This window comes from Macaca mulatta, chromosome 5 (genome assembly GCF_049350105.2).
Source record: "Macaca mulatta isolate MMU2019108-1 chromosome 5, T2T-MMU8v2.0, whole genome shotgun sequence".
Lineage (NCBI taxonomy): Eukaryota > Metazoa > Chordata > Mammalia > Primates > Cercopithecidae > Macaca > Macaca mulatta.
Window position 1 is genome coordinate 138,689,563 of NC_133410.1, and position 144,179 is coordinate 138,833,741.

The following is a 144,179-nucleotide window of genomic DNA, read 5'->3' on the forward strand; positions in this document are numbered from 1 at the left end:
TCAGACTTCTTACTAGAAGCTAGAAGAATGTGAAATAGTGTCTTAAAAATTCTAAGGCAAGATGGTGTATATTTAACCAGACTATGAAAGATTTGTGAAGGTTGAAGAAAAAGATTTTCATGTCCTCAAGGTTTTGATGCACATGCACATTCTCAGGAAGCTATTGGAGTATGTGCTCTGTTTAGTAGCATGAGAAAAAAAGAAAGAGAAAGAATGAAGACCCTGGAAAGAAGGCCTTCCCACAGAAGAAGAATGAAAGGAATTCCCGATTTGATAGTCAAAGGAAGAAAGTCCCAGGTTGACCAGTGAGCAATGATTCTGGAAAGCACATAGTTCAGATTGAAACTGGAGTACAGAAGACTTCAGGAGGGACGTCTCAAAGAAAAGGTTAAACTGAAGAGTTATGTGAATGTGTTTCAATTCATTGAAAAGGTATTTAGAGATTGACTGAGAATAAACTACCGATGGCCATGCTGGAAAGGAACCAAATGAAAAAATTACCTCCAGGGCAATAAAGAGTTGAGCAAAATATAAACTGTAATGATAATGTAGTGATACTATGCAGAATATTTTACTTAGCTTAGCTACAAATAATATTTACAGGGTCACATAATGCAAACAGTAGCTATTAACTTAATCAAACCCTTATATAATTCTATTGGAAGCATGTATGAATGTGTGTGTGTGTGTGTGTGTGTGTGTGTGTATGTATGTGTGTGGGTGTGTGTGCATATGCATAGGTTTATGCATGTGTTTATGTATATATGCTTTGGCACGAAGAGGGCAGGACACAAAAGGCCAATTTTTCTCTTCTATTTTCCACTTTAGGAGGCCCATAGATATTATGTAGGACTAAATACTTAAAGAAAGAATACACATGTGATTTAGAAAATACAGAAGTAACTAAAAGAAGGAAGAGGTAGAAATGTTGAATTTGGTTAACTATGGAGACTGACAATCTGGAATATGGAAAAACAAGAAAATTGCTCTGATGCAAGATTTATACTATTTTCAACAACAGTAGTATGATTTTTGTAAAAATGAAAACCAAAAAAAAGTGAATAGATAGAATATTTCTGAAAACAAAAGACACATTTATATTTAGTATCCTCCAAATGGAGAAAGCAAATGGCTATGGAAGCAGTCATGCTTTGCATTTGTCTGTTCTTTTTATACCTATACAAAGTGTGCCATGTGCATTCAAAATTAATATGCTCTATAAAGAAAAAAGGAAAGCCAAGAACTGTGATGATATATAATCACTCACTCCTTAAGTAGATAAATAATTTTAATAAAATGGTGTCTGGAATATGTGGCACAAAATAGACAATAAATATGTATAAAATGTCTTGAAGTGAATGGTATATAATGAAGTTCTGTTTATTTTAATGTCATTTGTTTATGAATACAGAGCTTAGAAATAAAAAATAAATATTGAAATTAATATCTCTTTAAAAACTTGTACTGAACACTTACATATCCTTTTAATTTTCCATTAAGTGGAAACAAATGATGCTCCATATTAATGATTACATATTTGATTATTTCTGAAAGTTAATATTTTATATCTGGGTATTTTATGCAATAAGACATTCCTTTTTGAAAAAAAAATTGTATTCTACCAAGGGACTTTGTAAATAGAGCATGTATCCATCCCAGGGTAGCAACTACCTAGTAAACAGGTCCAGATGTTTGGGATAACAACTTTCCACCTGCATGTCTTTAGGACTCCTTTGCCTTCCTCCTCTCTACCTCCCACCAAGTTCCCTTCTGTCATATCTTATTTAATGTAGCAGATGTGGAGTAACTAGAGACAATGAAACAGCTTTTTAGAAATTGAACAATTACATATTTTATCAGCTGGTAGTAAAAAGCTATCATGTCTCTCAAGCTCAGAAGACCAGTCAGTGTTAAAAAATTTTAAATAAGCTTATAATTCTCAGAATATGATTCACTGGTTTTCAAAGAATACTTCACAGGCCAGCCACAAAGAATATGGAGGGAGGATGGATTTTTCTTGCAAAATATATAGTTTAATCTAAATGTTATTGCTGCACTTGAAACCAAGTAGAGTTAGAGAGATGACAAGGTTTAATTTTCTAAGTGAGTGACATAAAGATAGCACTTGTAGGTGAAATATATGTCCTGTGTGGTAGAAAAGGAGAGTGTCTTTAGGAAAATCTGTCCTATCTGAATAAAGGGAACTCCAGTAATATTTTGAGTGTACCCAAGGGTTGATCTATTCTCATGCAGATGCAATAACCATGGTTTTGTATGGCAAACTCCCTTCCATGCATGATGCTGGCTCCTGTGCCAAGCTGCTAAGGGAGAGAAAAATGATTACGTTATATGTCCAATTGATTCTGTTTCTCTTGTGGAGTGTGTCAAATAAATTGCATTTTTCCTGAGCCCATTTAGATAGAGTATTATCCTGCTGTGTTCCTTTGGATCCTGTACAGATTTCTGATTGCTGAATTGTAACACTAATCATAATAATTATCTATGTAATAAGTTCACAATATGAATTGTTACAGATGGTCACATTTTCTATCACAGAGCAATCAAGCCTATTTGTACAATCTACTTGCTTCTAGATAAAACAAAAGGCAACATGTAAGTTTCTGTATGTTCATCACACATTATAAGTGGCAATTTAGGTCTAGTACATCAGAGAAAATGAGACATGATAAGAGCGAGTGCTAAAGAACTTTTCAATAAAAGCATATTTGAATTTTGCTATTAGTTTTACAGATATTATCATTATATATCCAATGAAATACTAAAGATTTATTTTTTTCACAGCAAGTGATTTCTTTTTTTCCTACCTAAAATCTGAAATTCATTTTGACAATAGAGGACATGCAAATGAATTATAATTCAAATACAATAACAACATAAATATAAGTTATTGAAATAGAATGTGAAGCATATTTATGACCTTCACAAAAACGTTTTTCTAGGGTTGACTACAATTGGCAGCAGTTACTTTCTCTGTTGGTTTAACAGCTGCCATGTGAGGTTTTAGTTAATGAGTTAAATCTGGTCACCATACACGAGGGATGTCATAACTATAATGTTGAAGAGATTCAGGCATACTTCCTTTATTGCTGTTTCCTTTTTTGTACTTTACAGATACTGCATGTTTTACAATTAAAGGTTTGTGGCAACCTTGCATCTAGTAAGTCTACAGGTGCCACTTTTCCAACAGCATGTTCTCACTTTGTGCCTCTGTCACATTTTGGTAATTCTCACCATATTTTAGATAGTTCATTATTAACATATCTATTATGATTATCTGGGATCAGTAATTATATTAATTCATTTTGCATTATGAAGGAAAATCTGAGGCTGGGTAATATGGTTTGACTGTGTTCCCACTCAAATCTCATCTTGAAGTGTAGTTCCCATAATCCCCACGTATTGTAGGAGGGACCTGGTGGGAGGTAATTGAATCATGGGTGCAGTTACTTCCATCCTGTTCTCATGATAGTGAGTGATTTCTCATGAGATCTGATGGTTTTATAGGGGGCATTTTTCCCCTTTTAGTTGGCACTTCTTGCTGCCACCATGTGAAGAAGGGTGTGTTTGCTTCAATTTCTGCCATGATTGTCAGGTTCCTGAGTCTTTTCTGGCCCTGCAGAACTGTGAGTCAATTAAGCCTCTTTCCTTTATAAATTACCCAGTCTCAGGTATTTCTTCATAGCAGCATGAGAATGGACTAATATAGTAATTTATAAAGAAAAGATGTTTATTTGGCTCACAGTTCTGCAAGCTGCACAAAAAGCATGGCACCAGCGTGTGCTTCTGGTGAGGCCCTCGGGAAGCTTGCACTCATGGTAGACAGCAAGAAGGGAGCAGGCATGTCATGTGCTGAGAGAAGAAGCAAGATAGAGAGTGGAGAGCGACAGATTCTTTTTAACAAATAAATCTCATGTAAACTCATTACTGTAGGGAGGACACCAAGCCATTCATGAGGGATTTGCTCCCATGACTAAAACACCTCTCACTAGGCCCCACCCCCAATAGTGGGGATCATATTTCAACATGGGATTTGGAGGAGACAAATATCCATACCATATCAATGATATTTGATGTTACTATTGTAATTGCTTTAGGGTGCCATGAACCATGCTTGTACATCACCAAACTTCATCGATAAATGTTTTGTGTGCTCCGACTGCTACACTGAGTGGTCGTTCCCCTATCTCTCTCCATTTCCTTGGGCTTCCTTGTTTCCTGATATATAGTAATATTGAAATCAGGCTAATTCATAACCCTCCAATGGCCTCTAAATGTTCACATGAAAGAAAGAGTCACATATCTCCCTTTTTAAATCAAAAGGTAAAAATGATTAAGCTTAGTGAGGAAGGCATATCAAAAACCAAACTAGGCCAAAGGCTAGGCCTCTTAACTCAACAGTTCACCAATTTGTGAATGCAAATAAAAAAACTTTGAAGGAAATTAAAAATGCTACTCCAGCACACACACGAATGATAAAATGAAGCAGCTTTATTACTAATATCAACAGTTTTAGTGATTATGATAGAAGATCAAACCAACCACAATATTCCTTTGAGTAAAAGCCTAATCCATACCAAGGTCCTAACTCTCTTCGACTCTATGAAGGCTAAGAGAGGTGAAGAAGCTTCAGGACAAAAGTTGGAAGCTAGCGGATGTTGGTTCATAATGTTTAAGGAAATAAGTTTTCTCTGTGACATAAAAGTGCAAGGTGAAGCAGCAAATGTTGTGTAGAAGCTGCAGCAAATTATCCAGAGTATCTAGGATAGCTCATTGAGGAAGGTAATTACACTAAACAGTTTTTTGATGTAGAAGAAACAGCTTTCTATTGAGAGAAGATGTCATCCAAACTTTCCTAACTAAAAAGGAGAAGTCAAAGGTTGGCTTTAAAGCTACAAAGAATAGGCTGACTCTCTCATTAGAGATTAACTCAACTGTTGACTTGGGGTTGAAGCCAATGCTCATTAACCATTGCAAAAATCCTAGGGCTCTTCGAAATTATGCTAAATCAATTATGCCTGTGCTCTATAAATGAAACAATAAAGCCTGGATGACAGCATATGTCTTAAGGTATGGTTTACTGAATATTATAAACCTACTGTCAAGATCTACTACTCAGAGAAAAAAAAAAAGATTTCTTTCAAAATATTAACTGCTCTGTGACAATGTACCTGTTCACTCAAGAACTCTGATGGAGATTTGCAAGGACGGTAGTATTGTTTTCATGCTTGCTAACACAATATCCTTTCTGTAGCCTACGGATCAAGTAATTTCAGCTTTCAAGTCTTATTATTTAAAAAAATAATAGCTTTTTATAAGGCTATAACTACCACAGTCAGTCATTTTTCATGGACCTGGGCAAAGTAAATTGAAGATGTTCTGGAAGTTATTCACCATTCTAGGAATCATTAAGAATATTTGTGATTCATGGAAAGAGGTCAAAATATTAACATTAACAGAGTTTGGAAAAAGTTGATTCCATCTCTCATGAATGACTTTGAGGGGTTCAAGACTTCAGTGGAGGAAATAACTGCAGATGTGGTAGGAATAGCAAGATAATTATTATTAAGAGAAGCGGCGCCTGCAGATGTGTCTAAATTGCTACAGTCTCATGATAAAACTAAGGAATGAGGAGTTGTTTTTTATAGATTAGCAAGGAAGTGGTTTCTTGAGATGGAATCTGTTTCTGGTGACAATGCTGTGAACTTTGTTGAAATGAAAACAAAGGATTTAGAATATTACATAAACTTGGTTGATAAAGCATCAAGATTTCAAAGAACTCCAATTCTGAAAGAAGTTCTACTGTGTGTTAAATGATATCAAATAGCAACACATGCTACAGATAAATTTTCTGTGAAATAAAAAGTCCCTCAGTGAGGCAAACTTCACTGTTGTCTTATTTTAAAAAACTGCCACAGCCACCCCAGCCTTTAACAACCACCACCTTGATCAGTCATCCATATCCATCAACAATAAGGCAAGATGCTCCACTGGCAAAAAAATTTATTTGCTGAAAGTTCAGATACCCAATAACATTTATTGGTAATAAAGCATTTTTAAATTAAATGTATATACATTATCTTAGAGACTATGCTATTGCACACTTAATGAACTATCTTATAATGTAAACATAAAATTTATATGCAGTGAAAAATAAATAAAAAATGTGTGACTCACTTTACTGCCATATTTGCTTTTTTATAGTGGCCTGGAACCAAAAGGTAATATCAACAAGATATGCCTGCATCTTGGTTCTGTTTTCTTGTTGCTTATTCTAAAATGTGGCCCGATTTTGCTGACCAATGTTTTCATCTAGTATGTCAAAACATTTCATTGCATCAAAGAGACAATTACTTTTCCACTGACTCATTCAATATTTTATCTAAATCAAAGTAGACTTTCACCTGATCAGAGTAGAAGTATGGAAGAACATGCTTGAAAAGGCTAGCAACCCTAATTATCTTACTCCATCTTGTATCTGTTAATGAACAAATAATAGACACAAATATACATCATTATCTGTGTATATATACACATATATACACACCTATATGCATGTATTATCTATGTCAATGTATAATCATATAATCTATTCATCTAAAAGTAGGATTATATTCTATTCTTCTGTTCTTTGAGTTCCTTCCTGGTTTTATTAACATTTAATTTTTGGTCACTAAAGATGTTCACTGTTCCATGCTGAAATAAAACCAGACATGATTTTTGCTTAGTAATTTCACATCATTTATGGTTACATATTGTACCATTTCCACTGTATTCTCAGTATTAAAGCAGTCTTTAGAAGTGGCAACAGTGTAATTTTTGAATATCCATTTAATTACACATATAAGCCTTAATATATTTTAACCTCAATGAAAAAAAAATCCATTTGAATAAACACAATAGTTATGTTATCTGAGAAGCGAAGGATTCAAATGTTCTTCAAAAAATAAAAACATGTGAAGAGAACCTTTTTTCTTTAGTTTGTCCTTTTCGCTCTAATATCTACCTGATAAGTTTCCTAAAGCTAATGCAATCTTTAACTCTGTATTTTTTTAAGCTACAATTCTGATTTCTTTGTATTTTCTGAAAACTTGAATTCTTCATTTTTGTAAAGAATAAGCCCTTAAAATTCCCAGCTTTCTAATCTGCAAACCAAAGGAATGAGAACTCTTCTGGAACAGCCAGAGAAATTACCTCATACATTTAAACTTCAATAGAAAATAAAGAAGACAACAGATAACATGTTCCTTTTGGTGCCTGACAGATATTCAACCGGATAATTTCAAAGTGTGCAACTATAAATCAACAATTCACACTCAATATTATTTTTATTACATATCAAAGTATACATAGGTGCAGAAAAAAACATAAATATGCCACATAGGTTTCTGAAACCATGTGCTTTCTCTCTGGCTCCAAGGGTCTGAATTTTTCCAAGTCTGTGTTGTTACATAAATGGTTTTTAGGCTTAGTTACATATTTCTTTTGGTCGTTTTTAAGAGTGAAAGTTACAATAACTGATATTTATTGTGTGCTTATTTAGCCATGTATTGTGGTAAGTGCTCTATATGTATTATTTTATTTAATCTTTACAAATTCATGTAGAGGGTACAAATGTCTTTCCCATAGATCCTGTTTTCAGGAAAAAGATTCCAGGTGATGGAAGATGTAGACATACAAAAGATTCTGTAAATGTCTTTTCTGTTTGTTTGTTTGTTTGTTTGTTTTTGAGACAGAGTCTCGCTCTGTCTCCAGACTGGAGTGCAGTGGCACGATCTCGACTCACTGCAACCTCCTCCTTCCGTGTTCAAGCGATTCCCTTGCCTCAGCGTCCCCAGTAGCTGGGACTACAGTCATGCGCCACCATGCCTGGCTAAGTTTCGTAATTTTTTAGTAGAGACCGGGTTTCACCATGTTGGCCAGGATGGTCTCGATCTCCTGACCTTGTGATCCACCCGCCTCGGACTCCCAAAGTGCTGGGATTACAGGCGTGAGCCACTGCTTTTTGTCTCTGTAAATATCTTTTCTTACAAAATATTATTTCCAGATCCCAGGTGTCAAAGCATAACTTTCACAACTTAGAATTACCAAAATACAAATATAAAATGTATGTTTCCCAAAGATTTGTTAACTCATTAATGATTGAACCAGTAAGAGAGTAAAGTTGTTTCTGAAAGTATTTTGAGGAACTCGGAATTTATAGGTATTTTAAAGTTTAAATATAGAATTGGTTAATATCTGACAGGACAGTAAAAACTATGTTGGAGGTTATCTTTTTAAAATGAATATTCCTTACATCTTTATCAAACAATAAGAAGTGAATGTATAACTTTGAAAGTCTGAACTCTTTACTTAATAGCAAAATTCAAAGAGAAATACATTCCCCTACATGATTAAATAATCTTTGAGTGAGCTTGATAAATAGTGTTTCCGTACTCTCTCGACCTTATTTTTGTGTTTTTGATAATTTTTCTTTACACAATTATCAGCCCTAACTCTTGGCATCTTGCTTGTGGTTCTGATGTCATTCACACCCCAAGGCTTGCTTATCCTGCAATCTTTCTATTTAAGCCTTCTTCACTTTCTGATATTCTATAATTCCCCTGCAAAATATAAGTATGGGTTTTTCTTTATCATTTCTCTTTAGAACTTTCAGGGCCCTTTCAAACTGGGACATCTTCTATCAAAAATAATCTGGAAAATGTATATTCATTATTACTTTGAATATTTACTACTCTTTATTTTTATTTCTTATGTTTTTGAAATAAATATATTATCTAAATATTAGCACTTTGGTTTCTAATCTCCCTATTTCTTAGCTTATCTTTTAATCTTTTACATTTTTAAAATTACTTCTTTTTTTCTTTTTTTCTTTTTTTTCTGAGACGGAGTCTCGCTCTGTCGCCCAGGCTGGAGTGCAGTGGCCGGATCTCAGCTCACTGCAAGCTCTGCCTCCCGGGTTTACGCCATTCTCCTGCCTCAGCCTCCCGAGTAGCTGGGACTACAGGCGCCCGTCACCTCGCCCGGCTAGTTTTTTGTATTTTTTTTAGTAGAGACGGGGTTTCACCGTGTTAGCCAGGATGGTCTGGATCTCCTGACCTCGTGATCCTCCCGTCTCAGCCTCCCAAAGTGCTGGGATTACAGGCTTGAGCCACCGCACCCGGCCTAAAATTATTTATTTCTCTGAGAAGTTTTCTTGAGCTGATCTTCCCATTTACTAATACATTTCTCATCTCTAGCCATATAAGTTAATTCTACCTATTTTATTTATCTATTTTTATGGTATATTATATTTATTTAGTATTTTTTCCTACTCTTGCTGCATTTTTATATTATCTTCCCATTTCTTTTTTAGTTTATTATTTGGCTAGTTTTAAATCTTGATGAATACGTTTTAATAACTCTACTTCTGACAAAACCAGTAGTGTCTTTCTTTCTCAAGTGTCTTGTTATTTGTGTCTAGGAGTTTATTTTCTCTTAGGAATAAAAGCAACTGTCAATGCCTGCGGAAAGTCAGAAATCAAGTGTTAACTCCAATACACTAAAGGAATTTTTTGGGGAAAGGTGGATGGATGAGCCCCAGAGGGGAAAACCCCAGTTATCAATAAGCCATTTAATAATGACTGACCCCATTAAACAAATCCTTTAAGTAAATGGTTTCACCCTTTGACTCCCAAGAAGAATTAGCTTTAGAATCAAAGATCTCTGCAATAGATACTAATCCACCAATCAGGGAGTTTGAAGGAGAAGGTATAGGAAAGTAACTGTCCAAATTTATTCCCCATTTTATCAGCTCCCCATAAGCACAGGATTTCTGTGTTGTTCTGATTTTGTTCTTGAAGATACCTGTATGAGAGCTCTGAATAGGCACAGGGGAGGACAGGAATCTTTTGTTTTAATATAGTTTCAGGAGAGAAACAGAAGTAGAGCTCCCATAGATCCTTTCTCTTTTTTATGGGCTGACTTCTGCCCAAAGCCACCCCTCACTCTTACCAGTTCAAACTTCTGCTATTGCAAAATTTTCTGTATTTCCTGTTGTTTTGATTTGCTTTGTATTTTTACTTTTATGGTTAACTGTCATATTAAATTTAAAATAATACTTTTTTATTCCAAATATACTAGTTTTAATATGAAATACACAGGATAAAGTTAAAAAAATACGGTTTAAGTACAAAAATTCATTATAGAGTTTCTATGAAACAAAACATAGTTCTTTTAATGGAGTTGTTCTACAATCTACACATATTTCTTTGCTTTATTTTAAATGAATTGCATGGGGGAAAAGGAAAGCCTAAATATCTTTCTATCTTGACTTTTTGGATAGTGGCTATAACCGAATTATCATTTGAAAATACTCTTATTTTGCCAGGTCAGGAAATGTAGCAAAAATCTTTAACATTAATTTAGAACCAGTTGAAAGGCAGCAAAATCTAGGCCTTTCATCTATTCTTGAATGATTTCTTATTCAAACTCAGCTGGAGTTCTCAGAGCAGAATGTTCTGCTTTCTTGGATCTTTAGTCAAGGAAACCTTTAACTCACTCTATTTCATAATAAATCCAGGTAGAGACAGTTATGACAAAATACATGACGGTGTGCCCTACTTGAATAGTGGATGCCTTTCAATTCTGCAATAATGTATGTTCTCCATTCATTGATTTATTTCAAGTAAAAACATGTAAAACAATATATCTCCTGAATTAATTTTAAATATATTTAGGCTATTCTAAGCAATTTTAGGTTAAAGAAATGTCTGCTGTTTGTGAAGATTATGGGCAATTGAGTTACATACTTATTGTTACAAAAGGGTCATAGCTCAGCTTTTGTGTATTAATTATTTTGCAAGCTATTATTATGACTGGCCAAAATGAGTGTATGTTCTTTTTTCTTTTTTTCAAGTTGTAAACCATGCACAGTATGTGATTATCTGAAAAACTGATATAAGTACTCAAGACTTTTGTGGAAAGATAATACTGTGTTTTAAAGTTAAGTTTTAATTGTAAGCTCCATGTCTTAGAACATGGAAGAAAGATAAATTAATAACATACTTCTACAGAATTAAATTGGGAAATGAACTGCATTTGGTATGTGAGATGATTACTACTAACTATGGGAAGACTTGGTTATTACCATCCATAGGATCATAGTTACTGTTTATCAGGATGCTACCCTCTAGAGCTACTAGTTCATTGGAAGTACTGATGTAAATTTTTGATCTTTTTATAACAGCACTAGATGTGTCTCTTATATCAACTCTGGCAGGAGCAAAAAAATTTCCAAAAAAAAGATGTGAATGAAAATGGTTTGATCCACAAGTACTTCAAGTACCATTGTTCTTTTGTGTTTCAGGTTATAATGCATGTCCTTAACACAAATCCTATTTTTCACATAATGCAATAACAACACTGCTGTTATATAGTGATTGGTATTATAAAATGTGCTGTGAGATAAATTCTGTTATTATGAAAATCCTATTAGCAAGTCCCTATGTACTGTACATGCAGGGCAGATTTATTAACATACCCTCTGTAGTCACTTTCCTAAAAACAGTTTTACAAGCTATGAAATACTAAGCAATAATACCTTTAATAAATGTATCTAATTGTAGTATATAAAAGTGAAACATTGAATAGCTTGAAATGGTTGCTGTGAATGGTGAGATTATTTCAAGTAGATGTATTGAGTAATGGATAACTATGCTCCCCCTTTTTTATACTGCCACATATCAAGTAGTAGATCATTTAAGTGCATAGTCAGACAGTTGGGCTAACGAGAAAAAGTTGTTTCTTTTATAAAAAGCTGTCAGTAGATGGCAATGTGACTGTTTTATAAGGCATTTTTATTCCATATGGAACTAAAAACTTGAGATCATTCACATTTGCTACCTAAATTACTGTAATTTTCCCCCAAAAAAGAGCTCCAAGAGCCCTTTTAAACTATTCTTTAAATAATTGATAGTTACAAATGAAAAGCCAAGCCTAGAATTTCCAAAGTGATCAAAGTTGTTTTAATTTTCCATTGGTCAGGGTTGAATAAAAATAATGTTACAAACTATACCATCAATAACTAGGAATTGCAGAACCTCCATTTCAAACTGAAGTACTTTTAGCAAATCCATATCATACCCTCACTTAAGCACTGCAGCCAGCTATGGCCCAGTGGTGCTGCACTATTAATACAGACCCAGAGGAATGCTGTTGCATTGAGAAAAGTTATTTTGGTATGTTTTCACTGTTTCTTTTATCCTTCCACCCTTCTCCAAATAAATAACCTTTAATGTTTCTAGTGATATGTTACGTAATTATACACTTGCATATATAATAACATATAATATTAAATGTGCCTAAAACTTAAAGCATGCTAGGCAGTCTGCATATACTTCAAAGGCCATGGCTTCTGAACTCATTGCAGATTATAAAGACTAAAAAGGAATAATAAATTCTGGAGAGAAATTCTAAGAATTTTGACTAATGGGAAAATTCTGAGAATGAAAAAATATGTTAAAACTCTTGAATAAATTTTCACAGAATATACTAAGATATTATTCAGTTCTACAGAATTATTTCAATGTATTGAACCTTAAACTTGTGATTCCATTTTGAGTTATGTGAGAAGTTAAGAGAGATACAGTAATTCCCCCTTATGTGTGGTTTTGTTTCCTACTGCTTCAGTTACACATGGCAAACTACAGTCCAAAAATATTAAATGAAAAATTCCAGAAATAAGGAATTCATGCATTTTACTTTGCACACCTTTCTGAGTAGTGTGATGAAATCTCGTGCTGTCCCACTCTGTCTTGCCCAGGGTACGAATCTACCCTTTGTCCAGTGTAGCCACGTGTTCATGCTCCCGGTTCATTTGACACTTCGTAGCCCTTCTGATGATTAGGTCTACTGTGGTGGTATTGCAGTGTTTGTGTCAAGTAACCTATATTTTACTTAATAATGGCCCCAAAATGCAAGAGTGATGATGCTGGCAATTTGGAGTGCTGAAGAGAACATTTAAAGTGCTTCCTTTAGGTAAAAAAGTTGAAGTTTTTTCTTTTTTTTTTCTTTTTTTGAGATGGAGTCTTGCTCTGTTGCCCAGGCTGGAGTGCAGCAGTGCTACTTTGGCTCACTGCAACTTCTGCCTCCCGGGTTCAAGCGATTCTCATGCCTAGCCTCCCAGGTAACTGGGATTACAGATGTGGAACACCATGCCCAGCTAATTTTTGTACTTTTGTTTTTTATAGAGATGGGGTTTCACTATGTTGACCAGGTTCATCTTGCACTCCCGACCTCAGGTGATCTGTCCACCTGGGCCTTCCAAAGTGCTGGGATTACAGATGTGAGCCACCATGCCCATTCAAAATTTCTTGACTTAATAAAGAAAGAAAGAAGAAAAAATAATCCTATGCACAGGTTGCTAAGAACCTTGGTAAGAATCTTCTATCTATAAAATTGTGAAGAAAAAAAATAAATTTGCTAGCTTTGCTGTCACACTTCAAACTGCAAATGTTAAATCAAAGTTCATGAGAAGTGATTAAAGATGGAATGGGCGTTAAATTTGTGGGGAGAAGACATGAACAGACAACGTGTTCCAAGGTGCTCTTCTAGAAAGCACTGAATGTACACAGACTTCAGCAAACAATTCCCTGAAATGAGTGACACCAACCTAGTTATTAGAAGTAAGGAATGGTTACACAGATTCAGGAAGAAGAAGAGTAAGTACAGTACATTATTTTGACAGAGAGAGAAACCATATCACATAATTTTTATTTTACTATACTGTAGTAATTGTTCTATTTTATTATTATTGTGATTAATCACTTATTGTGCCTAATTTATAAATTAAACTTCATCATAGGTTTGTATGTATAGGGAAAAACATATACAGGATTCAGTACTACAGGGGGTTGCAGGCCTCCACTAGGGGGCCTTGGACCCTATCACTTGATAATGGGGATGACTACTGTATTATCAGGAATGAGAGTCTATGAAGGGGCCATGTGGTATAATGAGGAAACATTGTTCAGTTAAGAAATGTAGGTACTAGTCGTAGTTTCATCTATGAAACTTCATTAAATAATCTGTGTTGCCATTTTATTTGTAAAAGAACAAAACTAACTCATAGATATCTAATATTTCTTCAGTTTTCATTAGCAACTGAAGGTCTCATCTCATTTTGATCAGCAAGGTACCTAAAGAAAGATAAATCCTGGGGATCCTATTCAGTTCAGAATCTCTAAGACTTGATTAGATTTCTCCCTAAATGAACTACTAATCAGTTCAAATCTCAGAAAGCAATAATTACAAGGGATGGCTTCTTTTTTTCCCCGTAATTCCTTAGCAAAAGTCTTCTTGAATATGGTAAAGGAAAATTTATAAACTGCAAAGGATCTTTGGATCTGTAACAGAATAACTTTGACAGTGTTTAAATTAAGAATAGCACTGAAAGCACATTTGCAAAATTATAACTCAGGAAATGATGTCAGTGAAAGAGATCAGACCTAACTGACCCCATCTTCCATTTAACCTCTAAACTTTCTCTTCATTCCTGGGTGTAGACCGAGCTGGCCTTGGGAAGGAATTTCGTTTATAGTTTAAACTCTGAAACAAAACGGGTAATAGCTCTTTCCTGAAAAACCCCTTCTTGCCTGGGGACCAGTCTGCCTTTAATAGGATTAACAAATTAGCTACAAGACTGGATATCTCACGGTTTGGGGGCCATGCAACCTCTGGCTGCAAGAGTCTAGATCTCCCCAAATTCCTCCTAGGAGTAACATCACTATTGTAAAACCTAAGATCAGGGCCTGAGATATTTTGCAGACCCTGCATTCCGATGCAGCAGATGACACCACTTAGACTGATAATCTGGCTCATCTAGTTGTGCGATCCCACCCAGAGCTCATCAAGAACTCACTTCCACCCTCTGTGATTTCATCTTCAACCCCACCAATCAGTACTCCCCACTTTCCGAGCCCACACCCGCCCAATTATCCTTAAAACTCTGGTCCCCAAATGCTCCGGGAGACTGATTTGAGTAATAATAACACTCTCGGTCTTCGGCACAGCAGACTCCGCGCGAGTTACTCTTCCGCCATGGCCCTTCTGTCTTGATGAATCCACTTTTTCTAGGCAGCGGCAAGGTGAACCCCTTGGGCGGTTACAGCATCTCTTGTGGAAATAATGAATACATTTTCAAATTTACGTATATTTAAGAATTAAGGGACATAGTAAACTTGCTTTTTAAGTTTGATTTTAATATTTTTTTTAAAAATCAGTACTTCTCTTTTAATGATTTATTTTCAATAAATCTTAGTAGTTTGTATTGTTAGGACAGATACAAACTAAAAATAAGAGGTTTAATTTTTCCTGTTGGAAATGAAAGATTTTTATCTCTTCTTTGTTTTTTCAGATCATCTTAGCTTGAAAAAATGTGTATTTTCTCAGCTCTTTGAAATGCATATAAATCCTTTTGAAGACTACATAGGACTTTTTGGCCTTTTATGACCCAATAATGTCTTTCTCAAGAGCCTGGAAGCAATCTCTTTAACATACAATCATCCAGGAAGATAGCACCCCTATCTGCCAGTTTCTGCAGATGGATAGGAACCTAACTTCCATGGTGATCACCTTGCCCCAAGTTGCAAAACTACCTACTGTCATAAGAAAATGGTGTGTGTATGTGTGTGTGTGTGTGTGTGTATGTTTTCAGATAAAGCTATTTAGCTAACACAGGTAGTCATTTTAATTACCAGGTAAAGTTAGGATGGGTTATGTATGACACATGATGTTTTCAAGTCCTCTTACTTTAGAGCTAGTTATTGTGTATCTTGAAAACATATAGGTAATGGATTGTATCTTCTTGTATATCTATTAATAGTGAGATTTCTGTTTTTATAATCTCCTAGCAGATTGCCTGTGATGCTCATTACATTCTAGTGTAATGTTTACATATACAATGATAAAAAGGTTTTCTTTCTCTATTACCTTTCTGCAGAGGATTTCTGAACCAGGATAAAATTTTGTTTTCAATTCTATTTCCCAACAATATTTAACTAGAATTCAGATTTGCTTTTCTTGCTTTGGATTTTCTTCCTATCGACTCAATTCAGCCTTAACTATTGCCCTGGGCAAGAATCATATTTCTATACTAGTTACCAATTACTATTGATATAGTTGCAACTTATCCTCATGCTGTTTTATTCTTTATTGAAGGTAATTGTACTCTTTATAGTATGACGCTTTCTTGAAAATAAAGCAATCAAGTAAAATATAAAGAAATAAGCTAACAGGGGAATGTTAATGCTTTTTAAAATAAGGAAGCAAACCCTTCAGATGAATTTTCATGTAAAAAATATGTGAAGTTGTAGATGAGATATTTTAGTTAATATGAATGGCTTTGTTTGCCAATATTTGTGGCTAAACAGGTGTTAAAAAGAAATGTAAAGCAAATATAATACTAGTCAGAATTCTGTCATTCCATTTGTGAAGAAAATTATACTAATCATTAAAAGGATTTATGCATATTTCCTATTAAAATAGAACTATCTCTTCAAGGAAAACATGAGAAGACAGAGACTTTTGGATTTCTTTTGGAAGTAGACATTAAAATAATTAAGATCTATATATTTTAAAGTATCTTTCTTTCAAATACCCTTGAAGTTGTCTTTAATCAGTAGTTTCATTAGACATTTCTCCATCTGCCATCATCACATGCATATGCAAGTGAGAAAACTTGTTCTGTGAAGTGATACTTTAATATTATTTTTAAATCAAGTGTCTAGATGGAAGGTTATACATCTTCAATTTTGCGAGATTTTCTTAAACACTGACTAAAACACAAAAATATATTTTTGCTGTATGAATGACAATATTTCCACCTTGTAAAAACATAGGTTTTTTTTTACTATATTAAATAGATTTTGAATGACCATAAAACATTCATAATATTTTTCTAAGTTTTATTCTTGCTGTATTTGGGGTATAAATTCTATATGGAGACATGAAAGTTCATTGACTCATGCTTCGTTTTTTAATAGAGTTTCAATATGAATCTTAAAGCATAGATTTGATTTTTCAAGAAGAGGGAGTTAAAAGAATAGCATCTATAATCTGGGTATTCTTAATATCTGAACTCTACACTAGCTAGGCCTACTAAATGATTAGTGTTGAAGGTTAGATTGCACGTCATTCAAAAGGCAATTTTCTTTGAACTGGCAATAATATCATAGACTGGCCTAAGACCTCAAAGTCATAAGTTATTATCAATCTGTCTTCAGAAGAGATGTTATCTTACAAAAAATCTCTGAAGTTAAAGGAAAAGAATCAACTTGCATGAAACATATTTTAACTTTCTTGTTTGAGGGACAGTATACAGCAAATTTTCTATACACTTATTGTTTCTGGACAATTCCATGATGAATCAATTGTGAAACTCATTACATTTCAAAGATTGACATTTAAACTCCGATTGAGACCAAGTATATTTTCTGCATGCAATCAGACTTCATTGATGTCTATGCTATTCTAAGTATTATGCCAGGTACTATTCAGATGCTAAATAAAAGACTGTCAGGTTATACCATCGAAAATAAAAGCTTCTTGACTTCTGAATATATTTATTCTGATTTACTTACTTAGATTTTTAGATGTAGCTTTCATATCATACTGAGGAGTAAATACCTGAAGGCTAAATGGAATTGTAATCCTCCAGAGTTGAAAGCATTCTAAGAAACTTTTAGTGGGTTTCTTCCTTCAGTCAAAACTACACTATCTCAGATATGCAAAAATAATTCCAAGAATATTTTTAAAATACGACAATTGTTTTACCGTATAAAAACCCTGAATCTAAAAAAAACTGGCTACACAACCAAAATATTTACTGAAGAAAATATTTTGTCTTAGATGAGTAGAGTTTTCTGACAGCTTTTTTGATGACATCTAGGACAGTTAATAAGTTATGGCCCTCAAATCTGGCTTTCCTATTTGAATAAATATTTTTTTTCTTATGATTTTACTCACTGGAAGATAAATGTGCTTAAATTAGCTTTAAGAACACATATATGTCAAAATAATATCTTGGTTTCTAATCATGTTCAGGTAAATATACATTGCATTTCTCAGAAAGTCATTTAAGTTTTTAAGCTTTTTTTGTGTGTGACTTAAAGCGTCTTTTACTAAAAACAAAAACAAAAAAACCTAATATTTGCCTCATTAAGTTTTTTTTTTAAACTAAAATACTCCAGGGCTAAGGTGTATATTTTTAAGTTCTGTAAATTAAGATATACTTTGGCAGCGAACTTTTTTTATTTGTTCACTTAGATCTATTTACTTTGTAACCATTACTTTTAAATTTATCGTTGTAATAAGACTTCATATATTTAAAAATTATTCTTACTCTGATTTATACCCAGAACAATAATTAAAATCATCTGTAACATCTTCAACTAGATTTTACGTTCTGATACTGTTACTCTTTGGAGTACAAGTTAGTTTTATACGTCATCAACATGCAATAACTGGAGAAATAATTGTTTATTTCCATCTAACTTACGTCCACATGCATTGTGGCAAAATAAAGAGAGAATTGGATTGCTCAAATGAAAAAATTATTAGTATTTTTGTGTGTTGTGAACTCCAAGAACCGTTGTGGGGATTATTAATTAGATCCAGTGGTATTTGTTCCTGAGTTTGCAGTGATTTCCACAGTACTCCACAGGGTCAGTTTTTAAACAATTTTGTATATTTAATTGTTTCATTTCATATGTATTTACAGTAACAATCGGTATTTATTAACAATGGCCAGGTCTCTATTACGCCCAAAGTTTACAAATACTTAAACATGGCTGTATCCTTTTTTATGGTTGCATAAAAAGGTCCTCATATACAGGTATTTGTCCTGATAGGAAATAATTGATTAATAATGTACAAGGGGATAGTAGCAGCTGCATGGTAAACAAGGAAGTTCAGGAATAGAGCACTTTAAGTAAGATAGGAGAACTGTGGTTTGGGAATTTCTGTGTCTAAAATGAGTGTAGATTTTAAAATCTATTCATGCGTTCAAATGTCATAGTATTATTGATATTCATATCTTAACCAGATATGCATTCCACAGCTAATATTTACACTACTATTTCATTATTACTTTCACAATTTATATTATTAGGTTGGTCCAAAAAGTTATTGCGGTTTTAACCAGAAGAATGGCAAAATGCAATTAGTTTTGCACCAACTTCATATTCATTTTAAAGGTCATTGTATCTGGATTATAAGATACTTTTATAACTTCCATTCTGCATTTTGCTAATGCATGCTTATATAAGTGAACAGAAAGCATTCTCTCTTACTGGTATCTAACTCTAACGTATTTTAACTGTAAAATTTGAGAAAATTAGCTAAGATTTTGCACAGAACTAACAAGTACACAATCTATCATCCACCACTCTGAAATCCAAAAAGCATCAAAATCACAAATCTTTTGGAAAACTATTTTTTTAACATAACCTGCCTTTCCCAAATAAATGTATTGCTATTTATAGTGTTTATCTAGCTTAGAGTGTTATGCATACATTTTACTGCATATATATTAAGGTTTGATTACTATGTGAAGTGCTGATCCTACTTTGAGAATTACACAATACACAATATATGCATCAAATTAACCTTATAAAACTTGACAAATTTAGAATTATTAACACATCTAGCCCCAAGAGTTTTGGATATAGAACTGGGATTTGTGTTATTTAAACCAAGGTGAAATTTTAAAATCCTCTGTTCTGAAGTTGCATATTGTAAATTATTTGTGTGCTATCAATTTGCTGTGAAGGTCATATAGGAAAGCAAATATTAAGGCTGAAAGGTACTTAGAACTCATGCACTTCAGTATTGCCTTTTTAACACAAAAACATATGGCCAATAAAACAATTACTTTGCTTGAAATCACGTTGACAATAAGTGAATGATACAAGGACTGAATCCAACTCTATGTGCTATTATCACCCATTCGAACAAATTCAGGTGAGCACTTGTTTTGTTTTGTTTTGTTTTTGAGACAGAGACTCACTCTGTCACCCAGGATGGAGTGCGGTGGTGCAATCTCAGCTCAATGCAGCCTCTACTTCTCGGTTTCAAGAGATTCTCCTGCCTCAGCCTCCTGAGTAGCTGGGATTACAGGCTCACACCACCACACCCAGATAATTCTTTTTTAATTTCTAACAGAGATGGGGTTTTGCCATGTTGGTCAGGCTGGTCTTGAACTTCTGGCCTCAAGTGATCCACCTGCCTTGGCTCCCAAAGTGTTGGAATTATAGCCTGAGCCACCGTGCCTGGCCTGGTGAGCACTTTTATATGCCAGGCATTTCTATATGGGTGATAGTTGACACTTTAAACTCAGCATACGCTACACTTGATGTGTTTCATCTTCCCCAATTCTTAAACCTTCTCCTCTCATACTCCATTCTGATTATGGGCATCACCACCTTACAGCACTCATTTTTAAAATTTTAGTATTGCTGCGGTCTCTTTTCTTTCTTTGGGCCCTATCCACTCAGTTAATGTGTACACTAAATTCTATCTCCTTGCTTCTTTCCCTCATTTCTTCTCACTCTTGTTGACATTGCCTCACTTAACATAGGGCTAAGTAGTTTATTGTCTGAATTATCAAAAGAGAGTAAGAGCTGCCTCTAAGCATCCCTACCTACAATCTCTTCATTATCCTCACAGTCATCAACAACTCACATTGACACCTCAGAGAGCAAAATTCTGGCAATGGGTCATCCTGTAATGAATAAGTAGTCATTAAAATTCTACTATATGGAAAGCAACGTGCCAGCTATTTTGAAGCATTCAAAGAAAGGTAAGGCAGAATTTCTCTCCTCATCAGAATTAGCTTAGCATCACTAAATTAGACCATCTACTTTAACCAGCATTCCAATGAATGAATGAATCAGTCAACAACAACACAAATAGCTCTATAGGATGCATGCCTTGTAAAATTACGTATGTGAAATAAAATTCTCCCATATTACCTGTGGGCTTCTTGAATGAAAATATACCGGATATTCACATGTTTAATTCCCATAAACTAAGTTTACCACAGGAGTCGTTTTCAGAGAAATCGGAATGGCCCAAAAATTTAAAAAAATAATTTTAAATATTTGTATAACTAAGAGGTTGTTATCAAAGGGTAGATATCTCTAGTGTTTTGATTTTTGATATATTCTAATGTCCCCCAAACTCTCAATGTAAACAAAGAAAGATGAACAGAAATAAGCTTCCATTACTAATAATAATTATTACTATTATAAAACATAAAATTTTATCTCAGTAGTGGGCAGGAGAAACTGGGCACACTACATTGCAGTTAGAAAATACTTTCCTTTATGGCTTTTTTAAAAAATACAAAATATAACAAGTGATGGTGAAAGTGTAGATAAAAGGGAACCCTATACACCATTGGTGAGAATGTACATTGGTGCGGCCACAATGGAATACAGTATGGAGGTCTGTAAATAAATTTAAAGTAGAACTGCCATGTGACCCAGCAATCCATCTGCTGAATATATACAAAAGGATATTAAATCAGCACCTTGTAAAGACATCTGAACTCCCACGTTCATTGCAACATTATTCACAACAGCCGAGATAAGGAAACAAACTAAGTGCCCATTAAGGAATAAATGGATAAAGAAAAGGTTATATAAATAATAGAATCTTATTCTGCCTTAAAAGAAGGAAATTCTGCCATTTTTGACAGCATGTATGGACCTAGAAGACATTTTTATAAGTGAAATAAGGCAGACACAAAGGCAAGAATGAAAGAAAAAAATGCTACATGATCTCGCTTACATGTGGAATTAAAAAAAAAAAAAAGAGAGAAAGATTGAATACATAGAAGCAAAGAGTAAAATAGTGGTTGGGGGGTGGTGAAAGGCAGAGGGAAATAGGAAGACACAGATAAAAACGTATAAAGTTGTAGTTACGGTGGCGAACATGTCTAGAGACCCATTGTACAATATGAGGATCATAGTTAATATATACTACTGTGTGCTGGTAATTTGGTAACAGTAGATTATAGGTCCTTTTGCTGTAAAAAATGTAACTATACGAGATGATTAATGTATTAATTTGCCTGACTGTAGTAATCACTTCATTACATATGTGTATGTTAAGAATATCAAAAGATGATGTTATACACCTTAAATTATACAATACAGAAAGAATTTTTTTAATATGAGTTGTCATAATCCTCTTCCTGAGAATTACATTTTTCCTTTAGAAATGTGTGTACACATGCACATGTGTTTACTTGCTTTGTGTTAAGTCCCAGTTAACTTACAGTAAAAAAGAATGAGCCCACATATCTACGTTTTTGGCAGAGAAAATTCAGAGAGCTAGACTTGAAGGGCTTAAGTTGAATAACTTAGAATAAACTGCAGCATATACATTCATGCCTAAGGGTGAGCTTGAACAGCAACAATGCTAAGTGTTTCTTTAAAGACAGGTAAAGATTCAATGCTAAGGAATTTTGAAGAAGGAGGCAGTATTTCCATAGATGGTGTAGCTAAAGACATTACAAATGGCTAGGAATTAATGTATACATAAGTGCGTCTGCTTTAAAGGCCTACTTTTTTCCCTTTCAGTTCTTCCCCAAGAAAGTCATATTAATAGCCACTAATACAAACATTATGTTCATTAGCGTAAAACATTGCCATTCCATGTTTTATTTCTCTTTTGGTAGCTCAACAATTCAATAAGTCTGATGAAGTCACACAGTCTTTGGGTTTTTACATTTTGGGGAATAAATGAGCAGTGACACTCTGCAAAGATTGAGACAATAAGAAAGATAAGATTACATAACAGAAAGAAAAGTCATACCTGGGAATGCCTACTTATTTCTCTTGTCCTACGGAGGGAGCTCAGAGTCTACACTTTTAATGAATACTGTGCAATATAGCATTATGATGACTACTGCATTGAGAATAACAATAGTAACTATTTCATTGTTATTGCAAAGTTACATTCAATTAACAAAAGTACATTCCTTAGAACATTTCTAGCATATAGTAAATATTACAACACTAATTATCATTTTAAGTTACAATAATAACATCATTTTCTAATGAGGATTAGATATAATTTAATGATGCCTGAAAATTACTTAGCACATTACAAGTGCTTTCTTCTTTTTCTTTTTCTTCTTCTCCTCCTCCTCCTCCCCTTTTTCTTCCACGTCTTCCTCCTCTGCCTCCATCTCTTTCTCCTTATCTTTCTTTTTCTCCTTCCTTTATCAGATATAAATCAACGTTTAAAAGAGGGAATTAAAATTGGTCCCTTTATGTGAATATAGGAAGATTTAGTCTTCACTTGTATCTAAAGTGTCTGTCTTCCAGTACTGTGGCCTCATAGTGCCCTTGATCCATATTCTTTGATTGATGAGAGAGTCAGAGGGATTAAGCACCACCTATACGTTAAAGTATATCACAAATTGAAAGAAAAATAAATTATTTTACAGTTTTATATGCACAAGACATTGTGGAGGCACATTTTATGCTATGATCAAGTTCAGTTATTCTAGTGTGATGTGTGCCTTACTTACAACTCTAGCAACCAAGTGAAATAGAAGGGAGATGTGTTTAGTTTAATGCAAATCTACTGTACACTATGAGCATTACTACTGCATTTAAACAATTTCACTAAATTGTGTACTATTGTAATTGTAAATATTATATGTCTTGCTAAAGTTGAAAGAAAAAATGTCTAAGCCTGAAGAGATTAAATAACTTTTCCCTAAGATCTAGAATCAGACAGCACCAAGGAAAATTAAATAAGATGGGAGAGCAAGTTAAAAGTATCTGCAGGGAAAAATATTTTTCTTAGTGTGTCTTTAATTTTTTTGGAATAAGGTCAGGTAAAATATTTTCCTTTAATATATGTGTAACTGAACAGCTTAGCAGCTTAGCCTCAAACTGCATTTTCAAGCTTTTTTTTTTTCCTTTCCACTTTCCACCTGCCCCCAACCCAGTTTCAAGATGTAGCTCTCAGATAAACCTTATAACCCCAAAATGTTTTCTTTCCCTTCCCTTTTCCACTTTATGCTCCCATGACTTATGCACATTTATTTACCTAGATACTTTTTAAGCACACGCCATACTCATTTATATAGTCATATATTTCCTTAGAAGCTTCAAGGGTCAGATCTTGATGTGGACAAGACACTGCCGAATTCTCTCTCCAACAAAAGATTACTTCAATGCGGGAACCAACTCCCAGCTGAAGATTGACTACAAGATTGGCTATGATTGGCTGGGCACTGTGACTCACTCTTGTGATCCCAGCACTTTGGGAGGTTGAGGTAGGTGGATCACCTGAAGCCAGGAGTTCGAGACCAGTCTGGCCAATATGGTGAAACCCTCTCTCTACTAAATACAAAAAATTAGGCGAGCGTGGTGGTTCATGCCTGTAATCCCAGCTACTCGGGAGGCTGAGGCCGGAGAATTGCTTGAACCCGGGAAGCGGAGGTTGCAGTGAGCCGAGATCACGCCACTGCACTCCAGCCTGGGTCATGAGCAAAACTCTGTCTCAACAACAACAACAAAAAATAAAAATAAAATTGATTATAATTAATTTATAACCTGGTAGGACCCATGATGGTGCCAGCCCTTTCACCAGAGGGAGCAATAACTCAAGATGAACCATCTGAGCAAATCACATCACCTGGCACCTCCTAGCACCGCCCCCCGACCCTTTCTCTAAAAACTTCTGCATTCCCTCTACAAATTGAAGAATGGAATTGTTTTCTGCTCTTCCCCTTGCTGGCACAAATAAAAAGTCTTGCTCTCTTTTTTTTTTTTATCACGTATATTATTATTTTGGCTTCTTTCTAAAAGTGGTGAGCAGCCAGACTCTTTTGCTGGTTACATACAGATTTTCATTTTGGAGTTTCAGGCTCATTCAAAACTACAGAAATTTACAAGTAATGAAGAGAGAGAAAATCCATAAATATTTTGATAATTAAAGTTTTATGAAATAAACTCAAGAAAGATGTAATTTTAGACCTTCCAAGCTAACTTAACAAATTTAATATATTATACGTTTTTGGCTCTCAAGCAAACTGTTATAAATAGAGTAAGAGGTCAAATAAAAGTATTGTTAAAAAATCTTTTTCCCCTTCTTGCATGCCCTACCTTGATTAATGTCACTACCATCTACCTAGGCAATGGGGACCAGAAATATGAAAGCTCTTTTCATTTCTCTTATCATAAGCATCTTGCAAAATGCCTTTTTGAAATAGGTACTCAATAATATTTTTGAAATGAATGAGCAAATGAATGAATTAATAGAAAGCCACTGAGAATTTACTGTTTTAATTAAATTCTCAGTGGCTTCTTCTCTAAAAACTAGAGAAGAAGAGTCTATCACTTTTTTAAATTGCCCTAAAAATTTGGGAATAAAAAGATCCCCAAGAAGATATTCTTCAATTGAGTAACTACATCAGGTAATCTATATAAACCAATGAATACTGTCTATACTGCATTCTAAGCTCCCTTCTCCTTCTCTTTTTAATGCTTCACTCAGCAAAGTATTATGATACCGAGATGAATGTAATGACATTTTGTGACATATTGGCAATAAAAATGCATTCTCTGTTGAAGCAACACTATACAAGAGCAGTTTAGAGGAAGAGGTACAGACATTTCCAACAAGAAAAACAAATATAGCATATGACAGTGAGAATATTTGTAACCTTACATAGGGTAAGAAAATAGTTTTTCTATTCTGTATTCCTTTCTTCCTTGTACTAGAACTACACTTATTAAATTATGTAAGTCTTCATATAACTCTTTGAAAGCAAAATCTTAAGTATTTTAACAAAATCCATTAAGCTACAATCAACTCTTCTATTTTATTGTTTAATTAGAAGGTACTTCTGGCACATTTAATCCAAAGCTCTCATTAAGTACTAGCAATAAAAACTTTAATGCCAATCATGTAGAAACTATGTGAATTTGACAAATTCTTTTAAACTATCACATAAACATATTAAAAACACAATTTCATGACCAAGAAATTTAAATAAGATGAAGCAATTTTTACTTATGTAAACAAATAGAGAAACTACATTAAAAATTAACCACCACCCAAATCATTATTGTTAACAACGTACTTCGCTTACACATGAAATAAAAGATTACTTATTCTTTTTTCCATACCAAGTGTGTATTATTCATAGAAATAATTTGTTCCTGTCACTTTAAACCCTCAATCAAGTTTTACAATATTTTCTTTACCTAAAATTTAATTTAAATTGATAAAAATGGTGTATCTAAAAAGAAAAACATGGTTAGCAGTAGAATTCAAATTTTAATAAATTCTTTTGGCTCTTATTTAGAAATATCATGGAATAAAATAATTTATGCCAAATAAGCAATAACTTCCCACATGTATATAGTTTATCAATTACATTTGTGGCCCAATAATCCAATCTTGAGTCACTTTGCTAATATATGTATATAATTTAAGGAATTTAAATTATTTCCGTAGTTGCCATTTCAATATCTGTTACTTTCATGAGTTACGAGATGATTTATTCACAAGAATAAAAAATGATTACTCATGGTATGTTATTATATTGTTAAAGTCCTAATTTTAAGCCATTAACTTATATTCTTTTGAAAACTTTCAGCATCCATAAAATAATTCAGATTTAAATGAAAAGATTTTCTATAGATGGAGCACCTCTGTTTTCAAAAGTTGCCATCTTCAGACTTGATACTACATTTCCACTCTCTAACACCACACTGTTTTAAGTAGAAAAGCAGATGAAAGCTATTATTTTTAATAATTTAGATTGACTCTATTTGGGAGTTATTGCTTATAATCCAATAAAATGCTTTGAGATTATTTTAACACTTAGTTTTAAAAGCTATTTTAAATGGCATAACTCCCCGCTTCCCTGATATTTGGCTTGCAAAACATAGAGGCAATGGAGTAAAATTTTGATAAATAAGATGAAAATCAAATTCTAGTTTGTTGTGTAAGAAAAGCATATGATGAGATTTGGTTTGAGAATTTGGATAATTTCAAATAGTGACTAACATTAAACGTGGAACTGTGGTTTGTATCTGTAACCATCAGTGCCAACTCTTGTATAAAAAAATATTTCAAAGCATATATTCTGTTTTTAAGTAACTTGGTTCACTGTATTCTAAAAATGAAGAAATGCAATCACAATTTCCCAAGATCTAGGAATAGTTTAGATGCTGGGGACATTACTTCCTCAAAATCATTACCTAATGTGATCATCTATTTACTATATCATATTCAAACATGTAAAAATAAAAATAAAGATCAATCCTAATAAAAAAAACCCCGTGCATTATGTTTCTCATAGAAATACAAGTGACTATGGAATCAGCACTGTGGAATTCATGCTATTTATTATTATTTCCACAAAATTTTGAGCTCTGTACCCAAATTCCTAATACAGTGGAGAAACACAAATTTCAGGTAGTTTCAGTTTTCCCAGGAACATATCACCTGGCTGCTATTTGGTTTTACTGTAATCTACAACTAAGGTTTTTATGTTGATTTTTCCATTATCCTTATTTTGGCTTTCTAATCCTCTCACATAATTAGCATCAAAGATTGGTGAAAAATTGTTGATGACATCTTGTCAAGAAATATTGTGAACTGCTTCTAAGGTTTTTATGGTTTTATGTCTTATGTCTTAAGTCTTTAATCCATCTTGAGTTAAATTTTTGCATAAGGTATAAGGAAGGGGTTCAGTTTCAGTTTTCTGCATATAGCTAGCCAGTTTTCCCAACACCATTTATTAAATAAGGAATATTTTCCCCATTGCTTGTTTTTGTCAGGTTTGTCAAAGATCAGATGGCTGTAGATGTGTGGCATTATTTCTGAGGCCTCTGTTCTGTTTCATTGATCTATACATCTGTTTTGGTACCAGTACCATGCTGTTTTGATTACTGTAGCCTTGTAGTATAGTTTGAAGTCAGGTAGCGTGATGCCTCCAGCTTTGTTCTTTTGACTTAGAATTGTCTTGGCAATGTGGGCTCTTTTTGGTTCCATATGAAATTTAAAGTAGTTTTTTCTAATTCTGTGAAGAAACTCAGTGGTAGCTTGATGGTAATAGCATTGAATACATAAATTACTTTGGGCAGTATGGCCATTTTCATGATATTGATTCTTCCCATCATGAACATGGAATGTTTTTCCATTTGTTTGTGTCCTTTCTTATTTCCTTGAGCTGTGGTTTGTAATTCTCCTTGAAGACGTCTTCACATCCCTTGTAAGTTGTATTCCTAGGTATCTTATTCTCTTTGTAGCAATTGTGAATGGGAGTTTACTCATGATTTGGCTCTCTGTTTGTCTATTATTGTTGTATAGGATGCTTGTGATTTTTGCACATTGATTTTGTATCCTGAGACTTTGCTGAAGTTGCTTATCAGCCTAAGGAGATTATGGGCTGAGATGATGGGGTTTTATAAATATACAATCATATCATCTTCAAACAGAGATACTTTGACTTCCTCTTTTCCTAATTGAATACTCTTTATTTCTTTCTCTTGTCTGATTGTTCTGACCAGAACATTCAATACTATGTTGAATAGGAGTGGTGAGAGAGAATATTCTTGTCTTGTATCAGTTTTCCAAGGGAATGAGTCCAGCTTTTGTCCATTCAGTATGATATTGGCTGTGGGTTTGTCATAAATAGCTCTTGTTATTTTGAGATACATTCCATCAATACCTAGTTTACTGAATTTTTTTAGCATGAAATGCTATTGAATTTTATTGAAGGCCTTTTCTGCATCTATTGAGATAATTATGTGGTTTTTGTCATTGGCCCTGTTTATGTGATGGATTACGTTTATTGATTTGCGTATGTTGAACCAGTCTTGAATCCCAAAGATGAAGCCAATATGATTGTGGTGGATAAGCTTTTTAATGTGCTGCTGGATTCTGTTTGCCAGTATTTTATTGAGGATTTTTGCAGTGATGTTAATCAGGGATATTGGCCTGACATTTTCTTTCTTTATTGTGTCTCTGCCAGGTTTTGGCATCAGGATAATGCTGGCCTCAAAAAATGAATTAGGGAGGAGTCCCTCTTTTTCTATTGTTTTGAATAGCTTCGAAAGGAATGGTACCAGCTCCTCTTTGTACCTCTGGTAGAATTTGGCTGTGACTCCATCTGGTCCTGGGCTTTTTTTGGTTGGTAAGCTATTAATTACTGCCTCAATTTCAGAATTTGTTATTGGTCTATTCAGGGATTTGACATCTTCCTGGTTTAGTCTTGGGAGGGTGCATGTGTCCAGGAATTTATCCATTTCTTCTAGATTGCCTAGTTTATTTGTGAAGAAGTGTTTATAGTATTCTCTGTTGCTAGTTTGTATTTCTGTGGGATCAGTGGCGATATCCCCTTTATTATTTACTATTGTGTCTATTTGATTCTTCTCTCTTTTCTTCCTTATTAGTCTGGCTAGCAGTCTATCTATCTGTTTTGTTAATCTTAAAAAAAAGAAAAAAAAAAAACAGCTCCTGGATTCATTGATTTTTTGAAGGGCTTTTTGTCTCTTTACCTCCTTCAGTTCTGTTCTGTTCTTAGTTATATTTTCTCTTCTGCTGTCTTTCGAATTTGTTTGCCCTTGCTTCTCCAGTTCTTTTAATTGTGATTTTAGGGTGTCAACTTTAGATTTTTCCTGCTTTCTCATGGGGGTATTTAGTGCTATAAAGTTCCCTCTAAGCACTGCTTTAGCTGTATCCCAGAGATTCTTTTACATCATGTCTTTGTTCTCATTGGTTTCAAAGAACTTATTTATTTCTGCCTTAATTTTATTATTTACCCAGTAGTCATTCAGGAGCAGGTTGTTCATATTCCCCGTAGTTGGGCGGTTTTGAGTGAGTTTCTTACTCCTGAGTTCTATTTGATTGCACTGTGGTCTGAGAGACTGTTCATTATGATTTCCATTCATTTGCATTTGCTGAGGAGTGTTTTACTTCCAATTATGTGGTTGATTTTAGAAAAAGTGCTATGTGGTGCTGAGAAGAATGTATATTATGTTGGTTTGTGGTGGAGAGTTCTGTGGATATCTATTAGGTCTGCTTGGTCCAGAGCTGAGTTGAAGTCCTGAATATCCTTGTTAACTTTCTTTCTCGTTGATCTGTCTAATATTGGCAGTGGGGTGTTAAGCTCTCCCACTATTATTGTGTGGGACTCCAAGTCTCTTTGTAGGTCTCTAAGAACTTGCTTTATAAACCTGGGTGCTCCTGTATTGGGTGCATATACATTTGGCATAGTTAGCTCTTCTTATTACATTGATCCCTATAACATTATGTGATGCCCTTCTTTGTCTTTTTTAGATCTTTGTTGGTTTAAAGTCTGTTTTATAAGAGACTAACATGGCAACCCCTGCTTTTTTTTTTTTTTTTTTTTTGCTTTGTATTTGCTTGGTAAATATTCCATCATTCCTTTATTTTGAGCCTATGTGTGTCTTTGCACATGAGATGGATCTCCTCAATACAGAACACAGATGGATCATGACTCTTTATCCAATTTGCCAGTCTGTGTCTTTTAATTGGGGCATTTAGTCCATTTACATTTAAGGTTAATACTGTTATGTATGAATTTCATCCTGTCATTATGATGCTAGCTGGTTATTTTGCCCATTAGTTGATGCAGTTTCTTCATAGTGTCCATGGTCTTTACATATTGATATGTTTTTACAGCGGCTGGTACTGGTTTTTCCTTTTCATATTTAGTGCTTCCTTCAGGAGCTCTTGTAAAGCAGTCCTGGTGGTGACAAAATCCCTCAGCATTTGCTTGTCTGTAAGGGACTTTATTTCCCCTTTGCTTATGAAGCGTAATTTGGCTGGACATGAAATTCTGGGTTGAAAATTTTTTTCTTTAAACATGTTGAATATTGGCCCCCACTCTCTTCTGGCTTGTAAGGTTTCTGCAGAGAGATCCGCTATTAGTCTGATGGATTTCCCTTTGTGAGTAACCCGACCTTTCTCTCTGGCTGCCCTTAACATATTTTTCTTCAACGCTGGTGAATCTGACAATTATGTGTCTTTGAGTTGATCTTCTTGAGGAGTATCTTTGTGGTGTTCTCTGTATTTCCTGAATTTGAGTGTTGGCCTGCCTTGCTAAGTTGGGGATGTTCTCCTGGATAATATCCTAAAGTGTGTTCTCCAATTTGGTTCCATTCTCCCTGTCACTTTTAGGTACACCAATCAAATGTAGGTTTGGTCTTTACATATAGTCTCATATTTCTTGGGATAGTTGTTTGTTCCTTTTCATTCTTTTTTCTCTAATCTTGTCTTCACGTTGTATTTCATTAAGTTGATCTTCAATCTTGGATATCCTTTCCTCTGCTTGATCGATTTGACTATTGATACTTGTGTGTGTGTCACAAAGTTCTTGTGTTGTGTTTTTCAGCTCCATCAAGTCATTTATGTTCTTCTTTAAACTGGTTATTCTAGTTAGCAGTTCCTGTAACTTTTATCAAGGCTCAGCTCTTTGCTTCCTTTCCTTAGGTTAGAACATGCTCCTTTAGCTTGGAGGAGTTTGTTATTATCCACCTTCTGAAGCCTACTTCTGGCAATTCATGAAACTCATTCTCCATCCATTTTTGTTCCCTTGTTGGTGAGGAGATGTGATCCTTTGGAGGAGAAAAGGCATTCTGGTTTTTGGAATTTTCAGCATTTTTTGTTGACTTTTCCTCATCTTTTTGGATTTATCTACTTTTGGTCTTTGATGTTGGTGAAGTCCAGACAGGGTTTTTGCATGGCTGTCTTTTTTGCTGATGTTGATGCTATTGCTTTCTGTTTGTTAATTTTCTTTCTAACAGTTAGGCCCCTCTTCTGCAGGTGTGCTGGAGTTTGCTGGAGGTCCACGCCAGACCCTGTTTGTCTGGGTATCACCAGCAGAGGCTGCAGAATAGCAAAGATTGCTGCCTGCTCCTTCCTCTGGAAGCTTCGTCCCAGAGGGGCACCCACCAGATACCAGCTGGAGCTCTCCTATATGAGGTGTCTGTCTACCCCTGCTGGGAGGTGTCTCCCAGACAGGAGGCATGGGTGTCAGGGACCCATCTGAGGAGTCAGTCTATCACTTAGCAAAGCTCAAGTGCTGTGCTAGGTGATCCACTGCTCTCTTCAGAGCTGACAGGGAGGAATGTTTAAGTCTGCTGAAGCTGCGCCAAGAGCCACATCTTCCCCCAGGTTATCTGTCTTAGGGAGATGGAAGTTTCATCTATAAGCCCCTGGCTGGGGCAGGTGCCTTTCTTTCAGAGATTCCCTTCCCAGAGAGGAGGAATCTAGAGAGGCAGTCTGGCTACAGCAGCTTTGCTTTGCTGCGGAGGGTTCTGCACAGTTCGAACTTTCTGGTGGCTTTATTTACACTGTGAGGGGAAAACTGCCTACTCAAGCCTCAGTAATGGCGGACTCCCCTTTCCCCACCAGGTTGGAGCATCTTAGGTTGACTTCAGATTTCTGTGCTGGCAGTGAGAATTTCAAGCCAGTGGATCTTAGCTTGTTGGGCTCCATCGGGGTGGGATCTGTTGAGCAAGACCTCTTGACTCCCTGGCTTTGGCCCTCTTTCTAAGGGAGTGAACAGTTCTCTCTTGCTGGTGTTCCAGGCCCACTGGTGCAAAAAAAAAAAAAAAAAAAAAAAAAAGACCCCAAAAACTCCTGCAGCTAGCTCAGTGTCTGCCCAAATGGTTGCCCAGTTCTGTGCTTGAAACCCGGGGCCCTGGTAGTGTAGGCACCTGAGGGAATCTCCTGGTCTGAGGGTTGTGAAAACCTTAGAAAAAGCATAGTATTTGGGCCAGCTAGCACGGTCTCTCATGGCACAGTCCCTCATGGCTTCCCCTCATTAATAGAGACCCCTTGCACTTCCTGGGAGTGGCAACACCCCATCCTGCTCCTGCTTGTCCTCCGTGGTCTGCACCTACTGCCTAACCAGTCCCAGTGAGATAAACTGGGTACCTCAGTTGGAAATGCAGAAATCACCCACCTTCTGCATTGGTCTTACTGGAAGCTGAAGACCAGGGCTGTTCCTATTCAGCCATTTTGCCAGCCCCTCGATTATTTCTATTTCTTTAACCAATTCTTATCGTCTCCAATGCAAATATACTATGTTTTTGTTTATAAGCAACTTAGAATATGTTATCATATTATTCTCTTAAACTTGTGGCATATAAATCAGGTAAGGCTGACCTCACTTGACAAACACTTTGACAGCCTAGCTTAAGATATTTAGCTCGTAAGTGATAGAACTTTGATTCAACCTTATCTTCTACTTTCAAAGCTAGTCTTATTTGTATTACTTTACAGTTACTAAAAATACTTGGGGATATGTATATTTTTTAATAACAAAGTAATTGATTATATCCTTTGACAACTTTATTTTCCCTCAATCAACTATTTAATATACTAAGTCAAGTCAAGCAACAATTTTGGTTAAACTATTTGACACATGATTGACTATTAATTAAGTTGGTGGCTTGTAGACTCAGCTGTAGCAGTGTTAAACTAACAGTCAAAAGCAATCTTGAATCCAAGTGAGGTTCCTTCATCTGCTTGTATAATACTAGATAATTTCTCACTGAAATATAGTTTATTATAATTATGATATTACAGTTATGTGTTTGGGGGAAATAATTTCATTTTATATTTGTTATATTTGTATCTTTCTTCAGATTTTCTCTACATAATGCCTACTTCATCTAGTAGGATAAGGTAAGGCAGAATCCTTCAAAGGTAAAGCAGAATCCTTCTCTGAGTTGTGTTAAAAATGTTCATGGCAGAGAGATGGTTTATCATTTTAGTCTGTCCTTGGTAAAAGTTATGTTATTATAGTCATCATCACAGCATTAAACACTCTAACTATGCAGTCCCAAGGTATATCACTCAGTGTGATGTGGTAGATAAACCCCTGCACTATAGGTAAGAGCTGAATGGGGTCTCAGCTCTGGCACTAAAAAATTATGGGGGAGTCTTATCTCCTCAATCTATAAAACATGCCTCCTGAAAAGTGTGGAGTTTCATCACCTAAAAATGATCTTCTACTTCAACTGTTCTTTTACTGTAGACTTGTTTGCTTGAGTAAAATCCATTGATTTTATGTAAACATGACAAACGCTCCCTGTTTATTGTTTAAAAACAAGTAAAACAAAAGTCCTAATCCTTGTAATGAGAATTTGGATCCAATCCTAATTAGTTCCTGTGTTTTACGTTAATTAGAGTATACACTTATATGGGTAGTAGTGCAAAGGACTGCTGTTAGGTTGGTGCAAAAGTAATTGCAGTTTTTCTATTAAAAATAATGACAAACCACAGTTATTCATAATTTAGTTTCTTTGTATTTCTTTTCATTAATTTTAACATAATATTTCCATGATAGAAAAGCCATACAGTAGCAAAGTAAAGGTCTCATATTTCACTTTGATGCAAGTAAATATGTGGAACTCTATATGTATCATAGTAATTTAGAATAAAGGTAACATGTTAGAGTTTTCACAAGCAAAATAGTTGTAGTACCACTGCAGAATAGTGTTGGCAGTTTAATTCAAATACTAACTTTTGTTTTGTTAATTTTAATAAGACATAGAAACAGCATCAATAATTTAAAAATATATTATATTGTTTATGAAACTATTAAAGCACTTTTAAATTGTAATGGGATTTTTAGTAGAGCACTGACCAGCAAATCATCCTCTAAACGTTTCAAAAAAACAAAACAAAACAAAACAAAATAACAAATAACAAAAAAAAACTTACAGTATTACAAACATTTTGCAAAAATATTTACTGATTTTATAAGTATGTAAAATTTTTTGCATATCACTCTATTAAATATCAAGAGTATTGAATTTAGTTTACTGTATTATTTTTAGTTATTTCTACGAAGTCACTATTTCGAGAGTATTTATCCATGTACATATTAGAGAGATTGAGGGATGTCCGAGGACCAAAATAAAGAAAAAAAAAAAAAAGCGAATGAAGTTTCACTTCTCCTCTTGCCTGTGAAATATGGTGTTTGAGGAAGAATGAAGATACTCTTACTGCCCATAGTCATCATTTTTTCAGATGGTTGGTATTTTTACAGATGAAGTCATCTTAAGTCTTGAATTATGGTTTCAAAACTATGTCTAAGTAACACCTACCCTAGATAGCCCAAATGCCTGGCTTAATACTCCCTAATGTCTCTTTACCATCTTTCTTGAGCTGCTCTTTTTTCCTGCTTCCTCAAGACAGGCTTTTATTCATGGCATTTCTTCATCTTAGAGTGTATTTTGCCCCCGGAGTACCCTGAAAACATAGTTTACTACTTTTTTATTTCAAAAGTTTTCCCCCAATATCATGGTCCCATCTTTTTCTTCCATTCTCTGATCTACCCTCCTACACAGGAGATAAATATTATATGATTGTCGTGTTTATGGTAGACACATCCTTAACAAGTTCGATGAGGGCATGGATTTTATCTCATTTGCCAGCATTCAGAACAGCTTTTGATACTGATTGATTATCTTTTAAATAAATAAATGTTTGTCTTTTTTTGTTGTTGTTGTTCTGGAGAGATACTTTCTTTTACATGGAGTTACTATGCTTAGATGTGTAGAGAAATGCTATGTGGTTAAACTAAGTTAACCAGAAATAAATTTTCTGGAGAGTATTTAAGATTATGACACATGTGTATCCACAATATGCTTCTAGAAAAGGGAGGGAAGGAAGTGAGGGAGGGAGGGAGGAAGGAAGGAAGGAAGAAAGGAAGGAAGGAAGGAAAATAAAGAGGGATGGAGGAAGGGAAAGGAAAGGAAAAAAGGAAGAAGAGAGCATACTCAAAATTACAGCAATACCACAAATTACATTGTAGTTCTGAAAAGACAGTTATCTATCTTTGAATTATCTCTTTGAAATTCACTAAACTAAAAATACATGCTTAATATACCCACGTAATACCTTGAGTATACTGACAGAATGCTTGGTGTTATATTTATTCTTTTTTTCCTCTTAGATTTCACACCCTTGCCAAAAGAAAAAAAGAAAAAAAAAAAAAAACCCTAGGAACAAGTGCTAAGTCATTTGATTTACTTTGAATTTCTTTGCTTTAGGATTATAAATCAGACTCTTATTGTCACTTTAATGCAGAAAGGATTCTTTTGTGTTCATAATATAGATCAAGATGTGATTTAAGTTGAATCTTGTCAAGGTAACTCCTTTTTAAACTATGAGAAGAGACTTGGCTGTAGCCCAAAACTAATGGGACTCATATTTTATAATAAAAAGCAATATGTTAGTAATAGAGGCTTTGCTGCTGCTTGCTGTCTCCACAAGCACAATTTCTTGTAAGTTTTCACAACTAATGCATTTTTTTTTTGTCAAGTCATAAGCACTTTAAAAAAGTCTCTACTTAATATTGTGGAAGACAGAAATTCTAAATTTCCAAAGGAAGTAATGAAAATAGAGATCTTAGCCTGGAGGAATAAGATATAAGATGCTTGACTATCAAAAGAATCCCATTTTGAAAAGAGAGACCATCAGAAAGTGGTGTGAATATAAAACTGAACAAACCTTCAAATTGAATATAAAGGGGTGTCACACTTCCAGTATCTTTCCTCTTCCCTACATTTTAGAAAGGATCTTTCAACTGGTCAAATGTAAAAGATGACAGGAAGTAATTTATATTGTTCACATCTACTATTTAATGACTTCCTTGAGAAATGAAAGCTAATTTCACTTGTGTTTGCAATATACTGCAGATGCTTGTCACACATTGTGTATAGCTGTTGTAAGGGTACTTGTCTGTAGTGTCGAGTTAGATATTGATGTAAAATTATAGTGAAAGTTTCAGGACAACTAGTTACTTAAACTTTTAAACTCTGTGACTGCCAATCTGAAAAAGCCAAGGGTATATTGCACAGAAAAAAATACCAGTGTGAGCAATGACTAGTCAAGTGGGAGAAATTCACTTGGAAATTGCTAATTATATTAATAAGTCATCTTCCTAGAAAACCAAGTCATTTTTACTTATTCAATTAATAAATTTTATAAAAATAAAAGACTAATTTAATTTAAAACATTACCTTATGGATATTTAACTGATTCTTCAAATATTACATTGTATGTAAGATTTCCAAAGCTAACATTTGCCTAAAATGATACTTCCTAGATCTTCAAAAAGTTTCAACATTTCAAGGACATTCATATGATGTTTTAATATTTACTTTTCAATTATGCAAGTGTACCATGCTCCCACTGTTATGCCTTACTTCATGTTTTTTCCCCTTCGTGGAGGTGTAAAAAATGGAGGAGAATACTATTCTTTAATGTCAGTGTGGCTGTCTTCAAGAAGTATTATCGGTGGCTTAGCAGCTGGGACCTTTCTTCTTTACTCCTGAGTGCCCCAGAATAAATTTGTTATGTCACAGATAGACTCCTTTTTATTTTTCTCCTTGAATCTTGTGATAATAATGCTCCTTATTTATATGATCCATTTCCAAGTAGCAATTAAACTGCCTTGAATATTGTAATAAAATCACTTATCTCATCTTTTTTTATTCTTCACAAATTGGTTTGCACAGTAATAGAAGTATTTGTATAACTATTTTTCATATGAAGTCACTGAAGTTAACAAAATTTAAGTAAATAGTAAAGTCAGGATGTAAATGTAGGTCTCGTAACTCTATTATCCTTTTCTCCTCTCACGAGGTTACTTCACATTAATATTTAAGGCAAAGTTACCAGCTTTTTTAGGATCATGAACTTAATAACTAAAGTATCTCTAAGTATTAACAAGAGGAGTAAAGACGAGTCTTAAAGAGAGAAAGTTAAGCCCTACAAAATGGACACATGTGCCTTGTTATTTTCTTATTATGAGAATTATTGTGCCCAATAAAATATTTCAATAAAACCTGAAACTTTGTTTCAGATTTTCACCTGGGCTTTTCTTGAGCATCTCTAGACAGTCATATGCAGAATAAAAATTAGATTTTAGTTAAATAATTTTTAATGTATTATCTAATAAGAAGCATTTAGTATCATTAACTAGACAGTCTGTTACTAGGACACATAATCATTTTTATAGTCCTAGAATGTTATAGTCAATGTCTTCTTTAGGGCATTTTTATTATAATTAATTTATTTATATTACTAAGTAATTTTATATTATTTAATTGTTATATTTTATAATTCTTAAAACTTTTAAATTAGCTGATTCTGTTTTGGAACCAATAATGATTATTGAAAAATCATTACTTTTTTTATTGATCCTAGTTATATGCTAATAATGGAGAAGTGTGTGAATAACTTTGTATAAGCCCTTTGTTTACTAAAGCAAAAGAATATCATTCACTTAATTCTATGTCTTGATTTACCTTTTCTTAATATGTACTTGTTGTTCCTTAATAGTCTCCCTAAGTAATCTCATCCACTGTCATTGATTCAGCTGCCAAAGATAGGCTGAGAACTCTTGAATTTTTATCTTCAATCTAGAACTTGTCTTGAACTACAAATTATGTATCTAATGCCTTACTAGATGGTTCTACTTTGATGTCGCAAACACAATTTAAACGAATGGTTTCATAACCCTACCCCACCTTCCTAACTACCCTTCCTCTGCTGTTTTAAAACATATTAAATGATAATTATATACACCAAGTTGGTGAAGCCAGCAGTTTTGGAATCATCCTTGACTCTTCTCTTTTCATTACTCCTCCTTCAACAAATGTTATTATTCTGTGTTAATAAAATATTTAACTTACTATTTATTCACTAAATATTAATGTTCCACACCCTCTCCATCATTTTGTCAACTTCTTTGCACCTCCATTGCCATTACTGTAAGCCAGACGCCCACTGCCCTTTACCGCCCAAAGTAGGGATAGACCTCTTTGGCCTTCTTCATAGTTCAAATCCAATCTTTCTTTAATCTACACTTTTCCCTGTTTACAGAGTCATTGTTTAGAAATGCAAGTCTGATTACACTTTCCCCTTACCAAAAACCCTTTAATAATTTCCCATTGCCATTTTTTAGGTGTACCAAGTTCTTAGTATGGAAAAAAATATACTATGAAATTTTGTCTCCACACATGTTGAAATTCATCTCTCACTCCTCTCTACTCTCTTATCTATGCTTTAGACAAATGGAATTACTTTTTTTCATACTGAGACATTACAACAGGAAATCCTTCTTCCTAGGACTCCTGTTCACCACCACTACCTCAACAAATAGGTAGGTTTACATCATCCTTTATGTATTAACTAAGATCTCACTTTTTTTGTGAATCTCCCCAGAGTAGATAGGGTGCCTCAGTTAATAATTTCTCTGCATCTCCCTTCATGACATTCATCAGAATTGTAATTATTTGTTTATTGTCTTGATATTTCTCTCTTGGATTGAAATTTCATTGAGGAATAGACTATTTTATTCCCTCTGCTAAATTCTTTGTTTCTGTCAGAAGAACAAGGAGTGCATGCAATGAGCAATTGAGTAATTGAATACTGTTTTGATTCTTGATAATTTGTCCACTATACTATCCATTTCTTGAACCATAAAGTCATCTGCTTTGTGGACTAATATACATTAACATATTTATATCCAAGTTCTTTACCTTAGGGTAATTAGGATTCATCCTTTGATCCTGCCATTCAGTCAACTGTATATAGTAATTTTCACAAATTGGGACCCTTCTGAAGTAAGCAAGTTGTATTTCCTCAATAGTTAAACTAAGCATTTAACAATTATTTGCCAAATATTTTTAAAGTTTATAAAAGTTAATTGAACAGGACATGCAAATCTAGAACCTAAAAATTTTAGAAACCAAATTACAAACTTGTAAAATCTCATAAATAGAAGTTATACCTTTATAACCCACACTAATTTCACTTATATATTTTTTTATGACAGCAGATCCATGTAAGACTCTTGCATCCAGGACAAGTTGGAATGATTACATATGAAAGTTTTAATTGCACTGTATGGGGATGTTGCTGCATTGTGAATTAAATAAGAATTCATATTTTCTTACTATGCGGTTATGATTTGATATTTTCTGTGATCTTGTCAAATATATTCTTCATTCTAATTTCCATTCTGTTACCATGCTACAATCTACTGCTAATTATAAATCATTTGGAATTCTTTGGTTGCCATGTAATATTCAAAAAGGGGAGTGCCATTGAGCAGTTCCTTTCAAAAAGGTATGCAATATTGCCACTTATTACTGCTACCATCATGGACTGTGGAACATTATGCAATGGATCTGAGCTCATAACAGCTTTAATTCTGATAAAGCAACAGGCCACAGAGAGGAAGTATTCTTCACCAGATTAAGTTTTAAGCAGTACTATCTTAAAAGAGTAAGAATGCCTAGGAACTCTCAACTTCAAAGTACTTATGGATTTACTTGAAATGATGGATATTTTAAAATTTTCAAATTAGAAAGTGTTAGAGAGGATGTGGAGAAAGGAGAACCTCACACCCTGTTGGTGGAAATTTAAATTAGTACAGCCATTATGGAAACAGTATGGAGGGTCCTCAAAAAATTAAAAATAGAACAACCATATGATCCAGCAATCCAACTGCTGGGTCGGTATCGAAAGGGGACAAAATCAGCATCTCAAAGATATATCCATGTTCACTATATCACTATTCACAATAGCCAAGATACAAAAACAATCTAAATGTCCTTCCACATGTGAAGGGATAAAGAAAATGTGGTGTGTATACACAGAAAGAGTGGGATAATACTCAGCCACAAAAAGAAGTAAATCCTGCCATTTGTGTTAACATATGATATAGTTTGACTGTTTCCCCACGCAAATCTCATCTTGAATTGTACTTCCTTTAATCCCCACATGTCATGGGAGACACCAATGAGAAGTGATTGGATCATGGGGAAGGTTTCTCCCATGCTGTTCTTGTGACAGTGAGTGAGTGAGATCTGATGCTTTTATAAGCATCTGGCATTTTCCCTGCTGGCACTTCTCTCTCCTGCCACTGTGGGAAGACGAACATGTTTACTTTTCCTTCCACCATGATTCTAAGTTTCCTGAGGCCTCCCTAGCCATGTGGAACTGTGCGTCAATTAAATCTCTTTTCTTTATAAATTATTCAGTCTTGGGTATTTCTTCATAGCAGTGTGATAATGGACTAATATAACATGTATGAATAGGAAGGATGTTATGTTAAATGTTTTATTAAATAAGCCAGGGAAAGAAAACAAATATAGTTATATACCACATAATCTTTTAGTCAATGGTGGACACATATGTGATGGATTCCCATAAGATTAAAATGAAGCTGAAAAATCTTTATTCCTTAGTGACTTCATAGCCACCATCCTAACATTATAGTGCAGCACATTATTCTCATATTTACAATGATGTTGGTGTAAACAAACCTACTGGGCTACCAGCAGTATAAACAGTAGCACATACAGTTAGTTATGTGCAATACATAATATAATAAAGATAAATGACTATATTATTGGTTTACATATTTAATATACTATACTTTTATCAATATTTTAGAGCATACTCCTTCTACATATTAAAAGAATAGTTAACTGTAAAATGGCCTTAGGCAGGTCCTTCAGGAGGAATTCCAGAAGAAGGCATTGTTATCCTAGGAGATGACAACCATGTGCATATTATTTCCTTTAAAGACCTTCCAGTAGGACGGGATAAACTCGTGGAAGACAGTGCTATTGATGATTCTGCCCCTGTGTAGGCCTAGGTTAGTGGGTGTGTTTGTTTCTTAGTTTTTGACAAAAAAATTTGAAAAGTAAAATAAATAAATAAATAATAGGAAAAAGCATATAGAATAAAAATATAAAGAAAGAAAATATTTTACTGCTATACAATGTATTTGTGTTTTAAGGTAAGTTATTACAAGAATCTTTTTTTTTTAAATAACAGTTTCTAAAGTGGAAATAAATGTTACAGTAAATTAAGGTTAATTATTTAAGAAAGAAAATTTTTTTTTATTAATTCAATGTAGCCTAGGTGTACAGTGTTTGCAAAGTGGCATATAATAACGTTCTAGGCCTTCATATTCACTCACCACTCACTTACTGACCCATCCATAGCAACAACAGTCCTGAAAACTTCATTCATGATAAATACCCTATGTAGTTAGGCCATTTTTTAATGTTTTATAGCATATTTTATTGGGCCTTTTCTATGTTTAGATAAACAGATACTTACACCATTATAATTCTTTACAGTCTTCAGTACAGTAACATGCTATACAGGCTTGCAGCCCAGGATCAATAGGCCATTCCATATAGCTTAGTAGTGTAGTAGGCTATATTATCTAAATTGGTGTAAGTAGATGATAATGTTTGTATAAAAAGAAAATCATCTAAGTACACATTTCTTAGAATATAATCCTGTTGTTAAGCAATGCATGACTGTACCATACTCATATGTGGATTCTAAAAACATTGAGTTCAGAAGTAGAGAGTAGAATTGTGGTTACTAGGGACTGGGGGTTATCGGGGTTTGGGGAGAGGTAGGTCAATGGTTACATAGTTTCAATTAGAGAAGAGGATGAAATTCAAAAGCTCTATTGTACAACACGGTAACTAATGACAGTGTATTGTATTCTTAAAAATTGATAAGACGGTAGATTTTCAGTATGTTTTACCACAAAAGAAGTATGTGAGGCAATACATATGTAAATTAGCTTTAGTCATTTTACCATATATATGTATTTCAAAACATATTCTACATGATATATACAATTCTTATTTGTCAAATAAAAAATAAATTAAAATAAAAAAGAAAATTCATCAATACAGCAAAGCTTGCTAACTTTCCCTAGTACCTATTCTCACTCCACCTCTTTCCAATCTTGTTTTAGTATGATCCGTGGGAATCCAGGTGGAGACTACATTTCCTGGCTTTCCTTGTCTGTTCACATGTTACTAAGTTCTCACAAATAGAAAATAAGCATTTGCCTTTATGGTAGGACGATTTGTATTCCTTTGGGTATATACCCAGTAATGGGGATTGCAGGGTCGCATGGTAGTTCTATTTTAAGTTCTTTGAGAAATATCTAATCTGCTTTCTATAGTGGCTGAACCAATTTACATTTCCACCAGCAGTGTATAAATGTTCCCTTTCTCAGCAACCTCACAAGCATCTGTCATTTTGACATTTTAATAATAGCCATTCTGATTGGTGTGAGATGATATCTCACTAGATTTTGATTTGCATTTATCTAATAATTAGTGATGTTGAGCATTTTTTCCCTATACTTGTTGGTCATATGAATGTCTTCTCTTGAGAAGTATCTGCCTATGTTTTCTGCCCATTTGTAAATTGGGTTGTCTGTTTTTAGCTTAATTTGTTTAAGTTACTCATAGATTCTGGATATTAGACCTTTGTCAGGAGCATAGTATGCAACTATTTTTCTCCCATTCTGTAGGTAGTCTACTCTATTGATAATTTATTTTGCTGTGTGGAAGATCTTCAGTTTAATTAGGTCCCACTTGTCAATTTTTGTTTTTATAAAATTGCTTTTAGAGTCTTTGTCATAACATCTTTGCAAGGCCTTTGACCAGAATAGTATTTCTTAGGTTTTTATAGTTTTAGGTTTTATATTTAAGTCTCTAACCTATCTTGAGTTGACTTTTGTGTATGGTGTAAGGAAGGTGTACAGAGTCAATCTTCTTAATGTGGCTAGCCAGTTACCCTAGCACCATTTGTTCAAAAGGGAGTGCTGTGAGAGATCAGTCAGGATGGTGGGAGAAATTATAAGAAAAAGGGAAAGACACGAATCTTCTTGGAAGGCTGGGAGGTTTTGCAAAAGCTTCAAAAGAGGATTTGGCTGAAGGCAGCCAGAGTCTCTTATCCAGAGCCTGAGAGCAAAGGATAGATAACAAGGGAATGTAAAAGAACTTATATAGATAAATTTGTCTACTCCAGTCTCCAGAAACCAATCTTTGATCATTCGCATGCAGGACTGCTCTCTACTCAGGGGGTCGACACTGTTAATTACTCACAAACGGTGTTTGCTCCAAGCCTTTGTCATTAAATCTGTACTAAATAAATGCAAGCATCACCGACATGGGGGACTGCGAACTCTCTTCAGTCCCTAGTGCTGGCAGTCCCCTAGCCTGCTCTTTCACTGGATACCTGTGTCTGAGTGCTCCTTTCATCCATCGCTCGGCCAGAGTCTGCAGGATAGACTTGGCAGAGTCCTTTTCCCATTGCTTATTATTGTCAGCTTTGTTGAAGATCAGATGGTTGTAGGTGTGCAGCTTTATTTCTCAGTTCTCTATTATGTTCAATTGGTCCATGTGTCTGTTTTTCTACCTGTACCATGCTGTTGTGGTTGTTGTAGCCTTGTAGTATAGTTTGAAGTCAGGCAGTGTGATTCCTCTAGCTTTATTCTTTCTGCTTAGGATTGCTTTGGCTATTTGGGCTTTGTTGTTGCTGTTACATATGAATTTTAGAATAGTTTTTCTTTTTTTAATTCTGTGAAAAATGTCATTGGTACTTTGATAGAAATATCATTGAATCCATGAATTGCTTTGGGCAGTATGGCCATTTTAACAACATTATTTCTTCCTCTCTATGAGCATGAGATGTTTTTCCATTTGTTTGTATTGTCTCGAATTTCTTTCAACAGTGTCTTACAATTCTTGTTGCAAAGATCTTTCACTACCTGGTTAGCTGTATTCCCAAGTATTTTTCTTTTTGTGGCTACTGTGAATGTGATTACATCCTTGATTTGGCTCTCAGCTTGGATGTTAGTGGTATATAGAAATGTTACCTTTTTTGTATATTAATTTTGTATCCTGAAGTTTTATTGCAGTTGTTTATATAAATCATTCTACCATAAAGACACATGCATGCATATGTTCATCATGGAACTGTTCACAATAGCAAAGACATGAAATCAACCTAGATGCCCATTAATGGTGGATTGGATAAAGAAAATGTGGAACATATACACCATGCAATACTAGGAAGCCAAGGAAGCCATGAAAAAAGTCAAAATCATGTCCTTTGCAGCAACATGGATGAAACTGGAAGCCATTATCCTAAGCAAATTAACACAATGACAGAAAACCAAATACTGCATATTCTCTTTTGTAAGTTGGAGCTAAACATTGATTATACATGGACACAAATAAGCGAAAAATAGACATAAGGTCCTACTTGATGGTAGAGCGTCAGTGGAGAGTGAAGATTGAAAAACTACCTATTGGTACTATGCTCATTACTTGGGTGACAAAATCATCTGTACTCAAGAACCCCACAGCATTAGTTTGCTTGTGTAACAAATCTGAATATGTGCCCCCTGAACCTAAAAGTTGGAAACAAAAATCAAACAAACAGAAAAGTGGATCCATATTAAAAAAATCATCTCAGAGAATTACTATATGAATTTTAAAGTTCTGCTTAGTATTAAAAAATATAAGCAGCTGCCAAACAGACAAATCTGATGCCAACTCCTTAAGAGACTATTGCTTCCTCTTTATTTTTTCTCTTTCTCCTTTCTTGAGGTTGGTAGAATAAGCAGCTTCAAACAACTAGATGAGAACAATGGGGTTATAAAGTAAAAACAATCAAAAGAAACCTGGGTCCTTAGAACATTTATGGAGAAGATGACAAACCTAAGCTGGAACTGAAACATAAGGAGGATACAGTTTGAAGGGTGCATGTATTTTTGTATCTATTTCACAAAAACTTATTAAAAATATAATTAAAATATAAATGCTCATGATATGTATGCATATACATTTTAAAATCTGCTGATGCTAGTTTAGTTAGTATGTTTTGTGTTCAATGAAAGGCAAAAGAAATCCCTTCAATTGTAGCAAAAATAAGTGATGCAATTAGGAAGGAAAACAGATATGATTTTTTAAAAAGTAATTTCAAATTTATTTTTCTTTTTTGGTTGAAAATGTTTTAACATAAATTATTCTGTTGTAGAAAACATTAGATTAAAAATTACTAACTGTAAACGTGTGTTGACTGTTCTCTCTTTACACAGTGTTGTGTAGCTATTTTCTATATGCCTAGGTTTAATGAAGTAACCTTTAATCTCTTTCTAGAATTTGATTAAAACTTTTGTTAAAGGCATGAAGATGATCTAGGTGCTTAAAAATGGCTTAGTAACAATTAACACCAATTTCAGCAGTAAGTCCAGATCTGCAAATAAGAAAAATAAGCACTATTAGTAACATAAATATACACAGGACCTACTTGATTTCTTTCTCTTAATATTTTTAAAATTTCTTAGTGGTTGATGCATATTGATTTCTGCATAGCATTTGCATCAGTGATATTCATAGTAATAGTTATTCAATTAAAATGTCTTTACCCCAAAAATGTTACACAGTATCCTAGGCTTTTTGCTTTTAATCTCCTATACATTATTTATATGTGACTAAAGAATCTGTGGATAAACCTCCCATCAGTTCTTTTGAGAGCATCACAAAGTCATACACAAGAACTGATATTACTTTAAGGGTCTTACTAATTTCAGAGCACTTCTTAAGATATGTTATGTTCACAACTTTAAAAGGCAAAATATCAATTCTAATTTCACAGAAGCTAATAAAAGCACAATACTCTAAATTTTGTTTTCCAAATTAGTATCATTACCAGAAAGTCAGAATGCCCACAAGATGGGCTGTGACAACTTGATTGTGTTCAGACACTTTCCAAATTAGGTGCCATGTTTGAAAACTTGGCCAAATGAGATTGACACAAGCTTCTCAGGGAACAGTGAGAAAAACAGAAGGCAGATCAAATTTGGGCCTGCCAATCCTCGACAGGCTTGCTTTAACTTTCTCTCCCTGAAGTTCTTTGTCTTATATTCTCTCTTCACTGAAATTGTGACACAAAGGTTATGACAAGCATGTGAAAATAGCTAGTGACTTATTAATGTCTGCTATGACTTGAGTGTCATAGAGCAGCACAGTGTGGCTTCAGTGATTGCCTTTCTTTCCTTCCATATACTGCAGCCAATCTCTTGAGCTGTCCAGAAGTGTCATATTCCTTCAGTGAAATAAGATCAGTGCATTAATATGCTCTTCTACCTCCAAGCTCGTAGTTACTTGTCACATTAATATTTTGCTTAAACCAACTTTCCCTGAAATATAAGAATGCAAATTACTCAATTCTTGAAACCCTATTGCAAGCTTTTTTCCAACATTCAATTTACACATATATTGAAGTAATGGACATTCTTAACAAACAGAAGTTTTCATTTATTTATTTTCAGCCAATGGAATTGAAAAGGCAATATTGAAATGGATTTTTTTATGAAGTGCATCTTAATGGTTAACCTCTTCAACTATACTAAATTATGAACCCTTCAAAAAAATCTCTCTCTTTTCAGTTTTGGGACAAATAAGTGTCTTTATTTTTCTACTCTTGGTTGTTTTGTTTGGTTTTAATAAGACTGTCATTTATGTTGCTTAAACTTGTACAGATATGCAAAGAGCATCTTTATAGAGCTACAGTTTATGTTGTTTTTGCTTTCTCCAGATATTTAGAACATGTTATTGGCAATAATAATTATGATAATACAAACTTTGGGGAAAGAGTCTGTCATTACACACTGAGATGGTTTTAAATTTAGAAACCGAGGAAGAAAACTTTGAGGTTCGACATTCCTAGAGCAAAACATTCTTATTTATTTTTGAAGGCAATATAAAATGATTATCATTACTTTTAGTAGCAAAACCCAAACGTACTTGTGCACCAACCTAATAATAAATAACTTCTTCCTTACAACTTTTTCTTTATTCTTATGTTTTTGCTCTTCATCATTCTTTCAAAAGTATATCATCTGCCTCATAAGAGTGTGTATATTTTTGATTCTCATTATTCTTTCTGAAATAATTTTTGTCCAATACTGCTGTTTTTTAATCTCTATGTTCCTATTACGGATTTTGGGCTTAATTGCAAAAGAGACATCAAGCTATTTATCAAAAGCTTACATTTCACTCAAGTTACAGTAAAACAAATTGAACATATAATGTTTCAATATATAGTTATTGATGAAAGTAGTAATAACATTTACATTTATTGCTGTTTACTATGCAGAAGGCATTATCCTGAGTATTTTGTATATACTGTTTCTGGTTAGCCTCTCAGGAAGTCCTAACAGAGGTTTTAATATTTCAGTTTTACAGATGAAGAAACTGACTCTTTCATAGATCTGATAATTGCTTAATGTACTAAGTAACTAATTAATAGGAGGCTAGCATTCTAATTTTATAGATTAATACATAATTTGTGATTATGTTTACGCTTACTGGGCACTCATGTGATACATCAGCAAATGAAGACTTTAATCTTTCCTTAAAGTCTGCAGTACCATAAAATTCTGATGACTGCTTATTCTAAGGCAAGGTAATAAAAAGAATTTGACTTCTTGTCTCTGTCAAGTTTTATATTTTAACTGAACGTATCAAAACAAATAGCATATATGAAGCATATTAAGTTTATACAATCAAAGATCTCTTGAAATGATGATGAAGTGACCAAAAGATACTTCTATTAACTTTATAATGAACTTTCACATGTGTGTGCACACACACACACACACAGTTGTGTAATATGAGGAAACCACAGCTCTGAGAGATTGGGTCGCTTAACTGTAAAGTCTAAGTCTCTTGGATTATTGTTTCCTGTATACATATAATTTTCATTTGAAACTTTAAACAATACCTATAGTCCTTTGTGTGAGATATAGCTAAGTAGTAATCTTGTTCAAGTTTTTATTTTCCAGAATGAATTAACACCCATAAAAATAACACGAATTGCTCAAAGTTGGGATTTCCCCTTATTGCACCACCAACTATCTGTGTGATCTTTTGAAAACACCTTCAGTTCTCCAAATTTCAGTTTATAATCTGTCAAATGAGAGGTTGCTTATAAACTTTCTGTTCTTTTGCAATGTCATTGTTTATAGCATATTATGTTTCAAAACCGGTAGTGTCAGAGCCAAAAGAATAACAGAACTCACGGTTCCATTTCCATAATTCTAATCACTCGTGTTCTTCATTTGAATTTGTGTATGCAGTACTGAGAGAGGCTGGATCATCACAGTTGTAGGTGAACACAGTTTAGGTGCAGATGTCTTTATAAACACAGAGTTGTAGTAGGACTGTCCTGTGAAAACCACTGGACCTCTAAGTCCAATCTTTTAACACTTTTGTGGTGGTGAGCCTCAGATTAATATCTTACCTGCAAACTGAAATGTTAGCACATTATTTAGTATGGTGCTTAATGGTAGTATTTAATTAAAACAGAATTGCAGAAGAGTAATCAGCATTTAACTGTTCCTAAAATATGTGCTTTGCTTTGAATATGAATTGAGTCCCTTTGTCCTCTGTATAAAATCCATTCCACAAAGTGAACATTCACCTTCTGTTTGGCACTTTATTGTAGTTTATTTGAGGCATACCATAACGTATGAAAAACCATTCTTTCTTTTTATTTTCTTTAAATCTGTTACATATGCCAATATCCTGCTGGCTAGCCACCAAAGTTCTGTGTTATGTATGGAGTTTCTTAGTCAACTGAATAAGGCACTGGAGACAAAACATCTGCATTGAGTGACCTTGAACAAGTCTCTGCTTACCTCATTACATAACTCTTATTCAAATAAAACTACACACACACACACACACACACACACACACACACACACACACAGAGTCTTAATTCTGTACATAGGAAATAGGAAGAATGTAAAAAATGTTAGCTATGATTTTCCTTATGAAGGAGCTTACACAAAAACTAGTTTATCTCTGTGGATGTTTCCATTATTGAGGCAAATATTAAATATTGTTATAGTTAACACAAGACAAACTAGCTTTCAAATGGAATATGAGCCTATGAGCCTAAAAGTTCTATTCCAGGAAATCAAACACTTTTCCAAAAAAGGACATAAACATGAGGAGGCATATAAAAGTTATTCTCCTGCTATCTCATAGAATGTTCATATTTTTCAACAAGATGTTAAAGTTGTCAAAGTAAAGTAAAATATAGAGATAAATCTCTAAAATTAAAATATTTTAATTGGGGAGAAATAATTACAATATGGGGCATACATACAGACCAGGTGGTCTTCGGTATGTCTGAAGGACAAAGAGAAGATTAGACATTTTACAAAAAAGGAGAAAAGTTATTTATTGCTCTTTGAGAAATTGTCTTGGCACTAGCAAGGTTTTGAGGAGCCGGCAAGCTCTCATTGGTAAGTGATAGTGGTGGACAGAACTGTTCTTAGAGTTGCAGCAGGTTGTTTCAGTAGCTATTGGTTAAAACTGGTTTCAGGTTACAGCGGGCAGTTTCAGCTGCTAGGTTTGTAGAATTACATATCTGAAGTGATGTTTTGTGCCCTGGGTGCTTTTCACTAGTGGCTTCTCACCTCTATTTTTATTTATGTTTATATTTTTATTTTATTATTTATTTATTTATTTATCTATTTATTTATTTTGAGATGGAGTCTCACTGTGTCACCCAGGCTGGAGTGAAGTGGTGCAATCTCTGTTCACTGCAACCTCTGTCTCCAGGGCTCAAGCAACCCTCCTGCCTCAGCTTCCTGAGTAGCTGGAACTACAGACGTGTGCCACCACCTCCAGCTAATTTTTTTTTAATTTTTATTTATTTATTTGTGTGTGTGTGTGTGTGTGTGTGTGTGTGTGTGTGTGTGTATTTGGTAGAGACGGGGTTTCACCTTATTGCCCAGACTGGTTTTCAACTCCTGACCTCAAGTGATCTACCCGCCTCAGCCACCCAACATGCTGGGATTATAGGCGTGAGCCACTGCACCCAGCCTCAATTCTCTTTTTAGTTGAGTATGATGAGAATAAACCAATTTGTATGATCTACTGTCACAGCGTTAAGGTATATACAACAAGGATTCCCTACACCACTGATTTCCAACCATTTTAACACCAAGATTCACCTTCCTTAGGGAACCCAACCATCAGTGTATTTGTCAAAGCATTTGCTATGCAATGATCATGCATACATATTTTGGATAAATGTGAGATTTCTATTGATTTGGAAATATGAAAAATATTACTATATTTGGGCATTTTGTGGTTTTCTAGAATTATTTCTTTGAAACCGTGTGCTAAAGTTTGATAAATTTTCTTATGCTTGTAAATTGCCGTACAATATATAAAATGTTTAAGTCAATGACTCATATAATCCCACAGACAGCACAGAATACTTTGTTATACGCTTTTAAAATTTGATGTAACTACCGTTCATTAAGAGACATGAAGTGATCCATTCTAGTTCTGCTAGTAATTGGTAGAACAAAGCCTAATACTTTCAGGCTTCAAATTCTCTGTGTATTTTAGCTATATCCTTCTGCCTTATAAAGGGATCTAGAATGTAAATGAGATGCCCAAAGCTACTTAGAAGTTCAGAATGTTTATAAGACAAAAACAGGGACTTTGATTTATGACTCAATTCTTTGACAGTTCTTTATTTGAATTTTAAATGATCACTAGTCTATTGTCAGATAACGTATACAATGAGAACTCTCAGTTCAGTTAGCCAGATGGTGCAGCCAGGAGACAGAGGGAAGACCCAAGTAGCTTAAGTATGGAGCTAGAGGCGGGCATACAATTAGAATGCAAAGCCTCCATCCTCCATCCATGCTTCTCTTATTGGGTTACTCTCTCCAAATATTTTACCCAGTTGCCAAAAAATCTGCATGAAAATAATATTCATTTGTGCTTGCAGCATTCATTAGTTACCTTAAATTTTCTCTGAATATCAAATACATGCCTAAGTGAGATGAGATATAAAAGCCACAGGCAATGCAATCCAATTATTCAAGGAATATTGCTAGTCCTCAGCATAGCAGTAGTATGGCTGAACCTCAAAGCTCCTATATGTGGATTCTCTAATAGTTTATATTTTGGAGTTGGTTAGTCGTTAGCTTTATAGAACCTAATGGGTTACCAAAAACAAAGGTTTCTTTAAAAAATTATACACATTTGTACTTTGAACACAGACCTTGTCCATCTTAGTCTAAATGTCTCCACTGTAATAATTCTTCCTTCACTTGTCTTACAGTTCCCTGTGCACGACCTCACATTTAATCACTCACACATTATTTCTTTTTATACTCAGTAAAATACTGAGAAAGTATTTTTCTGTGTCTCACTCTTGTTCCATCTTTTCTGCAGACTTATAGGTAATAAAAATAGACAACTCTTGGAAACACATGCTTCCTCTTCAATGGGAACAAAGTTTTAAGAATGCCAAAAGAAGAGGTTAGAAGAGCAATTAGAAGACAAGCATGAATAAATAAATCATTAAAATTTATCTAAAATATTGATACTGATGCTTGAGTTCCACTCAAATTCTGAGTCACAATAGACTTGGACTACAATATCTAGACCATCTAGATGCTTTAAAGTCAAAGCTTATTTTCTTTTAATTACTGAGAAAACTGTTACTGCAAAAATGAACATGTATTCTTCTTGGAACTATTGTTAAAAAGGTAATCCAAACATTTATGAATGGAGGTACTTTTGTACATCTCTGGCAGACCTCTGCTAGGTACTATTGTATTAGAGTTCTGCAAACAAACAGAGCCAATAAAATATGTGTGTGTGTGTGTGTGTGTGTGTGTGTATGAAATATGTATATACACACACATATATATATACACACATGATACTAGTCCACATGTTTGTGGAAGCTTAGTCCCACCATCTGCTATCTGCAAGCTGAAGATACAGTGAAACCAGTAGTGAAGTTTGAAGTCTGAGAGCCAGAGAGCCAATGATGTAGATTTCAGTCTGAGTCTGAAGGCCAGAAGCACTGAGGGCAGGAGGTTGATGTCCCACTTCAAGCATTAAGGTAGAGAGTGAATTCAACCTTCCTCCTCCTCTTTGTTCTATTCAGGTCCTTACTGGACTGGATGATGCCTATCAGTTCACCAATTCACTTGCTGATCTCTCCTGGAAACATCCTCACAGAAACAGCCAGAAATAATGTTTAACCAGCTGTCTGGGCATCCCCAGGCCCAGTCAAGTTGATGTACAAAATTAACCATCACAGCTGTATGGGAACTATTTCATTTAATTCTCAAAGTTATCCTAAAAATCAATTCTATTCCTTCCATTGTTTGATGTCTCCCAGCTAATAAATAGAGGACTACAACTCCCTGTCATTTCTGCCTGATTACAAAAGCTGTTCACTTTCCACCCGGAAGGCCCAAATAATAATGATTTGTTATCAAAATAGCACGTCCATCATTTAACTACTGAGAACTGAACTTGTCCTTGAATGGAAATTTTACAGTTTTTAAAAAAGATTTATGATTAGAAATCTACAAAAGATTTTTGTCTTCATCATACATATATTTTATAAGCAATACATCTAACAAAATAATTGAGCTAATATCAGCAGTACTCGCCAACAGGTGATTTTAAATCACCGAGCAGATGAGTAATAATGTGCATTGTGCCCCTGTCAGCTGAGCTATAAATGAATGTGAGGTATTCCTGAACTCCATAAAGTCAGAAAGAAAACTCATATAGGATCCCATTTTTGCAAAACACCCAGCTCTTCTTTTGCATAAAAGCAAGAGACTCTTAGGGAAACTTGCACATTAATATCCATATCAGTAAGAAGAATAAAAATGATTTGGCTAGCAGCATACAAAATTGGGAACATCTGAAAGATTCATAGTTCTGCCCTGTCAACTGAAAAGCATCCAACTCATTTTCCTTCACGCTGTGAATGAAAGTAACTGCAGTGGAGGCTATTCCTGTAGCTGTCACTAAATAACTTGTCCCATGCTGTAACCAAGGGATGAGACAGGATGTCATACTTCAAAATGGAATTAAAATAAAATAAAAATATAAATAAAAGAAAAGGGCCCTCTTATCTACTGTGAAATTTGAAGTACTTGAGTTTTATCCCCAGATGGCTTTTAAATCAACCTAGTGATTTCTAATTTATTAGTAACAGAAATAGTATTTGGCTTAAGATTTCAATACTCTGCCTTAATCCCTACCAGATTTTTCTGTACTCATGCTGTGGAGCTGCATGCTGGAGCAGCAAGTGACAAGCGAAGAAGACCTCCCTCCCTCCTTTTTTGGCCTGAGTAACATTGCCATTAAAATCGTCAAATAAATTAAGAGACCAAGACAAAAAAATACCAAATTATTTTAGCCAACACATTTTGCTACTTCGTCTTTTAAATATGAAAAAAATAATGTTTTTAAAAGAGAAAATCATATAGAAATTAGTTTAAATAATTCGAGTATTTTTCATTTTAAGCAAGGTTCCCAGAAATGAAGTATCCAGTCATTTTTCACACTATTTTTCTAATGTCACTAATTCTCCTCCAACATAATGGAATTTTGTGTCATTGACATTCTCATGAGATTCTTATAATATAAACCCACGGATATGATGTTACAATGTCAAATGAAATAAGCTAGCAAGTCTATGGATGTATATGTCAATGATGCAAATATTTTTACGTGTAGAAGTAGCAATATGTCAAGATGATGGCACATAATACCAGGGATTTCTCTGGATACTATTTTCTGGAACAAAAGCAGTGCAAAAAATAATGTCTTTGCAATTCTTTTGAGAAAATGATCTGATTATCATGGGCATAATAAAAGAAAGGTTGCTAGTGTTTGTGATCATCTGAATTATTTCTTATGTATTTGAGAAACTGATATTTTTATATACCCCATTGTAAAGCACATAAGAGCTTTTAGTGCCTTAAAAAGAAAATTTTTGGTCTTATAACACGGTCCAAATCAAGAGGAAGGGAGGCATTTCAGGGATTTTAACATCAAGAGAGCATACATTGTTTTACACTGTGCCTTGTTGGAATTTGATTATTACTTGTTGAAGTAATCATCAAGATCCTTGGCTTCCATGCTCGTTAACAGGGGTCTTTTGACTTTGGCAAAAATCTGTATTTGACATAGTCAGATGAGTTCATAAAACTTCCAAAGTATGATTTTTTAAAATCAGGTGTGACTTTAATCAGATAAATGGAGGAAAGGAAAAAAAGGTCATCTGTGATTTATCTAATTCTTTAAGTGTATTCAAGGTAATGCCACAAGGAGAGTAATTTGACCTTACTGGGTAAAGCAATTTATTATAGTATAAATAAAGATATTTTTGGTGCCACTTATTTAAGTTTCTGTGCATGGATAGAGTCCAAAATAAAAAATTGAAATTCATGATTCTGAATTATGTGAGCTATTTAATCATTTCTGCTGGAGAACCAGACACAAGAAGTAATTTTCAGCAACGCAGTTATTAGAGTTATGGTAAAGTGGCCAAGAGAGCCCATCTTGGAACACCACTTAAAGAAATAATCCAAATAATACCATAGCCCCTCAGGAGGAAGTGGAGCTTATGTACACAAACGCATGTGTCAAACCTTTCAAATAGTTCAAAGTGCTTTCAAGCACGTTTTATGATAATATTCTTATGACAGAGATAAGAGCAAGGACTATTCTCATTTTGCATGGGGAAATGAACGCAAGTTCTAGCCATCATAGTTCTTAATGATTATTTATCTAAGTCGAAGCATGTGGAGTTTGCTTATTTCTAAAATTTTGTCTAACGTATCCCAGTTTTCACTCACTTTAGGATAATTCAAATATTCCTATAAAATCAGACTATTTCTCCCAAATATTCTACTTCTTTCATAACCCTATATTTCTTCACATATCAAATTGAAATTAATTGTAGCTTTTTAAATGCCATCATTTAGATTTTTTCTTATAAAATTCCATTTCAGGTATGGGGTCTGTTGCAATCAGACCCAATGTAGATTTGTATTTATAAGCCAATGTAGATTTATTTTTATTCAACGTTTATTATGTTCCAGGTGATCTTATTTCTTGCAATAATCTGAGCTTATGAAACCCGTTTTATAGGTATGAAATCTGAGACTTGGAGATGATATCTAAATTTCCAACATAAAGCAGGAATTGAGGATGTTCCAGGTACAATTCAAGTATGTGTTCAGTTTCAAAGCCTGTGCCCTTCAAGGAGGCTCCTTGCTCTTACAGTCCAACCATCCATCCACACATTGATCCAGAATACAATCTTTTTAGTGAGAAAATAATTTATTCAATTTGCCGTTAGTAATTGCACTTTTGATAGAGAGTAATAAAATAAATGATTACTTGGATTTCTGTCTTATTTTTACCACTTGTTTTTGCTGACAAACCTAGAACTTAAAGTATAATTTAAAAATTTGAAAAAAAAATAGAAAAAAAAGAAAATTAATTAATTTGACAACAGTGTCTGTGACTGTGATGGCAGAGGTTCCAGAGACAATTGTTTAAAATCAGAGTGCCAAAGTGTTATCTTTATCATCATTAACAGGGTGACTCTATTCCTTACATGTGGCATCTTTTTCAGAATTAAAGAGGGTATAACCTGCTTCTACCACGTCTGATCTCTGTCCTGGTATCTTCTGGGAACCATCTTCTTCACTATCTTTTTTCTTTCTATATCTCAGTCTTCCTAGGTTTTACTTTTCATGTTTCTAAGCTAACAGTGATTAATCTGATAACCCATCAGATGGAAAAAATAGAGAAGATATAACTCTACTAAATCATCTATTCTTATTTTCTCCATGAGATAAATGTATTTGTTGTTTTGTTTTTGCTTTTTATGGGTTTTTTGGCTTACTCTGCAAATGAGGCAATGAATTCTAGTTTACTGACTCTGTCAAAGTGATGCTTTCAATGAAATTACTTATTTAATTCTAGTCGAATTGAAAAGATTTGGTAACTAGTTGTGGTGGATATGTGGAATATTTCTGGACATTTTCCCCAAAGTAAAGTTATATACTTAGTTGGCTTATTCATTTTTTTGCATAGGCCCAATACTGTGTATACCAGGGCTGGTGACAGAATATAAAAATCTAGTGATTCTGGCCAGGCACGGTGGCTCACGCCTGTAATCCCCACATTTTGGGAGGCCGAGGTGGGCAAATCACGAGGCCAGGAGTTTGAGACCATCCTGGCTAACACGGTGAAACCCCGTCTCTACTAAAAATACAAAAAATTATCTGGGTACGGTGGCGGGAGCCTGTAATCCCAGCTACTCGAGAGACTGAGGCAGGAGAATTGCTTGAACCCGGGAGGCAGAGGTTGCAGTGAACCGAGATCGCGAAACTGCACTCCAGTCTGGGCAACAGGGTGAGACTCTGTCTCAGAAACAAACAAACAAAAAACAAACTAGTGATTCTTCACCGTATCTTTTATACAAGGAGAATGTCAGTGACAGCTTATTCTAGCACTGACAAAAACATATTTATTCTGTATTTCCACTTACAATGAGTTTTAGGCCTTATTCACTCAAAATTCTTAGTTCTTTCCAACAATTATCCTATCATTAACAAAAAAGACCTGATTAAAACAATGTAGTACTTCAACTATAAGGCAACACAGAAATAGAGTAAGACATCAGCAATTGGCGGAGGAAGTTATGATAAAATCTATAGAAATTTAGGTGTAGAACAATTCACTAAACATTAAAATGTACTTAGCAAATATCCATGCTTAATTGTAGGTCAATATAGATATAAACTATTAATGTTGGCCCCTGATACTTCATCATTATGTCAATAATTATCACTTTTAATTATTATTGGCCTCACCTTTTTTAATAACTATTTTCTCGTAAAATGTAAACCTTTAATGGGAAAGCAACAGCCTCCTATTTATCACAAGTAATATAGTATATTCTATTGCTCATTATCAATTATAATAATCTGTTGCAAATTTTGCTAATTTAAACTTTTGTAGGTTATGTTTTCAAAAGTGTTTGTGACTATTTTTCTTTAGTTATTTTAGAATACTTTGCACACCTTCCATGTAGAATCAAAAAAAAAAAAAATAAACAACTAAACAGAAAGTTTTCAAATCTGACGCTTATTTTAAATGAAAGTATGTGTGTGTTTTGGCCTAAATTACTTTAACAGTTGCCTCACTTCTTCATTTGTTGTACTATTGTATATAAACAAATATAATGCAAATTTTATGAACAATCTAACCTTTGGGGATACACTTGAATTTGCATGAGAAAAAATTTGTATTTTGTGAAACATTAAATATTTCAAAAAAATTATAAGAGATATGAATGCTAAAGTTATATTAATATGGTAAAATGTATATATATCCTTTGGTGGATGCTAAAGTTAAATATTTCTTTAAAATACATAAATTAAAATTCATATTTAAAGCATGATAAATTTAAAAGTAACGAATATTAGAGTGAGGAGCTATAGCTAAACCAAAAATAACACGAAAAAAGTTAATTATTGCATCTGAACTTAGTTTTGAATTTCCCAAACTAAAATCTACATAGAAACAATTGATCGTAGGGAATAGCACATTTTTATGTTTTTTAAAGATTGTTTAATCTGTTTGGAACCCAGTAAGTATACATATCTGAAGACTAAAGACAGCTATGGAAATTTTCAGATAAAAATGTTTTGCCTACATTTAATTTTATTGACACATTATGCTTGAGTACTTTATTCATAGCCAGACTTGCATGAGTACTTACTAGTAGCCCAACTAAGAATTAAGCTAAACTTATTAGATGATTTTATAACCCCTTATGTCTGATTAATTTGTATCATTTAAAATGTATTTGCTGAAATTTAAGTCATCCTAATGAAGCCAATGTTTATAAGGAATACTATTACTCCCATAGTTTTAAGATGTTTTCATTTTTTGGTGAGAATACTTTAGTTTTCCAAACCGTTTTCTCTTAGTAAAACCTGTTATAGATGACACACCTTATAACTAATTTGAACACTCTTTAATGATTCAAAGCAAAGTTTATAAAGCTCTTAAATTTTTATTCTGCTTTAAACATTTTAATAAATTGCTGCTCTTATCCTTAAAAGAAACGACACGGTAGATGTTACTAAGAAAAATTAAATTGAAATGTCTCCAGTGTACAACTTACATTTCAGGATTGAGTAAAGAGGGGATTTCATAGTTAAAATTTATTGAATAGCCCTAAATATAAAATTGGAGAAAATCTAGTTACTTGTAAAATTATTTTTTCACATTAGCTGCTGTTATATTTATATTTTGAATGATAGGGCTAAGAGGTGGTGACAAATATTTATAATGGTAGATCATCAGGATAAAATAGGGACAATATGGTTTAATCACTTTATTTTTTTTTTTGGAATGTGCTTAATGGAAAGGATGAATGACTGCCTTGCTTCAAAATTAAATTCAATTGCCTTGAGTGAAGGATTTGAGTATTAGCATAACATTCTATTTATGTGAGTTATGCTATAGTTTTTGTCATTTTTACATTACAGTGCAAGTAACGCTGCTGATTTATGGTTGCGTTTTTAAAGGGCAATGCTATACAGAAACCAGAGACTGAAGGAAGCTGAAAGTCATATTTGTCAAAAACTCAGCTTTGACATAGTTTATGATCATTGACTATTTGCCCTATTTATAGGGCTTTATTTAAGAGTAAGCTAATCTAGCAAGAACAAATATGACTGATGTTTGCCTATTTATTATTTTTCAGTGTTTCATTTTTTGGTTAGATGGCTATAAGATACAAGCTATATAAAGTTATGCAGAAGTTAAAGAATGCATAGCGCTTTCCATTTTCATTATATTCCTTTGAAAAGAATTACTTTGCAAATATTCAGCTTGGGTTTTACCAGCATCCACTATAATCAGAATAATTTTTAATATCAAATAAATTATGAATACTCTCTTCAGTTATGCAATTGAGATGTTAACTGTTTGTGTGAGGATTTGAATGTTATGATCTGGTATATAAGGAAATTATCATCAATGTGAAAAACATTTCTGCTTATAAATTATGAGGGCTTGAGAACTTGAAACTTTTATAAGTAAGATTGTTTCTAAGTTGAACTATAGGAATTTCAACCTAACCAACATCTTATTTAGCTGAATATCTGAAAACATAGGGAGTGAACTTATATATTACTATTCAAAAGCTTAAAATTATAAACATATTTTCATTCTGGGTTAAAATTAATTTTTAAATTTTATCTCTTAGACTCACAGAAGATAGGACTAATGGCTATATTTGCTTTAGTTTTTCAATCAGTTGTTATCAGTACATTTTAATTCTGATTGGAAACTTTAATGTAAACAACAATAAAATATTATGTCAAATAAAAAAAATAAATTTGATGTTGCATACACCACAATGTAGTTACCCAAGGTATAGTCAGAGCAAGCAGAAACAGCAAGTGACTTGAATGTTAAGTCAGTAGGTGAGGAGGCAGAAAAACCATCCATTGAAGTGCAGTCCTAGGCAAATGAGACTCAATGATTATAGCATCCAGTTAGGCTGATTGGACTGGCTACAGTAAATTGAACAACTAGAGTTGTCATTCCATGGAGGTGTTATGCCATAGTTTGGATCGAGAATGAAAATAAACTAAAATATACTTTCCAATTTGATAGGTACACTAGATAATGCGCTCCAACTTGGAAAAAACATGATTTTCTGTTACTGCAGGAAAATTCAAGTGGTCAGTGTTTCTAGTCTCCAAAACATAACAATATTAAGAATAAAAAATATTGAATTAGTAAAGTTTAATCTATAATTACTACTTACAGTAGGCAAGGAAGATATTTTATCACAACTGACCTGAATAATAGAGTGGGCTGGAAGGAAGGAAGCCTATTATTTGAGACACCATGTGAAAACTTGGAAACACAAAGGGGAAAAGCCAGTTTCATTGAGAATAAAATATTCATGTTGATAACTTACATGAAACAAAAGATGGAGTGTTTTCTGCAGGGAAATTACTTTCTTTGATGAGCTCCATTTATGCATGATGGAGTTTTAAATTTTTGAAAACCCCCTTGGTTATTTTTTCTTCCTTTCAATTCTGGTGGTTTTAATTTCAGACATAAACAGATGTAAAATTTTCTTGCTAAAAGCTTCTTACACTGTTTAAAGTCGGATTTATGACATAGGCAAAAATAAAATGCCTTCTTACAATGACAGTGAGTAGGAAATCAATAGTTAAGGCATCAGTCTCATGAATTGCACAATGAGCAGTGGCTCCATTTGTTTTGATACTGCCCAATGATAAAATATATCTTCATTTACTTTGCTCATTTTTAACATTGTTTTGATTGAAGCATATTCTTGAGGGATGCTGAATATTATATCTGCTAAGTAGCAGCTTGAGTTCTGGAAGCAATTTTATTTGAATGAAATCTATTATATAATGACTTTGTTGAGTGGCCTGCAAGCTGCATGTTAAGATTCAAATCTTTACTTCTTGAGGATAGAAAGCTATTGGTTTACCTGATAATTTAATATAGGAGGCATGTTAGAAGCTGCACTGGCTAGCAAGGATTTGTATCTTATGTATTGCCTATCACCCTAATCAAAAGAGAAGGAAAAGATAGAATATACCTCATCTCCAGAGACTTAGGTTCCAATGGTAGAGCATCAGAGTAGAAAGGAGAATAAATGTGTTGATGCTTCTTTGATTGTGCATCACAGAGTCAACATGCAATCTGACACAGCTTAAAAGGGGTTGCTAGTATCAGACTCACAAAAGGCTGGAAAGAGAATGAGCAGGAGAAAAATGTTTACAAGTTGATGTACATCAGCAAGGTTTTCACAGTGCCTGTTTGCATGAAACTGATCCACTAAGGGCAAATCTTCATGGAAATGTACCTTGCAAAATAACTACAAACAAACCTCTATATTATTACCTAGTGTGGTAAATAGATACCTATGCTGGCCGAATGTGTATTAGAATAGAGCACTCTAAATTTGAAATAGGTCACAAACCTCTTGCAGTGGCCCAGTTTTGCACTCCTGGGGAGTAAGAATCTAGCTAATAGAATCAGGACTGTGCTTTCACTCCTCATGATCTAGCAAAATCTAGTGATTGTGAGATGTTTTAGAAGCCCAGAAAATGCACACGCACAAACACACACATGTTTAAACCCTCATTAATTATACAGTTATATAATTTTTACATGGATTCATACAAGAATAATGTTTAAGAAATAAAATATTTTAGAATGCTTCTGCCTCTAAATTTGAGACAGTGACTTAGACACAGTGCTGTTCATTTGATAAATATTCATTGATTGTTACTCCCTGGAGATCCAGAAATGAATGTAACCTCCTTATACTCTTAAGAATCTCACAGCTAGCTGAGGTAGAGAGATAAGTCAATCAACATTTTTATAACTTGAAATGGTAAGTCTAAAGGACAAGTTGTTACATGAGTGTACTTTACTCAGTCTGATAAGTTATAGGAGGTTCTGGAGATGGTGATGTGGAGTCAAATTTTGGAAAGTAAATGAATGGGAGGCTGTGTGGATGTAGGAGCATAGGGTTGACAAGACATTGAGATCTGAGAAAAGTTGATTTTAAAAACAAGAGGACATGCAAACAGTTTCATGCTCCTGCCACAAGGCAACTGGGAGGATGGAGAGTGTGCAGGCATGGGAACCAGAGCTGGGATAGGGTCTGATCTCCATTCAACCAATATTTGGTGGTCTTTGCAAGCATTTAACTTCAAATTGCATTTCTTTATTAGCAAAATGTATTTAATAATATCTTATATTTTACGTTCATTGTGAAAATATGTTGTATACATGGTACAGAGATTCATCAATATTACTTAAAGAAGTTATAATTATCAAAAATGACCTTAACCAGAGATTCCCAAAATGGAATTACTTCAGGAATTTTAAAAAATGGATCTTGCCCCTCAAGATTCTGATTTAACTAAACAGTCAGATTTCAGACTGAAAGAAAATACCAAAAAATCTGAAAAATAATGGTCAGTCATGTAAAAGGAAATAATTGGAAAATTGTTGTCTTCACCTGAGAAGGCTATGAATATGCTAAGAAAGATATTTTATTTATTCCATATAACAGAAAGACTGCCGGCCAGGCGCGGTGGCTCAAGCCTGTAATCCCAGCACTTTGGGAGGCCGAGACGGGCGGATCACGAGGTCAGGAGATTGAGACCATCCTGGCTAACCCGGTGAAACCCCGTCTCTACTAAAAAATACAAAAAACTAGCCGGGCGAGGTGGCTGGCGCCTGTAGTCCCAGCTACTCGGGAGGCTGAGGCAGGAGAATGGCGGGAACCCGGGAGGCGGAGCTTGCAGTGAGCTGAGGTCCGGCCACTGCACTCCAGCCTGGGCGACAGAGCGAGACTCCGTCTCAAACAACAATAACAACAACAACAAAAACAGAAAGACTGCCATTAATAAGTGTAGTTGAGTAACATTTCCAGGCTGCACCCACTTCAAAATAGTTGACTTTAGGAACTAAGTAGCAAAAGTAAATTTTCTTTTTTTTTTTTTTTTTTTAAATTTATTTATTATTATTATACTTTAAGTTCTAGGGTACATGTGCATAACGTGCAGGTTTGTTACATATGTATACTTGTGCCATGTTGGTGTGCTGCACCCATCAACTCGTCAGCACCCATGTTTTCAGAAAGTCTATTCTGTGAATAGAACAATTCACAGAATTGTGCAACACTTCAATGCCTTATATTATGATAGAAAAAGTTGTAAGTTTTATTTCCTTGGAATGCCATGGAAGGAGCATGGAAGAGGTGGCGAGGGAATCTAATTTTGAAGATAAAGAGTCTTAGAGCATTTTAAAGTACAACTGTTTAGTCTATCTCATTAATATGCATCTCAAAGAGACAGAGGCCCTGCTTTGAAGATCTGAAATGCAGCAAAAGCTATCCTGCCTAAGCCTTTAACCATGGGTTTGATGACTAGAAATGATATTTTTAACCATGTTAGGAGAAAAAGAAACAGGTGAATTACAGCAGAAAGAATTTAAATACATAGTAGAGCAAATGACGAGCACCATTTGAATATTAAAACAACTTACTGTATTTCTGTCCTATCATAAATTAGCCCTGATATTCTATCCTGGTTACCAGGGAAGAAATTGTGTGGCAGAAACATATTCTCTAATGTTAAAGATGAGAAAAAACTGACAAGAAGTCAAATTCCTCTTAATGAATTAAGATTTTAAAGGTCTGAAGTTTTATTTTTTCATGAAAAACAAAAATGCTGATAGTTTGATTATGTAAATAAAGTATAAAACATTACACTTTTGTAATTGATATCTAGGACCTACACATAAATGAATTATTTCACACATACATTGTTTTTCCCATGAAAATACTTCAGGCTAATTGGATAATAATTAACCACATTTATTTTCTCCCCATGAAAGTCTTTTAATATTACAGAAATATTTTCCTATGAAGTATATAATTGTTGAAAAATTTCCCACCTAAAATTATCCTAATTTGTGCCACTTTTGGGGTATAAACATGTGAAACTGTATCATTTTCAAAAAAGATTTCATTAAATATCTTCTTTAATTTGCTCATCTTCACAAACTTCTCATAGACTTGTAAATTTGTCTATGTGTGCTGTTTATTTTTTGTTTGGCTTACTTTTTTTTTTTTTTTTTTTTTTTCACTCAGCATTTACACAAAATCCCATTACAATCTGACATTTATTTCAAACATTCAAATAGACGGAGGGTGTGAGGGGTTGTTGCTGTCATTGTTTATTACACAAACTATTTTCAGGTAAACAAATCCAGTGACGGTGTTTCAGTCTTCATCTTATTTGACTTCTCATCTCATTGTGGAAATTTGCATTTCCCTGATCATTAGAGGAATTGAGAATTTTTCATAAACCTGTTGGCTATTTGAATGTCTTCTGTTAAGCAAGTCTATTGTATCCTTAATTCTTAACTTTCCTTTATCCCATATTCCTAATCTTTCTGTAAGACCCATTGTTTCTGCTTCTTAACTATATTTCAAATAGGTCAGTTACTCCCCGCTTTTACTGGCCTCTTTCTTTAACACATGACCACCGTCTTATGTCTGGTCTCCTCCAGGAGCCTCTTTGTTAATATCCCACTTATGTGATTCTAGTAGTACCTAGCCCATGATATTTTTTATCATTGCATTTTGTGTGTATTCGTTGTAGCGACTACCATGAATTTTTATATGAATATTTATGTTAAATTTCATGTGTATATTTTCTTGTTTATTATCTCTCTAAGCAGATAAACTGTAAGAAGATAGACTTGTGCCTTTTACTTCTTCAGTGGATATAAACATTTTTAACAGTGACTGTTATATATTAGGAGGTCAATAAATATTGTTTTTAACAAGCGACTGACTTGCTTAAAGGCCACAAAAGTAGTGCTGTGGCTACCGCCCCCAAAACACTCTATTTCTAGGAAAAAAATTTTACATATATATATATACACACACATACACATACACACACACACATATTCATCAATTGACTATATATCATATTATATTTAGCAACACATCTATAGAAGAGGCAAGTTTGCTTAGGGAAGTAATAGCCAATGTTGATTTTATATTGATTTCTATTGATTTTAAGACTTACTTTTTGATCAGCTTTTGTTATTCTTTGTGGTGGTGGTGGTGGCTTTTTTCCTATTACAAATAAAACAAAACTGGCAATTCATTTAAATAATTCCAGTGACTCAAGAGTTGTCTCAAAGTGTACTAATCATTTACCTCATAATTTGTTGACAAATGTTAGTGGGCATCATTTTATACAGGAAAAAAACTAATTATTTTAATGTGGATTTTAAGTAGAAACTTAGAAGCAATACTGAGATTAGACTGTAGACTAACTATAAGCACTGTCATTGTATGTTCAGCAAATTGGGAGAAATTGCTGAATGCATGAATTTGGCTTTAGTTAGTACCAACATAATAAAATGGCTATAGCATATGGCATGAAAAAGGCCACTTAAGTACAGATTTGGTAAAGTGATAAGGAAAGGGGCAAGACTATAGGATTTTACAGATAACTCATCTGATGAGAAAATAAGGCAAAAAGTTGGTAGTAAAAGAGAGAACAGTAATGGGATGATAGACAGATGGAGAAGCAAATACAGCAAGAGAGGTGAAGTAGAGTTCTCCCTGTTTGAAGGCAGATAAAAAGAAAGTCACTGAAGAGGAAAAATTAAATTTGGCAGAGAGTGAGGAAAACATAAGAATCATATCACTCAGAAGCTTCAGTGTCTTCCCTAGTTCTGTATAATAATTTGGATATCAAAAAAATATTTTTACACAGTTGTATTATATGACCCTTACACAAACTATTTAAGTCTGAGTGAAGTAAGACAGGTGGTTCTATTCCCATTTCACAGATTAGAAAACAGAAGCTCAGTTCCTAGGGTCATGCAGCAGGTAAATAACATAAGGGAGAACAGAAGTATTCTGATTTCTACAGTTTTATGCCTTCCACTACACTATGTTGACAGCATGGTATTAATCTTTAAACAGGAGGAGATTGAAATCTGCTGTGAGAAAGGAAGCATTTAAGGCAATGATCCAAAATGAGACTCTTTTGCCACCCACACACTTGAATTAGTACTACAGCCTAAGTAAATTTCAGTAAACCAGGAGTGTAGAAAGAGATGGCTGTCATGAAGGGGCAGGGGTAGCATTCATTTTTTCTTTTTTTCTAGCGTACTGTATGTAAACCTTCTACCAATTATTGGAAATACATTGGTGAGCAAAAATAGTCATAGTCCAAGCCTTCCTAAAGTCCATTTTCTAGTGAATAAAGTAGGCTTTTTGTCAAACAAGAAAATTAAATGTTTAAGTGCAAACTCAAATATCAAGGCAAAGTACACAATGCTATAGTGTAGTATAGTGTAGTATAGTGTAGTATAGTGTAGTATAGTGTAGCATTGAGAAGACCAGGAGACACTTGCTTACCTAGAAGGATGGCAATTGATTTAAATTCTAAAGAAGGAATTAGAGTGAAATACCTGAGAAGAATTAGGGCAGGCACAGAGCCTGCTAGAAAGGCTTATATATGAAGAAATGAAAGAATTTGGTATGACCAAAAAAATGTGGTGTGCTAGTGTTCCTGTGCCCTGAATTAAAACCAACAGAGTAGAATTCTCTCTTTATTTTAAACTGTTATGTAGTGAAATTGAGTCAGAAAATTCTGATTCAATATTTTTTCCAAGAGATGACTATCCAAAAACCAAAGTATGACAAATGTAGTTCATTAATATTATTTATTTTTATTTGAGATTCGTGAATCAGGTAGCATCTCACATAAAAATAGAGAGGTGCTATGTTGGACATAGGCGAAGAGTTGGGTTTCGTAAGGTAGGAACAAGAAAACAGGTAGTCAAAAGAGCAAATTGGTTCATACCAGGTACTTCAGGTTATTTTTCTTGTAAGAGTTAAAGCAGAGACTTCCTTATTATTTCCGTGGATGTTGACTGGGTTCTTTCCAACTGATTGTTGAAGCTCCTGTTTTCAGGAAAAAACTTGTCTGTCTGAGGATTTTCCTACTTCCTTACAGTTCAGTTTGCTCTGTTTTGGTTTGGTCTGTTGGGATCTAGTGCAGGAACTCGGTCCAAAACAATGGCGTCCTACAAATTTTAATTAACATGACTCAGAAATAGAGAATAAAATGATAGCTTTAAAGTAATAATTTCTGGGAGCGTGTGTGTGTGTGTGTGTGTGTGTGTATTCTTGCAAAGGATTTAAACAGTGGCTTGCACATGACAAATCATCATAAAATAATAATTAGTTAATTCTTTCAGCATATATTTATTGAAAACGTAGCAAGTTCAATGTGTGCAAGCACTCCACTGGAGGCTTTTATCAGCTTTTTATCATCTAGTATTTGACCAAAGAATAGCCAGGATGCAGTTAAAAAGAATACTTCTTGCTTTGGAAAAGCCAATTCAATATGTGTTTACATACTTATATTTTCTGGATTTCTAACCTGTTTTTGCCATAGCCTCAGGTAGGACAGGAAAACCATTCTTACAGTGCGGTAGTGATATACTCTCCAATATGGTAGTCGTCTGCCACATGTGGCTATTGAGTATTTGGAATGTGGCTAGTACAACTAAAACTTAATCTTTTATTTTATTTAGCTTTAATTTAAATAGCTGCATATGGCTAGTTTCACCTGCATAATGCCACTTCAGAGGGATTCAGAAAAAGACTTTTAAGTTCCCACTGCAATACTTTTGATACATTTGGCATGAACTTGCTATTCCTTGTATCATGTGGCCTGGATGTAATTGAAGGAGATGTTGTCTTTGTATGAGGGAAAACTTACCTTGAGAAAAAAATGTAGGTGTGGACAAAAGCTCATTTTCCCAACTCTCTTGGGGAATAAAAAGTGAACATGTTGATATCAAAAAGTCTGCCAAAACACACAGACGGAATTTCACAGGAATTGATTTTTTCAAGAACCCAAAAGAGTTAAACAATTTTCTTGATCTTTATTATTTGAGAACAGCCACTCACAAAAATATAAAAACTATAAAAATAAAGGAAATAAAATTACTTGTGTAATAAACATTTAGAAAAATCTAGTGGTGATTCAAAGAAGATAGGTGGAAGATTAATCTGAGGTCAGCTAACTTATTTCTCTCAATTACTTCCAATATTTAGTTTCTGTGAGACACCCTTTTTTCCTAAAATATTTACTTTTGAATATGAATGCATGCAATTGAATTTGTTGATTCAAAAAGTAGAAAAAGTAAATAAAGTTAAAAGTATATTTATCTTCCATGTTTATATCACAGCTTTCTAGTAACACTGCTTAGTGATAACTACTCCTTCTTTTTATCTTTATTTTTTGCTGTATCTTGGAGCTATTTTATTTACTCTTCTAACGTATTTACTGGGTGCCTGTTTATTATAAGATAGGCAATGTTCTAAGCACTGCTTTATTGCAGTGGGAATAAAAGACAGAAAAAAGGTCTTCAAAAAATTACATTTCAAGAGAAGAAAAGAGGCAATAAACACAATAAATAAGTAAAATACATGGTACGTTAAACAGTGACAAGAGGTACAGACTTTAAAAATATTCTTGAGGAGATCAAGGTGTAGAAAGAAAAAAGGGATAAGGGAGTGCCTCACTGGGGAAGAAGTTAACCTATGGTAATCAGAGAAGAACTTTCAGAGCTTTGTTTTCAGCGAAGGCTTATAGAAAATAGGGAGCAAGACATAATCAAACAGAGAATCCCACATTCAAAGACCTTACTACAGGAGCTTATTCAGCATCTTCTAGGAAAGCATCTTTGCAATATGGGTGGAGCAGAGTGCTCACGAGGCAAAGACTTCATATATTAAGTAATTAATACCATCAATTCATTGATTAATCATTGTTATAGTATTCTGCATATCATATATGCCTTTTTTCCCATCAAATGTTTTAGGAGTCTCTAGAATAGGAATAGGGCTTCTCTCTAGTACCTACAACTCTATTAATTACACATAGCCTTTAAAATAATTGCATACTAAGGTCTTATTTCTCTTCCAGAATATGTTATGTAATACTTACAGAAATACCTCAGCTGCTTTCTTCTCCAATGTTCTTTTTAATGGCTAAGTTCATTTTGAAATACAAAAATCAGCCCCTTAGTTGGGGACACAAAACAGATTGTTTTGCACTGAATATAATTCCATGAAGAATTGTTAAAATGTTAATTTACTTAATTATAATTACATTATTGCTTGCTATTATTTTTACAGCAAAAATAATAGGCTTATGGAAGAGAACATTACACTAATTTTGTTTATTAATGAGGACATCAAAGTCTAGAGAGAGGTAAAATAATTTGCCCAAACTCACACGGGTGTTTATAGTTACAGCTAGCATTATTACCTACTTGTGTGATAGCTACATCTAGCGTTATCATGTACTTAATGTGATAGCCACTGTGCTACACACTTTACAGGTACTATGTACTTTTAATCCTTCCCACAACTCTGTGAGATAATCATTATTACCATTTTTATTTTGCTCATAACAAAACTGAGGGAAAGAAGTAACTTCTTCAAAGTCACACAGCTGCTGAGCAGTGGAGATGGGATTTTGTCTAGATCTTTATGCCTCATGCAGAACCCACATGGATAACTGCTTGCCACAATGCTGGGGGGCAGGGGGCGGAGAGAGATACAGAGACAAGAAGGTCCTTTAGAAGGCACATAGGTATGCTGGAAAAAAAATCGCTATGGCCACTCATTGACTGAATCTCGCCTTCACCTAATAACAGTATTTGTGAAACCACTTTTGCAAAAATTATAGCTAAGGAAATTATGACAGTGAAAGAGATCAGACCTAACCAACTCCATCTTGCTTCTAACCTTTAAGCTGTCCTTGTTCATTCCTGGATGTATGTCAGACTAACCTACGGAAGGTATTTAGTTGACTCTGAAACAAAATTGATAATAGCTCTTTCCCAAAAAGACCCCCTTCTTGCCTCGGGACCAGTCTGCCTTTGTAGGACTAACAAATTAACCACGATATTAGAAATCTTGTAGAAATCTAGGGGTCATGCAGCCTCTGGCTGCAAGAGTCTGAATCTCCCCAAATTGCTCCTGGGGATAACATCACTATTGTAAAGTCTAAGATCAGCGCATGAGGTATTTTGTAGACCCTGCGCTCCATGGATCAGCTAACATCACCCAGACCAGTAATCTTTCTCAACCAGTTATGTGATCCCACCCAGGAACAGAAAACAGCCAGAAATCTTACTTATGATGCCATCTCCAGCCTTATCAATCAGCACTTGCCACTTCCAGAGACCTTACTGCAAAATGATCTTTAAAGACTTTGATCTTGGACAGGAGAGACTGATTTGAGTAATAACAAAACTCCAGTCTTCTGCACAGATGTCTGTGCGTGAATTACTTTTTCTCAATTGCAATTCCCCTGTCTTGATAAATCAGCTCTGTCTAGGCAACAGGCAATGTGAACCTGTTGGGTGGTTACGTGTGGGGCATGCTACATAACTTTGTGAATCTATTTTCTCTTTTGAAAACTGAAGAATCAAATTCAGCTCCATATTTGCTTAATGAGGACCTTGACTTTTCTATCATGAGTAGAAGTTAGAAGCTATTAAACTTCTGAACTTAATTGGTGAGTAAATTCTTATAGATTAAATAAGAGAAGCTATTCAGTTGAGGTGAAAACCATTATATGCCTAAGAAGAACACAGATCATTATATTTAAAAAATAGCACTTGATTTTAAGTGACATCTTAGTATAATATAAAAAAAATCTGAAGTACCCAATGATTTGAAGGTTAAAAGAGTACATTGAAATTAATAAGGTGCTCATTAATTCACCCCATATTATCTACTTATTTTTCATTCTTTTCTTTTGCATACATGTGAAATTTTAATTGTGTTCAATGAAGAAAGCCCATATTCTCAGCATGGATCATTATGAATCCACATTGTAAACATCTAAAAAGTAATTGTTTGCTTGTACATGTAGATCTATAAGTTCCAATGTAGATTCATAACAGTCATTTAATATTTACGATAGATGTAATTTGATATTTTCTGAAATTTAAAATAAATTTGTTTTGTAGGGTCTCTGAATAGGCTATTGATCTGATGCCATACATGATTTTTATTGTGGTTACTCAGAAGCAAAGTCTCAGTTACTTTGATTGCTGTATTTTGCCAAACATACTTTTTCAGCTTCTTCTTCTGTATATGAAAATGATATGATTTACCCACTGTGAGTTGGAAGTTTTTTCAAGTTATTTTTACATTGTTTGTAATGAATTTACAATAAGCATCCAACTTCCCACACCGAACCCCATGGTGATCAATTGAATGCATTTACTGGATCACCAGCTGAGACATTAGGGTGTAATCTGTGCTTAGGGATCTGAGATTTCTCTGTATAAATTTAATTTACCCTTATGGGGATCAAAAGCTAATTAACACCCATTCTTTCCAACTGAGCTAAAAGCTTGAAGCAATTAGTATTTGAAAAATATTTTCTTTCAATAATATTTGTTTTCAGCATGCAATCTTGATTGGTTCCATTTTAGGCACTGATAGGGCATACTTTAAAAGTAGAAATGTATGGACTGTGTTTTTTGTATTTTTGTTGTTTTTGTTACTATTCCCTGATAAATATTTATACAACAACTCCAACAACAACAACAATAAAAATGTGTCTAGGTGCTCATTCCATCCTACTTTCCAAATGGGATGACTAATAACTTTCAAGACATCAAGATTACTCTCTCACAGAAGAAGTGAGAAAACATTTTTAATCATTAACACAAGGGAGTTTGCCACTTTTCAGTGGGGGAGACATTGTGTACTAGTTGCTTTAGCCTTACGGTTGTTGATTAGTTACACAGATGTGTTAGAAATGGAGTTTCTAGCAATATTTACCATGACTAGTGAATGAATAAACACTGTTTTAAAAATATGCCTCATCTAAGACATTATGCTATTATCAATTATTATATACAAGTAAAATGCAAGCCAGTGTGATTATACAGTTTCTTTTATATCTAACCATTATTCATGAAGAAAATAGTCAGGAACAGAAAGATGATAAATGTTGGTGGAAACAACTGAAGTTTTTGTTTTGCTTTAAAACACTGACATAATTTGAAAGTATGATATATTACCAAGTCTCTTTATTATAATAGTATGTTGACAAATGATATTGTGAATGGGTAATTTGTATTACTACAAACCAAAGATTAGAAAGAATTGTGTATCATAAGTTAGAATCTTTCTTTTATAAATATCCCTTGCTGGTAGCACATCAAGTACTTAACTCTTTCAGTTCATTAATGCAACGTTGAGGACTTCAGAGTGAGCATGAAAAGTATAGTAAATGTGACTACAGTGACTCTAAGGGGAAATACCCCTACAAATACCTTCATACATACAAATACCTTTCACACTAATACAAATGGTTTTGAGGAAGAGATTAACTTCCTCCTTTTTTTTTTTTTTTTGAGAGGAAGTCTCACTCTGTTGCCCAGGCTGTAGTGCAGTGGCGTGATCTTGGCTCACTGCAGCCTCCCCCTCCCCCTCCCGTGTTCCAATGATTCTCCTGCCTCAGCCTCCCAGGTAGCTGGCATTACAGGCACCTGCCATCACAGCGGCTAATTTTTGTATTTTTAGTAGAGATAGGGTTTTGCCATGTTGGCCAGGCTGGTCTCAAACTCCTGACTCCAGGTGATCCAACCACCTCAGGCTTCCAAAGTGCTAGGATTACAGATGTGAGCCACTGTGCCCGACCAGGATTAACTTCATATTAGGTTTATAGAAAGTAAAAATGTTCAACTGCTTTTGTTGTTACTTTCTCTTTATAGTGGAAAATTGTAAAACATGACTTACAAAAACAGCATTAAAATTTGTCAACAGTTATTTACTCTTTTGGGTTAGGGCTTTATTTTTTCCTCAAAGTATTTTTTGACATCTAATATTACTGGTAAAAGCAGTATATTAAACCATCTAGCTGTGCTTTATCTTCTTTTAATTCAGAAGTTCTTACTTGGGTTCTCCATATCTCTACAGGGTTTGTGAAATTCTAGAAATCACTTTATGTTTTTATTTATTGATTATGGCAAAGCTTTACTACATCTTACTATATTATTATATCCTGGGTAATTCATTGTGCTCATCATTAAGGTTGCAAAGATGAAAAAGAGCAAGAAGCCTAGAGTTCAGCAAGAGATACATACCAGCAAGTTATATCACTGAAATATATACAAAGTTCAATAGGATGATATGAAGGGAGTGTCTGTCTGTAATGCAGTGAAGGGCATAAGAAATCTCATGGAAGAGGTGATCTTTCAGCTTAGTTTTGAAGACTGAGTAGAAATTTGGCAAGGTTAGTAAAACTAAAGGGTACACATGTTTTTTTCTTTGTAGTCATATATTTTGTGTATGCAGAAAGCTATGTTGGGGGCTGGAACACTGTGGTAAGCTGAATAATGGGACTCCCATATTATCCAGGCCCTGATCCCCAGTACTTGAGTACTACCTTCTTTAGAAAAAGGGACTTTGCACATGTGATTAAAGATTTTGAGATAAGTTATCCTGGATTATCTGAATGGGACCTAAATGTGATCACAAGTGTCTAGATAAAAGGGAAACAAGGAAATGTATCTATATAAAAGGAAAAAGGGATGTGATGATGGAGACAGAGGCTAGAGGATATATTTTGAAGGTGAAGAATCAGCCACAAGCTTAGGAATAGAGGCAGTCCCTACAAGCTGAAAAAGATGAGGCAATGGGTTCCACTCTCAAATCTCCAGAAGGAGTCAGCCCTCCTCCAACACCTTGATTTTAGTCCAGTTTGTCTGATTTCTGACCTTGAGAACTGTAAGTGAATAAATTTGTGTTGTTTTATACTAACAATTTGTGGTTATTTGTTATAGCAACAACAAGAAACTAATACAAGCATAAACTCTTACCCTGAAATGCTTCAGTTGAATCACATACTCTTGATGTTACTCCCATGGGGTTATCTTAAATTCATTCATCAGCATTACAAATTTGATGGTTTTATTGAGATGCACACCTCATATATTGTGAACTACATGCATTAAGGTCATTTTTCCCTATTTCCTGTCCAAACTGCAACCTAAGTTGGAGGTTTTAAATGTCCATCACCATGCTCCAGGGAAGACCACATGGCCCAAGAGCACTTTCTTTGGAAAATCACTGAACTTATAAAACTAATATAACAGATGATTTCTAAGATCTCAGTGTGTCTTAGATTTAAATTTCAAAAATATAACTTTAGCATCAACTCATAAAAATAGTGAACGAGAAATAGGAAGACAGTGAGGAATAAACTAGACAATTATATACCGGAAAGGTTTATCCTATACAGTGAGAACAGAGATAAAGACAAGATGTTTTGGATTCAGAATCAGTTATCTCTGACTGGATAGTTGGGATTTTGGAGTCAAAGATAACTCTAAAATTTACAGCTTGGTCAACTGGGTCATGTGGTAACTGAGCCAGGAAATTTGCATTTCAAAGAGGTGAATAGTTTTCAATATATTTAGCTTTAGATATTTATGGGACAACTGTGAAAATATTGGTATTTAAAAATAAAAATGGGTTTGTTCACTGGGAGTAAGAGGACAGAATTGAATCCTCCAGCAATTTTCCCCTGACAGGAACACCAAATTGAACAACTATTCACACAAGAAATTACCTACATAAGAACAAGAAATCAGATAAGCAATCATAGCACCTTGTTTTAACATCATATAAAGAAAACACGCACTTAAGAGGGTAGGAAAGACAGTCTTCAATCGCCTACATTGAACCCTCCTTCATGCTTCAGCAGAATAACATGGTTCAGAGAGAGAATTCTGTGCTTGGGAGAGGGACAGCAAAGTGATTGTGAGACTTTGCATTGAAACTTGGTGCTATCCTGTCACAGCAGAAAGCAACGCAGGGCAGAACTCTGTTGGTGCCAATAAAGGGAACATTAAGAATATCCCTAGCCAGATGAGAATTTTTTTATCCGAGAGGTTAGGAGTCTGCATTCCAGATAGCCCCACCACCACAGGCTAAAGTGCTCTGGGATCCTAAATCAACTTGAAAGGCAGTCTGGGCCACAAAGACTACAATTCCTGGGCAAGACCTGTTGCTGTGCTGGGCTCAGAGCCAGTAGACTCGGGGTGCATGTGACCCAGTGAGATAAACACCATCTGGGGAAGCCCAGGGAGTGCTTACATCACCCCTCTTCCAATTCCAGGCAGTGGAGCTCACAGCTCCAAGAGAGGGAAAAGAGGACTTTGTCCTGCAACTTGCATACCAGCTCAGCCACAGTAAAATAAAGCACCAACAATAGTCCTGAAGCCCCCTTTCCAGGCCGTAGCTCCTGACATAGACTCCAGCCTGGGTGACAGAGCGAGACTCCGTCTCAAAAAAAAAAAAAAAAAAAAAAAAAAAAAAAAAAACCTAAGTAAGACATTAGTGACCAATTCCAGAGTGACAGACAGCGATATATATGATCTTTCAGATAAAGAATTCAAAATAGCTGTTTTAAGGAAGCTCAATGAAATACAAGGTAACACAAAGAAATAATTCAGATTCCTATCAGATAAATTTAACAGAGACTGAAATAATTAAAAAGAATCAAGGAGAAATTCTGGAGCTGAAAAATCTAATTGACAAACTAAAGTATTCTTCAGAGTCTCTCAATAGCAGAATTAATCAGAAGAAGGAATTAGTGAGCTTGAAGACAGGTTGTTTGAAAATACGCAAGGAGTCGAAAGAAAAAGAATAAAAAATAACAAGGTATGCTTACAGAATCTAGAAAATAGCCTCAAAAGAACTAATCTAAAAGCTATTGGCCTTAAAGAGGATGTAGAGACAGAGATCAGGGTAGAAAGTTTATCCGAAGAGATAACTGGTAATTTTCTGAACTTACTGGAAGATACTAATATTCAAATACAAGAAGGATATAGAACACCAAGCAGATTTAACATAAATAAAACTACCTCAGACCGGACGCAGTGGCTCACACCTATAATCTTAGCACTTTGGGAGACTGAGGTGGGTGGATTACCTGAGGTCAGGAGTTCAAGACCAGCCTGGCCAACACGGTGAAACCCCATCTCTACTAAAAATACAAAACATTAGCTGGGTGCAGTGGCGTGCGCCTGTAGTCCTAGCTACTCGGGAGGCTGAGGCAGAATCACTTGAACCTGGGAGGTGGAGGTTTTGGTGAGCTGAGATAGCGCCACTGCACTCCAGCCTGGGCAACAAGAGTGAAACTCCATCTCGAAAAATAAAAAATAGAAATAAAACTACTTCAAAATCTTTAATAATCCGTTACAATAGGTCAAGAATAGAGGAAGAATCCCAAATGCAGAAGAAAAAAAAATAGCATATAAAGGAACTCCAATACAGTTGAAAGCAGATTTCTCAGTGGGAATCTTACAGCTAGGAGAGAGTGGCATGATATATTTAAAATGACAAAAGAAAAAAAAAACTTTTATCCTGGAATATTACATCCAACATCAATATCCTTCAAATATGAATGAGAAATAAGACTTTTCCAAAAAACAAAAGCTGAGAAATTTCAACTCCAGACATTTTCTATAAGAAATGCTAGAGAGCTCTCAGATTTGAAAGAAGAGGATATTAACGAGAAAAGAAAAAGCATCTAAAGGTATAAAACCCACTGGTAATAGTAAGTACACAGAAAAACACAATACAATAATACTGTAATTGTGGTATGCAAACTACATGTATCTTGAGTAAAAAGACTAAAATATGAACCTATCAAAAACATTAACTATAACAACTTTTTAAGACACAGTATAATAAGATAAATAAAAGCAACAAAGTTAAGAATTGTGAAGGGAAGTTACAGTTTAGAGCTTGTTGCAGGAAGTCAGGGACTCGGAATGGAGGGACCGACTGAAGCCGCGGCAGAAGAATATAAATTGTGAAGATTTCATAGACATTTATTAGTTCCCCAAATTAATACTTTTATAATTTCTTATGCCTGTCTTTACTGCAATCTCTGAACATAAATTGTGAAGATTTCATGGACACTTATCACTTACCCAATCAATATCCTTGGGATTTCCTATGCCTGTCTTTACTTTAATCTCTTAATCCCATCATATTCGTAAACTGAGGAGGATGATTGTCACCTCAGGACCCTGTGATGATTGTGTCAACTGCACACATTGTTTGCAGAGCATGTGTGTTTGAACAATATGAAATCTGGGCATCTTAAAAAAGAAGAGGATAACAGCGATGTTCAGGGAACAAGAGAGGTAACTTTGAACTGGCCGCCAGTGAGCCGGACGGAACAGAGCTATATTTCTCCTCTTTCAAAAGTGAATAGGAGAAATATCGCTGAATTCTTTTTCTCAGCAAGGAATATCCCTGAGAAAGAGAATGCGCCCTGAAGGTAGGCTTATAGACAGCCCCTCTTTTATGGTCGAAGCCGAAGGGATGAAATAGCCCTGGTCTCCTGTAGCGCTCAGGCTTATTAGGATGAGGAAATTCCCGCCTAATAAATTTTGGTCAGACAGGTTGTCTGCTCTCAAACCCTGTTTCCTGAAAAGATGTTATCAACGACAATGTGTACCTGAAACTTCATTAGCAGTTTTAATTTCTCCTCATCTCGTGGTCCTGTGATCTCGCCCTGCCTCCACTTGCTTTGTGATATGTTATTACCTTGTGAAGTATGTGATCTCTGTGACCCACACCCTATTCGTGCACTCCCTCCCCTTTTGAAAATCGCTAATAAAAACTTGCTGGTTTTACTGCTGGGGAACATCATGGATCTTGCCGACATGTGATGTCTCCTCCAGACACCCAGCTTTAAATTTATCTCTCTTGGGCTCTTTCCCTTTATTTCTCAAACCAGCCGAGACACCTAGGAAATAGAAAAGAACCCACGCTAAATATTGAGGGTGAGGTTCCCCCCGATAAGAGCTTTCCTTAGTTATCTCTTTATTGCTTGTTTGTTTTATTTTTTAGTTTTTAGAGACAGGGTTTAACTATGTTGGCCAGGCTGTAGTGGGAATGTAGACTAGTACAACCACTAGTGAAAACAGTATAGAGATTACTCAAAAAGCTAAAAAGAGAACTACAATTAAATCTAGCAATCCCACTAGTGGTTATCTATCCAAAGAAAAACAAATTAATATATTAAAGAATACCTGCACTCATATGTTTTTTGCAGCACTATTCACAAGAGGAAAGATGTGGAATCACATCTTTCACATTAAACCTGTGTTTCAATTATAAGTTCCCAGAAACACATGAATCAATAAAGAAAATGTATGTGTACATATTAGAATAATCTTCAGTCATAAAAAAGAATGAAATTATGTCATTTGTGGCAACATTAGTGTAACTGAAGGTCATTATTTTAAGTGAAATAAACCAGGCACAAAAAGACAAATACCATATTTTCTCACTTATTTGTGGGAGCTAAAAAATCTGATCACATGTAGGCAGAAAGTGTAAAGATGGAAAAAAGAGACTGGGAAGGGTGAGTAAGGGGAAGGAGGGGAGAAGATAAGTAGGTTAAAAGGTACAAATATATAGTAAGATGTAATAAATTCAATGTTTGATAACAGAGTAGGGTGACTGTAGTTTAACAAAAATATATTGTATTCAGGAGATGGCACTCTAAATACCCTGATTTGGTCACTATACATTATATACTGTCACAAAATTTGACATGCATCCCATACGTTTGTACAAATAATAAATAAATACATAAATACATAGAAATATTAAATGAGTTAATGCATGTCAAACATTCCACACAGGTTTGGCACAGAGAAAGTGCCCAAGAAATGTTAGCTATAATTACTATTAAAAAAATAAAGATGGTCTGGGTGCGGTGGCTAACGCCTGTAATCCCAGCACTTTGGGAGATCGAGGCGGGTGGATCACCTGAGGTCAGGGGTTCCAGATCAGACTGGCCAACATGGTGAAACCCCATCTCTACTAAAAAGACAAAAATTAGCCAGGCGTGGTGGCACAGGCCTGTGGTCCGGGCTACTCCGAGGCTGAGGCAGGAGAATCGCCTGAACTCGGGAGGTGGACGTTGCAGTGAGCCGAGATGGTGCCACTGCACTCCAGCCTGGGCGATGAGCAAGACTCCATCTCAAAAAAAAAAAAAAAAAAAAAAAATTAATTAAAATAAATAAATAAAGATGGTATGTAATAGAGATGCTGATGTGCCAATATGGATTTGGGAGGTTAAATGAAGCCACTACCTTGGTATACTTTGGGAGGAACATGCAGAAGAAGAAAATAGTTCCAATTCCAGAATAATGGGAAACGAAAAATGGAAAACTCTGGATATGAAAGAAGATCTAGTAAGAGAGGCTGAAAAACAATCTAAAAGAGAAGAACAAAAACAAATGTAATGTTAAATTCAAGTCCAGAGATCTGTCCACACTTGCATATCAGAAAGGGAGATATAATAAGGGATTGGTGATTGCAAAGCAGTGCTGGAATTCTAGATGAGATAAGAATTCATAAATCTGCAGTTTTTCCCCAGATTCATTGTAAATTTTATGTTTTAAAAATAATATAGAAGTACATTAAACCTGTGTTTCAATTATCATGAGGAAAAAAAATCTGGCTTAACTCTGATTTTAAAAAATTGCCATTTAGATTCATACTGTTATTTAGATTGGTGAAATCTTCCATCTTCATCTTATAAGTTATATGCTATTATGGTTTCTGGTTATAGCATACGGATTTTTACTCCATGGAAACTAAATTAGTAGAGATACAGTACAAACAAGTATACCAGTTGATCTTTGAAATGTGAAATTTCTGATCCAATGGAGAAGAAAAGGATATTTAAGAAGGAAATTGTTATCTACCTTTGTGTTCCTTTTAACTTTTGTCACAGTGTCACTGTGGTCATGACTCCCAAGTGGCAAGATTATTAATCTCTATTTGATAAAAATATGTAGCCTAAGTCAAATTTGTATGAAACCAAGGGATATTCTAAAATTCGTATTTCTCTACTTCGTGTTTCATAGATAAAAAGATTTCTGTTGATCACTAAGCTGTTTTCTCCTAATTCTGTTTACATGTAAAGTTTACTTTCAAGTGTGCTTGCTTTTGAGCTAAAATAGCCTTTTCTATTATACTAACCATAAGTCACTTTAGCTTGAACTATTATAAAATATTAAATCAATTTTAATTAATCTCCCCTAAGGGTATAAGACTAAGATATTTCTTTTCACATTTTTAACACATTCATCATATTAAGCTTGATATATTAATGTATAATGAATTTGGAGCTTGTTTCCAGTATTGGATCAATGGGCTCAAAATAGACAAACTTTCCCTTCCTCCCCAGTGATTTGGACAGCAGTAACCTTGGTCTCAGCTAGAGATATATGTTGATTCTCTTGGAGATTTTACTAATTTTTCCATGAAGGACTTTATGATATGCAAACCATTGGTTATATGACTTGTATAAGTGTCTCCTTCCTTAAAATATTCAAATGTATACTTTATTGATTTAGAAAATATTAATGATCCCAAAAGAGTGGGTAGTGGATGAAAAACAATATTCTTGACTTCCAGGAATGTTTAATAGAAATTGTTGGCTTCCTTCCCTGACTTACTTCCTGGTAAGATGATGCACGCGGATTTGTCTGTCCATGCCTATGATGGGAATGATTGGACACTGGTTTACTGGTTTGTTGTGAAGGCAGATCCCATCAGTTTTCATAGTTTTTTTTTGTTTTTATTTTTACCTATGTACGATCATTTAGAAAATAATATAACACAATGATTAACACCTCGTGATTGATGTCAAACAGATCTCTCCAAATCCAGAATTTGCCATTCATTATGATTTTTTTTTAAACTTTCTAAGTCTAACACATGGCATATCTGAGGACAAATAAAAAATAAAGGCTGTTAGTCCTCTATTTTGGTTCTACTTTCAGAACACACAATATAGCATTCTGATGTGCCACTTCATTTAATGCCGACCTTAGAAAGGATTATAGCAGTTAGAAATGAGAAAAATCGAGTAAGAAATGTGCTGTCATCTTTCAGTTCATATCATCTGCTGATGTCGCCAGATAATTGAGCACTCTCTATGTGCCAGGAAAAGCTGTAGGTAGTGATATCAAGCTTAGTATTTCCATAAATGAAGTTAACAGTGAAGATGAACACTTGAAATTAAGTTCCTAGGCTGGGCATGGTGTGCATTCCTATAATCTTAACACTTTGGGAGGCAGAGGTGGGCAGATTGCTTGAGCTCAGGAGTTCGAGACCAGCCTGGGTAACATGCCAAAACCCCACCTCTACAAAAAAATAGGAAAAAATTAGTCAGGCATGGTGCCTTGTGACCATAGTCCCAGCTACTTGGAGGGGGACTGAGGTGGGAGAATCCCTTGAGCCCAGGAGGTCGAGGCTGCAGTCAGCCGAGATTACACTACTAAGATCCAGCCTGAGTGACAAAGTGAGACCCTGTTCCCCTCCCGACGTTTGCCCCACAACCCTGTCCTTCCCCCACAAAAAAAATTAAATCCCTTAATGTACTAGTACTTCATGGCCTACCATTGTTATCACTTATAAATTGGCAATCTGCCCTTGTGAATAGGGAAGGTGATATTCAACACTTATAATGAGCTACATATTTTCATATATAATATCTCAATTAATTTAGTCATTAAAAATTGGTATATGATTTTTTACTCAGTCTTAGATTCAATAACAGGAAATCATAAAGGCTTGTGAATGTATTCAAAATTGGATACATAAATGAATAATATAGAGGGAGTTTCTCCAAGTATAATATTTTAAGTTTCATGAATTAAAAATTAACCAAGCTTAAAATTAAAAATTAACATAACAAAGCTTAAAATATAAATTGTTTGCAATCAATTCTATATGAAGAAAATATTTGCAGTTGGTTCATAACTGTTAGAAAATGCCATCAAAGAATTGGATATAAGTATCAGGTGTTTTGAGGAGAGAGATATAATTCTCAAATCTCTTTTCTTTTTTCTTTTAGATTTCTTTTAAAAGAATTAAGACCAAAATATTTCCAGATTACTTGTCAGATTTCCAAATGAAGTCTCAAGTCTCAAAATAACCGACAAAGCTCTGGTACTTGTAAAATACAAGTAAATACAAACCTATCATAAGTCGGTCCAACAAAATTATGTTCACAATTTTGGTTATCAAAGCAATTAATTAATTAATTACTTTTTCTAGGCATAAAATAGTGTATTTAATGGTTTATGTTTCAAGAGACAAATGTCTAAGTTTAATCCTGCCATTCACTCCAGCTTGGCAACTTTGAAAATTCTTGCCACTGCTGCTCCTGCTTCCCTGTTAATAAAATATTAATAATAGGGTTCTGCCTTCCCTAGAGAGTAAATCTGTAAAATACAGCAGAGATTATTTTGAATGTTAAAATTATATATAATAATGTTAATATTATTTTACTATATCTTAATAATTTGAATTAAGCCATTTGGATTCATAGCTTTTATTTAGATTGGTGAAATCTTCCATTTGTATCATATATATATATACACACACACACACACACATATATTCAAATTTGGGGTATTCATATAGTCTAAATTTGCTGAATTTCAAGTTTTGTGAACCTTTTCTTAAATTGGAAAACTATTGTGGATAATGTAAACTTTTTACTGAAGTAGTAACGCCATTTTAGTGTTCGGTGATGGTATTGAAATACTGAGCATCATCTATTACAGTTTCTTGTTCAGTAAAAGGGTGAGTATCCGTTCTTTATTTTTTAGTACTCTTTTAAAAAGTCCTACTCCCAAGTTGAATTTCTTTTAAGGCTAAAGAAAAAAATCCTAATGGAAAAGTAAAATCGCAACTTCTTGGCCTGAGACCACGTAACACTGTTTTTCAGATGGGAAAAGAGGAAGAGTGAAAAATGTGATGAACCCTTAATACTATAAGCTCCTCTAACTGAGATGTGGTGGTAATTGCTTTTTATTTTTTTGTAACATCTCCTGGAAATGGTAATGCTTTCAAGTGAGGATCAAAGAGAATGACCTACATAAGAAATAGATTGCAACATGTAGTTACCTTTTTCATCCTTTGTAATATGCTTTTTGCATCCATACTTCTAATGCGAAACACAGCATAATGTTCATCATTTTTTAAAATGAGTTGTCACTAAGGTCAGATGGGATACTTGGAAACTATAAAAAAGGTGATTTGGACCGAGGTGTTAATGCCAATAGATGAATCAGTCTTTGCAGACCATCCTTGTACATTTAAAGAAAATAACACCAAAGATTCAGAAAGACACATGCATATATTATCTATTTCTGATGTAGTGTATTTATGCATGTATATATCATCAGAGGTAGGCAATTCATCTATATTTTATTACCCAAAATATTCATCAAAAAGTAAATGGTGTAATAGTAGGACAGGTAATAAAATGGTACAGCTTTTAAAGCTTATCAACACATTTAATTCATTTTTTTTTCCAGCCATAAACCTGGCCAATCGAGAGGCGTCCTTCAACACATTAACCACATATTTTACTGAGAATTTTTCACAAGAAAATATATCTTTTGCCAACCAATCACAGGGCTAAAGTTATTTCATGATTGTTCTGGTCTGAAATAATGTGCCAATTATTATCTAACAATGCATCAGATATTTTCAATGATGAAAGTTACCCAAAGAGGCAAGAGTAAAAAGTTGTGTGGAAAGCTTCGGTGTCTAGAAATTGGCAGAGAAAGAATCCAGTGGTACCAGGAAAAAGGCAAATGACTTAATTCACAAACTTTCTCAAGGGCTGTCCTTCTCCAATTTTCCTTCCACCTACAAATGTAAAACATCCTATCATGACACTCTGCTGTTTCTTGAGAAAAGATGGAGGTCATTCTCCAATATCATTTGTAATTATCCTTGACAGCAGAAGAAGGTGAAAAAAAATTTATTAGTGACCCAGATAGAGTGAATACGTTGAAAATAGTCACATTTGTTTTGATGGAAAATGATTCTTATCTTACAAAGATATCTGAAGAGGTGTTCTATGGCTATAGCATCACCATTCCTTTAAAAAATAAAATTACTTTCTGCATAAAGTCTAGAGGTAGCCTTTGAGAGTCATTTCAGGGAGGCCTGAATGAACTGATGGATGTCTGCCAGTATGCACTTAACAATTTTGGGACAAACATAAAGGGCTGTAAGGATACAGAACAAAATAGAAATGGATTAGTCAATATGTCTGCAATAAAAGAAAGTGCTTCTGTAAAGAGATAGCTGCATTTTATTGTATATTACAGATTTATTTGCTTCATACAGAGCTTGCTATATATTTTCTGAATATCTGTTTATTGGATCTTATTTGTCCCACAATCATGGTAACGTTTGATATGTATTTCTGTTTAAATAAACATTGTTTCTACAATATCAAGCTCCAAATGACAAATCACTTAAACAATTTAATGAAATGCCTATTTGATAAGATAACATTTAAATAAAACATTTTGTATATAAAATATTGAAACAAAACTAAGTTGGAACTGGTCTTAAATATTTTGACCATCTTATAGAACAAATACCCTGAATTGAAGTCTTTCAGGGTTTATTAAAACATCTTCCTAATATTCTACTATTCCAAAGTCTGTTTAAGCTTGCACCTCCATGAAAGAGATACTTTTGGAAATGGACAAACCAAACCAACTAAATACAGGAGATGATAAAAGCACACCATTTCTCCAAACTAAAAATGCTTAAGCAAATGTGAAAATATGCTTCACAATCATAAAAAGTACTAAGGAATCTGAAAAATTTTGCATGCAGATAATACATAGTACAAAAGTTCCTTGATTTATTTATCCAACTTAAAAACATGACATTATCAAAATGAAATAAAATATAGGGATGTTCAATAAACATGGAGTAACTAAATTAACTTTTAAATATTTTAAGGTTTGTGAATTCTATATTATAAAAACTCTAAAGATTTCTACATATAATGTATATTTTCATGCTTACTTTAATTATAGCACTATAAGAAGTTTTACTTGATAAAACCAATCAAAGATAAACTTTAAAAAGTGATAGAATTTCTAAGTATACCTTTTGTATTCATAGGACACTTGTTTATTATTTTTGAGGGTTTTTTATATGAAGGATCTTTAGTTGGTACCTAAAACTAATTGAAAGTTTTAAATTATAACAAATGTACAGAGTTTGTTTCAATTTCTGATGCTTCATGCTTTCATTTTAGCAGACAGAGGAAATGTTTTTTCATGTTCCATGTTTGCCAAGAAAAAGCACAATATTCTTCATGCAGATCCTAAAATCTTGGCTTAGGAACTAGAAATCTAATTTCTGTGAAAAAAAAAAAAAGGTGGAACAAGAAATATTCATACAGTTAAATAACTATTTGGAAAGCACTGTAGAGATGAATAAATTACCCCCTGAGAATTAGGTTCAATATTTTGGGAAAGATCATGTGTTTGGTGATTCATATTTATTCCCTTCCTTAAGGAGATAGCTCTGAAAGGAAGAAATCTCAGTATCCTTCTCTTGAAGTAATAGGTATTTTCACATGCACATAAATGAAGGTAGTGTTTTCTTGCAAAAGCCTATTTGATTTCTGGATTGTGTATCTAGATTTTACACCAGAATACCAGAGCTAGCTAGACTGAATTTTATATATTGTGAAATTAGCATCCTGATTTTACAGAAAGAAAACTGAGTCTCAGAGAGATATATTGCATCCTTGATGACTCCAATTTGTACAGGCACAACCCACAAACAAACGTTGCACTGTAGAGAATTTATAGTCAGATTTACCATTTAAAAGTGTTTTGTACAGGAAGTCTAGTGCTTTTTTTGAAGCTCTTACAGTGCTTCCTTACACTGATCTCTTACAGTGATCCTAAGTGGTTAACATGGTTTTAGTTTTACATCTGAACTCTCCTCCCTGATCTATCCATCTAGACAATGGTCAGAATTAAAATGGTTGTGAATGATGAATGATATCAAATACTTAATAAGCTATTCTAAATCATCAGACTGTAATTACATAAAAAGTTGTTATAATGAAAACAAGTGGCTTATGTGGCCAATAGAACCCTGGTATAAAATATTATAGTCTCATGATTCAAAATATGCTTTTGATTATTATTTGATGTAACACAAGAGTTCAAGAATAAAAATTGACTTGTCTATTATTTATCCTGCAGTTTTAGGTTCATAAAATTCTGTAAAAGGGATTTGCCTCCTACAAAGTCAGCATGACTATGCGTGGTACTAGTCACTTGGAAAATTCAATCTCACATTTTTAGTACATATTCCAGCAGTCTCTTTAGCAGTGAGATTTCATAGTTTCTTTTCAAAAATTATGTGTACATATGTATATATTTATATTTATTTTAGGCATGCAGATGTACATTTTATTCTGTGACTGGAACTGGAATTCGAGCAAAACTGTTCTTTTCCATGACCTCTAGAGATTAAGGTTAAGATTTTTACTCCTAAGTAGCAAATAGTTTATCAAGTATGCCTTAAGCTTATTTCTCTCTTTATTTACTTATAAGTTTGACTGGTTATTTATTTGCTTAAGAAATCCTTAGATCTGTATGGAAGAACACACTCATAACATTTCTAGCCTTGTCTTTCTTCAACACTTTATGTCCAAAATCTGAAAATCTACAGTTGTCACCAATTAGGCCAAGCTATCGTTGGTTAGTAGAAACTTGCTCACTGACTCTGCAGAATAGTTGAAGGAAAGCCCTGAGTATGCTACTTAGCAGCCCCTCAATTAGTCAAGGGTCAGGTGGTGAACAGTTCAGCATCCATGCTGATAGAAATGGTGCAGAAAGCTAACATTGTTACAAAGAACATGACTTGGTAGTATCATTGTAAAATTGCATTTATATTCAGTAGCACATTGTATATGCATATAGAAACTATTTTCATTATTTTTCGAGGAATTATATTTGAGAACGGTATCTTGAGACTTGAAAAATATCTGATTTATTACATGTGCCCCAGTGTAAAAATTACTAATCATTAAGTGTTAATATAATTTGATATAATTGGTAATTTATGTACATGCTTTTAACTTTTGTGTCTTGGTAAACAAAAAGCACTTTCTTTTTCTTTTGCCTTTGTATGTGAAAGGAGAAAAAAAAGCACTGTAATCTGTATTATGTAGATTGGCGACAAAATAGCTAACATTACATTTCTGATTCACCACCATACATAATGTTAGGGCCCACTGAAAATAAAAGAAACTCTTAGTGTCTGCTTCTTTTAATTTTTAATATAAAATGCTATAATATAAAATAACAATAAAGCACCAAATGCCATATTCATTCATTTTCCCTGAGAAATGAGATATTATAGACAAACATTCATATTCTGATTTTTTTCTTAACAATGACAATCTCTAATATATACATTTTAGATGTTTCAGTTTCTTTTTCTTTTTCTTTTTCTTTTTCTTTTTCTTTTTAGAGATGACTCTCACTCTGTCACCCAGGTTGGAGTGCAGTGGCATAATCTCGGCTCACTGCAACCTCTGCCTCCCAGGTTCAAGCAGTTCTCCCGCCTCAGTCTCCCGAGTAGCTGGGATTACAGGCGTGAGCCAGCGCACCTGGCCTAGTTTTTTTTTTTTTTTTTTTTTTTAATTGTTTAAAGTAAAAGAACAAAGTAATAGAATCAATAACTATTCTTTCTTTTACTGATTGGCTTTGCCCAACTTTTTGGATCATTATTTTTCATAATGAATGTCAGTTTATCTTTTGTTATTTTTAAAAATGGAAATATATTTAATCAAAGCATGTTTCTTTAATTTTATTTTGAAATGTTTTCTTTATAAGCTAGTCACAGGGAAGTGTGTGTGTATATATAAATAATTTTTATACATATTTAAACTACATTAGAATACTGGTAGTTTTGTGTATATATATATATATATATATACATATATACACACACACACACATACAGAGATATACACACACACCTCCATTGTTAATAGAAATGGAAAGCACAATAAAAATCATCCTCATTATTCTAATTTGATATATAAAGTAAATCTCAGAGAAATTTTGAAGCACCGTTAGGTATACAGCTAGAATCCCAGTTTCCAAATGTCTGTTTTCCTAGCAAATGATTGTGAAGATTCTATAGTTACATAATTAAAATGGCTCTCAGTCAACCAAAATAAGTAGAATTTTGCAAGAATTTAAAGCATGTTCCTGAGTATTAGAAAGTGATCAGACTGTGTGACTCTCCATTGAATAATCTGGTAAGTTTTTTAGGTTGGGTGGCAAAGAATAACTAATATTTGATTCTTTTAGAAAAGGTTTATTATTAAGCCTCTAATACTGCAGCACCTTGTAAAATGCATCCCAAATGGCTAAGCCCACCATCTATTCATCTAAGATCCTGTGGGCACTTAACTTAAAATTGTAGAGATTATGCCTAATAACCTACTTGTATGCTCAGCTTACGTGCTATAGATTGTAGGGGTTCTGTGAGTAGTTCTCTAGAAATGTTATCTAAGGCTGCCTTTTATCTGAATTTATTATGTCTAGCTGTATTGTGCAGAAGTCCATAAAGTAGTAGATAACTACTTTACTTCAAAGATATATATACCTCATGGGATGTCCACAAGCTGGAATTTCTCCAGGTTCTATTTTGACACAAAATGTCCTTAAGCACTTGGGTCTGGCCTCTGAATTGTGGCTGTCTTAGCAGTCTAGAAATTATTGTAATTTGGTGAACAAATCATGTACAAGAGAAGTTTAATATGGCATTGAATTAAAATAAAATTAATATTAGTATAAAGGTAGTTGAGGGAAGTGGAGCTATAAAGGTCCTTTAGATTTTTCACTTTAACAACCTGTTTTCAAGGACGGAAAGCCAAGATGATAAACTTGTCTTTAAACTAAAACCTGGAGAGTTATTACCAGTGTCAGGCTGGAAACAACATTTATTGGCTGCCCATGAAAATATCAACCTAGTACCTTTCATGGTGAAAGGGTCTAGTGCACAGAATTGGTAGGTCTTAGAGAGAGAGTGTGTTAATCTACTTTGCTAATTAAATTCTGAGATTTTAACAGATTAAAAATGGCAGAATTTCCCAGTGTATTGCAAAATAAAAATACATGCACACATAGAATATTGGAGAGTAAGGTAACATATATTTTTATAGTTATTTAAAGTACAGTAGAATATGGGTTGATTTGTATATATTTGTGCTATATTTAATGTTAACATATAAATTAAATACTATAAAAATAATTTGAAGGATGAGAAATATACTTTTCCACAAGTCTCTGACACAAATATTCCGCAAACCTAAAATTGATTGGAACATAAATGCTTAGGGGAAGATAGAAAAAAATATAGTCAATGGATTTCAGGATACAGTCTCATGGAACTTTTACTAAATATATTTTCTGAAGTTGTTTCTGTTACAAACAGTTCCTTGCAGTGCTGTATAGCAATGATTGTTGAAAAATTCTTCCGTATTTTGAATTGAAAGACTATCATTTGTCTTTCACTACCCTGGAAATAGCACAAAATGGCTTTTGTTGTTCCTTTCACCAGTTTGTAATTACTAATTTTCAAGTTTGATATCTACTGGTTCTTCCAGGAAAGGTGAGTAAAAGGGGAAAAAAGCAATTTGCAGTTATTTAAGATGTAACGCCTGAAATAATGGACACTTAGTTTGTAATTCTGAGTTTAGAACTCAGTGGGAGGTCACTAAACTTTAAAATGACCATATTAACTTAGTAAACAGATCTTATTTATTTAAAATTGCCACTCTGCTACACATTAACATTGTACCCTTGATCAGACTATTTAATTGCAGTCTCTCTTTCCTTGTCTGTGAAATGAGGTTTACCATCATTCATAGATGGTATCATCTATGATGCCATCATAGATGGTGTATCATGATATCTATGATACATCATAGATATTTTGTGATGTCAAATGAAATAATGGATGTAAATTTACAGCAGAGAATCTTATAGAACATGTTTCATTTAAGTTAACAATAAGCTATCATTTTGGTTAATTGTACTTTTTTTGTTTTTAAGATAAGTTAGACATCTTCTAAGTCACATTGTACATAAACCACATTGAAATTAATGTTATTGTTTGAAAGGTAATATCTATTTGAAGAGAATTATATTTAGGTTTGTAGGAAAACTGCTTCTCTGCTCATAATACTTTTGACATCAAATATGTGGGTTTTCCCCACCAAGCAATTCTCCAGGTCTCTGGAGATACCATATGTGGGTGTCCTACAATCTAATTAGATTCTGATACCCAGCATTAGCACAGACCCAAGAGAGAAAGAGCTCAGTTCCACAAGGCTGCCCTTGCTTCAAGCATCAACTGAAAGTAGTGAGTCCCCAGGTTACCCACACTTCTGTCTGACATGACTACAAATTGTGGCTTTCCAGAGCCCCTTCTTCAGCTTCCATAATTTACTGTAACAGCTCACAGAACTCAAGGAAACATTTTGCTTAAATTACCATTTATTATAAAAGATTCTATGGAGGATACTATGAATCCAGATGGAGAGATACGTAAAGCCAGATCTGGACTGGTCCTGAACACAGTAGCTTATTCTCTGTAGAGCTGGATGTGCCACCTTCTGCACACATAGATGCATTAACCACTGTGAAAGCTCTGTAAACTACATCATTCAGAGATTTTATGAAAGTTCCATTACACAGGCATAATTGAGTAAATTGAGCCATAGGTGATCAGCTCCTCTCCCCTTCACAGAGGTCAGAGGTGCAGCTGAAAGTTCCAACCCTCTAATTGTATGGCAACCACCCTTCATCCTGAGGCTATGTAGACACACATCAAGAGTCACTCTATTAGCATAAACTCAGATATAATTGAAAGGGATTTATTATGAACAACAAAAGACACTCCTCAAACCTATCACTCAAGAAATTTCAAGGATTTTAAATGCTGTGTACCAGGACCCAGAGATGAAGATCAACTATATACTTCCTATTATATCACAATATCACAAGGTTGTTATGTGACAAACCAAGGAAATACACATAAAAATGAATTTGTTAATTCAGAGGACCTTCTCATACACTAAGTCACTCCTGTTAACCAATCCAGATTCTAATACAGATAATAATGACTTACAATGATTTGACTTACAATTTTTTTACTTTATGATGGTGCGAAAGTGATGTGTTCAATGGAATGTGTACTTTGAGTACTCATGTAATCCTTTGTTTTTCACTTTCAATACATTATTACATAATATATTCAATACTTTATTGCACAACAGGCTTGGTGTTAGATTATTTTGCCCAACTGTAGGCTAATGTAAGTGGTCTAAGCACATTTAAGTCAGGCTAAGGCAAGGTATATTGTTCTGTAGGTTAGGTGTATTTAATGCATTTCTGACTTATGATATTTTTAACTTACAATGGATTTATTAGATGCAACCCTATTGTAAGTTAAGGTTCATCTGTACTGGTTGAGCAGTACTTGTCTGGTACCATATCTGGAACTTACACTTATGTATTAGGTACTTTGTAATGTAATCCACGCACACACAGGTATAGTTGTTTCTTGGTATTCATGGAGATTCGTTTCAAGACCCTCTGTGGATACCAAAATCCACAGACAGAATGCTCAAGTTTCTTATATAAAATGGTATAGTACTTACATATAACCTACAAACACCTTCCTGTATACTGTAAATCATCTCTAGATTACTTATAATACATAATACAATGTAAATGTGATGTAAATAATTTTTAATTATTATTCTTATTTTTTTGTAGAGACGGGATCTCACTATGTTACCCAGGCTGGTCTCAAACTGCTGGCCTCAAACGATCCTCCCACCTCAGCTTTCCGAAGTGCTGGGATTACAGGCATTAGCCACCATGCCTGGCTTTGCAAATAATTTTTATACTGTATTGTTTAGGAAATAATGACAAGGAAAGAGCTGTGCATGTTCAGTACAGACACACCCGTACATTTCTGAATATTTTCCATGTGAGGTTGGTTTTATCCACCAATGCAGAACTCATGGATAAGGAGGGCTGATGGTATATACATATACATATACATATACACATACTCCTTAATCTTCGTAAGAAGATGTTATAAGGTAAGGACTCACTCTACTAAAGCACAGAGAATTTCAGTAACTTCTTCAAAGTTATTACACAGCTATTTTATGTGAAGTGAGATTTCACCTAACTTAAAACCCATGTATTCCAGCTCTTATGGCTGTATTACAAAGCACCCTAGAACTTTAGTGGCTTAAAACAATGCTCAAATTTATTTTGCTCACAAGTCTGCAGCTGGGGCATGATCAAGTAAAATGTTGCTGCTTTGCATTTTTCTGCCTTCAGGTGACATTCACTCCCAATGACTGACTGAGTCAGGAGTATAAGGCTATCCTGGTCTCAAGAGGCGTAACTCTGCAGTGTGGTTTATGCTCCAGAACCCTCCCTCTGTGGATCAGGCCAAGGCTGGGGTATAGCTCAGGACACATCTTTGTTTCCTCTCCCTTTCCTATTAGACTTTACTTCCTGACAGATTTATTCAAGAGTTCTCCCTCAGTAAATCACATGCTCCTGATTCACTGTCTTGGGCTCTCTGTCTATGAAACCCAATCCAAGACATGGGATTAAACTGCATGTAAAAAGATCAGGAAAATGAAATTATTAAAATAGATAAAGCAATAAAAAACTTTTCTTATTGGTAGTTTTTTCCAGGTATTATACTAATTCTTCCCTAATATTAATTAACTTGGCTCTAGAGATACATTTTTTTTTTAAATTTTCCAAGGTTTTATTAGAACATGTTCTTCACAATGCTTGGCATTGCCTTTGTTGTGATCTATGTACAAAAATCAAGGTGCTTGATTATCTCTTGCACTATTTGTTCAGTTAATTAATTTTTCTTCTAGACTCTTTTTTCACATGTGAATCACAGGACACACTTTTTAAGGGGGAAAAAAAAAAAAACAAACAAACTTCCTTGTCTTTCTCAGCATCAGCAACAATTGGTATCAGAGACCCACCCCAAGCATGTATTTAGACAGCTTTCTGTGGACTCTGCACTTTATATGTGAAGTTGAGGCTGAATACATTATTTTACAATATCAAATAATACTGGATGATTCAAATGGAATTTGAAAATAAATTAAAATTTTAGAAAATTAAGTTTACAAAACATGTAATGTGTATTTATAGAATCTAGAAGATATTTCCCAGAATGAAGAGGCAAGAGAAAGAACAAAGTGGAGACTCAGTACAGATGTATATAATAGCATATAATTTCGTTTGCCTTTTACTCTGAGGAAATATTTAAGTAGAAAAAGGTTTCCTAACTCCTTGCATGTTCTCTCTCATTCTAATGTCTATATTCACCGGGGCCAGGAAGCCAGTCCCTTCTTCCACCCACAGAGCATGTCACAATTCACAGCAAGACACTCTGAGAAGGCACCAGCACACAGAACCCCCTATGAAAAATCCAGCCTCACTGATTCAAAGTGCCTCTTCTTTGCTAAGAGTGGGGAAAAAAAATATTTTGTGTAAAATGTATTTTAAACTTCACTTTTCTTCAGAGTCAAGACAAAGGAAGAAAGCTGATGATAAATAGCATCCATAAAGACTGAATGACGGTATTTTAAACCTTTAGTTTAGACTCATATTCTGAAACAGTAATTTTTAACTCACAAAATGAATTTCATCAATGACAGTATTTCACATCTCCCAGTTATGTTCATACTTTGAAAGAATATCTTCTTAACCTATAATGTGGCCAAACTTGGGAATTTTATTGAGCCAAAAATCTTTTTATGAGTAGGTCTCACTTAAAAAAAAAAAAAAAAATAGAAAGAGTTCTGGGAAAATGTGGGGGAAAAGTCACAGATGTACAAACCTTTTTTTGCTATTTTAAAAGAACCAAAATAAGTAAAAATAAGTGCAAATAGCAAAACATAGCAAAAATTAAGCCTAATGTTAAAAGCGTAGTTTGGAAGAAGAAATTTTGTCAATTAATGAAAGGTCCATTATCCACCCATCCAAAAATAATCTGGTGAGTGGACAAGACTCCAGTAACTAGAAACAGGAGGACTGGGAGTGGGTATAGGCAAACCAGAATAAAAAGGTCTAGCATGCTTTCTAGGCCAGTCAGGTGGGGTGCGGTGGGATTTGTTCCATAGGGGACATTCAGCAATTCTGGAGATGTATTTGATTGTCATACTGGGGACGGGGAGGGCACTAGTTATGTGTAGTGGATAGAGATCAGGGATGCAATTAAAGGATACACAGGAAAGTTCCCCGCCTCCAGCAACAAAGAGTCATCTGACCCAAAATGTCAACAGCGTGAAGGTTGAGAAAATCTGAGGCTAAACTCTTTGTCCCACCAAAAAAGAAAAAAAATATATTATGAAGAAACACTTCTGTATTCCAAAAAATAAAGATCATACAAATGCTTGCTTTCCTTTCTGAATTCAGCCATTTACCAAATTAGATTTGAACTCTGGGTTCAGAATCAGAACCATGTGATTCACATATGAGATCATCACAAGTGGACCAAATTATTTCAGAAATAGACATCAATCTGACCCATTTTTATTCCTGTTATCATGACATTGTTTCATTGGGTCACTACTTGCTCCATCGCTTCTGTGGTAGGGAAAATTTTTCTAGGTCAGCCAATTGTATTCCTTTAGTAGCCTCAGAGGGGGCCCCTTCAAAGATGACAGTGTAATTATACCAATAAATTTCTTCCTAGGTCAGATTTATCTCTGGGTTTTTCCTTATTGGTTCTATCTCCTTTAAGGTGGGGTATATACACTTTTAAGAATTTCCCAGAATAACATTGGGTGGAAATTTCCCTAATTTATTTCCTAACTTCTTATTAGTGGTGGTCTTAATAGACCTGGGTAGGGAAATTTATTCAGAGAACATGTAGACTTCTCCGTATGATTAAGTATATTTGTATATATTAAATAAATTAAATATATTTTTGTAAGAATTCCCTTGGCTGTAACATCCAAGAGCTCTGGTTGTTTCTGTGGGAAGCCAGTGTTGCAATTGTAGAGACATTTTCCTTGAGGGTTATGTAAAACTTACAGTTGGTATTGTGAGAAGGTTAGGTTAGAGAACAGTTCCCAAGACGGTTGTAGTCCCTGATTTTTGAGACATGCCTTGGCCCAGGTAATATTACGTTGTATACATCATGATCCTTGTATATACTTATTGATAAGTGATCAGGAATGAGACCCATGGTCAGGTATGCTTGGTCTCTTAGTGCAATTTCTTTCCGCCTCAATAAATAAGTCTTGTCTGGAGTGGGGGAGATCATTGTAACTAATAGGAAAAGGGCCAATATTTGTAAAGGCTTAAACTGTTGGCAGACTTCACATTTATAATTATACCAGGGATTGGAATGAGCTATAGTTTTATTTATCTCTGTAAATCCCAGAGGGGTTGTTGGTATTGCCTCTGGATTTTTAGTTTAATTGCACCGATGATGAGCTTCATGATTGTAACATTGGGTACACATTATTGCTGGGCATTCTTCAAATGAGACTCAGTAGGTAGTGGCTCTTTTTGTTTGAAGGCACTGGTTAATTAGAGTTTTGTGTGAGTTGGAGTAAAAGTTGGCCCAAAGATAGAGTTTAGAAGACATTTAGGAGTCTCATATGTTGAATTTTCTAGTTTATAGCCTGTTACTTACTGTCTTAAATGTGTTTTAATTTTTGTTCACCTTGATGTTAATTTTAATGGGCTTTTTGTTTGACTTAATTTGTTGTATGTCTGTTACATTCTCCATTATGGAACTTAGAAAACATTTTTTATTAGCTTCTTTAAAAAGTGTTTTTAGGTAAGAGTAGTTTATTCCAAATATTTGGTTCATTTCTTCTCTGATCTTCTGTAGCAATCTTGTCCCCTTCCAATGGACCCTATGCTAAATACTGTTTATTTTTCTATTTCTATTTCCTATGTGCTTTTAGAACAGTACTCTCTTTGGATTCTCTGAAACACTTACAGTACCAAGTCCTTAACCACATTCATTAAAGTTAACGGATAACAGGATTAATCATGTGCTTAAAAGTAAAAGAAAAAAAAACCAACAAGATTATATGAAATAATTACATGATTATATAATAAACCTCTGTATAAAATAATAGAAATAAAATTAATAATTATTTTGCTCAGTCCATGTAGTTATTTGAGAAGAACAAGTACACATAAGTAATATTTAATAAGCAAGGATATATTAAAATTTGAGACAAAATGCTAAGAAAATAAGAAATTAAACTAGCAAATTTCAAAAACTGGAATAAGGCAGGCTTCTTTTGTGGGGAAAAAAATAAAATAACTTAGAGGGCAAAATAGTAAAGGGAAAGCCAGAACAGTGGGACTCCAGCTGCAACATCCTGTAGAAAACCTTGCCTTATTAAGCTAATTGGTTTCTGTTTGCTTCTTCACTTGTCCCCAGGTGCTTTCTTGCTCTGCTCCACAGGTGGTCCTAGTTCTTCCTGAAGGGTGTGAGTGCTCTACTCAGTGTGTAGTAAGTACTCAGTAAAAGCTAACTTCCTAACTGCCTGGAGCTGAATTGACTTCCACAACAATGCTACAGAATTGCTAAAAAGGGAATACAGCCAGGTGGGTCACCTCCTCTTCCCTCTATTATCTGAGATATTTTATTGGTTTATACAGTGTGAGTGTGACCAATTGAAATTAACAAGAGCAAAGGAGGAAGGCGCTAGTTCTTATTAAGAAAATTAAAAACAAAACATCTTTCCCAGTCTGCCTTTACATCTATTTATATTATGTCATACACTATCTCCACTGCAAACATAAATTTTCAAGTAATAATAATAATATAAAAGTTGGATGACTGTGTATTTTACTATCAATTGTAAGTATATATTTTTTCAATTTGGCATTCTGTTAAATTTCATGATTAAAAAAATGTTGTTTGTAGAATTCATTGGTATGCTCAAAAGATAATCTCCACAGAATTCATCTTCTGAATAAAACTATTTTCAAAGAAGTCTAGTTCCTGATGCGACACTATAAAAAGCTTTGGGTATTACACAATATATATTGGCTCTTGTACATGGACTTCAGGGTATAGAATTGATATTATGCAAACATTTGATTTTTGAGAATGAGAGCTTACAAATAAATAGATTTATATTTCACTTTTTCTAGGTGTCTTTCTAATACTACCTATAAATTATATTTTTAGGATTCTGAAAAGCAACTTTAATTGGGGTTATACTTTGTTAAGGTAAGTGCCCATGAGTTTATTTCATGTAGTTCAAATATAGTATTTTTACTCTCAAAAAACATTATTTAATCATGAATATCTTTTATTTTAATCTTTTATTTTTATTGCAGCTATAGATTATAAAATAATTTATGATAGAAATTTTATGCAGTGAATTTTTATGTCTCCTAGCTACCTTATTTGATATTCCAAAAATGTATTCTATATTTGAGTACTGCAAACACCATCTAGATAGAAGTCTTCTTAGAATAGATCCAGATTGTTTGACATTTGGTTGTTCTTTATTTTGATAAAAGTGGTGCATGGAAAAAAGTTTAGCTTTAAAAAAATTGGCAAGTGGGTTTAGAAAAAAGTTGATTTGGCTCAAGGGTTTGGTCAAGTTTAAGTATTAGACAAAAAAGCTAGGATTGATAATAGAAATAGCAAGAGGTTATTTTTTTCATTTCACCAGTGTTTATAAAAAGATCAGTTTTCACACCGGTACTTGCTGAACAAAAATTAATAATTTCACACATTCCATTTACTCCAGGAAGGAACCACAGGAGCCCAGTGTTTCTGAAAGTGGGGTTCTACCAGCTCTGTACTATTTAATAATAAGATAGTATATAGATTTGAGTGCAAATTCAACTTTTGGGTATCCCAAATAAACTAGAGCTAATAGCTAAATAAATAAATCAGTTTCAATACCTTAGATGATTTCAACAAAATTTCTTCAGCTGGTTGAAAAAATTGCTGGGGAAATTGTAGCTAAGGTTTCTAAAATGTAATTGGGTATGTCAAAACAAATCATAACGAAATGTACAACTGTGCAGATTTATGCTTTGTACCAGACATTCCTAATACATGGAATATTTACAGAGAAAAAGACTTCAGTGTCAGTTATGAAATTGTAGGTAGAGGAAAATTCATTTATTTATTTTTTTATGATAGCACATTCTAATGGTTTTAGCTATATGAGAGCATTTTTAATACAAAGGCCATGATTTATATGAACCATGCATGAGTCTGGAGTGATAAAATGTAATTTTCAATATGCTAATGCTATGCTGTACTGCCTAGAACACAGTGATCCCATAGAAATATAATGTAAGCCTTACATTGGAATGTAAAATTTTCTAGCAGCCACATTTAAGAGTAAAGAAAAACAGGTGAAATTAATTACAATGTCATATTTTATTTAATCTATCATATCCCAGAATATTAGTTTTTCAACATATAATCAATATAAAATAATTACGAGATTTTACACTTTTTTTGTACTTCTAAATCTAGTGTATATATTCCACTTACGGTACATCTCAGTCTGGACTAGCCACATTCAGGTGCTTAATAGCCACATCTTGGATATTATGGGCTTAGAAAAATACCTATACTCTTAAACTGAATTTAGTAGAATAATTATCTTCATAAAATCATATGTATCTATTAGATTCTTAAAAGGCAAAAATATAACAAATCTGGTTTTGTAGATCTTAATTGGCTTGTATTTGTGATTCCGGAATTGGACAGCAGTCAGGACCAAAAATCATTCAGAATGTTTCACCTCACAAGTGCAGGTTTTATTAATAGCTAGGGACAAGGAAGTGACATAGAAAAAGCAGAATGAGGTAGAGCCAGATCAGTCGGTTAAAGCTCAGCATTTGCCTTACTTGAATGTGGTTTGAACAGCCTGCTGGCTGCCATGAACTGAAGCTAGGTTGCTGTGATTGGCTGAGACTCAGCTATTTGTTATAAAGGTAAATTCCGAAGATAAGTTCTCAGCTTGTTTATATACCACGTTAGGTTGCCGTTTATTTAGGAGGACTTTTACTGAAGCTTCTAAAGCTCAAACTTAGTTCGCTTTAACAACAACAATTATTAGAATTAGAAATTTAGTCATATAGCTGGGATATATCTCTGTGATACTTAGGTAATGATTCTTCAAAATCAACTTTTTTCTAGTAAAAATGCCTTATTTGTTTACAAAAAATGAGAATTGAAATGTATAATTTCTGAGTATCATTTTATATTAATGAGTTAATACTATAAAAAAACTTTTCTCTCTAGTGTAAATTAGTTGTCTCAATATTTTTTTAATGCATAAAATGGATATATGGTCAAACATTTTTATGGGAGACTATGCCTATGATTGAAATTTTATGAATCTACATGTATCTCCTCTGTTTTACAAACACTGAAGCTCTGTAGCATCCATGCTCCAGGAGCACTAAACAGTTAGCTTATTTATTTGCTCCTTTTCTGTCACAATATCTTATCTTACCAAATGACACTCTAATCCCTTAACTTGTCTGTCACCACACACCATGAGATAATGAGCTGACCTCTTTCTGAATATGTAGTCTAAGTCAGACATAACACCGAATATTTGCTAGTGGGAAAAGTGGATAATGGGAACGTTCAAGAGATAGGCAATGTACTTGGACAGGGACAAAGTAAATGTGGGTGGTCAAATACTCTCTCCTCAGGGAAGTGCCCAGCAGGAGGGAGAAATCCTGAGTACTTATTTAGATCACCTTAATGACCATTAATCAATGGGTTTGGCTAAAAACAAACAAACACACACCCCCATCCTAAATAGTTATCCTTGATATAAGGAAAGGGAACTTCAGACAGTTGATAGCAAATTCTTCATCACATGGTTAAGGTTCACAGGTCAAATTTATTAAGTTAATTTTATTGACAATGATTAAGTTCTTAAATTCGAAAGTTTAGAATCACCATAAACCCATGATACTATTATTTCATGTAAACATGCTCATTTTGTCCCAATAGTGCAGATGTCTGCTGTTAACCATTTTAATTGCTGTTATGTTTTAAGTGTTTGTACATTATTTGAAAGTGTAAGTATTCTATTATTTTATAGTTTATTAAGCACGAAGCACACATTCAGTTATAGTTGTAATACATGGGTCAAGAATCAGTACCCTCATTTTGAAAGTGATAATTATTCTTCCCTGTTATCTATTCCAAAGCAGAATGAAATGAAAATTAGTTAGTGGCAGCCCTTGAAAAAGTTTTATTCAAGCATTATGGCTTGAAAAAGTAACAGTTAATGCTATACCTAAATAAGAAAAATGTATGGTAGTACCATATTAAAACATGCAGTGAAGGAATGTATTAACTGTCCATTTTAAGGCATGACTAATAAAATTAAAATATAAAACATAAGGGTAATTTTATTATGAAGCAACACTATTTATTTGTCCCACATATTTCATAGTATCTTTGATATATGTTTATTAACAAATTCCATATAGTGAAACTACCATGTGAGAAAAGAATTAACATCAACTAGTAGGTATCACAAATGCATTAATGGTATATACATTCATAAAAATTGAGGCTAACTTATATATCATAAGAATAAAATATTTGCAGTTTAGCTTCTAAATAGAAAAAATCTCAGAGAAATTGTTTTAAATATATTATAATGTTTTAAACCTATGTCTGTCTCATGTCCCAGTTTCACCAGGGTCCTCAAAGCTGCATGAGTCTTACCTGTAAAGAGGACCCAGAGGCTCACAACATGAAATGACTCTGGGATCTGTAAAATGCATTGATCTACAAGAGACACTGAAATCATCTAGTATAAAACCTTCACTTCATAGATAAAGAACAGTAGGTAATTTTTGCCAAATTACATGCCTTTATACTCATAAGGTCTACATTCATTTTTTTTTCTATTAAAGAATAATTTCACGTTTCCTTTGGGAAATGTGTCCCTCTGTTATCAATGCATGTGTTTCTTGGTGGCTAAACTACCCAGCTAAGAAAAGGAATATGATTAATTGGCTTAGGTCATTTTTGCGGCCACAGTGATTTAACCAGGCAGAGGCATATTTTGTAACAGTGATAGTCAGGGTCAGGTCTGTTGTCCTACTTTCTGTTAAAAGGAAACATTCTCTCTTTTTCTACTGGGCTTCAGGTTATGAATATGTAAGATCTGAAGTTCTTGTGGTCATAATGCAAATATGCCAGGGAGAACTAGTTTGAGAAGGAAGACAATATTGAATTGCTGATGCTGCAGGTTTTCATTAGTCCAACCACTGCTCCATGAGGCTTCTCTGTTCCCAGTGTGCTTGGCTCCAGTCCCATATACTGACTTTCTAATAAGGACAGGAAATCCATTTTGGTTTTGACTTAATAGAGTTTGAATTTGGCTTTCTGTCACTTTCAATTTCAGAAGTCTTAGTTGATTAAGTATGTTAAAAATTACAAATATTTCCAAGGTCAAAGTCTTAAAATGGCCCCAAATTTAATTTTATGTTGGGGCTCAGTGTAGGAACCAGAATCTTCTCTCCTAGCTTTCAGTTTACTGTTTTTACCTCTATAAAATGTTGTATTCCTCAATTATCCTGGAAGCTTCTGGAGAATGAAATGTTGGCTACATAGGGAGTTTTGCCATGGCACCCGGGTGTCAGGGTTTAATTAGTTCATCTATTGAATGTACCTTTCCAAAAAGGAGAAAATATCCATGGAATATCAAAATGATATCTAAAAAGTAGATTTTTGGAGGATCTTCTGGAATTAAAAATACCTTTTAATATGAAGGGAATAATAGTAAACTAAGAAATAAAAGACAAATTCAGAAAGTTTATGAATGTGTAGTATGAGAAAAAATTTTAAACTTTATAAACTATTGAGATTTGGGGGGTTTTATTATGACATCATATTTTAGCTTAAGCTGACAGACTCAGAAAATGAAATGTCCAAAACTGAATCCATCTTCTCTGAAAAATCTTTACAACGTATACACGGCTTTATATCACATTATTCAATATGGAGTCTGTATCATGGCTAAAAACTTACCTGTGAAGTTTCAGGCAATTGCAAAGGCTTTACCAGATAGGATTCATGGAAGAAAGCTGCCCTCCCCACACCACGTGAGGCACAGAGAGTGCACTGTTGTCTCTAAAGAGAGTTGTAGTTAGGAACTCTAGATTGCTTGGCTGCCCATGCTCTTACACCTTCATTCCTAGGCTAAGTGCCTTCATTTGGAGGTCTTTTTGTCTGGGAATCTTTTGCAGCCTCCGTCAACAGTAAGATGATCCTCAAGTCTATGCTGATTTACCTGACCCTTGCCTGCAGGCATTCTATGGAAGAAGAATTGAAACATTGAAGAACCAACACATTCTCCTATTTAGCTTCTTCCTATGCTATTGAGTGATTAAAGACTTGATTTTTTGCTTTCATTTTGGTTTGTTATCTTAATTACCCTGACACCACACAGCTCAGTTTTCTCCAGTTCAGTTCTGCTCAAAACAGTCATCAAGTTATTACTTTACTTTATTTTTCTTACGCACACATCCGATCCATCAGAGAATAATATCGGAATACATTCATAAGGTGATTGTGATCATTTTCATCATTTCTGCTGCTGTCACCGTGGACCTTGGCAATATCATCTCTCACCTGGATGGGTGTAACTGTAGCCCTACTGTTCTCCTTGTTCCTACTGTTGTCTAACTATGATCTATTCTCAAAATAGCAGCCAGAGTGATCCTGTGAAAATTTCAGCTCATGTTACTTCTTAGATCAAAACCCTGCAGTGACTTCTCAGTTTTCTAAAAGTAAAAGCTTACATCCTTACAATGACTTATGAAGCCTTAAGTGGTCAACAGTGTGTCCCCTGCCATTTCCCTGACCTTGTCTTTTACTTCTTCTATTCCCCTGCTTCAACATCTGCCCTTTGAGACAACTGCCTTGCTAATTTCTTCACCTCCTTCAGATCTTTATGCAGATGCCACTTCTCAATGAGTCCTAATCCAGTCACTGTATTTAAAATTGCAACATAGCTATCCCAATCCCTTACACTTGGTCCTCCTTACAATGCTCTCTTTCTCTTATATTTTTCAATGTGTCTTTTTCAATTACTCTGTATATTTTAATTATTGATTATGTTTATTATTTTTTTTTACCACCCAAGACAGAGGTTGCAGTGAGCCAAGATCGCTACCCAAGATGGTAAGCTTCATGCAGGTAGAAATTTTGTTTTCTTCCCTATGTTATGTTTTGTTCACTAATGAAGCTCAATTCCTAGAACAGATATTAGCATAGAATAAGTACTTGATAAATATTTTTAAATAAATTATTTAGTTAAAATTTTATCTGCAAACAAACAAAACATGATGAGGCTGCTCTGGATTATGATTTGATAGCCTGTAGTTATCACTATGTTCTAGATACTTTCTGTGTTACCAATATCCCCCAGATGACCATATGCTATGCCAGCATGTGACTCCTTGAATTAAGAATCATGTCATTCTCAAATCATTTTCCTATCATCTTCTCTTTCACACCCACCCACTAGATTAAAGTTTAGCGGTTCTTCATTATTTTCTTAAAGGCCATGCTAGATTGCAGAGCAACTCGCTAAGCCAATAACAAACAAAGGCTTACAAGGCATAACATACCACCTGTAATAGGTCGTGTTTAATTTTCAGAGCTCCTTCATTGTCTAACTCAAAGGAAGCTTTGTGAAGCAATTTAGATCAATAGTACAGGGACAGATGGGTCACATTTTGAAGAACTAAGGCTTTTTAGGCATGCCTCCAGTCATAACTTATTAGCAAGTTACATATAAGAAAAGGTATGGATAAGCAAATAGCATGGATGATTAAAGTTTTTCTTTTTTCATATTAGAGGAACATACTTGGTATTTTGGATTGCTTTTTAGTGAATCATTTCACATAGACCAATGGGCATTGGTTAGTTAGTTAGTTGGTTAGTTTTGAAACTGAACCTTACTCTGTCGCCCAGGCTGGAGTGCAGCCTGGCTGCAGTGCGAGCTCCGCTTCCCGGGTTCACACCATTCTCCTGCCTCAGCCTCCCAAGTAGCTGCGACTACAGGCACCCACCACCACCATGCCCGGCTAATTTTTTTGTATATTTTTAGTAAAGACGGGTTTCACCATGTTAGCCAGGATGGTCTCGATCTCCTGACCTTGTCATCTGCCTGCTTGGGCCTACCAAAGTGCTGGGATTACAGGCGTGAGCCACCGTGCCCGGCCCCCCAATGGGCATCTTAATGTTAAATATATGAATGTCAGGGAAATGTATCCATGTATGTGAGACTTCAATATTTTATTAATAATATCTATGTATATATGCACAAATATATGTATATATGTTATAAAAAATAAAAGGATATCTATTCTATTTATTTTAATTATCAAGTAATACAAATTTAATGAAAAGTTAGTTTGGCCAGATGGAAAGATGGAGGATCTAAGATAAAGTTAACTCCGTATTTCCCGTTCCAATTTTAAAATAATATTTTAGGGCCAGGCGTGGTTGCCTATGCTTGTAATTCCAGTACTTTGGGAGGCCAAAGCGAGTGGATCATGAGGTCAAGAGAGGGAGACCATCCTGCCCAACATGGTGAAACCCCGTCTCTACTAAAAAAATACAAAAAATTAGCCGGGCACGGTGGCGCATGCCTGTAGTCCCATTTACTCAGGAGGCTGAAGCAGGGGAATCGCTTGAACCCAGGAGGCGGAGGTTGCAGTGAGCCAAGATCGCGCCACTGCACTCCAGCCTGGGTAACAAGAGTGAAACTCCATCTAAAAAAAAAAATATTTATTTTAACTTAATAATCATGGTTTAAACTAGTATATTATAAAAGTTGGCAACTTGGAAAACATTATGATCGATTTTGAAATTATGAAGATTTGCAAAATGCTTTGAACAGCAAATTAGATGCATGTAAAATGTCTGGAGTATCTTGTCCACTGTATTGGGATCTATGGTAAATAAAGAGATTACAAATTCAGTCCAATGTTTCCTTCAAAAAGAAAAGAGATTAGTTTACTCAGACTCTTTACTTTATCCCATATCTAAGTATTTATACAGATGTTAAACGTTAGGTTTTTCATTATGTTGATTGATTCCAGTCATCTTAAGAATATTTCTCTCCTTAGATGTCAGCACAATGGGTTTTTTGAAAGCTTTTTTTTGTTTTGAGTGATGATCATTAAGGAAAGGAAGATGACATTTCTAGGAGAACTTTAGCATTTATGTAAAATGTAACAGTAGCTTATGGAGGTGGAGAGAAATGTATAATAACTTTAAGCGTATGAAATCCTTAGAAGAAGGTCTTGGATATATCATCATGGGAAAAAAACCTAAATAAAGAGAGATCTTTTCAGGATATTTTATACATTTAAGGGAAAAAAAAAAGATTTTTTTTTTTTTAATGCTGTTGTAGTCCTTAGAATGCAGTGAAGGTCACTGCAGTAAAAATGTCTCTGTTGATTTAGATAAATGTGGCCTCATTCCAATATATTCTGTTTTTTCTTTCATCCAACTGAAAACCTACCAGAGGTTTTTACTGTGGTTGTCAGACAGAGCACAAATATTTCATAAACCATAGTGGGCTTATTAAGTTGGCACCAATTTTAGCCTTTAGGGCACTTTACTTCATGATTTTAAAATGCTTTGCCCCCTCCCTTCTTTATTATGGGACACAAAATACAGATGCTCCTGTTCTGAAAGCCTAATGTTAGTGATATCTCCTAATTCATTTACTGGTTGGTACTAGTACACAAATTTGAGGTTTTAGACCATATTGCAGGAATGAAAGTGGATATGGGAGATGTGATCTAGATAAATAGTTTATATTTAAAGGGCCCTCAAGCAAATTGTTCCTTTAAAAATTTGGTGATTCTGATATTTAATTTATTCATAGGCTGTCTGTCAAAATAAGATAAATAAGAAAAAAGCAGGTATAAAAATCATGTAACAAAATTACTTTGGAACTTAAAAATCTTTTTTTGAGGGTTTTTGTAAGCCAGACACTGTTAGATAATCTTAAAATCTATTCAATCTTTAATATTTATGAGAACCCTATAGTTGGGAGGTGATTACTGTTACCATTTTACAAACCAGGAAAATTAGATAACTTCCTCAGAGTTTCAACTCTAGTGAATATAGAAAGTGGGATTTAAACATAGATACAATGGTTCTGGAGTCTATACCTTTAACCACTGTATCACTATTAATGTGGATAAAATGTAAATAAAGAGATAAAATAAAATTAATAATCAATGGCAGAAAGTTGGAGGTAAAGGTCTTAAAGTAAAAAGATGCACTGATCATTAGAAACTAGATTAAAAATAAAATGTATAAAGTATTATAGAAATTGCAAAACAAGCTTTGGAATAATAAAAAGTGACAGCTCATAAGCATTAAAATTTTATTTGAATAGGATCACTAACAGGAAATAGACTCCGTTAAGGAATAAAACTTGTTAAAAGAAAGAAAGCTTAGTGAGGGAGCAACATGAAATGTAAGTCTTAACGCACTGGTCCAATTCAGAAACAGCAACAAAAAATCACCTTATTAGTCAGGATTTCAACTGTCTGCCTGGTTCTTTCATTCACTCTGCATGCATGAATTCCTTAATTATATTTCCAATGATGTTTTTCACGCCATAGTCACTGGGGATTCAGGGATAAACAAAACAGACCACAGTTCTTACCCTCACTGAGCTTATGTTATTTTTGAAAGAGGCAGATAATAAACACATTCATAAGTAAAACAAAGTGTATTAGATGCACGCTGCGGGGAGAAATAAAGCAGCAGAGGAGGGGAGAGCTGGGGCATTAAAGATTTAAGTGAAGTGATTAGGTTAGATCTCCCCAAGTAGTTGGTACTTGAGGAAAGATCTGGAGAAGCCATTCGATTATCAGGGAGAAGACTATTTCAATCAGAAAGAACTGGAGATGCAGTTTTCCTGAGCCTGGAGTGTGCCTAAAGTTCTTCAAAGAAAGCAGAGACACAGATGAACCTAGAGGACGATATGCAAAGTGAAGTAAGTTAGGCACAAAGAGACAACGTGGAACCTAAAAGTCCAACACATTGAAGCAGAGTAGAATGGTGGTTACCAGAGGCTGTGAGGGCAGTTGAATGGGAAAAGAGGGAGACTTGGGTCAATGGGTACAAAGTTACAATTACAGAGGTGGAATAAATCTGGTGTTCTATTGCACAGCAAAGTGACATAGTTAATAATAATGCATTACATATTTTAAGATAGTTAAAAGAGAGAATTTTCAATGTTCTCACCACAAAGAAATGGTATATATTTGAGGTGATGGATATGCAAATTAGCCTAATTTGATCATTCACAATGTATACATGCATCAAAACATCACATGGCACACCAGAAACACATACAATTATCATTTGTCAATTTAAAACAACAAATATATTAAATATATAAATAATTTACAATTACTTGAAAAAAAAAAGGTCAGAGGCCAATACGTCTAAAGCAGCAGAGGCTGTGTGGCTGCTGTAACAAATGGCCGCAAATGGGGTGACTTAAAACAACATAAATGCATTCCTTACATTTCTGGAGGCTCCAATTCTGAAATCAAGGTGTTAGGTCAAACTCCCTCTAGAGCAAGGAGTCCCCTTCTCCCACACCACGACTAGTACCAGTCCCTGGCCTGTGAGGAACCCAGCTTCACAGCAGGAGGTGTGTGGTGGGCAGACCAGCATTACCGCCTGAGCTCACCTGTGGGATCAGTGGCAGCAGCAGATTCCCATAGAAGCGCAAACCATATCGTGAACTCCACATACGAGAGATCTAGGTTGTGCGCTCCTTATGAGTATATAACTAATAGCTGCTGATCTGAGGTTCTGAGGTGGAACAATTTCATCCTGAAACCATCTCCCCCAACCCCAGGGAAAAATCGTCTTTTACAAAACCAGCCCCTGGTGGCAACAATGTTGGGGACCGCTGCTCTGTAGGCCACAGGAGAGATTCCATTCCTTGCCTCTTCTAGATTATGTTGTCTGTAGGTGTTCCTTGGTTAGGAGCTACATCACTCTGATCTCTGCCTGTCTTCACATCACCTTTTTCTCTGTGTGTCTCTCTCAAAACTCCCTCTGCCTTTCTCTTATGAGGATACATAGGATTGCAGTTTTTACACAGATAATCCAGGATAAGCAGATCCTCTTATGATGTTTAAAACTCATGCGTTCCAGAGATTTGAGGTGGATACATTTTGGGGAGCCGTTTTCCAGTTTACCACAGAGACCAATTTGACTAAAGGCAAAGCGAATGAGGAAAGATCAGGGAAGGCTGGGAAGAGGGGCCGGGGTTATAGACAAGATTACATGGGCTTTTGCTCTGGGTGAGATAGAGCCACTGGATGACTTTGGGAAGATGCCTGATGTCATTTGACCTTTTAAAGGAACACACTTTGGGCTGTGGAGAGAAAAGGTCAAGAATGAGAGTAGAAGCCAGTTACCAGTTTGGAGTTCTATTGCTTTAATCTGTGTTGCATTCTACATGGCTGGGAAGTGGTAGAAATAGTGAGAATAGTTGGATTCCAGATATTATTTAAAGGAAGTGCTGATTTATCAAGGACTTTGGCTGTACTTTTAAGCTGAGGAACCATTTTGCTGGAGATCTTTAAAAGTGTTGCTTCCTGGGAAAATATCCTCAACATTGGATATATTAGCAATATTAGGGAGACTGTGGTCTTTTCCCAGTGGTGACAGTAATCCAAGCTCATATTTACCAATATATATGAAGACTCTTAATTCAAACATTGTAGCTGACTTCCCCTTGGAGAATCCACTAGGAAGTACCAAATCTCCCATGTCTGTAGATTAAGCTAGTAAATGGGCATTCAGCATTGAGTGAACCAAACAAATTCAGAATTCCAAACCATTTGTTGGGGGGGGAAAAGAAACAAGCTAAAAATCCAATGTTTTTAAGGAATAGGGCTGGATAGGACGTTACCAGTAAGAATAGAGCATCATAAGGATCTTGCTTTAGCTTAGAACACTGTCAGAGCAAAGAAAATAAATGCTGCAGAGCAAAACTGCAAACTGCAAACTGGTGGTGTGCTAGTGGAATGAATTTGTTCCCACAGATTTGTTATGTTTATACAGCAAAATGTTTGAATTTGAATTTGTCAACATTTAGAAATTGGGCATTTTCATATAAAAATCAGAGTTCTCATGTAAAAATCTGTATTTCCAGCTTGAGAAATGAAAATATCGAGCAATAGTTGCCCACGCTCTTATATAACCCTAATATATTGGGGCCTTGTAAAAGTGCCCCCCATGTAGAAACCTCCAGGTTCTCTTTCTTTCCTCCTTATTTTCCTTAATGAATTTATCTTGAAAGCTCTGCCCTCCAGTTCCAATCTGGCTGCTTACTAAGACCCACTGCACAGTTGGCATCTTGGGATGTTCCTTCTTCATCCTGAGAATTCTAGTCACCTCTCACCCTTATTATGTGCCTCATTTCGAGGATTCCAAAACACATTTCCTAGCTTATTTTCTCATTTGGTGGAGCACATTTGCAGTATTTGGAGAACCAACTACAAAGTTTGGAGACAGCACAGTCCACACAAGACCACCCTCACTTTTAACACCAATTATAAGTTTGGAAAGTTCCCAAAGCAGTTTTTACAATTTGCTAGAAGGAATTGAAAAACTTATTGAAAGCCATTTTACTCATGGCTATGGTTTATCACAGGGAAGGAATACAAATCAATATCAGCCAAAGCAAAAAGCACATAGGGCAGAGTTTGGTGACATACCAAATGCAGAACTTTCTTGTCTAATCCTTGTGGAGTGAGGATGCATTACTTTCCATGCACTGATGTATGACAACATGTGCGGAGGATTGCCAACAAGAGACGCTCACCTGAGCCTTGTCGTTCAGCTTCTTTTTTGGTTTCATTACATAGGTATGATTGATGAATTAATCGTACATGTAGTTAATTTCAGTCTCTAGATTGATTGCTATCTATCTTACGGACCAAAACCCTCAACATAAATTATCTTGTTTTCACTGGATGGCTAGCCACACCCTAAATCCCACCGTTAGACTGTGCTGCATGTTCCAAGGCCCATAGACAGACAGAGACATTTCTATCAGGCATAAAATCTCAAGATTTCAGACATTACTTTCCAAAAGCTTAGGACAAAACCCAGAAAATCTCTTGGGGAAAGGCTTAATTCTTTACTACATACTATTCTACAGTAACTGTTTAAGAGTGGTACTTGGGAGTAAAAAAATATATAGAAAATCATTAAAATGTATAATGATTGCTAATTTGGCAAGATAAAAAATTCTATTCTCTCCCTCTACCCAAACAAACACACATTTTTCACTCAGAAGATACTGCTTTAGATTTTAATGATGTTTTAAGAATTCTGATAATGTTCTGAGTCTTGATCAATTATAAATGACTTGCTTTTAAAATTTTCTCTACATTCCAGTATTTTGAAATTTAACGATTAGGAACCTTCAGGTCTTTTTTATTAATTCATTTTATTAGGATTTAATTGGAATAAAAAAACTTAGAATCTTGTGTTCTTAAGTTCTGAAATACTTACTTGTATTACTTCCTTTATTACTGTGTCTTTTTCATATTCTTGTTTTGTTTTGTTTTGTTTTTGAGAGGGAGTCTCACTCTGTTGTCCAGGCTGGAATGTGGTAGCATGATCTCAGCTCACTGAAACCTCCACCTCCCGGGTTCAAGCAATTCTCCTGCCTCAGCCTCCTGAGTAATTAGTATTACAGACGCATGCCACCATGTCCAACTAATTTTTGTATTTTTAGTACAGACGGGGTTTCATCATGTTGGCCAGCCTGGCCTCAAACTCCTGGCTTCAAGTGATTTGTCAGCTTCGACCTCCCAAAGTGCTGGGACTACAGGTGTGAACCACTGCGCCTGGGCTTTTTCAGATTCTTTATTTTCTTTTTTTGGAATTCCTATTCAGGATATTAATTTCTGAAATTGATCATCTAATGTTAGGTGTTTTTCCTTATATATAAAAATATATAATTTTTAAAAAATCAGTGCTTAAAACAATAAATTTAAAATTATGCAGGAATCTTTGCAAACTGAAGTTAAATACTCCATTAAATTTTCTGTAAAGTTTGTGAGAGGTGAGGGTGTGTGTGTGTGTGTGTGTGTGTGTGTGTGTGTGTGTGTGTTCGGAGAGACAGAGAGAAGAACAAGTGAGTACCTCCCAGGGTCTCCTCAGGCCACACTGAGAGTCTCTTTTCTATTCGGCTATAACACATCATACACATTACTATGGCCAAAACACTGCACTGTTTTTTCACACTTGTAGTACTTGTACATATTTATGAGGTATAGAATGATATTTAGATAAATGTATATCATGCGTAATGATCAAATCAGAGTAATTAGCACATACATCACCTCAAGGCTTTATATCTTTGTTTTGCAACATTCAAAATTCTCTCTTTTAACTATTTAAAGATGTATAATAAATTATTAACTATGGTCACCCTACAGTGCTATAGATCACCAGCACTTCTATTTCTTCTATATAATTTTCTATCTATTAACTAACCTCTCCCTGTCCTCCCCTCACTCCTACACTTATCAGTCTCTAATAACCACATTTTTTTTTTGCATTTGTAAATACTTGTTGAGCATTTATTGTGTGCCAGAAGCTAGGTCTGGCCCTGTGGATTCACTACAAGTTAGGCATGGCCCAGTTCCTAGGGAACCCAACCTTTGTATTAAACTTGTCATTTAATAAATTTAAAAAATGGCATTTTTTGAGGGGGTTTTGGAAAAGACTTTTTATTCAATTCCTCCATAGAGAGCTTTCTAAAATAAATTTCTACTATCATAGTTTTATTTCAAGAGTATTTTATTTGCTTTCTGAATGTTCCTTTTATAGCATCCTGATTTTGTTTTAGTGTCTCAACATCTAAGTTGTTAAATCTAGAACTCTTAAAGTTTTTTTTTTGATTTTGTTCTTTGCATAACTTTTAAGTTTGGACTGTGTGTGTGTGTGTTTTGGTCTTAATGATTTATGTAAGTGGCTTTCCTCAGGACATTTTTTGCAGTTTATTTATATTTACTATTAAAACACTAAATTGGTTTTTGAAAGATCTATGTCAATAGGTAGTCTTTGTTGACTGATTGGTTTCCCTGAAAAGGTAAGCAGAGAGGAATCTGGCTTTTTTATTAGGAAAATGTTACCTGTCAGTTTATCATGGGGTTTTCTCTTGGGCAGATCAAGTTGTAAGAGGGGATGAATCCAAACTTCTACCATCTGTGTGGACTTGTCTGTTAGCTTGGAGAGGTTCTGGGGAGGGCCATATGATGTAAAGGATCACAATTTAGCACTACATTTTAATATTTTCTGTATGAAAACATTTACCACTACCTTCAATAGTACTGAGCATTGGCCGGGCGCGGTGGCTGAAGTCTGTAATCCCAATATTTTGGGAGGCCGAGGCAGGTGGATTGCCTGAGGTCAGGAGTTCGAGACCAGCATGGACAACATGGCAAAACTCTGTTTCTACTAAAAATACAAAAATTAGCCAGGCCTGATGGCAAGTGACTGTAGTCCCAGCTACTCAGGAGGTTGAGTCAGGAGAATAACTTGAACAGGGTGGCGGAGGTTGCAGTGAGCCAAGATCGCACCACTGCACTCCAGCCTGATTGACAGAGAGAGACTCTGTCTCAAAAATAATAATAGTAATAATGAGCATCTTTAAGATCAGAAATTGTGTGATTCACTATTTCCAGGGAGCGAACTCTAGTCTTTTACCAAAGTAGAAAGTGAGTAATTGCTTTTTTATCTGTCTCAAGGGGAGACATGTGAGGACGTAACTGCTTGCCATACAGACTTTCCAACAATCTTTCCTATCATCAATTCCAGACATACTTTCTGCCTTGTGAGGTATCTGACTTTCCCAAACCCTGAGACTTCCTTCTATTCTGCACAGTGAATCAGCCTACTTTGATTGTGTCTCTTTGTGGCTTTCAGTTTTGCTCACGTAACTAGTCTAGTTGTCTATTAACTTTTTAACTTACAAAATGTAGTTAACAGTTCTTGTTTGTTATGTCTTATTGTTTTTTCCCTTGTGAGTTTGCACTGTTTTTTTTAACCTCTTCACTGCCATTTTCGGGGAGGTTTTAGCAGATTTTAGAGGAACCTATGTATTTAGCATCCCATGCAAGACCAGAAATCTAAATTGACTATTAACCAATGGAATAGTAACCCTCAATTAAAATATGATCATTATATTACCACCTCTGAGTTTATTTATTCTATTCAAGGAATGGATTAATAAATCACTTTCTACCTGCAAACGTCAATATGAAATAATTTGTGCAGCTACTGCTGGTTTATTCTGGATAATCTGAGGGTGTGTATTTTAGAGGTACTTAAACACATACTTATTTTAGAACGTTTCACACATATATCACTTTACACACATCTACTTACACATATACTCATTCGATTATCGTTACAAATCATATTTATTGAGTGCCTCTGATTACTTGGATCTTGAACTATGCACTGTGAATGCAGAGATTGATAAGGTGCAATTTTTGTCTTCAAGGATATATCACAATTTAGCAGGGTTCCTACATGTATAGAAATAATTTGGACACTAAGAACTCAGGTATCAAACAAACTTTACACTTTAGAACACTGCAGAGAATCAGAAAGCAATAAAAAGCTTTTATAAACTAAAACAGTTCCCATGTTGTTCATAAATTAAAGCCTTAAGAGTGTGTTCATAGGCATTCTATGCCCTCAGATGGATTGCATAGCCCCACATTGTAGATTCAGTTCTATCAAGTTTAACTGTACGACTTCCCAGAATGCATAATATTTAAAGTAGCAAGTAACAAACGTAGACTATGGCTAAAAGGGAAGGAAGCTGGCACTAGTATGAAATGATGTCTGGCTATGAGGCAATATACAAATAGTACCTAGGACAAGCAGTGTTAGTGTAGTTAAAAGTCTGTGTATAAGTATAAGTCCTAGTTCTGCTAGCTATTAATAAAGTAGCCTTGAATGAGTCACATTAACTCTTAAGCTTCAGTTGCTTTGTCTGTGAAACTAGGAAAATAGTCCCACTGACAGTCTAGAGTTCTTGTAAGAATTGAGTAAAATAATACATGTTAAACAATAAGCACAATTTGTATTATTATTATTATCCTGAGAGTACAACTGTTTGGGATGATTTATTGTAGTTGAAGATAGCTTTACTCAACTCCCTTCAGTTCAACTCATTAGCATGATACAGTATCTGGGAAGCATGTCAGTCAGCATCTAACCCAGAAAAAGAAACTATCCTGGGTATTTAAAACTCAATGAATTTTACGCAAGAGATTGTTTACATGGTGATAGAATAATTGAGAAACCAAACAGAAAAAGAGACATTGAAGTAACCCAGGGGTCAGCCTATTAGAGATGCAAAGCGACTGTAACTCAGGAGCCCGAGTTGCCCAGAGAGAGGCAGGATAGACGAACACAGGCACTGTGGGAGAAAGAGATATGCCTTAGTTTCTCCCTTCTTCCACCACCCAGTAGTCTCTCACCAGTGCCTCCCATAGATTGAATCCCACTGAAGCCCACTGATCTCAGAACGTGGGACATTCAGACTCAACATTATCCACTCCATGCGACAGAGCAGAGCAGACTAGGAGCGACTGAGGACTGATTTGTGGGTGAAACCACCCAGGACCAGCACAGGCACTCACAACACAGCCATGTTACCCACCCTAAATAGAGGACTACTGAAACTGCTAAATATTCAGACTCAAGATGTACCAAAAAAAATCAGTACTTAAAACAATAAATTTAACAGTTATGCAGGAATTTTTGCAAAGTGAAGTTAAACACTCCATTAAAGTTACTGTAAAGTTTGTGAGAGGTGAGGGTGTGTGTGTGTGTGTGTGTGTGTGTGTGTGTGTGTGTGTGTGTGTTCGGAGAGACAGAGAGAAGAACAAGTGAGTACCTCCCAGGGTCTCCTCAGGCCACACTGAGAGTCTCTTTTCTATTCGGCTATAACACATCATACTTATTACTATGGCCAAAACACTGCACTGTTTTTTCACACTTGTAATACTTGTACATATTTATGAGGTACAGAATGATATTTAGATAAATGTATATCATGCATAATGATCAAATCAGAGTAATTAGCACATGCATCACCTCAAGGCTTTATATCTTTGTTTTGCAACATCAAAATTCTCTCTTTTAACTATTTAAAGATATATAATAAATTATTAACTATGGTCACCCTACAGTGCTATAGATCACTAGAACTTCTATTTCTTCTATATAATTTTCTATCTATTAACTAACCTCTCCCTATCCTCCCTTCTCTCCCACCCTTCTCAGTCTCTAATAACCACAATTTTTTTTTTACATTCATCCTATAAATGCTTGTTGAACATTTATTGTGTGCCAGAAGCTAGGTCTGGCCCTGTGGATTCACTACAAGGAAGTAGGCATGGCCCAGTTCCTAGGGAACCCAAGTTTTGTATTAAATTCATGTTTTTTGAGTCTTTTTCTCTATCCTTGCCTTTCCCTAGGATTAGCTAGTATCGTTGGGAGCTAGAATCATTTGTTTTTCATTATGTTACAATATTTTCTGACACGGTATCTGTGACATAGCAGATATTTAATACATTTTTATTGAACTGAATTGAGAAACTAAAAATGACTAACTCTGTCTGGACTTTTTCATTCAAAGCTGCTGGAGACTGAAACGTGATGGGTTGACAGAATGTCAGTTATTGGAAAGTAAGAAAAACAAATTTGAAAGTAGAGTAACTAGTTTTCTTCAACATTACTAATTATTTTAATAGAATTCCTTAACAGGAGATGCTGCGATTGGTTCATAATTTGCCATGAAAATGTAAATGGATTTTTCGTCTACTAAGATTAAATAGGCTATATTATTTACCTAAACTTAGTTTTTTTCAGTGCCTTTTTCCTGTTAATTTTAAGTTATTTCTTCTTCAATTGACAATGCAAAAAAATCAGATTATCAATTAACAAAACATATCCTGTGTTTAGAGAAATCATGTTCAAGTGTAAACTAGCAGATGTGGGTTCTGGGCTTGCGCCCGCTCTGGGTTACATCTGTCACCACACTGATTGCCAGGTTGGACTTAGTGCCTTTGAGTGACTAGAGAGGTATTTATTTTCTTCTTCACTAATTCTTGCATCTTTCCCTGAAGCTGAATTACCTGAAAAGAGGCTTTTTTTGAGACAGAGTTTCGCTCTTGTTGCCCAGGCTGGATTGCAATGCCGTGATCTTGGCTCACTAGAACCTCTGTCTCCTGGGTTCAAGTGATTCTCCTGCCTCAGCCTCCCGAGTAGCTGGGATTACAGGCATGTATCACTATGCCAGCCTAATTTTGTATTTTCAGTAGAGACGGGGTTTCTCCATGTTGGTCCGGCTGGTGTCTAACGCCCAACCTCAGGTGACCCACCTACTTTGGCCTCCCAAAGCGCTAGGATTACAAGAGAGAGCCACCGCCCCCCGCCAAAAGAAGCTATATTAATGAAAAAGATTTTTCTATGAATGAGAGATGAAATTATGACACTGGGTTTTTTTTTTTCACAGCAATCCATTTATTATCTTTGTAAAGATGGTCCTACCTACATTCTTTTCTTTATACAAAAAATAAAATACAAAAATAATTACTCAAATTTTGACCACGTATGAAATCAAATTTGAACCAGGTTGCATTAAGTTGCTCTGTTTGAGGGTTAGTGGACTTGTATGAGCTTTGTATATTTCTCCCCTATGTTGTCAAATACAAACCAGACTATTCAGGACACATCGCACCTCCCACTTGCTTCAATGACTGCAATTGAGAAGAACAGATGAAAGCTATCTATGAGGTGTGTATGCCTTTCTGTCTTTTCTCTGCTCTTTGTTTCCAGTGTTTCTCTTTAAACAGCTCACAGTCCACAGTCAGCACAGAGGTCGCATGCACAGTGGGGGTTGACTTTAAGTTCCTTTTACCTTTTGCAACTATATTGCTGACTGTGCATTTTTAAAAAGGTCTTAAATTGGTAACTGACAAAGTTATATATAAAATAGTAAGACTTTGATGTTCTTGTTTTCTTCCCTCTGAAGTCGACAGTGGCAGTGAAAGATCGTGTAGACTGAGTGACCTTCCCAAGGGTAACTTTTATTAGGAACCAAATGAGTCCTGCCTTTCACAAATGTTTTTTCAAGGCTGTATATGTGCAGGTAACTCCAGAGGCAAGCTTTCTGTAGATAAACTTTCCTTTGTGACCACATACTCGTAATTCTTGCCAGATGAAGCCAATGAAAGGTGATTTTAAAGATCACCAAATCTTTGCTATAAAATAATTTTCTTTAATTATATCAAATAAATATGAAATGCTCTGGTCAGTAATTGATGACCAGAAGTATTTTATATTTATTGATAGTGGGAAAATATCTATCTTACATGTTTATCCATGGGAAATTGAAGCTTATTATTATGTTAAAAAATCAAAGTTACCTTAATCATAACCATAACATGAATTAGGCATTATGGAAATTTGAGAATTAAATTTATCAAAAGTTTGGTATTTCTGAAATCTTTGAGGGATATTTCATGCCCCCAAATATGTCCTGCAGGCTGATTTCTGCCCTAGCCTTATATCCATAGGTCATTTAAAGAAAAAAGATCAGGTTCCCAATTCAGATTTCTAATCCCTCGTGTCTTTCAGACAGTGTCATCAGATCACTAGGACCTAAAAGAAGACTATTTTAAAAATTCCCATTTGAGTCCCCTGCAACATTAATTCCCAGGTCATTTCAGTAATGCATACTTGGAAATTATTTAATAGTTACGCTAAATTATCCCATATATATTGGGTACCTACAATGCACACTGCATGTCAATGTCAACCCAATCCACAATATAGTCACTGGACAAATGTCAAGGGTAATCAAAACTTCCTAGGATCTTGCTGAAATCAAAAGTTCATATTTCAGATGAAATTAACAATGACTAGCCAGACTCCTATGTATTCTTGAGACAGTAAGTAGCCATGATTAAATATACAACTTCCTTTTGCATTCACCCTTAGCATTCATCATAAAGTCGTGCATGTGTGTGGTATTTAGTCAAGTTACACTTTATATGCTCTATGAGTCTTTCCTCATTCCCATATCCCCATCCTACAAGTGAATTTAATATATTTTAGTTAGCTTATATTTTAAACAAGTTATTTCAAACATGTTTTTTACACTTAATGTAGTTTTCATATGATAGTAAAAATAGTGGCAAACATTCTGAAACATTATTGTAAATGTAGATTATTGTCATGAACCAATGTGTTTACTCTAATACTTCCTCTAACTTTATATCAAATTTTGAAAGCATATCATCTATGCAAATTTGATGCATTACTTCCTAATCTGGCACTATATGATGTTAAAGGATATAATCAATATTAAAATTAAAATTTAATTATTTTTAAGTGCATTTAATATATATGTATGTGTATATCTATATCTATAGACATGGCCATCTTAAGCAATATTTCTGAAAATTATCTAAATTTTCTCCAAGATTAAGTATCAATATTGAAAAACCAAAATGTCTATTTACAATGGATTCTTATTTTAAAGTACATTATTTGTTGAGGGGTTATTGATAAAGTGGGATATGTTCATACAGGTGAAAGGACAAATGTAACAACTTCGGATATTTTCATTTTAAAGTGAAAGCCTAATTTCTAGGTTCCCACTTTATAAAGGAGAACCGAGAAATTAATACCACATATATATTGCAATATGTATGTATGTATGTATGTATGTATGTATCCATGTTATTTTATGATTTTACTCTGGAAACTGTAAAAGAAAATCTAAAATTGTAGAGTACAGGCCATCCCATAATACAAATTGTTTAAAAAAATTATCAAATGTTGGATAGCCTGTGACAGTAATCTGCATTAGTGCCTCTTCTGTCCAGCTATATATAGATTAAGTAATACAGACATCTAGTATATGTTTAAGTCCTCATGTGGGAATCCATTTCCATGTTAACCTAGCTTATCAACTCTATACTATTAATTTTTTTAGTTTCCTAAAACTCCATTGGGACTCATTGAAATTGAACACATTTCGTCACCATATTTTTCCTGAGATTAGGTTCTGTTTTAATGTTCTCATTGAAAACTACAAACTGAACTTCACTTGTAGTTTGTGGGAATAATGCCAAACAATTGGGCACAAACAGTAGTAGAAGAAAAACACCCTATATTCAACAAATACTATTTTAGGATAGAGGATTAAGGAAAACTTTGAGCCCAGTTGAAATTTCAGGGCAGATTAAAATGGCAATAAGTGTATATAATAACCCAGCTGGAATCTGTTCAGGATATCAGGGCCAAGTGCTCTTTTAATTATTTAGTTAATGGATCTGTCCATGCCAAAATAGCCACCCTACACTGAGGCTGGCAGCCTGTTTTTCAGAAGTATGCCTGCATTGATGCACACTAAAACCACAAGAAGTTAATTGCTTATCTGCTTGCATTTTTGTGCCAGTTTCACTTATGAAGTTAGGTCCATGTGTAGGTTATTCTTGGGATTTGAGGAATTCGTTTAACCATAGATAAACCAGTTTCGTTTCATTGAAATGGCTTGTTCATACCGATCCCGGGACACGGATTCTTCCATTTTAAAGTCATGTCTGGCTTTAAAATTTAAATAATAACTCCATCTTACCTAAAGAAGTCCTGAAAAAATGATGCATGTTATCATTATTATTATTTACTAATCCATCCACTGACATGTCATGATAATGTTAACTCTTCATAAATTTTCTACCTCAGAAAGTGATTTAGGTCAGTTTATGAGTCAGTCACCCAGATGTTTCCAGATATGTTTACATCTAATTTCTAGTCTATTTTCTGAGTTCTTCACATTTTATTTTTATGCCTTGATATCCTTGAACTAACAAATTATTCCACTTAGATATTTCCTCTTATAAAATAGACTTACATGAATTATGAAATACTTTCACTTTTCTATAAGTCACTAACGCCCCAAAACATTAAACAGACTCATATAAATTTTACTCAAGCCCTGCAGTACAAACAAATGTGTGTCGAGTACAGACTCCTTCAGGGAGCTACGGGAAGTATAAGGTAGTTTGTTTCAATTTCTCCTTATTATTGCCCTGGCACTGATGTGACTGATGCAGACAAGTGTTCAATTCTTCACTTGCATTTCTCCTTCCCTTTAGCATTGCCTCCCCTCTTTTCTACAATCTGTCTCTAACTTTCACTATAGACTCAGGACAATATTTCCACACTTATTAAAACAAGTTTGCCATTCCTAAAACATAAATACTAAGTTATATAACTGTAATTAGAAATCTTACTGCTAACACAAGTAGGAAAGCTAAAATCTGATAGTACTACAGGTTGCTCTATTGTGGGCTTAGTTATTTCATTCAATTGTAAGAGGTTTCTTTTCAGAGTTAAAATATCTACTTCATACATATTTTCTCTTAATTGACTTTAAATATGATATAACTTATAAATATCTATATGGATTACAGAAAATAATTGAAATATGCTCTGCATTTTTGGGTTCAATATTTTTTGTTTTTTAAGATAGGGTCTTGCTCTGTTGCCTAGGCTAGAATTCAGTGGCCTGATCTCCACTCACTGCAACCTCCACCTCCCAGGCTCAAGTGATCCTCCCACCTTAGCCTCCGAGTAGCTGGGACCATGTACACTGCCATGCCTGGCTATTTTTTGTATTTTGCATTTTTATTTTTATTTCTTAGTAGAAATGGTGTTTCACCATGTTGCCCACGCTGATCTTGAGCTCCTGAACTCAAGTGATCCACCCACCTCGGCTTTCCAAATTGGGTTTCAATGTTTTAGGGGTCATTGATAAGTTAAGTGTTTGAAAGTGGGGTGACTAAATAAGTGAGGATCTAAACTTAAATTATATAAATCACAGAGTTTTATAGATCTGTTTTTCTCTGAGATAAAAATGCTTAGTATTTTTACCTACTTTACCTCTCATAATGCTCAAAATGACCCTCTGAATGAGAAAGTAAAATTTTAAAAATTTGAGGAAAATGTTACTCAGATGACATTACACATATTAATAAATGGCAGATCTAGATTTTAATACCAGGGCTGTTGGGCTAACAGTCCTTTCCATTTTCAGGATTCCATTGTAATTCCATAAAAGAGGATCCTAGCTATTTTGATTTGGTCTGGAAAGTGAACTAGAATCAGTGATTGTACAATATGAAGACAAATTTTGATTCCATATGCAAAACTATGAATTAAAGAGGTGTGGTGACAATAATATAAGAGATAAGGTCAAGAATCTTGATTTTAAAAAAACAAAAGAAAACAGCTCTATAAGGCACTAAGTCAGCTTACATATATGTTTCCCAATAACATTCCTGAAGCACTTTCCCAGAATACATTAATGGATAGGTAAGGTGTACTTAGAAATGAAACAAAACAACACACACATTTGATCAGGTAGAATTATCGTAAGAATTTAAATTCATTAGGTGTTGTGAAAATAGATTGTAGTAATTGGAGTTATTATTGTCAAATGCAATTAGATTTGAGTTGAGGGACTGGGGAAAAAATCACTCAGGTACAAAGCACCTGCTCCAGGAACTGTTTCATAAACCCAGCTGCTGAAACCACCTGCTATAACAGTAGGTCCAGTTTTACCTAGTAGCTGCCAAAATGACATGTTCTGACCCTGAGACAAGTTTTACCTACCACCGTCACCCACCAATCAGATGTTGCAAGTTCCTGAAAAACTTTACTGAAGCCAATTAACTTTCTTTCAAAATGACTCTTTGTAACATGTTTTTCCCAATAAAACCCCAACAACCAAATTCTTTATTCTTTGGGCATCCCAGTTTGTGCCTATCCCTCAAATTGCAATTTTGTTTTTGTATATATTTTCAAATGAAATCATTTGCTTAGAGTTTTGTTTCTATAGTTTATTTGATTTTGACATATTCAGTGTCATAAGTGGAGTCTGAATTGAACTCACCTGGAGAGATTCTATGGCCCCCCCCAGAACTATGGCGTGAGGTACCAATACGTGGACCCCTTGAGCTCCACTTCTGTGTGTGCCCTTTTTGCCTGATGAGTCTCTACCTTAGATCCAAACCCCATGTCCTGCTGTCTGAGTTGTTCCGTTTTATTTGAGATGAGATTTTCTGAGGGTTTTTTCCACTCCTGTTTATGAAGGCCTTCCCTTCTTTTAAAGAAGTCTTTGTCCCCCTTCCTGGTGAATACATACTTTATTCTTTTATTCATTTTGTGTTCTTGGTTTTTATTTTGGCTTCTGTGTATTTTGTGTTAAATCAAATTGCCTAGATAAATTTATTCACCAAATGGGACTTTGAGGTTCAAAGGCAAGCCAAGATACACACCTGTACCCCCCATCAGGGACTCCAGCTAGTTTTACGCTTAAGCATTATGGCACATCAGCATGTGCTTTCTTATCTCAGTGGGCCGATTACACTAAAGACAACTTAGAATTACAATGACATTCCCAATTTTTTTTTGATCTCCCTAAACTTGTTTTTCTCAGAAATACATGAGAAAATTAGGCTCTAAAACCAAACAATCTGAATGAAATGTCCACCTTAATTAGTATCTGGAGGTGTCCATATAATATATTCAAGAATCAAAATTAGCCTTGCCCCAAAATACTGTCTCTAAGTTAACTGGAATACATGAAGGATGGAGAAAGAAAGGCTTTAGGAACTCAAATTCTTTGTTTCTTAGGTACCAGCTACTGTCTCTCCTCCCTTCACCTTCTGAACTTCCCTTGTTCCCTGATAGTTCTTCCCCTACTACTTCTCCCCTTTCTGCTTTCTAACCTCAGCCTATAAACCCTGTCCCCATAAGTATTGACCTCTACTGATTCTGAGATCCCCCAGATGTCCTATGTCTTTTGGAGTAAAACAGAACTCTGTGCTATAGCCAAAGAATTTTCCAAGCTTATGGAGGACTCTTGTTGTGTTACCGATAACTTTAACATTACAGTTCAGGCTTACCAGCCCAAATTCTCTTGTCTTTATCAACTTATTTGCATGCTGTGGGAGAAGGCAGGCCCAACACTGAATAGCAAAAGCCAGTTGTACCCATCCCCAAGTGGATTTAGCAATATCTGTGTCCATTTCCCGGAATCAGACCTACAATATTAGAAACTGGCTCAACAACTCTCAATTTATAGAGGGCCATCCTCAATCCATTTTATAAAGTCATAGATTGGAATAAAATTTAAGCTTATACCCAAGAGCTAAATCAACCAGTTCATAACTATTATAAGAGACTGTTGGTTATATTTAGAGAAAACTTTGACCTACCTATGGATGTTGACTATACTAGACTTACTTTTAACTCTACGTTTGCCAAGGATCTCAGCCAAGAACTTTCTCTGTGAGTAAAAAAAAAAAAAAAAAAAAAAAAAAAAAAAAAAAAAAAAAAAAACAGCTCACATGGAGGGGGAGACCATACCACCTGCTGAATTTGTTGATTTGGCAAATCAATTGGCTTGCACCGTAAATAAAAAGAAGACTACTAAAATCCTAAACCTCCAACTGCAACATGAATGCTCCCAGAGAAAACCATTTGGTCTGTAAATGACACAACTTTAATCCACAAAAGCCACCTCTTGGCATCTGTCATTATTGTAAATAGCCAAGGCCACTGGAAGAAGAGCTGTTATTAACATAAGCAATCAGTTTTAAGTTTATAAAGTTTTAAGTTTATAAACAGTCTTCTTCACTTAAACCTTCTGCTTCTCCTTCCCTATGAAGGGGCTTTGAGGCCATATAGGAGCTTTCTCCAATTCTTCCAGTTAATCACCTTGGGGATTGGCAATGAGGTCCTGACTGTTTATATAGACACAGGAGGAACCCTATTGGTGTTCAACTCTGCTCCTGAACCAACCCTATTGGTGTTCAACTCTCCTCAACCAGCTCCTGCCTTGGAGTAATAAAAATATTTAAATAGGGGAGTTTTAAATGAACCATTGATGGCTTTTCTGTCCCAGCCTATTACTTTTCACCTTAAGCCATTACAGGATACCTATCTCTTCTTACTGGTGGAATCTACTCCAGCTCATTTATTGGGACAAGACTTTCAGAAAAATATCATGCTGGCATCTCTTTCTCCCAAAAAGAAAAAATAATTGATAAGAACAATCCATTGGACTCTACTTTTGATGCCCTGCTTACATGTTACATCGTCCCAACAACAAAGATATTCCTGCTGGCTCCCAGAATTTTTTATTGAAACAAGTACCTGTCTTTGTATGGGCCACATCATCAACACAGAACCATAGTGCACCCCGATCAAAATCCAAATTGATTGAACAAAGCCCTTAATATTAAACAAAATCCTTTGGATCAATCTACCTTACAAGGGATAGGACCCATCATTGAAGAATACAAAACTCAAGGCTTAAAAATTCCTTCCGCCAGTCTCTGTAACACTCCCATTCTTCCCGTGAGAAAATCTAGTGTTTACAGGTATAGATTTGTTCAGGGTTTCTGTTATTTACAATTTATTTGTTTATTTGTAATTTATAATATTATTTATAAATGATAAATAATATTGTTATATTATACTACACTATAGTCCCAAATCCACATAATTTGTTGACCTCAGTGCCAACTTATAGTAAATTATCCACTGACATTTACCTCTGTGGTGCTTTCCTTAGCATCCCTTTTGATCAAACCTGTCAATATCTATTTGCCTTCATTTGGGAAGGACAACAATACACTTGGACTGTTATGCCTCAATACTAAACTGAAAGTCTTTCCAATCTTGCTCAAATTCTGAAAGTTAATTTAGAATATGTAACTTTCCCCTAAGGCTCATCTTTACTACAGTATGCAGATGACTTCTTTGCTCTCCCATACAGGTATCCTGTGAGGAAGACAGTGTGCATTTATGAAAACTTCTAGCCATAAAAGATTATAGTTTTCTAAAGAAAAGTTACTATTAGTTAAAACTCAAGTTAAACATCTGGGTTATCTGATTTTTCAGACAGGGCTACATTTAAACCCTGAACAGATGCAGGGTGTCCTGTAGTTCCATAAACCCAAAACTAAATGGCAACTTTGAGGGTTTCTTGGACTTGCTGATCCCTGCCATAACTGAATATCAATTTTTTTTTGATTGCTAACACCCTGCATGTCCTACTCAAGATTTCTAAGCTTGATTCCATTGTGGGGAAATAATGTAAAGATATTGCATTTATTACATTAAAGAGGAACTTTGAAATCTCTCTGCCCTCTCTAATTATCAACTCCCCCTTTTTTTCTTTTTGTTTATGAAAAGAAAGAAAATGCCTTGAGTGTCCTAACTCAAAAACATGGAAATCAACACTGCCCCACTGGATATTACAGCCAACCAGTAGACTCAGTAGCTCAAGAATTACCTCCTCATTTGAGAACTATTGTAACTACTGCTCTACTAGTAACTTCACCGAAGAAATGGTCATGGAATATCTTTCAACCATTTTTTGTTTTCCTTGCTGTTAAATTCTTCTAAATTCACATCATACTTAACACCTATTTTCTAGTAATTTTACCTCTTATAAACTTTATTCTTGGCTAGCTGCTCCTTACATAACTCATTTTGAATAGAACAATGTTACTTCTTCTACTTTTTTACCCCTTCCTTCTGATGTGGACCCATCCCTATTACTTTTTGCCTCTATCTTTCAACTCAACAAAAAGATTCGTAAGAGGCTTTGTTAGACAATGCTGAACTATCATGACTTACAGATGGAGCATATTTAAAGGATGACATTGGTAAATACTCTGAAGAATATACAATTACTACTTAGTTTAAAGATATTTAGGTTGCACCCTTAACTATGGATACTTCTACCCACAAGGCTGAACTTTATGCCCTTACTCAGACTTGCCTCCTTACTAAAGGGAAATCTGCTAATACAAATTCACAGACAGTAGTTACGCTTTCTTGGTTGCTCATGATTTCAGGATTTTATGGAAGCAAAGGTGCTTCCTCACTTTCACAGGAGGTCAAATAAAAAAAACAGATCCTATGTACAAGACTTACTGAATGCCATATGGGTACCAACTGTTTTGGCTATTGTCAAAATTCTTGGACATTTAAGATTGGACTCAGTGGGGATTAGAGGATTCTATAGAGGCTACAGGAAACTACTTTGCTTATAATGCTGCTAGTAATGCTACTCTTAAAGGTTCAATTGATCAAATCTTTGTCATGACCTCACAAAAATAACATTAAGATGGTTCAAAGATGCACAAAATTGAGTACCAGAAACTAGAAAATAATTGAAAAAATCATGACAGCTAGTTTTGTGATTAAAAAAAAGAACTATGTTTTGGACATGAAAATAAGCCAATTTTCCCAAATTCATTGAGCTATCTACTGTTAACTATAGTTCATAATTTGACTCATAGACAACTAACACATTTATTTCTTTTATGAAATGATATTGGTGGGGTGACATTAAGAAGTCTGCCAGAAGTGCTTATTTGGCTTGTACTACTGGTCCTAAGTTTAGTCCAAGAAATCTATACATACCATTTCTGGACATTGTAATTTACCTAATGGGTCATTTGAGATTTGGCAAATGGATTTTTTTCCAGCTACCTCTCTCCTTTGGATACATACATATTTGTGTAATCTCTATGTTTTTCAATTGGGTGGAAACCTTTTCTTGTAGACCAGCCATTGCTTCAGCCATGGCCAAAATTCTTCTAGAGAAAATTATTCCCATGCAGGGGACTACCCTTTTCTTTATAGTAACTGGGGAGTCCACTTTATTGGTCATGTAATATTGTAGGTTATATAGCTTGACTCTGTGTCTCCACTCAGATCTCATCTCAAATTGTAATCTGAGAGAGGGATGTGGTGGGAGGTATTTAGATCAGGTGGACAGTTTCTCCCACGCTGCCCTGTGATAGTGAGTGAGTTCTCATGAGATCTGATGGTTTTAAAGTGTGGTACTTACCCCTTGTTCTTTCTCTCTCCTTCCACCTTGTGAAGAAGGCTAATTTTGTTTGTTTGTTTGTTTGTTTGTTTTTTTGAGATGGAGTCTCACTTTGTCGCCCAGGCTGGAGTGCAGTGGCGCAATCTAGGCTCACTGCAAGCTCTGTCTCCTGGGTTCACGCCATTCTCCTGCCTTAGCCTCCCAAGTATCTGGGACTACAGGCACCCGCCACCACGTCCGGCTAATTTTTTGTGTTTTTAGTAGAGATGGGGTTTCATCACGTTAACCAGGATGGTCTCGATCTCCTGACCTCATGATCTGCCCACCTCAGCCTCTCAAAGTGCTAGGATTACAGATATGAGCCCCTGCTCCTGGCTTGTTTTTTTGTTTGTTTGTTTGTTTTATTGTTTCGTTTTGTTTTGTGCCTGCTTTAGATGCCTGCTTCCCCTTCCTCTTCCGCCACGGCTGTAAGTTTCCTGAGGTCTCCCCAGCAATGCAGACCTCTGAGTAAATTAAACCTCTTTTCTTTATAAGTTACCCAGTCTCAGGCAGTTCTTTATAGCAGTGGGAAAATGGACTAATACGGTAGGTATGTTCAATTTGACCAATTTTATAGCATTTCCAGTGTGCCTACTATCTCCAATCTTCTGATTTTATAAAATAAATAAGTGGGACTATAAAAACCCAGTTGGTGGCCAGGCATGGTGGCTCCTGCCTGTGATCCCAAAACTTTGGGAGGTCGAGGCAGGCAGATCGCCTGAGGTCAGGAATTTGAGACCAGCCTGGTCAACATGGTGAAACCCCATCTCTACTGAAAAAATAAAAATAAAAAAATAAAAAAGTTAGCCGAGCATGGTGGTGAGCACCTATAATCCCAGCTACTCAGGAGGCTGAGTCAGGGAGAATTGCTTGAACCCGAACCTAGGAGGCAGAGCTTCCAGTGAGCCTAGATCATGACATTGAGCTCCAGCCTGGGTGACAGAGTGAGACTCAAAAAAAAAAAAAAAAAAAAAGCAAAATATATGAAAACCTTTCCTGATCTAAGATTCTTCTTTTGATATTATTAAATTGGAGAGTCATTCCCTTTAAGGCTCGCAAACATTCACATTTTGAAATAATCACAGGAACTTGTCTCTCTCTGCTTTTGACCATCAGTTAATAAAAGGAGATATACTTCAATATTGCAAAATCATTATTAAACAATGGATAAAATTGTACTTCGGTAGAACAATGTTTTCCTGGTGCACTCAGGAGATAAAGACCTAAAGCACCACGATGTGCAACCTAGTGACTTTCTCTGCTGGAAAGATATCTACATAAAGATTATCTCCAGCCTTATCAGAAGGGTCCATATCAAGCGCTTTTCACCACTCCTTTTGCTGCAAAGCTCAAAGGCACTGATTTGTGCATCTACAAATCTTATTTTTAAAAGTCCCCCACTCCTGACTGGACAAGTACTCCAATAAGGGTTTTAAAACTAAAGTTCTTCCAGAATTGAAGCAGATGACATCTGAAGTAGACTTCCATACCAACATGTCCAGACCAGGATGTATACTCTTTTTTATTAAAAAAAAATTGATCTTTTCTTATATGCCTTTATTTTCCTGGAAAGACAATGCTATAATTCACATTTTCCAATCTATTGCCAAGGGAGACACATAACTGGCTATTGGATTTGTCACGACAACTTCCCATCTGTTCATTATGAAAGTTAATCTTTATTTTACCCCATAACATGTTTTACTAATGTTTCCAATGAACTGTTCAAATTGTGTATCTGGTTCTTTTTATAAGGTCAAGTTTTGAGATTCACATATGCAGATTTCCTGCTTTACTCTAACAGTATCTAAGGTCTACACAAAAGACTTTAAAATTAGATTAATATTATATAAAGAAAAATATGGTAAGAGTACTCAAGAGAAAAGAAATTCAACAGATTGCAAAACTTTTCCTTTCCCTAGTCTTCTAAATGTTGATGGCCTCCAGCAATGCAATAGTTCAATAATATAATCTTGGCTAAATGGTGCTGACACCTCCTTATGAGTAACTGTTAATACACAAAGTAGACCCTGTGGAATTCCCTGTTGTACTCCATTGGAATATATTTTCATCTGTGGGGGATTCAAAAGTCAACTACCTGCTTAGGCAACATTACATCTTAAGAAATGGAAAATTAAAAGACCAATGTTTTTTGAAATACTTCTGCATTCAATTTAAATCAGCAAAATTTGAACATTGGTTCCTACCTCTTAGTTTACATCGTGATATTTAAAAGAGACACTTTGTCAGGAGGCATAAATCTCGCAGATGGGCCTCAGTTGTTAAGTCTTCTTTCCCTAGCATCAGAATTAGCCACTTAGGAACAATCATCAGAAATTTATCCTTAACAATTTGGTCCATAGCCAACTCCACAGCTAAAGCTATTGCAACCGAAAAATACTTCCTTAGATTTTCTTGCTAAAGTGGCATTTGATAGCAGGATTGCACTGGATTACTAATTAGCTAAACAAGGTAGTATTTGTGCAGTTGCTAACACTGTTTGCTGCACATGGAAAAATTCCTCTGGCAATTACACAAGATAAGAAAGCAAGCCACTTAGCGCCAAAAAGTTTCAGCAGATACATCTGGACTTTTTGATCTGTTCAGTTGATTACCTTCAAAATTGGGTTCATGGTTGAGAACAATTATTTAAACTGGAATTTATGATATCATTCATGATCATTCTTTGCATTTTGATCTTTAAACTCAATTTTTCTTGCCTGTCTAATCTTTGTAAAACCAGTCCTCACAACAGAATAATGTTAGCAGAATACTTCAAGATGATTTCTAATGCATATGGCACTGGTAAGATGGAAGTCTATGCTGGACTACAGGCAAACCTGCCCTGAGAGGTTTTCTTTCTGGCCACAAATATGGCCTGGGTTTCTAACATTGATTCCCATACTTTGCTCTCAATTTGGGACCAGACACAATTAGGATATCCCAGCGTTAAGAGACAATTAGACCTAACTTCAGGATGGTTGATCAGTGATATTTTCATAGAAAGATCTTGATCAAAAGGGGGAAATGTGAAAATTGACTTTACAAATTGGAGTTATTTTTTTCAAACCCAACTAAATTATAGTCTAGGGACCAGGGAGAAGAAGCACTTAGGTCACAAAGCACCTGCCCCAGAAATTATCTCACAAGCTCATCTGCCAAAACAACCTGCTGTAACCTTAAGACCAGTTTTACCTAGTAGCTGCCAAAGCAACCTTCTGTGATTCTAAAGCTAGTATACCTACCACTGCTACTCACCAATCAGAGTTTGCCAACACCCCAAAAAACTCCACTAGTGCTAACAAACTTTCAAAACAATTTGCATAACATTTATCTTCTCCAGTAAAGCCCCAAACTTTTCTTTAATTCTTTGGAACACCAAAGACTACCCTAGTCAGTGTTTATGATCTAAATTGCAATCCTATTTTTACATATGTTTTAAAATAAAACCTTTTGCTTAGAGATTCATCTCTAAATTTTACTTTGTTTGTACATTGTCAAACTAATTTTAAGAAAACTGATGGTCATGTAGGTGTTTTGGACACTCTACAGAATGCTGTGTATCTTGCCCTTGCTGGTAAATTAGTGCCAGTCTTCTCTGCAGACCTGTGATGTTAGCAAAAATTTATCTCTTGGCAATAATATGGTCTTCTGAATGTGAGAAAATGAATACTGCCATATTGCCTAGTACCAAATTTTTTCCTTCACAAAAGTTTTCAGCTTTCTTAACTTTATCAAACCCTATGAGAATGAGCTGCCAAAGGAAAAATAGTAAACTGTAGGTTTTGCTTTCACACTTTTAAGAGTTCCACAATTCATCACATTGGTTTTCCAAATCTTCAAGGAAACTATGTTTTCTAGGAATATACTGTATGTTTAACTTGTGAATTGGATAGACTTACCAATGTGCTAGATGCTCAGAGCTAAACCTTTTACTACAAGAACAGCTATAGTATTTAGTAAGTAGGCATAGGTTTTATTGGTCCTTATAGCTAGCTATAGTGCTGTTTTAAGCTCTCCTTATTCCTTTGAGTCTTTAAAATAAATAATTAGACCCATGACAGAAAACCAACATTTTTTATGGCATATATTCAGAGAGTCAAGGTATGAATGTTAGAATAAGAAGAATTAGAAGACATGTTGGGGGGACTATTATTGCTTATTAATTGACCATGGGTATATCATTCTTTTGAATTATCATACTCAGGGAAAAAGAAAGGTAGAATACTTGGAAGTAAAGATGATAAGATTTCTAAATTCCTCATATTTCTTTGACCAGAACCATAAGATTAGTATGCATACTTAACAAAAATAAATGTTTTGTTTTTTACTCAGCTTCAATTTTTCTATGTACAGTATTCAGTTTTTGAGAATAGGGATGATTCCTTATTCGTTGTTGTATTTCTAGCCTGTAGAATATACTAACAAATATTTCTTGAAATAACTTTTTTTTTTAATTTTAGCTATACAATGTATCATTGCTTTTATAATTTTCATGTCAGAATCCTCTTATTTGTTAAGTTATTGGTTGCAATTCAGCAGTAATTGCAGGAAACTTTAAGTGGGTTAATAAAATTTCTTACAAACTTGCCAATTTGCATTCTCTAATGTTAAAATCTAGATTTATGTATTTTTTTTTAAAGTTTTTGATTCCAAATATGAAAATTCAGCTCTGCAAAAGCCAACTTTGGAATTTTAAAACTTTGGATACAAATGTAATATGCTAGTTACTGACCTATCAAAAATTAGATGTACAAACACAAACTGACACACAAAAACATAGAACTTAGGTATTCATAGAGATACAAAACTGGAAATGTTTCAAATACATTTAACATGTTTTTAAACCCTAAATTTCTACCCTCAATATAATAACTTTGTATCACCACAAATAGTCCAAACCCACAACCTTAAATGATTTTAAAGTGGTGTTGGGGGGCAGTGTTCAAGAATTGTGAATTATCTGAAATTTATTTACATTATAACAGGTTAGCCTGCTACTGTTTCATGGAGGTCCCAGAAAACAAGAGACTACTGGATCAGAGAAAAAGAACATTTTTACTCATGGCAAAGCAGGAAGCAGGAACTGTATGTTTACATCAGTTCCCTTTGCCAGGCCTCCAGTCCCATGGAACAGTGTAGAGGAGAGCCCAGTTGTGCGCACACAGTGGGGCTGTGTCACAGCTGAGGAACTCTAAGCCAAGGTAGCCCTAAGCTTTTAGATGCAGCTGCTAGCAAACTTTTCCAACCTTGCACTGCAGTAAGACATTATCTTTATTTAAAAATTTGCACTCTGCCCAAGACCTGGGCACTGCATCTTTTGAGTGTCTTTGTTGTACAAACATCCTTTAAAAGGTAGTCTGGAACAGAACACATGCAGAATGTTAGCACCCCATGGAGATTTAGCTTCCAATGGGGAGTTAGAAATATGTGTCTAGGATTTTATTTTGTTTTAACCAAAAACATTCCCTACATGTTGGATCAAACAAGAAAGCTGAACCTTTAAAATGACCCCTACATCATTTTCTCCTTATTCATCTATTCATCAGTTCTGTTTACTCTATCAAATATCTTTCAATCTCATTCACTTTTCTCTATATTCATTGTTTTTGCCTTAGTCTAGTTCATCATGATCAGTAACTTGACTTTACAAGAGCCTCTTCACAGGTTTGCCAGTTTAGTACTAATGCTGCCAGGAAAATTGTTCTGAAATGCAAATCTGATACGATCCCTAGCAGAAATTAGTTGTCCTTGTCTTCTGGAAACAATCAACATTTCTTTAAATGTCTTACAATGTACTGAGCTTATTCTTCTTTTCAGTGTCTTCTCCTAACACTCACCTCTTATACTGTTATGTCGCAGCCACATTCAAGTTCCAGAACTGTGGATATTCCATTGCTTCTTCTTGAGATATACTACCTTAGACCCTCATTTTATTTCCAAGGCTTAATTAATGCCTACTGATTCTTCAGGATCCAACTTAGATGTCATTTTCTTCAAGAAACCTGTTTGACTCTTCCCAGTCCAGGTAATGCACTTCATACTCCCTCTTTTACATATATTGCTATCCCTTAATAAAATTGTTGGTTAACCTGTTTGTATGTCCCACCACACAATAATTTCTATGATAATAAGTACCCAGAACCCACAAAAACTGTCATATGGTCATTGCTTATAAGTACTAACTGAATATATAAATGAATTAATGAATATGTAATGAGATGTTTGCTTCGTTGGAAGATATTAGAAATAGAAATGCACTCCCAAAATGATGGGAATCAATTGGAATCAACTCTGTTGTTGGATGTTAATTTTTTTTCTTTTGTGGTTTTCTACACGACATTCCTTTGACCTTACTGGTATATACGAGTAAGTCACTTTACAAAGAGGATTTTAAATGTCAGCCAACTCTGACTTCTTAGAATTATGTTCTCTGGAAAAAAAAAAAAAAAAAAAAAAAAAAAAAAAAAAAACAGTAGGAAAATACGACAGGTGGATATGTGTCGGGGATTAAAGTACACTGGGGACTGGAATGAACCTACCAATCTCATTAGCTGTCTTCTGAGCTGCTGAATTCTACGTAGGTCCCCTAGGTGAAGGGCTAATAATTAATTCAATTTGCTATCTATGCTGTGGAAAGCTCCAAAGGTTAAGATTATGGAGCACTGATGAGGGCAATCTTTTATACTGTTTAAATTGCTGTTTAAATTTGAATTAGATTCTAATGGTGACAGTTTGAAACTGACACAGTTTAATTCATTTATCACATTAGAAAACCTGACTACCTGAACTAGCTTTAAAGTATGTCTTAAATAAGCAGTCAGCCAGTGCACTTACATGTCCATTTTTACTATTTACTTGAAATTGGAATATGAACAGAAGTTGCTACTCTTGTCAGCTTTTGTGTCCACTTTCTATTGTTTTACTTTCTCTGCTATGAGTTCCCTCACCTGCCATGACATGCAGTCTCTTATAAATAGTGTAATTAATACTCCCCAGGACACAGCATTCAGGGGTGAAGGAGACTTAGGTAATAATAATAATAATAACATTTATATAGTGTTAGGATTTGCCAAGATTTTTATGTACATTTTGATAGATAGATAGAAAGAGATAGATAGATACATACATAGATACATAGATACATGGGAGTCAACTGTATATGTTTATTTAATCCTTCCAACAATTCTGCCAGGTAGCTATTATCTCACATTTTAAAGATGAGTCAACTTAAGCCAAGAACTATATTTTCCAAATTTATATAGTTAGTGAATGATAAAACTGCCTTTCTAAATTAGTAACAGAAATATTTGCCAAAATTCACTTGTATTGGCTCCACTGAAACTCTAGCACCCCGCACATTCCTCTAACTCATTCTGTAAATTCTGAATGATTTTGGTGTTTTGCCCACAGACTTGTGCTTGGTTACTGTTTGGCAGCTGCCATTTCTCTTCTTACCTACTCTGCTCTCTGGTGTTGCCCGTTGCTCAGTCACTGCTGTTCCCTGAAAACAGGAGGTATGCAGGTGCCTGTCCGCTTTGTCCTATCAGCTTCCACCAGTGCCTGCCAAACACTGCCCCGAGCCTGCCATAGGCATCAGCACTATGCCAAGGGCTGCATGCAATGAGATTGCCTGCTGCAGCCAGAAGGTACTCATATTGATCGCACTGATGCTTTTCACCTCAGTTCTTTAGGTTTTCACTCAAGATTATTTTACAGGTCATGATATTTGGGTTTAGCAAGAGTATCAAAAAGTAGGAATTAAGTATGTAAAAGATAAAATGCTCTATTTAGTATTAGCACCCCATTTATTTGACTAATGCTAAATTTTCTTCTTGGGATTAGTTTAATTTCATAAACGTTGTCCACTCATAACTTAAGACCCCAAGGGGTAGTTCCTTAACCAATGTTACAAATGTGCAGAATTGGAACATACTTAGGATTAAGTGCAGACACTTGCAACAGAAGTTGCTTATTATTTTCATGATTAATGCTATGATCTTTCAAGCATTCTGAAAAAAAAAAGAAAGACTAGAAGGTAAGACCACCTCATTTAATTGAGAATGTTAAATTCCTGGATGCCAGATCACCAGGCAGAATTTCTGCTTTAGGAGGAGTAGGGCTCTTGCACCTGTGACCAGGAGTTGTCTTTCTTTACTGTAGAAGTAAAGAGCACTCTTTCTTTTTTTTTTTTTTTTTTTTTTTTTGAGACGGAGTCTCGCTGTGTCTCCCAGGCTGGAGTGCAGTGGCGTGATTTCGGCTCACTGCAAGCTCCGCCTCCCGGGTTCACGCCATTCTCCCGCCTCAGCCTCCCAAGTAGCTGAGACTACAGGCGCCCGCCACCACGCCCGTCTAGTTTTTTGTATTTTTAGTAGAGACGGGGTTTCACCATGTTAGCCAGGATAGTCTCGATCTCCTGACCTCGTGATCCACCCGCCTCGGCCTCCCAAAGTGCTGGGATTACAGGCTTGAGCCACCGCGCCCGGCCGAGCACTCTTTCTTTACTGTAGTCAATGCTGCTTCTTTTCTGGCAAAATAAGGACAGAGAAGAATTATTATTTTTTTTTTCCTCTTTGGGCCACAGACTAAACCAATGTAAATTCTCTGTGCTTCAAGTGAGCCTATATACTTACAAAAGGCAGGTGCAAGCTAGGAAAGGTGTTTATATTAGCAATACAAATATGTAAGAAAATAATATTTATATAGGGCTTTAGGGCAAGATTGGTGGGGGGGATTGAAGAACTAATAAACATGTCTGATTACAATTATTGAACAATTTATGAATTCAACATGGTTTTCAGGGATGAAGGAACTGGAACATAGAAAAGTAAATACCATTCTGTGTCTGCAATAAAGTAAAACTATGGAGTGTACGAAAGGATAATATCTGATGTAGATATCAAAAAGATAGTGAATATAACAGAACCTAAGAGACTACTTTGAATAAATGGGGGATGGGAGGAGAAAAGTAGAAAGAGAATAACTTTTCCCACTGTTACAAAGTAGCTGCCATTAGTACTGATGACAACTTTCGGTGTAATTCTTTTTTTGAATTTTTTTTTCCTGTTTGAATTCTAAAGGCTGTTAAAACTAACCTTTGCAACAAAGAGGAAGAACATTTCAATAGTCTTTTATTTGCTGTAAATTGATTATGGAATTTACAATCTATAAAACGTTAATTTATATTTTATTAATAACATGCAGCTGGTCCTTGAATAACATAATTTTCTTCAATATCATTTCATTATAACATTGATGAGAAAAAACAATTGATTGCTAGCAGGGCATTGTCTGTGTGAAGTTTGCATGTTCCACTCCTGTCTGCCTGAGTTTTCTCTGGGAACTCCTGTTTCCTTCCACATTCCAAAGACGTGCATGTTAGGTGAACTGGTGCATCCAAGTGTGTGTATGTGTGTGAGTGTGCTCTGCAATGGGATGGATTCCCATCTAGAGCTGGTTCCCAGCTTGTACCCTCAGTTGCAGTATGGCCTCTGGTTACCCATGGCCCTCAACTAGAAAAATTAGGTAATTATCGTACTTTGTAAAATTAATCTTTCTTAAATGTATGTATAGCTCACATTTATTTCAACATTTAATATTAGAAGTGTTCTAGTCTTTATTGATAAGTTTGGTGATGCTTTTGTGACAAGAAATATGCTGTAGGAACTAAACTCTTGTTTATATCAGTCTATACCAGTAAACTAGTAAAACTGGTTTCCTCATATTTTGTTTCATTTAAAGTCACAGTTTCCAAAAACCTATTGACAATGTTAAGTGAGGAGTTACTGTAAGTTTGATTTTTAAAAATAGCATGTTTTTTTCTAGACTGGGACATTTATTCATCACTTATTGAACACATTTTTACTGAGCAATTACCTTGTGCCAAGCATGGTTTTAGACTGACAGAGAGTGGTTATTGGAACAAACACATTCTCAGCTTTCTAGGGCTTACAAAAGGTTATAAATATATAGAACATATTTACAAAAAATAACTAAATATATTAATAACTGGTATAGTAAGGGCTATGAATAGTAACCAGGATAAAGAGGAGAGTGGTGTATGTGTGTGTGTGTGTGTGTGTATTTTATATAAAATTATCAGGGAAGGCAACATTTGTGCAGAGTCTTGAAGGAGGCAAGAGATTTAATATGTGGCTCTCTCTGAAGAGTATTCTAGGCATAGGAAAGAAGTGCAAACATTTCTGGATGATAGCATGCTTGCTATGCTTGAGGACAACAAGGAGGCCGGTGTGCAGGAACAACATGAATAAGGAGGACATGAACAGTAAAGTGATGAGGTCAGACTGGTGGCAGGTAATCCTTTGTGAAAGTTTCGATTTTATTTTTTTATTTTGTAGTCAATTTGCAAATGAATATCCCCACTAGGCTACCTTTCAGACGAAACTACAGAACATGAACAGAAGCCTTGAAGCCTCCCTCATGTCCTCTTCTAAATAACATCTCCCACTCCAAACTCACCATTATTCTGACTTCTATCACCTTGATTAGCGTTCCCTGCTGTCTAACTTTATATAAATGAAATCATACTGTTTTCTTTTGAGATTAGCTTCTTTTGTTAAAAATAACATTTCTCTGAGTCATTTGTATTGTTGTGTGTAGCCCCAATTCATTCTTTTTCATTGCTATATATAGTGTTCCCTTCTACACATATAATTTATTTATCCATTCTTCTGTTGATGGACATTTGGATTATTTACAGGTTCAGCATATTGCAAATATTCAGCTATTATAAGTATTTTTGTAAATATCTTTTTGTACACATGTACTTATTTCTCCTGGGTAGATACCTATGAATGCAACTGCTAGATTTAATGCACATCCTTTTAACTTTAGTGAAAAATAAACACTTTTCCAAGTGGTTAAACTGATTTATGTTCATATACATTGTGTTGGAGAATTGCAGGTGGTCCACATCCTTGTCATTACTATAATTGTCATTTTTTGTTTGTTTGTTTTAAAGTGTGTATTCACTGGAATTTGATCATGGCTTGAAATTTTATGTTTTCTATGACTCATTGCCTGAGCTAAGCAGAAAATGCCTGAAGGGAAATACCAGAAAAAATTATCAAGGGCTCTCTTTAGTGTACTTTCCTTTTTGTTCAGATATCATCTTTTGTCTCCTGACTGGCTTGGTTGCTCATCTGTGCCTTTAAAATATTGTTCTGTATTTTTTCTATTTTTTCTAATTGTTTTTGTTGGAATGATTAAGGTACTACAGTCTCCTTCATTGTGACCTATAGTAGAAGTTGGAGGGTTTTGAACAGAGGCCTTATAGTAATTTTATTACATATTTAAAACTATAACTGGATGTTAAAACAAGATTTCTTGATTTTAAGTGAAGTGGTGATATAATTTACATCAGAATAGCAAAGTATTAATATATGGGAAATAGACGCTTCATGCAAGTTTTGTGGAATTTCCATATGAAGAAGGAAAGACTATTTTCTAATTTTTAAATCTCTGGTTATAAAAAGGAACCAATAAAGGCCACAAAAGAGGATATGGGTGAAGTGACTTATTTTGAGACAAATCCATTTTTATGTGGAATCTCCTCCTTATTCTTGGGGGATGTCTAATGGAGTGCTACCCTATATCCAGACGTCTAGCGAGTAGGGCTTCAGAAAGGGACCCTTTGGAGGTCTTTCAACTGTTTCCCATGCATCTGAGAGACAGAGAAATAATGGAATTATGTCTGAGAAAGCTAACACAGAATGTAAATTCGGGAGCGACCCTGAAAATCTAGAGGATCAGAGATGAATTTTTTTTTTTTTTTTTTTTTTTTTGAGACGGAGTCTCGCTGTGTCACCCAGGCTGGAGTGCAGTGGCCGGATCTCAGCTCACTGCAAGCTCTGCCTCCCGGGTTTTTACGCCATTCTCCTGCCTCAGCCTCCCGAGTAGCCGGGACTACAGGCGCCCGCCACCTCGCCCGGCTAGTTTTTTGTATTTTTTAGTAGAGACGGGGTTTCACCGTGTTAGCCAGGATGGTCTCGAACTCCTGACCTCGTGATCCGCCCGTCTCGGCCTCCCAAAGTGCTGGGATTACAGGCTTGAGCCACCGCGCCGGGCAGAGATGAAATATTTTTAAAGTGGACCCAAGAGAGTGATTGAGTTGCCCTGTGGTCCCAGAATGTATTTGGGTAAGCTTATAAGGGTAACACGTATCCAGAGTGGCTCAGGTAAGAGTTTATCAGTAAGTTTTTCAGGTTGATGAGTGCTTTACTAGGACCAAATAGGGACTCTGTGGGAATGAAAGACAATATGGAGTAATCCTGAATCTTATCCAATAATATTGAGTGGAGATACAAAGGCCAAACCAGAAGAATGAAGTTAGAGCCCTATTATTGGATACCAGTGGCTGAGATAGGTGTCATGGAAAACTACTAGAAATAGTGGTAAATTCTGTGGAGGACTGCAGGAAGGAGACTGATGCAGGATCCCTTGGTAGTGTTTCTAATAGAATCAGTTTTGATCATCTTCCAAGACAAGTAAGTAGGAAGCCCAGAGGCCAAGTAAGAAGTTCCCTCTCCTCTGCCTCTTCTTTCCCCTACCCGATTATTAAGGTGAAGAAACAGCTGTTAGAGGGCCAAGAAGTCAGGGAAGAGAGGGAAGAATGACCACCTCATTCCAATAGCCTGTGTACAGTCTGGAAATTTCAAACTGGGACAGAGGAAAAAAAATTATTAAGTCAAATTTATAGGTTTTTTTTTTTTTTTGAGATGGGACTGGATATTATTAAATAGGAATAAAAGATATTCAAGACTGCATTTATAATAAAAAATGATCTAGAACTCTTGTTAATATCACAATAGTCATTGTTTTGACACAGTTTTTGTTCAGAGGCAAGGGAAATTTTCTCACATGGAATTTAAGTTTGAAACTATGATGTGACACAAAAAGTTGTATGTATGTATTAGTTCCTTTATCACACTGCTAATAAAGACATACCCAAGACTGGACAATTTATAAGGAAAGAGGTTGAATAGACTCACAGTTCTGCATGGCTGGGGAGGCCTCAGGAAACTTACTTAGGGAGGAAACCACCCCTCATATTGTCTTATGCCCAATTTCTGCCTCCAAAGAAAGAAGAAGTAAAAACTAAAAGGCAGAAATGAAATCCACAACAGACAGCTCAGCGCCACACCCTGGGCCTGGTAGTTAAAGATCGACCCCTGACCTAATCGCTTATGTTATCTATAGATTACAGATATTATATAGAAAAGCACTGTGAAAATCCCTGTCCTGTTTTGTTCTGATCTAATTACTGGTGCATGCAGCCCCAAGTCATGTACCCCCAATTGCTCAGTCGATCACGACCCTCTCAAGCAGACCACCTTAGAGTTGTGAGCCCTTAAAAGGGACAGGAGTTGCTCACTTGGGGAGCTAGGTTCTTGAGACAGGAGTCTTGCCAATGCTCCAAGCTGAATAAACTGCTTCCTTCTTTAACTCAGTGTCTGAGGGGTTTTGTCTGCGGCTTGTCCTGCTACATTTCTTGGTTCCCTGACTGGGAAGCAAGGTGATTGATGGAAGGTTGAGGCAACCTCTTAGGCAGCGTAGGCCTGCCCTGTGGAGCCTCCCTGCGGGGAACTCTGGCCAGCTTGAGCCATGCGAATCCTGAGAGCGCTCCCTGGTAGGCAACTGCCCCGGTGGAATGCCTCACCAGAGCAGCGCATGGCAGGCCCCCATGGAGGATCAATGCAGTGGCTGAACACCAGGAAGGAACTGGCACTTGGAGTCTGGACATCTGAAACTTCGTAATACTAGTCTTTAGAACTTGCCCACTCCATTTGAGTGGAAGCATGGCCTGATCACCCACAGCGTGCCTGTACCAGCACTTTGGTTTTTGTTTTTGACTTGACTTGGATTGCTTGATACTTTGGTTTTGACCTTGCTTGGATTTCTTGATACTCTGATTTTGGTTTTGATTCTGGTTTGGTGTGTATGTGCCCTTTTTACCCGTTCTTTGTTTTGTGGTGTGAGTGTGGTGTGAGCGTGGTGTTTTGTCTCAAGGAAACATGGGTCAGGCACAAAGTAAGCCCACTCCACTAGGAAAAATGTTGAAAAATTTCAAAAAGGAATTTAAGGGAGATTATGGAGTCACCATGACACCAGGAAAACTTAGAACTTTGTGTGAGATAGACTGGCCAGCATGAGATGTGGGTTGGCCATCAGAAGGAAGTCTGGACAGGTCCCTTGTCTCGAAAGTATGGCACAGGGTAACCTGTAAGCCAGGGCACCCAGATCACTTCCCATATATAGATTCTTGGTTACAGCTAGTTTTGGACCTCCCACAGTGGTTAAGAGGACAGGCAGCAGCAGTACTAGTAGCAAAGGGACAGTTAGTTAAGGAAGGTTCTCGCTCCACCCGCCCAGGGAAGTCAGCACCAAAAGTCCTGTCTGACCCAATACCAGAAGAATCATGGCAGGAATTGGTACCAGCATATCCCCTCCTTATTGAGAGGAAGGGCTCCCCACCCCTGAGCCCACAGCACCTCCACCTCCACCAGATAACCACACCCTTAGATCACCCAGAGTAGACAAAAGAGGAAGTGAAGCTGCGGGAGAAACTCCTCCCTTGGCAGCTTGCTTACAGCCCAAGACTGGAATCCAAATGCCCCTGAGAGAGCAGTGATATGCTGGGGTAGATGAGGACAGACACATGGTGGAAAGGCATGCCTTTGTGTATCAACATTTTGCCTCTGCTGACCTCCTCAATTGGAAAAATAATACTCCATTTTACACTGAAAAGCCTCAAGCTTTAATTGACTTGCTCCAAACTATTATTACAGACTCATAATCCTGCTTGGGCTGATTGCCACCAGCTGCTCATGTACCTCTTTAATACAGATGAAAGGCAAAGGGTGCTCCAAGTAGCAACTAAATGGCTAGAGGAGCACGTCCCAGCTGATTACCAAAACCCCCAAGAATATATAAGAATTCAGCTGCCGGGAACAGACCCCCAATGGGACCTGAATGAGGGACCAGACATGGAGAGGCTAAGACGGTACCATGAGGCATTACTGGAAAGTCTAAAGAAAGAGGCTCAAAAGGTTACAAATGTAAATAAGGTTTCTGAGGTCATCCAAGGAAAAGAGGACAGTCCAGTGCAATTCTATGAAAAGACTGTGTGAGGCTTACCGTATGTACACTCCTTTTGATCCAGACAGCCCTGAAAATCAGCGTATGATTAACATGGCCTTACTTAGTCAAAGTGCAGAAGATATCGGGAGAAAATTGCAGAAACAGGCTGGGTTTGTGGGTATGAATACCTCACAGTTACTGGAAATAGCCAATCAAGTGTTGTGAATAGAGATGCAACAAATTGCAAAGAAAGCCATAAGAAAGGTGAACGCCAGGCTAGGCGAAACGCCAACTTACTGGCCATGGCCATTAGGGGAATTCCCCCAAAAGGAGAGGGAAAGGGGGGTTCTGGGAAGAATACCCAGTCTAATCGCCCATGCTTGCAATGTAACCAATGCGCCTATTGTAAGGAAATAGGACATTGGAAAGGTAAGTGTCCCCACCTGAAGGGAAAGCAGGGTGGTTCAGAACAAGAGACCTCAGATAAAGATGAGGGAGCTTTGTTCAATCTGGCTGAATGGCTATTGGACTGATGGGGACCGGGCTCAAGTGCCCTCAAGGAACCCACGGTCAGGATTACAACTGGGAGCAAGGACATTAAGTTTTTGGTCGATACTGGTGCTGAACATTCAGTAGTGACCACCCAGGTCACCCCCTTATCAAAGAAAAACATTGATATAATTGGAGCAACAGGAGTTTCCAATAACCAGGCTTTCTGTCTACCACGGACCTGCTCGGTGGGGGGACAAGAACTAGTTCACCAGTTCTTATACATGCCTGACTGTCCCTTTCCCTTGCTGGGAAGAGACTTGCTTATCAAGCTGAGAGCCACCATCTCCTTTACAAAACAGGGCTCTTTACAGCTAAAGTTACCAGGAACACGAGTTATCATGGCTTTTACTGTCCCCCAGGAAGAAGAATGGAGACTTTTTCTAACCGAACCAGGTCAAGAGATAAAACCATCTCTAACTAAGCAATGGCCCCGAGTATGGGCAAAGGATAATCCTCTAGGATTGGTGGTCAACCAAGTCCCTGAACTCTAGAAGTTAAGCCTGGGGCCCAACCAATTAGACAAGAGCAGTATCTGGTTCCCAGAGAAGCTCTAGAAGGAATCCAGGTTCATCTCAAGTGCTTGAAAGCTAATGAATTATAGTTCCTTGCCAGTCTCCACAGAACACCCCCTCCTGCCTGTCCCTAAGCCAGAGACCAAGGATTACCGGCCAGCACAGGACTTGTGCTTGGTCAACCAAGCTACAGTGACTCTGCACCCAACAGTTCCTAACCCTTACACATTGTTAGGGCTGCTGCTGGCTGAGGATAGCTGGTTTACCTGTCTGGACTTAAAAGATGCCTTCATCAGACTAGCTCCTGAGAGCCAGAAACTGTTTGCCTTTCAGTGGGAAGATCCGGAGTCAGGTGTCCCTACTTGGTACACTTGGACCTGGCTTCCCCAAGGGTTCAAGAATTCCCCTACTATCTTTGGGGAGGCCCTGGCTTGAGACTTGCAAAAGTTTCCTGCTAAAGACCTAGGCTGCGT